The sequence below is a fragment of the Phacochoerus africanus genome, chromosome 3 (genome assembly GCF_016906955.1).
Source record: "Phacochoerus africanus isolate WHEZ1 chromosome 3, ROS_Pafr_v1, whole genome shotgun sequence".
Taxonomy (NCBI): Eukaryota; Metazoa; Chordata; class Mammalia; order Artiodactyla; family Suidae; genus Phacochoerus; species Phacochoerus africanus.
Window position 1 is genome coordinate 59,025 of NC_062546.1, and position 121,556 is coordinate 180,580.

General features: G+C 56.1%; 2 protein-coding genes across 11 annotated transcripts; both read right to left on the reverse strand.

Moving 5' to 3' along the window:
• Positions 1 to 5,594: 5,594 nt before the first annotated feature.
• PCMTD2 (protein-L-isoaspartate (D-aspartate) O-methyltransferase domain containing 2) lies at positions 5,595 to 40,723 on the reverse strand. Of its 10 annotated transcripts, none has more exons than XM_047770552.1 (8): positions 40,592 to 40,723; positions 36,247 to 36,583; positions 32,362 to 32,464; positions 31,132 to 31,303; positions 25,413 to 25,536; positions 16,207 to 16,283; positions 14,581 to 14,659; positions 5,595 to 5,782 (listed from the first exon to the last, which is right to left on the reverse strand). In XM_047770552.1, the coding sequence occupies exons 2-8, from the start codon at positions 36,551 to 36,553 to the stop codon at positions 5,610 to 5,612; spliced, it is 1,035 nt and encodes a 344-aa protein (XP_047626508.1). In that variant the 5' UTR covers positions 36,554 to 36,583; positions 40,592 to 40,723; the 3' UTR covers positions 5,595 to 5,609. The 10 variants fall into 10 exon arrangements, with proteins under 10 accessions (XP_047626508.1, XP_047626509.1, XP_047626507.1 ...); XM_047770553.1 differs by lacking the exon at positions 5,595 to 5,782 and adding an exon at positions 13,869 to 14,493; XM_047770551.1 differs by lacking the exons at positions 5,595 to 5,782; positions 14,581 to 14,659; positions 16,207 to 16,283 and adding exons at positions 20,445 to 23,134; positions 38,103 to 38,157 and having other exon boundaries at positions 40,636 to 40,723.
• Positions 40,724 to 55,734: 15,011 nt separating this feature from the next.
• MYT1 (myelin transcription factor 1) lies at positions 55,735 to 115,418 on the reverse strand. Its single transcript, XM_047770555.1, has 23 exons — positions 115,119 to 115,418; positions 98,572 to 98,672; positions 90,668 to 90,722; positions 89,777 to 89,807; positions 84,863 to 84,925; positions 83,881 to 84,128; positions 81,901 to 82,710; positions 80,145 to 80,279; positions 79,596 to 79,686; positions 78,354 to 78,467; positions 76,204 to 76,418; positions 74,698 to 74,822; positions 73,914 to 74,201; positions 71,281 to 71,435; positions 70,354 to 70,416; positions 70,172 to 70,240; positions 65,599 to 65,661; positions 65,177 to 65,260; positions 61,395 to 61,613; positions 60,076 to 60,167; positions 59,413 to 59,516; positions 57,362 to 57,505; positions 55,735 to 57,078 (listed from the first exon to the last, which is right to left on the reverse strand). The coding sequence occupies exons 3-23, from the start codon at positions 90,720 to 90,722 to the stop codon at positions 56,938 to 56,940; spliced, it is 3,309 nt and encodes a 1,102-aa protein (XP_047626511.1). The 5' UTR covers positions 98,572 to 98,672; positions 115,119 to 115,418; the 3' UTR covers positions 55,735 to 56,937.
• Between the last annotated feature and the right edge of the window lie 6,138 nt (positions 115,419 to 121,556).

A 121,556-nucleotide genomic window follows, 5' to 3' on the forward strand; every position in this document is an offset into this window, starting at 1 on the left:
AAGGGGAGATGGAGAAAGGGAATGGGGGGAGAGGGAGAGAGGGGGTGGGAGAGGGGAAGGGGAGATGGAGAAAGGGAATGGGGGAGCAGGGGGAGGGCAGAGAGACAGAGAAGAAGGGGGAGAGATTTTCAGAGGAGCGTAAGTGCTGTTTCTGCCTGGAGCCAGAGGAACCATCTCCTTCTGCTCCCTTCTTCACCCCCTCTTCTCTCTGGAACATTCCCCGAGTTCCCCCTGATGCACTTGGCAGTTGCTTAGCTGGCAGGGCCCACATTTTCTGGCTGCAAACCACAGCAGCGGTCTCACCAGGAAAACCTCTTTCGGCATCAGCTTCCATCAGTAAGCGGCCTAAGTAATTGCAGCTGAGGCCCCTTTGTTGACAGGGGCTGACTGGCAATTCATTCTCTCAGACGTTGAGACTGATTGCCTGGGAAAGACGGGGGATCACGCAGGAAGCCATGCTATCGGGGTGAACAGTGTACCTCGCTGGCTGCTCCGCAGGGCACAGAGCAGGGGTTCGATTCCTGGCTCTCTGGGAAGCATTAGCTATGAAATGACTTCGCGTGGTGCAGCTCTGGTGTTAAAAGCGCAGTGCTCGGCACTACATGATTCAGTGAGAAAATATAAATGGAAAATTACTGGAGCTGAAATTTTATTGCCAAGTTATTTATCTTTGTTATTACTTTCTGAATCCTTTTGTGCTTTTTGTTCACAGCAACGGATAGAGGCACTCTTACTTACACTTTAAGCAGAGATTAGAAGGGAAAAATATTCCTCATGGCCCCACAAAATACCAGATTAAGTCTTAGCCAGGACTGTGATTTCTCTCATTACCATGAAATATCTAGAAATTGAAGTAACAATAATAATAAAAAAAAAGTCTACAGTTCTTTCACATAGCTTTCTATTGATGCCACTTAGCATTTCTCGTTGGAATAATAATGGGAAGACAGGGCTCCCAAGGAGACATGGCCTGGGATTTCACAGTGTGGCAGCCTCCAGCTCCGCCCGCGGGTCTTGGGACCACCTCTGGGGACAGCTGAGTGATGGTGGCTGAGGTGACCCAGACCATGAAGGTAACACCCATCTTCACAAGAGCCCCAGCCCACCTTTTGCTTTTTCATAGAGCTTCTCAGTTTTCAGGATCGTAGCCCGAATGATTTATTTAAAAAATCGATCATGATTTTTATTAAAATCAAAATGATTTTCTTTGTAAAATAAAAGGCATTTAAAACGCACAGTACATAAACATACATGTGTATCTGCTTTAACAAAGGTTCATTTTTTCACATTCATTTCTTAATGTGGTGATTTCCTGCAGTATTTGGAGAAAAAAGAAGTAAGCCTTTTATTTTTAATTCTTTTGATTTTTAACGGCACTGCAGCAAGGAGGGTGGGCAGTGTCGCTGTCCTGACACCAGAGTGCAGGGCTGTTCAGTGAGGCCCGAGGACCAGCAGCACCCAAGCCCGGCCCTGGGAGCTTGTGAGGAAAGTTAGAATTGCAAATCCTGAGCTCTTCCCTGGACCTGAGGGTTGGGGCGCAGGAGGCTGTGTTGACAGGCCCTCCAGGTGATTCTGAGGAGGCTTTTGAGATGCAGAGGCTGTTTCATTTGGAGCATCCCAGTTGGTTGGGGGTGAAGATGTTGTTCTTTGGAGCCAGATGACCTGAGTTCCAACCCCAGGTTCACCGCTCCGTCCCAGAACTGGGATGTCAGACAGGTCACTTTCTTTTACTCGCTTATTTAAAAACGGGGACATGCCTACAGTGAGGATCTGGTGGTGGGGGACACTTCCGAGTGTTCCTCGGCCTGCCTCTTCATTCTTCGGTTAACCCAGAGGGCTCCCCTCTCAGCCACCCCGCCCAGCCAGGCAGATGTGACATACCTTCAAGGAATAAGGAAACCAGATTTTCACATATGGGCAGATCATGTTCCCAAGCTGCTGGTCTGAGTGTCTGGCAGAGCTGTGGATGCCTCCTGGCAGAGTGAGTTCCACTGCCCCAGAAACTGGATATAGCACGCAGCTGGGATGGAGGAAGGGCTGGACCGAACAATCAGGAATGAGATGTGGGGTGAAGTTCAGGAAGCAGTGAGGGAGCCAGATTATGGCAGACTGCAAATTCCACAGCAATAGTCCCCATCCCTCGGGTTCTTACAGAACTCTGCCCCCCTACCCATCAAAGGTATGCCCTGAACTCAGCAACCCTCCTACTTAAGTCAGGACAACAGGCTTTGAATCAGCAGCCTCCCTCCCCGGGACTCAATCCAGCCATGATTCACCTTACATGGATTTAGACAGCTTCCTTTGAATGGGTGTCCTGCAGAGGCTGAAGCACCCCAGGAGCAGAGGAAAGACAGATTTTGGAGATCAGTGGAGAGAGAGAGCCCAGCCATGATCACAGCCCACCCACCAAATGACCACCACAAAACACACTGCATTCATGACCAGAAGCCCAGCTTTCCAGAAGCCAAACTCCCTGCCAGGCTGATTCTAGAAAACTGCATGTACCACATTCAAGCCAGGTGTTTCTGTGTCTAGAGGTCTGCAAACTAGCAAAGGACATTCAGACCACAGACAGCCTCTCTCTCCCCCTCATCTTGGGGCCACATGACCAGACAGGAACTGAATCAGACAAGTGGCAGAACTCCATTCTGTCACTGAGTTGAGGCAAATTGAACTCAAACACCCGGCTCCTGCACCTCCTTGAGATTCCATGGAGCCATGTCCAATCCCCTTCTGAGCCTGGAGATGCCACCAGGGAGCTGCAGGGGCCCTGCTGTGAGCTGGCGCCCTCTGGCGGACATGTGCTCTAACAGCTCCTCTCAGCCCCGCCTCTGCCTCCCACAGCAGAAGCCTGGTCTGCGCTGGCCTGGGCCCCTTGCCAGCCTGATGTCCTTGCTCCTCCCCCTCTCGGGCGCACTGAGATACACTGCGGGTGGGGGCAAGACTCTCTCCATGTAGGCCAGGACCCTCCCCCGCAACACGGCATGACCCCACACCCTGAAACCAATGACCCCGCATTCTAAGTCATGTGAGCAGGCTCCAAATCAGTCAGCTCCCTTCAGCCCTGGGACCCAGCTAGAAACCAGGAACCACCCCAGCCTTTATTCACCTTGCCCAGTTTTAGGTACCTTCCTTGCAGCAGGTGTCCGGCGTAGGAGAAAGGAGGCTCAGGTGGGAGGGGAGAAGAAGCGTGAGGAGACCTCCAGAGAGAAACAGCAGGGGTATGAGCATGGCCTGGCCCCCAAAGCCACCAGGCTTATGCAGTGCAGTCACGGCCAGGAGACTAGCCTTCCAGAAGCTCAACTCCAGGTGGACCAGCATCATTCGAGCAAGTTGTACAGCCAAGTTCAAGCCAGGTGTTTCTGGGTCCAGAGCTGGGCCTCCAAACAATCAAAGGAGACTCAGACCCAAGAAAGCCTGTCAAACTCTCTAGCCATTAGTTAACCAGACCATGCAGGAATTGAACTTGAGATACAATGGCAGAACCATGTCCCTTTTTCTGGGATGAGGCAAATTGTCCAGAGACTGGAGGTGCCCTGTAACCCAGGCCCAGGTCTGGGTACCTCTTTGGGCTTCCCCCAACCCATCTTCCACCTTGAATGTGAGTCTGAAAGTGCAGCCATGGAGCAGAAGAGGGGGTTCTGCTCGTCCTCTGGCACCCTCTGGTGGACATGGGCTCTAAAAGCAACTCCCAGGCCGCCTTCTGCATCCCTCAGCAGAACCCTGCTCTGATCTGGCCCAGGCTCCTGCCAGCATGATTTCCTTATTCTTCTCCTCTCAGCCCACTGACATACCCTACAGGCAGAGGTATCACTATCTCAGAGTCGCCGGGGCACCTACACCCACCCCTGACATAAACCCATCCCTGAAATCAGCCATACACCTCTCTTTTTAGGTCAAATGAGCAGCCTTTGAATGTCAGCACCCTTCAGCCCTGGACCCAGCTTGAAATCAAGGATCACCCAGGCTTTCATCATGTTACCTGGACTGGGGTGGGTTCCTTATCACTGGGGTGGGCAGAGCAGCAACAGGACCAGGCGGGAGGGCAGGGGGAGGTTTTGGAGGATCTCTGGAGAGAAAAGGCACAGGGTTCCCAGAATATCCACCAGGTGGAGTCTCTGGTACCTCACAGCCAGAAGCCCAGCTTTCCAGAAGTCAAGCTGCACTCCAGCCTGATTATAGAAATGGTACACCCAGGACTCCAAGTAGGTATTTCTGGATCCAGAGATCTGCCTACAGTCAAAGGGCAGACCCCCAACAGGCTGTCAAACTCTCCAGCCATTGGGACAACTGACCATGCAGGAATTGAAACATAGATGTGATGGCAGGAATATTTCCCCCTCTCGGAACAGGCAAATTTGGAAAGAGGCACCACATACCAAAATGGGAGGCTCTGGGCACCTCCTTGGTGTCCCAAGGACCCATCTCCAACCTTGCCTCTGAACCCAAAGGTGAAGTCTGGGTGATGCAGAGGGGTGGCTCTGCAGGTGCTCTGGCGCCATCTAGTGGCCATATTCTCTAACAGCAACTCTCAGTCTTTCCTCTGCCTCCCTCAGCAGAACCCTGGTCTACACTGGCCTGGGCCACTTGCCAGCTTGATTTCCTCACTTGTCTCCCTCCCAGTGCACAGAAATGCATGATGAATGGGGTAGGACTATCTCAAAGTCATCCAGGGCACTCATCCCACCCAGACCATCCCACTCCCTGAATCAGACACCCTGCTTGGTAATCGATGGAGCCTGCTGGCCATCAACCAGCACCCCTCAGCCCCGGCACCCAGCTTGAGATCCAGGACCTTCCAGGCTTTATTCACTTTCCCTGGATTTAGGCAGGTTCCTTGGCACAGCCTCCACCCCAGAGGAGGAAGAGGCTCAGGCAGAGCAGGAAGGAGGAGGTAGAGGGCTCTAGAGAGAAAGGGCAGAGGGAGAAGCTGAGACCCGCCCACCACACCACCACCTCAGATCGCTGCATTCACCACCAAAAGCCCAGTTTCCCAGCAGCCAAACATCACACCAGCCTGATCCTAAAACACCACACACCCAAGATTTAAGCCAGGGGTTTCTGGGTCCGGTGTTGTACATCAAACAAGCAAAGGGCACTGAGGCCCTAGGGAGCGTGTCAAACTCTCGACCCATTGGGCCACCTGATCATGCAGTGACTGGACCTGAGGTGTGACGGCACAACCATAATCCTTCTCTGAGTTGAGGCACATTGGCCCACAGGGTTGGAAGTACCACGTACGCAAAGGCAAATATCTGTGAACCTCCTGGGCCTCCACCAATCATTTTCCACCCTGTATCTGAGCCTGTTGATGCAGCCATGGAGCTGCAGAGGGGCGGGGGTTGGGGAGCAGAACTTCTGCTGTCGCTCTGGCACCATCTGGTGGGCAGGAGCCCTAACAGCACGTCTCAGCCCTTCCTCTTCCTCCCACAGAGGAACCCTGCTCTGCCCTTGCCTGGAGCACTTGCAAATGAGATTTTCTTTCCCGTCTCCCACTCAGCACACTCAAATGCACCGCGGACAGTGCTGCGACTGTCTCACAGATGGCCAGGCCACTCGCAACACCTGACTTTATCTACCACCCGAAATCAACAACCCTGCTATTTAAGTCAGGACAGCAGGCTTTGAATCAGCAGCCTTCCTCCCCGGGACTCAACTTGGAATCCTAAACAACCCAGCCATGACTCACCTTGCATGCATTTAGACAGCTTCCTTCTAATGCCTGTCTTGCAGATGCTGAAGTGGCTCAGGTACAGTTGGAAGATGGAGGTTGTGAAAATCTCTGGGGAGAAAGATCCCGTCCATAAGAACAGCCCATTCCCCAAAAGTTCATCTCATGGACATACTATATTCATGACTGAAGCCCAGCTTTCCGGAAGCCCAGCTCCCCTCCAGGCTGATTCTAGAAAACTGCACATCTGACACTCAAGCCAGATGTGTTTTCTGGGTCCAGAGTTCTGTCTGGAAACAAGCAGAGGACACTCCGACCCCAGGCACCTGTCTATCTCTCTCTCCTTGTGGCCACCCGACCAGACAGGAATTGAATTAGACACCTGATGGCAGAAATCCATCCCCTGAGTTGAGGCACCATGAACACAAACACCAGGCTCCACGCACCATGTCGAAGATCCAAGGGTGGAACTCCAATCCCCTTCTGAGCGTGGAGATCCAAACAGGTAGGTACAGGGAGCGCTGCTGTGCGCTGGCGCCCTCTGGCGGACATGTGCTCTAACAGCAGCTCTCAGCTCTTCCTCCGCCTCCCACAGCAGAAGCGTGCACTGGCCTGGGGCACCAGCCAGCCTCAGGTCCTTACTCCGCTCCCTTCCGGAGCAATGCAATACGCTACCAGCCAGGTATGAGCAGCTCACTTTCAAGCAAGACGTTCACCCTCACGACACCACCACACACCCCGAAATCAATGGGCCCACTTTATAAGTCATGTGAGCAGGCTCTGAATGAGTCAGCACCCTTCAGCCCTGGGAACCAGCATGAAACCAAGGCCTTTTTCACACTATCTGTTTGCAGGTAGCTTCCTTGGAACAAGTGTCTGTCGGAGGAAGAAGAGTCTCGGGTGGGAGTGAAGAAAGAGCGTGAGGAGATCTCTAGAGAGAAAGAGCACTGGTACGAGCACAGCCTGTCCCCAGAAACAACTGGGATGACACAGTGCATTCACAACCACAAAGCCAGACTTCTAGAAGCTCAGCTCCACATGGACCAGCCTGATTCTAGCAAACTGTATGGCCAAAATTACAGCCAGGTATTTCTGGGTCCAGAGTTGTGCTTCCCAACAATCAAAAGAGACTCAGACTCAAGACAGCCTGTCAAATTCCCTAGCCATTGGGTTGCTGGACCATGCAGGAATCGAACTTGAGATGCGATGGCAGAACTGTCCCCTTTTCTGAGAGGAGACAAATTGCCCAGCGTCTTGGAGGTGCCCTGTAACCCAGAATGACCTCTGGGCCCCTCTTTTGGCTTCCCCAACCCATCTCCAACTTTGTGTTTGAATCTGAAGGTGCAGCCAGGGAGGCTGCAGATGGGGCTCTGCCAGTGCCCCAGCACATTCTGTTGAGACGTGGGCTCTAACAGCAGCTCCCAGACCTTCCTCTGCCTCCCTCAGTGGAGCCCTGCTCTGCTCTGACCTGCTGCCAGTGTAATTTCCTTCTCTCCCTCTCCGCCTCCTGAAATACCCTGTAGGCGGGGTTATGACGATCTCAAAGTCACCAGGGCAATTCCCCCCACACAGACCCAAACCCACTCCCTGAAATCAGACAAAAACAAGCCCCATTTGAGGTCAAGTGTGCAGGCTTTGCATCAGGCAGCACCCTTCAGCCCTGGACCCAGCTTGAAATCAAGGCTCACCCAGCATTTCTACACATTACTCGGACTTGGCTGGGTTCTTTGTCCCCGGGCTCGGCAGAGGGGGAAGAGGCTCAGGTGGGAGCGGGGGAGGAGGTTGTGGAGGAGACCTCTGGAGAGAAAAGTCACAGGGAGGACCACAGACCATCCCAAAGTAGCCACTGGTTGTAAACCCTGGTACCTTTCTCAACCAGAAGCCCAGGGTTCCAGAAGTCAAAGTGCACTCCAGCCCCATTCTGGAAAACAGTCTTAAGCCAGGTATTTCTGGATCCAGAGATCTGCCTCCAGACAGTCAAAGGGCACTCAGACCCCAGACAGGTTGTCACCTCTCTAGCCATGGGGACACCTGACCATGCAGGAATTGAACTTTAGATGTGATGGCAGAATTATTTCTCCTCTCTCAGAGGAGGCAAATTTGGTTAGAGGGTCAGGGGCACCATGTACCAAAATGGAAGGCTCTGGGCACCTCCTTTGGTGCTAAGGACCCATTTCTAGATATTCTTGGAGCCTGAAGGTGAAGTCCGAGCCGGGGGAGCAGCTCCGCTGCTCTCTGGTGCCAGCTGCTCTAATGCCCTCTGGTGGCCAGCTGCTCTAATGGCAACTCTCAACCCTCCTGCCTCCCACACCAGGACCCTGGTCTGCACTGGCCTGGGCCAGTTGCCAGCCTGATTTCCTAATTCCTCTCCCTCACAGCGCACTGAAATACATGAAGGGCAGGTGTAGGCCTATCTCAAATTGGCCAGGGCACTCCCCCGAGACCACCCCACTCCCTGAAATCAAAAACTCTGCTTGGTCACTCAACAAAGCCCACTGGCCATCAATCAGCAGCCCTCAGCCCTGGCACCTGGCTTGAGATCCAGGACCTCCCAGTTATTCGCTTCCCCTGGATGTAGGTAGGAATCCTACATCCAGAGGAGGAAGCGGCTCAGGTGGAACAGGAGGAAGGAGGAGGTGGAGATCTCGAGAGAGAAAGGGCACAGGAATGGCTGAGACCCGCCCCCACGACACCACCCCAGTGATGCACCACATTGACCGCTAACAGCCTCACTTCCCAGAAGCCAGTGTCACCCCAGCGGATTCTAAAATACTGCAGGTCCCAAGGCATAAGCCAGGGATTTCTGGATCCAGTGATATCCTCCAAACAAGCAAGGGGCGCTCATGCCCCAGGCAGCCTGTCAAACTTTCCACCCACTGGACCACACGATTGTGCAGAGACGGAACCTGAGATGGGACGGCAGAACCTTCATCTTTCTCTGAGCTGAGGCACATTGGGCCACAGTGTTGGAGGCACCATGTAGCCACAGGCAAATGTCTGGGAACCTACTTGGGCCTCCACTAATCATGTTCTACCCTGATCTGAGCTTGGTTCTGTGGTCAGGGAGCTGCAGGGGTGGGGGCAGCTGGTGGGGAGGTTTGCTGTCACTCAGGCGCCACCTGTTGGACGCAGCATCTAACTGCCAGTCTCAGCCCTTCCTCTGCCTCCCAGAGGAACCCTGGTCTGCCCTTGCCTGGGCCACGTGCCTGCGTGGTTTTCTTATCTGTCTCCCTCTCATCACACTCAAATGCACGATGGTGGGGGTTGTGACTTATTCACAATCAGCCAGGCCACTCACCACACCCGACTTTATCCACTCCCTGAAATCAGCAACCCTCCTATTTAAGTCAGGACAGAAGGCTTTGAATCAGCAGCCTTCCTCCCCAAGACTCTGCTTGGAACAGGAGGTGCTTTTAGAGTTTGGGACAGAAAATAGGGGCCCAGACAAGGGCAGGGTGGATGCAAGCTTTCACTCTCCCTCAGAGTTGGTGTTTTGTGGCCCCAGGACTGGTTCCGGGGGTCCTCCGCTCTGGTTGTCACGTGTTGGGGGCTTCGTTCTGCAGAGGGACTCAGAGGCTGTTGTGCGTGTTCCTTGAAGGAGATCCAGGACTCGGCCCCAGGGCTGCCCTGCTGCCTCTTGACTGGTCTCCTGTCTCTGCCTCCCCTCCCTTCCCTGATGAGCAGCAGTTTGAACCTGCCCTTTGGGAGCTCAGGGGAGGTCACGGAGGCCGAAGCTGGTTCCCTAAAAACCCGAAGCGGGGGACCCAGGAAGGCTTGTTCCCAGGACGCCCCAGGGCCTGCTCGGCCTCGGCACCGACGGTAAATGGAAGTATGCGGAGTCTTCAGAGGTTTCCGAGGGAGGGAGAGTGGCCAGACTGAGAGAGGCGGGGGATGAGGGAGCAGAGCCAGGGCCTGATGGTCGGAATATCAGTCCCGGTGAGGAAGGTGCCTTGGCAGAGTCGCCAGCTGCGGCAGGAAGGGGACCCCTCCAGGGCCCAGTGTGGCTCCTGTCTGACACTGGGAAATGAATTGTCTGAGGGGACACACGGCTGGCAGAGTGAGAGGCTTCTTGGGAAGGACGCCCAGGCGGAGGGCAGCAGGGGAGGGAGCCCAGGAGAACGGCTCGGCCATGTGGCTCGAAGCCTCAGGTGTTATGGACCGGGGGCCTTTCTGGTGGCACACGTGCTTCTCAGCCGAGACGGAGCCTACGGATCAGGGAGGCTGGTCGTCTGCTCCCCTCCCGCGCCCTCCCAACCCTCCCACTTTGTCTCCAGGGCAGCACCGTGTTTCTCCTCAGGGCCACCTGCTGTGACACAACTCCTGCAAAGGCTGGGGTCCTGCCTGGCCCAGGGGGGCGGTTTCAGCGGTTCAGTCAACAGTGCCCTAACATGAGCACCATGAAAGGCCCTGCAGAGGGGGCCCGGCTTTCTCGGTCTGCCAGGGCCCTCGCCCCACCTGACACCACCCCCCAGCCTGCCATCACTCAGCCGCCCTGCTTTTAAATGCACAGGAGCGGCCGTTAAATCCATCTGGACCCTTCAGTCCTGGGGCCCAGCTTTAAATCAGTAACCTCGCACCCTTTCCTCATGTCACCGGGTTTTAGGCATTTTCCCCCCTAACAGGAGTTGGGCAGAGAAGGAGGATTTCAGATGGAAGGGAAAAGGAAGCTGGGGATCAATTTCAAGAGAAAGGGCACAAGGACGAGCATAGCCCCCCCACCCAAATAGCACCCCTTTCACACCCTCCATTCATGACCAGCCCAGCTTTCCTGAGGCCAAACCCCTTGCAAGCCTAATTCTAGAAAACAGCACACCCAGGATTCAAGCCAGGTATTTCTGGGCCCAGAGTTCTGCCTCTGGACAACCAGAAGGCAATCAGACCCCAGACAGCCTGTCCAAATGTCTGGCCAAAGGGCCACCAGACCAGGCTGGAAGTCACCCCCATAAATAAGGCAGAACCATGTCCCCTCTGTGACATTCGGCAATTTGGCCAGAGGGCCAGAGGGCACCGGGTACCAAACCCTTTTCTCAGGGCACATCCTTGGGATTTTGCCCACCCCATACCATCCCCAGTTCTGAGCCTAGAGGGGCCTCCAGAAAGCAGTGGGCTCCTCTGGTGCTGCAATGCCCCCTAGTGGCCATCGGCTCTATAAACAATTCTCAGCCCTTCCTCCTGTCTCCCTCCCCCACCCCAGGGGCTGGACTGACAGACCCCAGGTACCTGCCAGGCTGACTTTGTTTCTCCTCTCCTACAGTGAAATGCCATACCGAGGGGATATTTTTCTCTCAGTGTTTCCCAGGGCGCATACCCCTCCCCACCCACCCCACTATTTTGAGTCAAGCTATATCACAAGGCTGGCTTTAAATCAATCAGCCCCCCCCCCCCGTTTTTTTTTTTGTCTTTTGTCTTTTGTTGTTGCTATTTCTTGGGCCGCTCCCTCGGCATATGGAGGTTCCCAGGCTAGGGGTTGAATCAGAGCTGTAGCCACCGGCCTACGCCAGAGCCACAGCAACGCGGGATCTGAGCCGCGTCTGCAACCTACACCACAGCTCACGGCAACGCCGGATCGTTAACCCACTGAGCAAGGGCAGGGACCGAACCCGCAACCTCATGGTTCCTAGTCGGATTCGTTAACCACTGCGCCACGACGGGAACTCCCTAATCAGCCCCTTTTAATTCACGTGATCTGGCTTTAGATCAGGTTCCCCCAGGAGGGGTCAAGGACAGAAGGAAGCAGCTAAGATGGAAGAAGGAGGGTCTTTGGAGAGAACTCTCAAGAGAAAAGGCACAAAGATGAGCACAGACCACCCCCAAAAGACCCCCACATTGACACACTGCATTCACGACCAGAAGCCAAACGCCATGCCAGCCTGATTTGAGAAAACTGCAGGTCCAAGATTCAAGCCAGGTAATTCTGGGTCCAGAGCTGTGCCCCCAAACAATCAAAGGGGACTCAGACCCGAGACAGCCTGTCACACTCTCTAGCCATTGGGCAACCTGACCAGACAAGAATTGAACCACAGTGTGAAGGCAGTATGTCTCCTGAGATGAGGAAAACTGGGGCAGGTGATCAGAGGTGCCCTGTACCCAAGCCCAAAGCTCTGGGCACCCCCTTGGGGCTCCACTGACCCATCTCCTACATCTGAGCCTGGAGGTGCAGCCAGGGAGCTGCAGTGGGGGCGGGGGCGCTGCTGGGGCTCTGACACCCTCTAGTGGCCATGTGCTCTAATAGCAACTCTCAGTCCTTCCTCCGTCTCCCTCAGCAGCCCCTGGGGCACCGGCACCTGCCAGCTCGATTTTGTTCCTCCTCTCCCTCTAAGCACAATGAAGAGCCCCCTACAGATAGAGTATTTCTCAAAGCCTCACAGGACACTCACCCCAACTTACCCTAACCCTAACGACCGTAAAACACTCAGCTGCCCTGCTGCCCCATTAAGTCAGGAGAGCCAGCTTTAGGTCACCCTGCCTTAAGTCACAAGACACGCCTTTAGGTCAGACCCCCATAACACCGGACAGGAGGAAGAGGCTCAGGTGCAAAGGCAAGCAGGATGTTGGGGAGAAATCTCAAGAGAAAGGGCACAGAGATGAGCACAGCCTGCCCACCAAAATACCACTGTACCCCCACCCTTCGTTCATGACCTCAGCCTCACTGTATCCCTAACTGGACTTAAATGTCCCTAACTAAGGCCCTGTGCTGTCCCACCTAAAGCACTGCAGTGTCCCTAAAGCCCTGAGCTGTCCCTAACAAAGTCTGGGCAAGGTCCCTTACTAAGGCACTGAGCTGTCCCTAACTAAGGCTGGGCAAGGTCCCTCACTCAGGCCCTGTGCTTTTGCTGACTGTGGTGCTGCACTGTCCCTGAGGTGGGCCTGCCCTGTTCCTAACTACATTTAAGCTGTCCCTAACTACGGCTCTGCGCTGTCACTAATAAGGCGCAATACTGTCCCGAACTAATGCCCTAAGCTCTCCCTAAGTAAGGCTTTGAGGGCTCCCTAACTAGACCTAAGCTGTCCCTATCCAAAGCCCAGCTCTATCCCAAACAAATGCCCTGAACTATTCTTAACTCGGTCCCTACCCCCTCCCTAACTAAGGTCCTGCATCTCCCCAACTAAGGCCCTGTGCTGTCCCTAATCAGATCTGGACAGGTGGCCTCTCCTTGGGATGTCACACATCCACACACACGGCCATGGAATTTGAGGGAAGGAGGCACAGAGGCCCAGCTAGTTCCTAAGCAGGAGGATGTGGGCTCAGCTGTGTCCCCATAAAACTCACATGCTGGATCCCTAACCCCCAGGAATCCAGGCTATGACTGTCTTTGGAGATGGGGTTTTTCTAATGCAATTGGACAGAGGTCCTACAAGAAGAGACCAGGACACAGGCACAGGGGCGATCCACGTGAGCACATGGGGAGAAGACGGAGGTCCACACGCAGAGGAGAGAAGCCCCGGGAGGAACCAGCCTGCAGACACCTTGATCTCAGACAGCATCCAGGCGAGGAGACAGGTCTGTTGTGTAAGCGCCTGGACTCGGGCATTTGATGTGGCAGCGCCGAGCAGACTCAGACGCAGGGTAAATCAGCCCTCAGGCTGGGCACGCTCCATCCCCTGCGCGTGAGTTACGGCAGCTGAGGAGGGTCCCCGGGGAGGGCGTGCCAGAGGAGAGTTCAGGCACCCCGCGCGCCTGATCTACACGCACATGCATTGGTTTGTCCTGTACACGCGGCCACACCCGTCTGAACCGCAGATCTGGCTTCACCACCACTGGGGACAGGAGCTTCACCTGCTGGGGGACACCTCCTCCGTGACTTCCAGAACCACAAGCACCAGGGAGCTCACACCCACGTGCAGTCCCACTTCACAGGACCCAGAGACGTGCGCTAGCGCCCTGGTGACCCTGCTGCAGCAGAGCCGCCCGGCGCCCACCACAGCCATGATCCGTTACCCGCTCACGGTGCCCTGCCCCCGCCCCCAGCCTGCCCACCCCTGCAGCTGGGGCACAGCGTCTCCTGATACTGAGGGGAAGAGGTGGAGGTGGTGGGGCCTGGGCCAGCCTCTGTCCTAGGACGCAGGGCATGGTACACCCACCCCCTCCTGGTTGGAGTCCTCCACCCAGAAGCAGGGAGGAGAAACAAGGGGGACAGAGCCTGGCCCCGACACCCCCTGCCCTGGACCCTCCCATGAAGGGGACAGAGACATCTTGAGCTTCAGCCCATTGCGGGGGGAGCACTTTGTTCCAGTAACAAACATTCGCCCTGAAAGCTGAAGTGCCTGTAAAACCCTCCCCATCAGGAACAGAAAGGAAGGCTTCATCTCATCACACTTCCCTCAAACCACAGCCTGTGCCGAGACCACCTCTCAGGTCATAGTGCTTCAGGGCAGCCCCTTTAAAAGACGCCTGGAGTCCAACTCCCCAAGGTCTGCCTTCAGCTTAAAGGGGACGTTTCCTTGACAACCAGGCTTCACACGCTCCCAAACGCTTCTCCTTCCAACCCCCCATTCTAGTCTTGCTGAGCCTAAAGGGACAGTGCCGTCATCACCTGCCGGAAAGTGATGCCTTGAAGCCCGTAGTCATCAGTTGCCTGATGCCACCGAGGATGGACTCCCAGAGGGGCCGGCTCTGCAAGGCAGCCTCTCCCGGACTCGGCACTGGGCTCCTCTCCACCAACAGGGTGAAGTGGCGGTTCTCACGGGACGTGGTGGAAGAGCTCAGCTTCCGATGCCGCCAGGCCTTGCTCCTTTCCAGATGCTTCCAGAGTCCTCATTCTCCCCAGACCCGCACGCCCGTGGCTGCGTCTGTGCCCGTCAACGCAGCACCTTGGTCTTCTCTTAAAATGAGGGTTATTTTACACACAGAATACATTGAATGGTGGCCCCAAAAGCAGTGTCCCCAAAACATGTGAACAGGGCCATACCTGGGAAAAGTGTCTTTCCAAATGTAGTTGGGAGGAGGTCATCTTGGGTTGGGGGGGCCCAAAATTCAATTTCAGAGTCCTGATAAGAGACAAAAGAGGGACATAGACACAGAGGAGAAACGACGTGAAGACGAGGCAGAGATGGAGGGAGGCAGCCATGAGCCTGGGGACCCCTGGACACCCCAGAAGCTGGAAAGGGCAGGAGGGACCCTCCTCTGGAGCCTCTGAGGGACTTCAGCCCTGAGACACTTGATCTCAGATGTCTGGGTCCCCAGGACGGGGGGAGGATGGATTCCTGTTGCTTTAAACCACCCAGCTTGTAGTCACTGGTTAGAGAAGCCACAGAACAGCCACACAGACCTCACACTGTAGAATCCTGGAAGTGTGGGTCTCTCTAAAGGCAGATAGAGGCTGGATTAGAGAGACCTCAGAGTCAGCATTGGACCTGCAGAAATTCTAAAGCAGCAGCTAGGACCCCACAATGTTGAGGCGTCAAGTCTGAAGCCCATCCCTAAAGACTGCACACGGCCTCCCCAGGTTCTTACACTTGTTCACGTGGGCTAAGGTTTTCAAGCCTCATTGGTGACTTTCAATTTTGCCACTCACCTTTTTTTTTTTTTTTTTTGCTTTTTAGGGCCCCACTTGCGGTATATGAGGTTCTCAGGCTAGGGGTCTAGTCAGAGCTACAGCTGCCGGCCAGCCTGCATGACAGCCACAGCAACATCAGATCCAGGCTGCGTCTTGGACCCACACCACAGCTCACAGCAATACTGGGTCCTTAACCCACTGAGCAAGGCCAGGGATGGAACCCGCAACCTCATGGCTCCTTGTCAGATTCGTTTCTGCTGTGCCATGATGGGAACAACCCCCCCTTTTTTCTTTTTCCCTTTTTTTGCCATTCATCCTTCTAGTTAAGAACCTGCCAGTTACACAGACGAAAACAGAATGAGGACACGCACTACCCCGGTGAACAGTCCTGAGGTTGGTCAGAGGTGGGGAATTTTCTCACATGCAGCCAGCAGCCCCCACAAGAGCACCCTCACTGGAAAGCAGGTGAACCCTGTGGAGGCGTCTCTGAGTAAATGTTACCTGACCCCAGGCCAGCTGCACCTGAGCCTTACCCACCTTCCAGGTAAACCACCTAAATATATGCAAAGACTTTATTTTTTTATTTTATTTTTTTTTTTTGGTCTTTTTGCTATTTCTTGGGCCGCTCCCTCAGGCATATGGAGGTTCCCAGGCTAGGGGTCCAATCGGAGCTGTAGCCACCGGCCTACGCCAGAGCCACAGCAACACGGGATCTGAGCCGCGTCTGCAACCTACACCACAGCTCACGGCAACGCCGGATCGTTAACCCACTGAGCAAGGGCAGGGACCGAACCCACAACCTCATGGTTCCTAGTTGGATTCATTAACCACTGCGCCACGACGGGAACTCCCTGCAAAGACTTTAAAGGCTGGACAAGAGGCCTTGGCGCCATGCCCGTGACAGCATGCTCGCCAAGCCGGTGCCTTCAGGCCACATGGGATGGTCCTGGCCTAGGGGCTTTTCTGGAAGCTTTTTCTCTGCCCCCTGAGTAACCCCTCCTGTCCTGGCCCCCACTGCCTTTTTTCCTGCTTCCTCACCTCTGCCTGGGGAGAACTTCCAGTGGCAGGTGCGGGTAACTCGTCCTCTTCTTCAGCAGATCGTGGCCCGGCAAGTCCTACAGAAGGTCCAGCACTCAGACCAGGCCACCCACAAGGCTGTGGCCCCTCCCTCCCGCCAGCCCAGCCCCACAGCTACCGACGAGGTCAGGTCAGGTGCTGCAGGTGCTCTCGCTGCCTGGAGGGGCTATTTATAGAGACCTCAACCCAGCACACCTGGGAAGGGCTGGCTGGCCAGGTCAGGCTGGCCAGGTCAGCCTGGCCAGGTCAGCCAATCCTCAAACATCAGGGGCTCCTGGTTGCAGAAAATGGGCCTTGCTGCATGGCCAGGTACAAGGAACAGGTGTGAGCCCTGAGGGTCAGGATAGACTTAGGGCTGCATCTCTGGCTTGTTTTCTGATTGTTTTAACTGGCCCATGAGTAGGAGAAAATTTCAAGAAGACCCTCCCCTCATGAAAGAAATCCAGGAGTCAGGGAGAGGAGGGGAGGGGAGTAGAGACAGGAGCCGGTACCCTGGGTAGAGTGGAAGCCTCTGGAAAACCCAGTGGAGGGAGGCTGCACAGAGTGAAGCCTGGGGGCACAGACCTGCCCAGGAGCTGCTGTTAGTTCAGATCCTGCTCTGAAGGGCTCAGGAGCAGCCCTTACCAACAGGTGGCCTGGGGTGGTCTGCAGTGAGGGCTCTGTGCACGGTTCCTGCTTGCCCAACACGGTCTTGGTGCCTGCCCAGGTAGGCCCTGTGCCTGGGAGGTGCCTACCCTTGTGAGCCCCAGGGGCTGCTGGGCAACTGCCCAGGTGAGCTCCATATCCTGGGAGGGGCCTGCCTTGTGAGCCCCGTGCATTGGGAGGGGCATCCTCTCTCTGCGGCCAGCACAGAGTTGCTGAGCATGAGGCCTCTGTAGGCAGCACTGGGACAGATGAGAACCAGGAGGTACTGCAGGTCCTTGGACCCCCACCCGGGCTCATCCAGAGGGGCAAGGTCAGGAGGTGCTGCCAGCCACTGTGCTGCGTGAGGGAGGCCCCATGGGTACCTCTTGCTTCTTCTTCCTGACACCATGGAGGCTTCCTCAGGACAGAGCAAAGAGCCTGCCCCAAGCTGTAAGAGCTCCTGGTGACCCCATAGGGTCATGGGAAGGGGGGAACCAGGCAGGAGGGGAATGGGGAGCAGGGCACAGCCATGGGGCTGGGGACCAACGGGGCCTTGCCTTTTTGGGTCTGAGCTGGGAATGGACAAGCAGGTGGTGAGTGTGACCCAGGAAAGCTGCCCTGGTGACATAAGGTTGAACCCACTTCAGAGGGACAAGCCTCCGGGGTGACCCCAAAACAGGACATGGGATAGACCCAGGAACACTGCGTAACTTGCCAACAGAGCCAATACCCACACCTTCAATAGTATCTTCAGCTAAAGACAAAAGAGGGTGTTGCGTGGGGGTGTGGAACTTCGGGTGATAAAAAGCAATTCACATGGATATGGAAAAGCAATGTTTGGTAAATAAATGCTTTTGGGGCCTAGCAAAAACAACGAGACAGAATAGATGCTGATTAAAAATTTCTGCAAAAAACATTTAGCTTTTTTTTTTTTTTTTGCATTTATCTCTCGTGATAGTTTTATGGGTCTTGATTGTTTCCAGCTCAAAATAATCCATATGTCAAAGAGACATTTTGGACTCTGGCAAGTTTTGCTCCCCTACAAGGGCATCCAAAACGTCTACCAGAGACAAGATACTCATCGGACGTAACCCTAAACCACCTCAAGAGAGCCTAGCCACTTACTCCTGCCCTAAACCAGCTCCTGACTCCTTAAGGAATTACAGCAGAAACCGACCACAATACTCGCAGGGCAAATTTAACAAAACCATGGCTTTATGTCTTTGTAGCCCCGCCCTTCTCTTCCTCAGAACTTTTCAGTTTTACCTGTATCTTCGTCTCTAGAATTGCAACTTTTTCTGTGTGTGTCTTTTTAGTGCCGCACTCGTGGCATATGGAAGTTCCCGGCTAGAGGCTGAATCAAAGCTGTAGCTGCCGGCCTGCACCACAGCCACAGCCATGTGGGATCCTTAACCCACTGAGCACGGCCAGGGATTGAACCTGCATCCTCAAAGATATTAGTCGGGTTCTTATCACTGAGCCACAGTGGGAACTCCAGAAGAAAGTGCTCATGTTTCTTCCCAGTTTTGAACCAGGGACCTTTCGCACGTCAGGCGACTGTACATACTATGGAAACACGTAGAACTGCAACTCTTAGGACCCCAGATAAACTCTTTCATTACTTGCAGCTTTCTGCATGGTTTGTCGGTCAGCATTACACACAGGCTTCTTGGCCTTAATTCGGACTGTCCTTTCACCACCGAATGCAGGGAGAGCACCTTCCACGTGAGAGAGTTGTTTCCTGCTCTCAGGGAGAGACAGATGAGGGCTAAAGCAGCCTTCTTGGATCAGCATCTCCTCAAGTCGCCTCAACTCAGAATAATCCCTGTGCTGCAGCCCTGGAGCGCCCACCCTGCGCCCCCACGATACACAGGGGCGGGAACACACGCACACATTTCCTGTGCTCTTCAGCTGAGCACATACAGTCCCACAGGTAACTTTTTCATAGTATCCCCCCAACAAGAAGAGCCAGGGATCACTGAAGAGATGGCTGCTGCTAGAACTGAAAGAGTAGACATTTGAGCCAGGATAATCTTGAAGTATCAGAAAATCAGGAAGTACCAAGAAGCAAAACAAAAAGCCCACAAGGAAAGCGGGAGTGACGTCGAAGGACAGCGGGGCCGATGGGAAGAGCTCTCAGCCAAAGTGGGAGGAGCAGCCCCTGTGGTGCCTAAAACGACTCTCCAGGGGCCACGCTGGTAACATAAATGACTGCACAGGTGGCTTCTGTTTTTCGTTTTTCCTTTTATGGCTGCCCCATGGCATGTGGAGTTCCTGGGCCAGGGATCAGATCCGAGGTGCAGCTGCAACCTAGGCTGCAGCTGTGGCAATGCCGAATCCTTCACCCCCTGTGCCGGGTCGCAGGTCAAACCTATGTACCAGCTCTCCCAAGATGCCACCGACCCTGTTGTATCAAAGTGGGAACTCCTGCACAGGTGCTTTTACAAATGAGGTCACACAGACATCTCCATGCAGGAGAATTCCAAATACCTAATGTAGATGCTCGGGCACCCATCAAGGAGCTGCACGAACCCGTCTCCTGGAGTGTGGGTTCCTGTCAAGGCTACTGGGACAAGGAGAGCCAGAGAAACTGCCACAGCCCCGAGAGCCTAGACAGACATGACGACTATATGCCATGCGGTGCCCTGGATGGGAGATGGGACAGAACGAGGTAGAATAAAAGAAACCTAAATAAAACACGTACTTTAGTTAATAATAAGGTGTCAGCGTTTGTTCATTCAATGTGACAATTCTGTATAAACCTAGAAACCGAGGAGAAATTACAAGTCAAAATAAGAAAAAGCTATTGCATCGAGCTAGAAATCTAGAATAAATGTGAGGCTTTGCCATCGCTGCCCCAAACTGCACTCTACTGTGATTCCAGAAAGACAGCTGACTGAAGTCAAAGCAGCACAGCTGGTGTATAAGACACTCTGCCACCAGAAAGGGCATCCCTGCCTGACAACACGGGTGCCGATTCAGACCTCAGCCTCCAGAACTGTGCGGAATACATTTTTATGGTGTATAAGCCACCCAAAACTCCCAATTGCTGTTTTGTTACAACAGCCAGATGGGATTTAAACAACCAGCAATGATGTTTGCAAAAAATTGAAATTTGAAATGGAAAAAAAAAAAAAATGAGCTCATTTACAATAGCACCTCAATACTTTTAAGTCTGGATGGACCATGACCCTCTGACCCTGGCCCTGGCCTGACCCCAAACCCAAACCCTCACCGCCTCCTGCCCCGTAAGATATGCTGCCATTAACCCATTATCTTTTATTTAACATTTTCACAACATGGGAAAATTGTGCCAAAAAACTAACCACAGACATTCTCCAGACGCCTATGCTCTCGTGTGTCAGAGCAAGCCACTTTTCTCTTGGGCTATTCCAACTTCCTGGATTTAATGAGAAACCATGCCTCCCCTCGCTGTGCCAGACTGATACAAAATTCAGCAATAATATAAATCGTGAAAGAAAACATGATTTTAAGCTTGTTTTAAAAGATTCTTGAAAACAACGTAGCCAAGAAGTTCAATTCTACACAGGAAACAGAAGCAGTGCCAAGAAGGCTGGACTGTCTCGCTGCCTTTATTGGGATCTTTTACACATCAGCTCATCACAGGCTTTGTTCCAAATGTCTCACAATGATCCCCTGAAAGTTCCAGACTGGCAAAAGGATTTTAAATATACAGTTGATTTCTACTTTACATACTAATACTTAGGAATTTGTTATTTGTTTGGTACATGTCTATGGCTTCACTACTTTCAAGACAAGTCACATATGAAAATACAGACTAATCAAAACATCGAAGTCAGCATTGTCTCGGATGTGGCTTACAAAACGGAGCTTGCAGGCAACACAGACTGTATACAATGGACCCAGTGAGAACGGAAGACGGCGTCTCATCCTAACTCTGGAGAGAGGGGCTTAAGCAGGGGAAACTCATCTACCACGGCCTTCACGTTGATAAGACAGGTCAACACCAAACTAGGTCACATATATTATATCTATATATATATTTTTAACCAAATTCTGGTTTAAAAATAACACACCAACAATACGTAAATAAAAATTAGGAAAAGCTTAACACATATACAGGAAAACATGCCTTACGCATTGTAAAGAGTTTTTACAATCTAGCAAAAGGCAAAATGTGGTTGGAAAAAAATGGAACCCACATACAATCATAGGAAAAAAACCTTGTCAAGCCACCTAATGTAACAGTTTCAGACGTCATTTATTTAATACAAATGATAATGTGTCCAAAAATGTCCATGTGTTGCAGAGGCCTCTACAAATCAATTAGAATAATATCAGCAAAATCTTCAAATGAAGTGTTACCCAGTAAACCTAACTCATGCTTTTTTCTCTGAATGAGGCTTGACTTTCCGTTAAAAGCCAGGTAAACACAACTACGCAGGAACCATCTTTACAACAGCTTAAATTTACCAGTCTAGGGCAACATACCTGTTTTCCCAGCTATGCATGCACACAGTATTCTTCGATAAAATGACTCAGTTACTTTAAAAACAGCATTAAAGATGGAAAACAAAACCAAACCAAACCACAGAACTCAGGCTGGTGAAACCACACAGACACGGAACCCCCCAACATCCAAGAGGCTAAGGGGATAAGCTTCATCCTAACATCTAGACAGTGACTCCTCATCAGCACTCTGATTTGGGGCTTATTGCTAACATTTTACACTAGTCTTTGGGAAAAACTGAGAAGTCTGAAAAGAACCAATGTTTTGGAAGAAGCGATGTCCTCTGGAAACACCCTGCCCCCTGGCTGGCTGACAGCTTTCCTTCTAGACCCGTGGCTTGAGGGTGAAAGCTCTTGACACACGGGCTGGAGAAGACGATTTAACATGTCACTGTGACGCACGCTGTTCTCCTGCAGTGCAGCTACTAAAACACACACATTTGTTCGTAATAAAAACTACAAAACTAACAAATCTTTTTCTCCAGAATTATAAAAGATAAAATCTATGAATCAGTACTCTAATGAAGAACAAACACACCCACAGGCTGGCTGTGAGAGCCCCACCCGTCTGCCATCCGTGGATCTGAGCCCCGGCCTCAGACGCTGCGGCCGTGGCCGTGGCCGTGGCCGTGGCCGTGTGGAAGCTGGTCGGCGAGCGTCTCTGTTGCTGGGTGAGTCCTGCGGCTTATCACCTACACACAACACTTGCTTCCGTCTTCAGGACAGTCTTTGAGGATTACTCAGTATTGGTTCTTTTTAAGGTCACAAAAGGTGTCAGGAAAAACTTCCTTGGGATTCTTTTGAAATTCTAGAAAGACATCTGGCAATTTGATACTTTCAAATCTCGTCCTCATCAGTATATTTCCTCTTTAACATGACAACCGACAACTCACTGTAAGATTTAATCAATTTACTTAAAATAAGGGAGGGCTTTTCAATAATATATCCCCGCTCTACAACTAAAAGATTTAGTGAGACTCAGTGCCAGTAACTAAGCTGAGTCCATAAAACGCAAATGCAGGTGTGTCCCGCTCGGCAGAGATTTTACACACTTACAAACTTGTGCTTTGTCTCATCTTTTATATGCAAGGCAGGTTAATCTCAACTTCAGTTTTCCTCTTCCATGCAGACACATGGACCTCATGCAAGAAACGTCACCGAGCCACGTCCACGCAGACCCCAGTGTCTCCGGAGCACGAACCTCCACCCCTTGTCCAGGAGGCGTTCTGTCCTGCTCCTTCCATCTGTCGGAGTGTTGAGAGGTCAGAGCACTGATGAGAACCCTAGAGGACAGTCAGGGACAGAGCAGACAGGACATGCAGAGCAGAGCGGGCGCCTTCCTGCCACATACCCGCCCGAGCGCCCTGGGCACAGGCCCCCTGCCTGGACCAGGCTCACTTTTCTCTGTAATAAAGCAGGTAATACTTCAGGGGGTCTGGCAGGGGGAGGCGCAGGACCTTCTCCCGCAGGAAGTTCACCGGGGGGCCTGGCTTTGTTTCCAGCGGGGTTTTCGCCTCTTCCTCCCGCCGCTCCTCCTCTAAGTCTTCACAGCTGTTGTCATCTGAGGGGCTGGAAATGCGACTGGCAAAGACCTCTTTGTCCAAAAAGACAATCGTTTCCATGCGACGGCGGCGAACTCTCCTCCGTTTAAACCTGGGAGCGTTCTTCAGTCCGTTTCCCTGTTTGTTCACCGTTTCCTGGTGGATGATCCTTTTAATGGTGCCCCGGATGGCAATGCGAGCCAAGTCCTGGAGGCTGCGAACCGCCAGGGGTGCTGCGGCGCAAAGAACAAACACATCAGGAGAACAAGAGGGCGTTCTGGGCCGATGGCAACTCCTCTGCAATCAGACAGCATTTTTCAAGAGATTTTCAAATACGCTAACCCTCAAGTTAGGTAAGAACAGGAGGCCGTACTGCCCGGCTCGTAAAGCAGTGGCAGAATAAGAACCAGAGTTACAGAGTGCCGGTTCTCTGACAAACAGTCTCATTTCTCTATTTACCGTGTTCACGGAAGCATTCTGTTTGACCCAGTAAAAATGGAGTGACTCTGTGGTTCCAGCATCCTTTTATCTAGTTTAGTATTTTCACAGGATTTTAGAAATTCAGTATTTGTTCCTTTTTTATTAAAATAGAGAAAACGCAGATCCAAAACATTCTTAAGAACAAAAATCCCAAAGCACATCAAGGAAAAATAAAACCTGGCATTAAATTAAAGTTCAGTCTAACGCCGGCAACACACAGGTAGCAAGATAAGGGCTTCGAGGCGGGGGTGGGTATTAGGGTCGTGTGTTTAAATACCTTAAGCTGAAAATCAGCACCACTTTTCACCCCAGAACCCACACCACAGGAAAGGCCCCTATGCTACCTGTAACACTCCTCACCCCAATCAGAGGCCTGTGCCCGCTGTCCCAAGGGAGCTGCAGGCCCTCTGTCAGCGGCAGCCCTCTTTCCAGGATGCGGGAGGCCAGCACTGAGCCATCCTCAACTTGCCCACCGTAGCTTCCAATGCCCTGGCTCTCCTCCCTCACCCCCACCCCCAGACCGCTGACCAGCTCCTTCTCAGCGCATGAGACCTCCCAACAGCCAGCTCTGGTTTCTCCGGCTCGGCCCACCTCGTGGCCCACCTGTTCCTGGCCCACCCACATGCTGAGGGCCACCTCACCCCAGGCCCATGTCTCTCCTACTGCCTCTTCTCTACCACCAGCCTTGTGAGTTTCCTGGAGAGGGTCTCCTCTGCACATGCTCAGTATCCCTCAGTGTGACACCCACCCTATGGCTTCAAATAACAGCGACCAGCCGAGGCTCCCAGGGCAGACCCACCTCAACCACAGAGGCCAGACACCACAGACTCTTGCACCCTCCCTCAGAAAGGCCCCATGTGCCTCCCCTGAATCCCAGGCACTGCAGAGCCTGGAGTCTTAATTTCAACATTTCTCTGGCCACCTGACTCCGGCCATCCTGTCACTGGTCCACCCACTCTGACTGCTGACCCCGCTGCCCTGCACAGCACGCAGCCTCTCCATCAAATGACTTAACTAGCCTCGGAAACTCTGGCCCAGGAAGACAAAGCTACAAGTAACTGGACTGGTCACTGGGGACTCCTAACTGGAGTCATGTGACTGTTTATTGTGCCACATTTGCTGGGAGGCCCTGGCCTCAACCCTACCTCTCGGGGTCATGATTCTCACCCGAGCAAGGTCAAAGCCTCACACCAGGACAGTTGTCTTCAGCCAGACCCCGGCCTGTGCCTCCAGCCTTCAGAACTCTGCTGGGGCTCTGGAAGGTGGTGGCCCCCACCCTGGCCAGTGTTTGCTTACTTGTTCTGGTGGGATTTTCAGGGAGGAAGCATTCCACACACTCACCCTCGCTGGCCACCAGGCTAATCCAGAACACAGAGGCACCACAGCTTTTACTTAACCCATGTGATGGGGCGCTACCTCCTCCGTGAAGACTCTAACCTGCCCGCCCGTCCAGTCTGACCACACCGGGCGTCCACATGGATGTAACTGTGCCTCTGCTAGACTTCCGCCCCTTCTCTTCTCTTTCTGGGGAGTCCCTCTCACCCCTGAAGACCAAGCACAAGCATCCTAAATTAACCCAAAATAGGCTAAAAACATAATTTTTAAAATGCGTAAAAATCACCTGTAAAACTTTAAGGTGTCAGTAGATGGAAAAATACTTTTTTTGGGGGGGTCCCTTTTTTTGCCTTTTCTAGGGCCACACCCGTGGCACATGTAAGTTCCCAGGCTCAGGGTCTAATCAGAGCTGTAGCCGCCAGCCTAAGCCAGAGACACAGCAACGCTGGATCCGAGCCGCATCTGTGACCTACACCACAGCTCACGGCAACGCCAGATCCCTAACACACTGAGCAAGGCCAGGGATCAAACCCGCAACCTCAGGGTTCCTAGTCGGATTCGTTAACCACTGCGCCATGATGGGAACTCCCGAAAAATACTCTTTAACATTAAAAGATTCCTTATGAATTTTATTTCCCTTCAAATTCTAATGAGAGTAAAAAGATCTAGAAGGTAAGTTAGGATCTCTGTACTTACGTAACCGGACAAGTCTGGATTTTCCTGATTCTGAATGGCAGGGCTGGATCAGTGGAGCGAAAGAAACAGCCAGAATCTTTTTGGTTTCCCAAGCAGAAGGACCAGTGCGAGTTATCTTCGTCAACTATCCCAAAGACAAAACCGAGAATATTCCAAAGATTTGACTACCGGTAGTTTACATTTAAATATAATCATTTCTATATACAACCTAAAGAAGACACAGACATTAATAATGAGAAAACCTGAAAATATGGGCCCCTAATGTGCTATGACATGAATTACACATAACTTAGTGATATTTTTGCAAGTATGTTTAGCCTGAATACACTCAAGCTTCTAGTACAGAAAGTACACACGACAGAAAAAGGGGTTAAAGGGAAACGAGAGAGGAGCAGTCTGACCAGGGACGTGGGGTCCCGACGAGACGACTTTCTTGGATCCTCCATCCGTCCATGTCGTGCGGGGAACACAGGGAGGTGGAGGTAATTCATTAAAGACACACCAACTGGAGTTTCTGTCGTGGCTCAGGCCGGCGGCTACAGCTCCAACTCAACCCCTAGCCTGGGATCCTCCATATGCCACGGGGGCGGCCCTAAAAAGCAAAAAAAAAAAAAAAAAAAAAAACACACCAACTACCTGCAACACTTCAACTGAGACTGAATCCAGGCTGTTGTTCTGGAGGGCAGGACCTACAGGAACCCCCTGCAACAGCCAGGAACTTGGCAGCCACCCCCCCTCCCCACACCCCCCGAGCAGCACTGCCCTCCCAGCCTGTGCCACCTCCCCAAAGCCAACAATGCCACCCTCACTCCCGGGAGGCTCACTGACATGTCTGCACGAGCTCCCGGGTGACGCCCCCTGTGGCACTAGCTAGTGCACTACAGCGAGGGGCAGCCAGCAGTCCTGGGAGTCTCGGGACCGGGGGCTCCAGCGAGACAACACAGTCGTCCAGGGTGTTCCATGATGGCCTCAGGCTCCAAGGGCCCAAACAGGCCCCAGTACTATTTCTGGTCAGCTCTGACACGCCGAGATTATCGCTCTCTTACCTAAAGATACCCAAGCCAGCAAGTCCTCTAAAAACTAAGAATCTGTGCCCTGGCTCTCAGAAGTAAAGAACTAAGGAGCCACGTACCGGACAATCACCAACAATTCAGTGCATTCTTGTACACCAAAAATCTTTTTTCAAAAACTTTTTAAAAGAATTTCTACTTATAACAAACATGAAATATTTGACTATAAAATGTAAACTATATAGTAAACCTTACAGAAAACTATACATCCCTATTTCATGTTCTAGATAAACAGATGAATACTGAAAAGATATCTTCAATCTGGAATTAATCTAACACAGTTCCAATAAACATTTCAATGTAGTTCTGCAACACACCAAAAATGTCTAAATTCATTTGTACAAGTAAACATGGACTTAAGACAGTAACTTCAGGAAAAAGAGCAAACATGGGGACATCAAGCCCTGTCACACACTAAAAGCTACCAAATCAGCAGTAAGAAGACCAGCAGCTGCCAGCAGGGGGCTCAGCCCAGCTCCTCTGCTGCACTGCTGAGAGCACTGCCTCTGAACCGGCAGAGGGCAAAGATTAAAACAAAGCCTCCGGTCAAGCACTTCCGGAGGAGACCACGGATACAGACAAAACTAAGATAAGAATGCACGAGAGTTCCCACTGTAGTACAACAGGATCAGGAGCGTCTCAGGAGCGCTGGGACACAGGTTTGATCCCCGGCTCAGCACAGCAAGTTAAGGATCCGACGTCCCCATAGCTGCAGCTTGGACCTGATCTCTGGCCCGAGATCTCCATATGCCGTGGGGTGGCCAAAAAAGAAAAGAGAAGAAGAACATGCAGAAAAAGATACACAGCCTCTACACAGCAGCAGAAGACTGAAAGACCCCAAATGCCCACCAAAAAAAAAAAAAAAAAACCACATTCTTATGCACCAACAAAAAGTTTTAAAATAAACAAAATAGGAGCAAAAAAAGAATTTCACGTTCTAATGAGCATCAAATGACACAAAACTTAAAACCATCACCTCTCCTTTCTCATGTCTGGGTTGGGGGTGGAGTGTAAAGTGCGTACACCTCACGAAGCAAAAGGTTGGAGAGAAGTGTCTACTTCCACGCTCTTAAATGCAGATAAACTGGAAACAAACCCAAAACTGATTATCTACAGGCGAAGGGAGCAGCGTGGAGGGGGCAGGAATGGGAGAAAATGCTGAGCGTTCCTTCTTTAGACTTTGGAATCTTCTCACTATTTTAACCAAGTTACGATCCCCAAAAAGGCAACCCCTCAAAACTGAAAGAAAAGTAAACAGATGAGCCGACTGTCAGGCTTACAGGGAGGCATTGTTTCCGGGGACTTCAGAGGTAACAGGATGCACGTCTCCAGCGGAAGACGCACCACCCCTCCTCCCCCCAGATCCTGACCAGGTTCCAGAAATCAGGCTGTTGATAACGAGCAAGCTGGATAACGAGCAAGCTGAGGGGTTGGGGACCAGGCCTTCAGTGTGGGAGAAGAGTGATACTGACTTAACACGGGAAGGTAAGTAAAACGCTCCGGTCTTTTTTTTGGGGGGGTGCACTCTGAGGCATAGGAAGTTCCCAGCCCAGGGATCAGATCCGCTGTTGCAGCCGCAGCAATGCCAGATGTTTAACCCACTGTGCCAGGCCAGGGATTGAATCTGCATCCCAGCACTACAGAGATGCTGTCGATCCTGTTGCACCACAGTGGGAACTCCTAAAACCCTCTGATCTTGATGCTGAATTGGAAGTAGGAGGGGGAGAGAGGGAGGGGGAGGGGGGGCGGGGAGAGGGAAGGGAGCTCCTCAGTTCTACAGACCACTGAAAAGATTAACACGGTATCGAGTGACTTCCGCAAAAACCCCAACTGCAGTCTCTAAATACCAATTCCCATGGAACTGAAAATGAACAGAGAAGAGCCTCAGAAACGGTTAATTCCAAGTCCGTGGTAAAAACACACAACTTAAGTCTGGAACATCTTTTCTTGCCAGAAAGCAACAAAACTGTCAAAGACTCGAGGTTGTATCAGGGCCCAGGAGCAACTCGGGAAGGCCCCCCTGGCCAAGGTGGGACAACGTGAGATTCAATAAGGATCACACATGAGTAAAATATTAATTATGTTTAAAGCACGAATTCATTCTCAAACCGAAAAAAATCAAACAAAACCTTGTCGGGCATCACCCTTTGGCAGATGCTAGAAAGCCAATTATTAGAAAAACTGATAAAACAAAGGTTAAGAATCAGAATTTATCCTGCCTCTCCTAAAAAGTGTATCTCAGGGTAGCCAGGTAACTGAGGCTGTTTCTCTCCAAGTATTCCAGCTACGAAGAGGAGAAATGATGGCATTAGAACGTATTATTCTGTGGCCCTTAACGAGATAATGGGTCAGGACACAGTCACGCTGTTGGCATCAGAAGGCAGCAGCAGGCACGATGTCTTACACAGGAAGTACCCTCTAACCCCTGGCAAGTACTCTTTCGCCCTTTCTCCCTCCAAAAAATAAATCAGGTCTTCAGATCCAACCACCAATTATGGGGAATACAAAGGGCAGAAAGAACATGCAAAACACCACCACAGAGAAGTAACCTTCAAATCAAAGCTGCAGGAAACTCTCCAAGAGGAACGACTGATTTCCTCAACAAACAACTGCAAGAAAAAGTGAAAAAGAAAGAAGGAAAGCTTAGAGATTAGTAACACTGAAGAGAGAATCAGCCAAGTGCAGTGCATAATAACCCTACTGGAGCCTAATTCAAATAAACTATTCAATCTGATTTGGAGGCAATCAGGAAAATCTCAACACCAGCCGAACAGCTGAAAATATTAAGAATCTACTATTGGAAGAGTTCCCGTCATGGCTCAGTGGTTAACGAACCCAACTAGTATCCATGAGGACACAGGTTTGATCCCTGGCCTTGCTCAGTGGGTTAAGGATCCGGTGTTACTATGAGCTGTGGTGTAGGTTGCAGACACGGCTTGGATCCCAAGTTGCTGTGGCTGTAGCGTAGGCCGTCAGCTACAGCTCCGATTCAACCCCTAGCCTGGGAACCTCCATATGCCACTGGTGTGGCCCTAAATAGACAAAAAAAGAAAAATTTACTATTGCTTTTCTTAGGTTGATAACAGTTTTGTAATGAAGTTTAAAAAAAAAAACAAAAAAAACACCAGGGTCCTGGGGTTCTCTTGCAGCACAGAGAGTTCTGGATCCAACACTGTCACTGCAGTAGCTGGGGTCACTGCTGTGGCATGGGTTTGATCCCCACCCTGGAAACTTCCATGTGCCATGGGCACAGCCAGAAAAACAGAGAAAGAGACAGAGCCCTTACCTTTTACAGGCACAAACTGAAGTATTTACAGACAAAACCTTCTTCCATTAAGGACCTTCACTACAGCCTTTATCCAACAGTAAAATAACAGTGAAAACTACTCACAGTCTAATGTCTGACTACAGGAGCCAGACAGTAAACTGTGGTCAATAACTTGTCAGGTGACCACACCAGCACGAAAAATGATAATGCGGAACGTTAAATAACTTAAAATGAACATTCATGAACTCTGATAAGTAAACTACCTTCAGTTCTAAACCAAGGTACCACAACCTTGCTGAAAGGATGCAAACCAGAGGGCAGTGCTACCAGAATCCCTCTGAGAGTCACCAGGGACTGCGAGCAGTCTGCTCAACATTCACACCACCTGGCTTTTCCAAAATAAAGGATTACGTTTCAAATCAAATGAATTAAATGCTAACAATTTAAAGATTATAGAAAATTTCACCAAAATACATGATCTCCTAATGTGTCTGTTTTTCCTTTCTTTTAAATTTTTAAACAGGAGTTCCCATCATGGCTCAGTGGTTAACGAATCCAACTAGGAACCATGAGGTTGCAGGTTCGGTCCCTGGCCTCGATCAGTGGGTTAAGGATCCAGCACTGCTGTGAGCTGTGGTGTAGGTTGCAGATGCAGCTCAGATCCTGCATTGCTGTGGCTGTGGTGTAGGCTGGCGGCTACAGCTCCGACTCAACCCCTAGCCTGGGAACCTCCATATGCCACAGGTGCGGCCCTAAAAAGACAAAAGACAATAAATAAATAAATATTTAAACAATCATTTCTGTTTTTTCTTTTTTAAAAAAAATTTTTTTGGTTGTACCCTTGGCATGTGCAAGCTCCCAGGCCAGGGGATCGAACCGGTGCCACAGTTGGGGCAACATCGGATCCTAAACCCACTGCACCACAGGGGAACTTCCAGTCATTTCTGTCTGGCCTAGTTCTTCGTGACTGAGATGTTCTTCCCACCAATTCATGTCTGATTAACTTGCTCATTTACTACAATCTGATCTTCCCAATGAACCAACATCTAAAACGTACAGAAACAGGCACGGCCAGACCAACTCGGACAAGATTCCCACCACGCCTGAGATCCTGCGAAGAGTTGCCATCGTGGATTTAACAATGAGACTAACAATCAGAGTAGAATTACTCCATTAATTTCCAGACGTGTAGAGTGACACTAAGGCCAGAACAAGCATAAGAGATTGCTGTGGAGGGTGGTGCAGAAGCAGGATGAGGTGGAGAGGAAGGGCCCGGGCTCTCAGGACCCCGCCCCAGCGCCACTGTCCCTACAACCTACACCTGCCTTTTTCCTCCCTGGAGACACGGAGGGAAGGTTACGAGGGCCTCGAGGAGTCTGACCTTCTCCTCCAGTGGCATGACCAGAATGCCTCCGACTTTGAGGAGGCGCTTCATGTACGCCTCGTGCTCCTTCTGCACGCCGGCCCCACAGTACACGCGGTCATACTGGGAGCAGTCCGGGGAGATCTCCAGGCAGTTGCCAGTAACAAAGGAGGGTTCACAGAAGTCAAACCTGAAAATGAAAAATGTTTTGCACAACTAAATGCATCACATTATGACGCGTCTACCGAGTAAGTCAATGGTAGACACAGTTTGTGTTTTCTCTCTACGATCCCACAGCAATGTAGTAAAATTAGAGCCAGAAGCCAGATGCCAGGCTTCAGAATTATGCTGTTAATAAGTAGAACCCTAGAATTTCCAGATAAAATATTATGGAAATCAATATCATAAGCATGATACAAGCTTAAATCACCCAAGCTCCAGTCATCACTATCTTTGCTCTGTTCTTATTAACTTATTACTTTTTATATTTATTATTTCATATCTTTATTATCTTATCTTCTATCTTTTATTCTCTCTATTTCCCACTCAAGGTCTACTAATCAAGTGAAATGAGGGAAACATATATTTTTTCTAAAAATTTTAATCCTTAAAATAAGAACTTTAATACCTTATTTTATTTTTTTTGTCTTTTGTCCTTTTAGTGCCACACTAGCAGCATATGGAAGTTCCCAGGCTAGGGGTCGAATCGGAGCTGTTGCTGCTGGCCTACGCCAGAGCCACAGCAACAGATCCAAGCTGCATCTGCAACCTTCACCCCAGTTCACGGCAACATCAGAGCCCTAACCCACTAAGGCCAGGGATCGAACTGCAACCTCGTGGTTCCTAGTTGGATTCGTTTCTGCTGTGACACAATGGGAACTCCAATGCCTTATTTTAAAATAGCAAGAGCTAGTTACATACGGTACCATTTAAAGACAAATTCCAACAACTCCATTTTAGAAGCAAGTAGGTGATAAAATGTCTCTATTGTGAACGTAAAAATTTATCAAAATAAACTATTTCCTTCCATTATACTGGTGAGAAATTACCTTTACTTAGGTATCAGAGTTAAACTTAAGGCCCTTAAAAACACAAAATACTTTCATTAGAACAGACCACTGACTCTCCTGCCACAGTTTAATCACATTTGCTGGAAAAGGAGGAACACTAATAAACTGACTTCTTTCCATTTAACCCAAAGTTTAAGTTATGACTGACACCCAGACCCAGAGACAGGTCTGACCTTACTTGTCAAAGCTGTCGCTTGTCTTGATGAAGAAGTCGAGTTTCTGCTTTGCGTACTCGATCACATCCGAATGAAGTTCCACCCCGTGGTTCACACCAAAAGGACCTAAGGTTTCAGGATAACGTTTAGAATTAAGGCAAGAACTCCTCTTTATTTCTATTTCACTGACGGCCGTACATTTTATTTGGCATGTATAAATACAGAAATTCATGCTATGGGGCCCAAATCACCCAACCTAATCTTTTTTTTTTTTTTTTGTCTTTTTTGCCATTTCTTGGGCCGCTCCCGTGGCATATGGAGGTTCCCAGGCTAAGGGTCCAATTGGAGCTGTGGCTGCCAGCCTACGCCAGAGCCACAGCAACACGGGATCTGAGCCACATCTGCGACCTCCACCACAGCTCACATGCAACGCCGGATCCTTAACCCACTGAGCAAAGGCAGGGACCGAACCCGCAACCTCATGGTTCCCAGTCGGATTCGTTAACCACTGTGCCACGACAGGAACTCCCCAACCTAATCTTTAAAAGTACAGGCCAGCCTCTGCTCGCATCAACACTCCCTATGACATTACCGACTCCACGGCTTCCTAAAGCCTGAACCACTGTGTTCTCAAACTTTTAAAGAAAAAAATGTAAAAAAGCCCAAGGTTCAAGATGTTACTAATGAATTAAAGAAGAAACATGTATTTGCACATGAGAGTGGACACAGGCCTGTTTTCCATCAAAGTTCTCCCCCGACACTGAGATGTGGTGTTGAATCCTCTCAAAATAGGTATTAAACACCACCAAAATCAACTAAATTCCAAAGTCACAACAAAACTTTATCACAGGAAATTTATCAATGAGATTCTGCTGCATAGCACAGGGCCCTCTGATCACTTGTGATGGAAATTCGTGGAGGACAATGTGGAAAAACTGTACATGGACGTATGGCTGGGTCACTTTGCTGTGCAGCAGAAATTGACAGAACGCTGTAAATCGACTGTAATTTTTTTAAAAAGGAAAGTCATCAGTAATTGGAAATAAAGCTGTGAGAAAAGTTAGGAGCCAGTAATGACAGAACGGTTTCCTCTACTTCCAAATGCCTCTGGGGTAAACCTCAGTGAGAACCACAGACACAAAACAGCCTGGGTGAGTCTGCGTTGTGAGAACTCATTTGCATGAAGCTGTGCCAGAGGGTCAGGGCGGCAACGTGTCCCTTCCGGAGGGGTGCGGTCCTACTATGGGGGGCGCCTTGAGAGTCTCTGGAGCACAGTCTACCCTGCACCTTTTTCTGGATGGTGCACGTGGGACGTCACCAAGCTCCACACTCGCACTTGGGGATTTACTACGGGTAAGTCGTCAGTTTTAAAAATCTTCACGTGAAAATGAAGAGGGCATGTAGGGCTTTATGTAGAAGAGTTATTTATTTAGCTACCCACTGAAGTCACAGCCCAGAGCTCTCCCTACCGTCCCACAGAAACACCAGTAAATACGCAACCATCTGTGCAAACACATCTTTGCATCTGGCCACTCGGGTTCACCTGCCTCTTTCTGCTGCAGTAGCCCCACCCTGGCCAAGGCTTTCCGGGCCTCCACTGGGCAATGCACCTCCTCCCCTCCCTCAACACCTGCCACACAGAGAGCTGCTCAACATTCCCTCCTCCAAACACCGCCTACCTGAGCAGCCGCACGGCCACTGTTCACGTCATCAGACCCAAGTTACCCTGTTTTCTATCCCCACCACTGTCCTGGTCACTTGCCAGAGAACAAGAACATGGCCCTTTATTTTCCCACTTGTCACACTGTTCATGAGCTTCTCCCCTCTGGTTAGACGTTTATTAAGGACATAGCTCCCATTCCCAGGAAGCCCCACATCAAGCAGAGTGACAACACACATGCCCTGACCATCTCCCATGACAAGGTGACTAAAGGGAGGGAGGACAGGGTGGGGGTGGGGTCAGGATGGTGGCACCAAGGACTCAACACTGAAGCTGGTCCCCAAGCAGGGCAGCTCCCAGACCATGCGACACTTCGAGGTTAGCCCACGAGTGTGGATCAGAGCCACAAGGGGCGGGGGGTCCTCAGCAAACGGGAGCCCACAGAGTGAGCACAGGCCTGTGGCAGAAAAGGGAAGGGCAGATGGGGTCAGAAAGAGTAAGGACCTCTGTGTCAGATGAAAGACCTCAGGCCTCACATTTGCAGGCACTGGGAGGCCCACAAGGTTTTCACCTGGAGTGATCGGCACAAAGCAGTGTCAAGGCTGAGTGAACCAGGGAGGCAGGCCCAGGACACACAGCGTCTGGACGGGGGGCAGAGCCCAGTGCGAGCAGCCTTCTCCCTGCAGATCCCAGACCTCGCTCCACGTGCGCGAACGCTCCAAACACGTCAAAGCAGCATGCAGTGTCCGCTACAGTGGACAACACAGCTTTCCTCCCCAGAATCCTCCTCTCCCAGAATCTAGCAGAATTCCCAGGAAAGTGGGGCTCAGGAACGAGAAGCAACATCAAATCGTGAGCTGCTTCTTTATAATTTCTAGGGAACACCCAGTGTACCAGGTCAACTGAGGTTTACTTTAAGTCACCTTTTCCTAAGCTATCTGTCCTTTTTCAATAGCATTTCTTGTCTATTCAATTTGATAATCCAACCCCCTCCCCCAAATGCCACCTCATCCATAATCCCTCCACTTTTTCAGCTCCAGGACAGGGAAGTACAATTCACTAATTCCAGAATGATGAATAACCTGGGCTCTCTTTGCAAGGCAGTCTCAATCCAAGACAAGTTAAGTTCAAAAAGCATTTAGCTTAAGGAAAACAAACAAACAAAAACCCCAAAAAACAAAACACTACACATTTAATAACCTAAGGGTAGCAATTTATAGCCTAAAGTCAAATTTAGTCAAAACTTCACTAAATCTCAAAGTATAGGAACTTATAAAGAAACCGAAAGTTACATTCCAAAACCACAAAAAGCAACTGTTACTGCTAGGATTTTCTAAAGCTGCTGTTAACAGGTGCAAAGGAAACAATGTTGCAATGTACCTGCCAATGGTTCACACATGGCTTTTAAGCCATTATTACTTGAAATCTCCAATACTGGAAACTTACTGACCTGATAACAACAGTAACATTCTTAAGCCAAATTTAGCAAACCCTGTCAGTTCAAGCAGGCACACAAACCCCTAGCATCCAGGGCCCAGCTCCTGCTCTTTGACTGAAACTGCCCCACTTCCTCTGCAGGAAGCACGGTTTGGCTCCTATTGCTCCTCTGGCAAAACTATTCCACTTTAAGAGTGAAAACAGACACTCTCCCCACTGCTGCACTTTACACAAAGTAGGAACGCAGCTAAGTCTGCAGTTATCCCATGATGTTGCCTCAGTTACTAAAATGGCTGGTTCCCATTTTAATAATTGCACAGACTCACAGCTTATTTGTCTGGGAAAATAGGCTAAATGGTTACAAGTAAGATAACTTGTGAAATCCTTCCCATCCCTGGAATTTATTTAAAAATAAACAACTTACAGGTAGTAACTCTATTTGTATTAAAACAGCAAAACAAAAACTACTTATTAGAACTTTAGCTTCCAGGGGACTTCAATTATTCCCAGTTTAGAGACAGAACCACAAGGCAGGCTGAGTGATTCTATCAATCAAGACATCACCACAAGGTCCAGATTTATACAACCTCTGCGTCCTCCACTGTCCAAAAGGAGGGTGTGCTGGCCAGATGGTGGAGGTGCAGGTGGGAGGGGATGGGAACAGAAGGGGCCCCTCTGGAAAACTCAGGGCCCTCCCACTCTCCACCCAGGGACTCAGGAGACCCCACAGCTGCTGGGAAAGCCCAGGGCGGTCACGGTTCAGTCCCCGCAAAGGGAACGCTGCCAGCGCTGTGAGATGGAGCCGACGCACCTAGGATAAGCCCCACCATGGAGCTGAGGTAGCCAGTGCCACTGCCCAGGTTTAAGAACGACAGGCCGGGCTGCAGGTCCAGGGCTTCCATCACTTCCGAGTAGATGCATGGAGCAGAGAGGTGGATGTTGCCATGCTTCCAGGCCAAGTCTTTATAGGCGTTTTCCTTAAATTCCTCAAGGTAATAATCTGCCCGATCGACGGCTCGGAAAGCCTGCTCGACCCGCTCCGTCCGGATGTACTGCGCCTCCTTCAGGTTGTCTATCAGCTCATCGTTGTCCTCGCCAGCACTCACCGCGCCCCCCATCTTCCAGGTCACTCGGGCAAAGCTGCCACTCTAAAATGTAAAAAAAGCTATTTACATCAAAGGTTAGAACAGGACCACAAAAGTTCTAAACGAACACCAATTTCAGATTCTGAATTCTGAAAATAATAAGATGGAATATGTGTTGTCAACATCCACCCACCTACCCTATCCCACGACACTCCCAAGATTCAAAATGGAAAAAAAGGTTAAATTTGAAATTTAATCATATCTATCCAAAAATAAGCCTGAAATTTATAATGTCAACTGCTTATAAACAAACCTGAGATACCTAAAACACAGTTGATGCCTTTAAAACATCATTAAAGTATGATTTCAAAACTTTACTAAAAGTTGTCATTCTAGAAAGTCAAGTATTTAGGATTAAACTCATCTTGAATATAGATATATCTTAACAAGGAAATACCCACAAATGGCAAAATCACTGAATGTACACATGAGAAGAGAGCAGACGTGTCTCTAAAAAGTCATTCTAATACCAATTTCTTTGAGTTCAAATGCTGTGGATCTTTCTTTTGTAAATAAATCTTTAAAAGCAAAAAAAAATTTTTTAATTCAGACAAATACTAAAGAGTTATTTGTTGTTTACTTGAAATTCAAATTTAACCACTGTCTTATAGTTTATTTGGCAATAAAACAATCCACATCCCACACATACATAACATCAAGTCACACGATCCATTCGATCTCTGGAGCGGACAGCCTGACATACAAATTTCCAGCAAAAACAACATCCACAAAACTCTCTCACGGAACGTGTTGCGACAAACACCTTATTGTAATATCACAAAATCTGTGTCAAGGCTACACCCCTGGGTGCAGGAGGAGCTGCGGTTACAACCGCCGCCCCACCCCCGCTCCAACGCCCTTGGGAATCCCTGCTACACAACCTTCCCAGCCCCTTACAAGGAAAGGCACATTTCCCACCAACTCCCTTCAAGAAGAAAAAGAGCACGTGTTCCTCTCAGAGCCAATGACTAAAATACAAAATACTCCCTCTAACTCACAGGGGAACGCGCTGCATCTAAACAGGTCTCCTTCCTAAAATTAAAAGCATCTTCTCCAATTTTACACTCACCCCATGTAAATTTTATTTCATACAAAACAGTAACGTTTTACAAAATATTTGATATAAATTACTGGGAGAAAAGAAAACACCAGACCTCACAAAGACTGACACGTTTTCTGAATCAGCAAAGGCCATAACGACATTCTACTTTGATTATTACAAAGTTTATACGTGCTCCTGTGGGTTTCTAACAGCAGAAGGAGAATCATGAAGAAATACGGGGGTGTGCAGTTCCCCCCACACACAGCTGGCCATGGAGGTGAGAGGTTTCCCCAGGAATGAAAGTAACCAATCCCAGGGGGTGAATCTTCAGCTTCTCACAACAAGTACACAGTGTGGGGACAGTGGGACTTAACTGCTCTTCCATTTTGTGGCTGAGCAGTTCATCCTCATCGTCGAGACGTTAGAGCTGAAACTGTAACTCTTCAAATCACTAGGATGGTCCAATGATGCCATTCTCACCGCATTTTAAGTTGTTTCGGAGCCCCTGCTAGGTTTCCATCATGGGACTGGGTACCTGCTAATGAGGTGGAGTTTAATCTTGGCTAAGCCACTTAGCTCTGAGGCTAAAGTCTACAGTCACCTTAAAATGTGGGTCACAGGTTACAAGTGGAGTCATGTTTGGTTGCTTAAGGGTCTATTTAGGAAGAGGTCTGGCAACCAGGCACCCTCTGGCGTGGGTCTGAGAGCCACCTCTTCACCCAGATGCCTTGGAGTGCCTGTTCCATCATCTACCCAAACCACCACTCTACCCTCAGAAGGCAAACACAAACCGTATGTTGGGTAGGTTTCATTGTCACCTAAGTATTTACCCCTCACTTTCAACTTTGCCCCACTGGAAGGTTTATTCCACAAGCGAAGGGTAGATTTTAGTAAAAATGCCTCCAAGGGTTTCACAGCGTCACCCACCAGTCGTGACGATCCCACACTGGTGTGTGAGGAGAAGATCGACATTCAAGCCCAGAATTATCTAGCCAAAGGCCTGTGTGCTTTACCCAATACCAAATATGGCTTTTAAAAATTCTCGGAGTTCCAGTCGTGGCGCAGTGGTTAATGAATCCGACTGGGAACCATGAGGTTGCGGGTTCGGTCCCTGCCCTTGCTCAGTGGGTTAACGATCCGGCGTTGCAGTGAGCTGTGGTGTAGGTTGCAGACGTGGCTCGGATCCCACGTTGCTGTGGCTCTGGCGTAGGCCGGTGGCTACAGCTCCGATTCGACCCCTAGCCTGGGAACCTCCATATGCCGCAGGAGCGGCCCAAGAAATAGGGAGAAAAAAAAAATTCTCAAGGGAGCAAAAATTTTTAACATAGAACAGTTGGCAATCTCTACCCAAAAGGACAGACTAAATAACTTTGTAGTTATGCACACAGCCAACACCAAAAATAACAACAGGTTCAAAGATGCCCTTGCCAAACCAAATCTGGATCTAAAGTCCACTCAGGTCCAATTTTTCAAAGAAATGGTAAAGCATTTTTTTGGATGCTATGCTTTATAATACTCTGCATCTCTTAACGCAATTCCCCACCCACAGCAACTGGCCACAGTCCAATGAGACAAGCTGACTCTCTTATCGCTCCTTCCAGAATCAAATGCAAGAGTTCAGCGAGGAGACGGCTGAGACAATGGGCTTGGGAAGGTCTCCTAATCAATAACTGAGAAGGCTGAGGCTGTGGCCAGGTTAACACCACGTAAAATAAAGGCATGGCAATAAGGGACAAGATTCAAGTCCACACTGGGTTTGTCAAGACCACTTGTTAAGGGCAATACACACAAAGTAATTCACGTGGAAGATGAGCCGGGGAAAAGGAACCAAAATCACAGCCCCTGACAGAGGAATCATGGAAGAAACTGAGACTTTTTTTATCTTGAAAATAAGAACTCTGACAAGGAATGCAGAGGGATTTTTTTTTTCCCAAACACTTGAAAGGCTGCCATATATACCCTATTCCTGGGCCTGAGAAAAGCCAGAGCAGTGGAACATATGTTAGACGGAGATAATTTCTACTAAACACACAGAAGAGCTTTCTAAAACTGGAACTGCAAATACCGAAACGTTCTCAGAACGCGGAAAGAGCGGGGGCCCCGGCTCTGTCTCAGGAGCTGAATGAACCCCACTACCTCCAAGGACCCCGCTCATCCTAGGGAAGGGCTCTCCCCCAAGGCAGAGCCCCAAGTTCTGAGTGGTTTATAGGAACCTGCCTGTCTACCGGGCACTCAGAATGGAGTTGTTACTTCAGCCACTCCTGGGCCAGAGAGAACAAACCACGTTTACAGGCACAGGAGCAAAGGAGGGGATAGAAAGACGACTTTCTCGAGGTGCAAACGGCAACTTGAGAGGCACATGCTCTCGCAAACACACACACACACAGGCTCCAAAGCCCAGGCAAGCTCTCCTTTCCCAATCGAAGACCACTTTCAGATGCCTGAAGTTAAGTCCCCAAGGCTTGGAAGGGCCAATTCTTCCTTAATAGACTCTGCAACCTTCTCGAAAAGTAGAAATTCATTCAAACCTCTTGACAACTCTTCACGTCCCTTACTAACTGCAAATGTTTCCTACTTAGTACGTCAGGGACAAGCCGCGCTTTGGAGAATTAAGGAAACCCAAGGACTGTAAGCCACGGGCACCGGGAGAGAGAGACCTCGGGACACGCCGGGGAGCAGGCGGCCAACACCCGCACCCCCCACCCCGCGCGCGCGCCGGGGAGGGAAGAAGGAGGAGCGGCGGCGCCCGGACGCGGAGAGGAACAGTCGCGCTGGGGTGGGGAACAAGGGGCAGCGGGCGAGGGCGGGGAGCTGCGGAAGGGAGGGAGGGAGCGCGCCAGGGGAGGGTCCAGGCGCCCAGGACCTGGAGCGGGGGGAGGGAGGGGGCTTAAGGGGGGAGGGGAGCGGCCTCGGGGACGCGCCGACCCCCCGCCTCTGGACTGGCGGGCTAAGGTCGGCGGCGGCTGTACCTCCCGGCTCCGCCGGACAGTGGGACCCGGTCGCTGGGCCACACCTGCAGCTCCTCGGTCGCCCCTAGTCCGTCCGCCGCCTGGCTACGCAGCCCGGACCTCCGCCGCCGTAAACATCCACCGCCCCACTGCGCGTGCGCGCACAACGGCCCGACTACGCGTGCGCCCCGGCCCAGCGCTTAAAGGGGCAACCGCGCAGCTGGGGCCCCAGCCCGGCGCCCGGGCCAGCCAGGCGCTCGGCGGGGAGGCGGAGGTCCACCGGTAGCTGCGGGTGAGCTGTCGCTTCCGCGTCCCACCGCGAGCCAGGCCTCAACTGTGAGCACGACAATCAGGGCTCGCTCCTGTGGAAGTAAATTCCAGGAGGGGCCGACAGGAGAGGAAGAAAAGAAAACACAGGCAATCGACAAAACTGGCGCGGCGGTGGCAACGGCGCCTTGGGTGACACGGGGGGAATATTCGAGGAAGATCTGCAGGACAGGAAGACCCGGTTGTGCCAAGAGAGGGTCCGGAGGCTTCGGGCCAGGGAGAGCAGAAGTGGGCAGGAGCCGCCTGCCACACCCACATCCGCCAGGGGTCCACTCCGGCCCTGCAACCCCTGCTCACCCTCACTAGGCTTCAGCCGGCTGCCGCCTCCCCTGCCGCGCCTGGCAGCCCTTCCACCTTTCTTCTGGGCCCCAGCAGAGAAACATGCAGTTGGAGTAGACCCTCTCTAAGGCCTCTTGGCAAAGTGAACCATGAACCAATACATTTCTGGTTGTCTGGGTCTCTCAAGATATCTCAAGACACAGAGACCTAGCACAGTGGATTCTCAAGAAATGAGAGTTGGAGCTCCCGGCGTGGCCCAGTGGTTAACGGACCAGACTAGTATCCATGAGGAGGCAGGTTCGATCCCTGGCCTTGCTCAGTGGGTTAAGGATCCGGCATTGCCCTGGGATGTGGTGTAGGTCGCAGATCCTGCTCGGATCCGTGTTGCTGTGGATGTGATGTAGGCCTGTGGCTACAGCCCTGATTGGACCCCCTAGCCTGGGAACCTCCATATGTAGCGGGTGTGGCCCTAAAAAGAAAAGAAAAAAAAAAGAAGAAAGAAAGAAGTGAAAGTGACTGTCATAAGGATTTGGATGGGGTGGGGGTGGGGCCAGACTGGTAAAATTTCTTGGGTCCTACAATGCAAAGAGAACTTGTGTTGAATAATCCAAGTAGGAATAATGCGAAAAGGAACGACATGTATACAAAGTGACCCCCAGCTCCACAGGAGGAAGGAGGAGAAAGCTGCCTCTAGGACAGAATGCTGGGTGGGCACTGTGCTGGTGACAACAGGGGGCAGCTCCCAATTCTCAGACCTGAGGAGCCATGGCGGGGGGCGGGGGACCCTGCCTGCATGTACATGCAGCTGTGCATCCCACACAGAACGTGCTGGGTAAAGATATGTCCACTCGGTTCATCTCCAACCGAGTCAGGGCTGCCCTGGTGAAGCAGACCAACCTGAGCTTCAGTGGTGGGACAGCACGTGGGAGGTGGAGCCCCTGAGGGCTGCAGGTGGACCTGGTCTCAGAACAGGGAAGGTGTGCCTCATAGCATCTGGCTTGGGGGTGTTCTTGTCCCTGCACAGGCTGCCCGATAGCCCTTCCTGAGACATCAGTGAGGATCACTCTACATCTCAAAAGTGGCTGCCCCTGCAATCTAGCCCCTGTTGCCTCCCCGAGCCGCCCTGGGCCGCAGCTCTTCTGCCTAATGCCACACATGGCATTGTCAACCTACCCTGTCAACTTTGTGAAACCTGCCCTGATCTTCCTTTTGCTTCGGCCCCAACCTCACATAGGTTTTCCAAATGAGCCTCTAGTAGCAGAACCTTTTTTTCAGTTTTACATGGTGCCCCATGTTTCAGCAGCTGCAAGGACAGCTGCTGTGCAGGAGAGGGCATGGGGCCCTCCTGCCCCCGCCTTCCTCCCCAGACTTGAACTCCACTTGGGGGCATAGTTTTCACCACTTTCCACGGTTTCAGGGAAGGCTTAACCATGATGGTCCACAGCCCTGAATCAATGGCCCTGTGGTTGCCATCAACCCATGACCTTCGCACTGGCTCTCAGAATCCTTCCTACCTGCGTGCCTGCAGTCGTCTGTGACAGTTCCATCTGCAGAGGCCCTGGAGCCGTCCTTGACCCTCTCCCTCCTGGGAGCGGATGCCCCCTCCATATGCCCCACCCTGCCTGGCCCTTGCTTCCCTCATCTCTGCCAGGTCAGGCTGTAGCCTCACCTCTCGCCGCCCTTCCCTGGGCTCTGCCGAGCAGCCCTCCTAACACATGATGTCTACAAAAGACAGTGTACTGTCAGTAGTCACGCTCATGGAGTGTCATGTGAGCATTTTACACAGGTTATTTCCATCAAGTGGGTATTAGGTTCTCCAAGACGGAGAGCAGCTGATGATGCTAGGAGCTGGCCTGGGGCTCAGAGCAGGCCCCTGTGATTCTCCTGTTGGACGCAGGCATCTGACGGAGGAGCTCCACTGTGACGAGGACACATTGTAATTGTTGGTCCCTGTGCCACCAACGTGCCCTCTCCCAGCCAAGGACAGTGAGCCCTGCTCCTCCATCCATACAGCTGATCCTCTGTCTGCCCTGAACCCCACAGGTATGGCTCAGGGAGACCCCCCCCCCAGCTCCCTGATAGCATCCGGTCCACTGAGAGTCTCCCCACCTGTAAGAGAGGTCAATGCCCGGCCAAAGGCCACCAGACTCTTTCTTGCCCCAGAGAGTAGAGCTCCCACCAAGGGGAGCTATGCAGTACCTCTAGCAGGTCCTGGGAAAGCTCCCTGAGGGGTGCGAGCTGGCTGGGTGATTTGGGGTTAACATATCTGAAGAAAGAGCCCTCAGCCACTAGGAATCTTCCCGCAGAGGCCTCAGGCAGGAGCGTCCCCAGGGATTCGCATGGCTCGAGCCACATGCAGGGTTGTGTCGTCATCTTCAAAGAGGAGTACTAAGAGTTCCCTTGGTTCGGGTAGCCCTTTTCTTTAAGCTTTTGTGTGTGTGGTTCTGTGTAGATAACATAAAATTTACCATTTTAACCATGTTTAAGTGTACAGGTCAGAAGCATCAAGTACATTCTCGTTGTTGTGCAGCCATCACCGTCCAGGATTTTTTCATTATTGTTGAACAGAAACTCTGACCAAGATGGAGTGACAGAAGTTGGACCTGCCCTCATTCCTGAAACAACGAAGAAATAGACAAAATACGTGAGGCGGCAGTTTTCAGGTCACTGGACATCATACAACAAAGTTCAGTGACTCCTGAGAGATGACAAACCCATGGGCTGAGCCCTGCAATTGCCCTGCAGTTGTCTCACTGCTGTGAGAATTTCTAGGCTGCAGTGCAGAGAAAGGGAAGCCAAGCAGGGCCTGGAGGATGCCCCGAGCTGAGGAGATAAAGCTGAGAGTTCAGGAAAGCCAAGGCAACTAGAGGTCACAGGTCACAGGGGAGAAAGAATTCGGAGGTCTATGTGAAGACGCCGCGAGTATCCAGCCGAGAACCAATGGCACACGCGCGTGAGGAAGCAGCTCCAATCAAGGGAAAGAACCACCCAAAAGGACTGGAGCCAACAGGGTCCCCGGCCACAAAGCGGGAAGAGCGCAGGGTCGCAGAGCCAGACTGGAAAACCTCTCCGGTCATGGGACATTGGGTGGAGCACACAGGAGTGTCTTGCCTCGGTCATGAGGGATAATTAGCTCCAGACCTGTCACTGCGCAGACACAGGGGCAGGGGCAGGGGCAGGAGGCTGTCTGTGGGGCTCACTGCCAGTCACATAGGCCCAGAAATCGCCTCCGGCGTTCCTGCCTGAGGGCATCATTATCATTATCGGGACTGACCGAGCAAAGAGTAAATTAAATCCAAAGTGAGCAGAAGAAAAGAAATAATAAAAATTAGGGCAGAAGTCAATGAAACGGAAAACAAAAAATCAATAAGGGAAATTAGTGAAAGCGACAGGTGGCTGCCTGAAAAGACTGATAAAAATTGATACACCTCTAGCCAGGCTACCCAAGGAAAAAAGGAGATAGAAGTTATCAATTATCAGAAGTGAAATAAGGGCCATCACTGTAGATCCCACAGGTATTAAAAGGATAATAAAAGAGGAGTTCCTGCCATGGCTCAGCGGAAACGAATCTGACCAGCCGCCGTGAGGACGCAGGTTGGATCCCTGTCCTCGCTCAGTGGGTTAAGGATCCAGCGTTGCCGTGAGTTGTGGCGTAGGTCAACAGCTACAGCTCTGATTCAACCCCCAGCCTGGGAACCTCCATATGCTGCAGGTGGGGCCCTACCAAAAATTAATAATAATAATAGAATATTGTAAACAAGTCCATGCTCACAAATATGATAATCTAAATGAGATGAGCCAGTTCAACTCATGCAAGGGTAAATAGATCAGCTGAATAGTTCTATATCTATTAAAGAAATTAATAATTAATATCCTTTCTAAACAAATCACCAGGCACAGATGACCTTACTGGTAAATCCTACCAAACACTTAAGGAAGAAATGATACCAGTTGTCTGACCTCTTCCAGGAAACATAAGCTAGGGAACACTTCCTAACTCATTCTAGGAGACCAGAATTGCTCTAATGCCAAAAACAGACAAAGACAACACAAGAAAGGGAATCACACACCAACCTCTCCCATGAGCATAGGCGCGGAGCTCCTCAGCAGAGTGTTAGCACATCGAATACAGCAACATTCAGGATGAGTCCCACACCACAACCACGTGCAGTTCACTCCAGGGGTGCAAAGCCAGTCTGCCATTCAGAAATCAGTTGGTGTAATTCATCACATCAACAGGCTAATGACGAAAAATCTTACGATCGTATGAAGAGAGGCAGAAAAAGCATCTGACAAAATCCAACACTCGTTAATTATAAAGACTCTCCTCAAACTAGGAATAGAGGGGAGATTTCTCAACTCGATAAAGAACATCTACCAAAAAACCACAGCCAACCTCACACTTAATGGTGAGAAACTATATACTTTCCAATAAAATTAGCAATAAGGCCATAATGTTCTCTCTCACCAGTCCTGTTGACGTTGTGCTAGAAGCTCTAGCTAATCCAATAAAACATGAAAAGGAGAAAAAAGGTACAGATTTGGAAGAAAGAAATAAAACTAGAGTTCCCGTCGTGGCTCAGTGGTTAAGGAATCCGACTAGGAACCATGAGGTTGTGGGTTCAATCCCTGGCCTTGCTCAGTGGGTTAGTGATCCGGCGTTGCTGTGAGCTGTGGGGTAGGTTGCAGACGCGGCTCGGATCCTGGTTGCTGTGGCTCTGGCGTAGGCCTGTGGCTACAGCTCCAATTGGACCCCTAGCCTGGGAACCTCAATATGCCACAGGAGCGGTCCAAGAAATGGCAAAAAGACAAAAAAAAAAAAAAAGAAAACTCTCTTTTTGTTTGCAGATGACAGGATTATCTACATAGAATATACCCCCAAAACCTATTAAAAATAAGCAAACAAAAACCTCCTGAATAAGTGATTGTAGCAGTTTCCGAATACAACGTTAATCTACCAAAAAATCTATCCCTTTCCTATTTGCTGGCACCGAACAATGGGAATTCAAAATTTAAAAATACATTTACATTAACACCAAAAAAAGAAAAAGAAAAGAAACACTTAGGTATAAATCTAACCCAGAAAAGCACAAGATGGAAATGAGAAAAACTATGAAACTCTCTTGAAGGAAATAGAAGAAAATCTAAACAAGTGAGTAACTACCCCATGTTCACAGGAAGACAAGTCAATTCTTCCCACCGTCATCTGTAGACTCAACGCAGTCCAATAAAGATCGCAAACAAGTGATTTTGTTAATATCAACAAACTGGTTTAAGTTTATACGGAAAGGAAAAAAAAAAGAATATCCAACAAAATACTGAAGAAGAACAAAGTTGGAAGTCTGACACTACTCAACTTCAAGATATATTTTAAAGTTACAGTGATCAAGGACTTCCTATTCTGGCTCAGCAGTAACAAACCCGACTAATATCCATGAGGGTGTGGGTTTGATTCCTGGCCCCGATCAGTGGGTCAAGGATCCGGCATTGCTATGAGCTGTGGTGTAGGTCGCAGACATGGCTCAGATCCCCTGTTCTCCAGAACAGAACATCAAAGACATGATTCATGAAAAAAAAATTGTACAGTGAATTTCATTAAAATTCAAAACTTATGCTGTGAAAGACATTATTAAAAGAATGAAAAGATAAGCCACAGACTGAGAGAAAATATTCACAAAACACATAATTAATAAAGAACTTGTATCCAAAATATACAAAGAACTCTTAAAACTCAACATCAATAAAAATCAAAGATCCAATTTAAAAATGGGCTAATGGGAGTTCCCATCATGGCTCAGTGGTTAACGAAGCCGACCAGGAACCATGAGGTTGCGGGTTTGATCCCTGGCCTCGCTCGATGGGTTAAGGATCTGGCGCTGCCATGGCTGTGCTGTAGGTCGCAGACGTGGCTCGGATCACGAGTTGCCGTGGCTGTGGTGTAGGCCGGCAGCTACAGCTCTGATTAGACCCCTAGCCTGGGAACCTCCATATGCCTCGGATGCGGCCCTAAAAAGACAATAAATAAATAGATAGATAGCCTAATGACGTGAATAGATGCCTGGGCAACAGAGACATACGGATGGCAAACGAGCATATACAGAAAGATGGTCAACGTCCTGTGTCATCAGGGAAATGCAAATTAAAATGGCGAGATACACCGCACACCTGTTACGACGGCTAAAACCCCCAACACTGACAGCACCAAACGCCGGTGTGAATATGGAGCAGCAGGAACTTCATTCACGGCTGGTGGGAATGCGAAATAGTACAGCCACGTAGGAAGATGGTCTGACAGTCTCTCACAGAACAAAACCGTCTCATAATTAGATACAGCAGTCTCCTCGGTATTTACCCACAGTAGTCGAAAACTTATGTCCACATAAAACCTGCACGCAAATGTTTACAGCGGCTTTACTTGTAATTGCCAAAAACTGGGGGCAACCAAGATGTCCCTTCAATCTGCGAGCAGACGCACAACCGTGGTACATTCCAACTGTGGAATATTGTCCAGCACCAAAAAGAAAGGAGCTGTGAAAAGACAGGGAGGAAGCGCCCATGCCTATTGCTAAATGAAAGAAACCAGTCTGGGAAGCCCACAGACGGGGATGCTGTACCTACTGTATGACAGGACCTTTTGGAAAGGGCGAAACTGTAGAACCAGTGAAAAGATGAGTGGTTGCCAGGAACGGGTGTGAGGGAAGAGAAAGGGATGAACAAACAGAGTGCACAGGGTTTTACAGCAGTGAAATTATTCTGTGTGCTACCGCAATGATGGACATACATCCTATGCCGTCAAATTCACAGAACACACAACACCAAGAGTGAAGCCTAACGTAATCTGCAGACGTTAACTAATGGTGTGTCGATATTGGTGCAGCAATTACAACGACGCACCACATGAATGCAAGACGTTAATCACCGGGAACCGCATGCTGGGGAGGGAGGGCACGTGAGAAGTCTTTCTGAGATCCCTCAATTCTCTGTAAACCTACAACTACTCTCAAACATAAACTATATGAATGTTTTAAAGGAGATAAAACATCTTTTCCAGACATATGAAAGCTATAAGTAGCAAACCCAAACAGCATGATATAGCAAGTTTTTCAGGCGGAAAGCAAATAGCAGATGGAAATACAGAGCTGCACAAGAGAGCGAAGAGTACTGACAGCCATAACCGTGGGAGTAAACACATGAGATCATCTTCTGGTTTGCCTCGCCCTGGGGAAACGTCTTACTCCACTTACCGCTGTGCTAGCTGACTCTTCTTCACATGGGCAAGAAGCGCGTTTGCACTTGTAGTGAGTACCTATGTCCCCTCGTCGTCACCCCCCGCCCCTCCCTGGCTTTCCGACATCCCCTCCAGTGACAGGGGGAGGTCTCATGTCCACTCTGGGCATCTTGGGCCTCTGGGAGCGGTCACTGCTCACAGATGCACCCAACACCACGGCGGAGGGGGTGGTCAAGTGAATGGTGTTACGCCCGGACCCTCTCCCCTGTCTCTGTCTTCTCTGTGAGATGAGCCCAGAGGGGCCCTCAAGCCAGGGCAGAGGCCATGGCAGTGACAATATGCAAAAATTACCACAAGGTGTCGCCACCGCACAGCTGCTGTGTTAAGAGCATCAAAAGTAGGTCATCTGGAGAGAAAAAAAAATCTCCCTCATCTTAAGCCATTTGTAGCCATTTGGAATTAACCTCGGTTTCACACATTAGTCAAGGCTTCTCTGCCGTGTGTACTATACAGGTGACTGCAGTTTTATGTCGATGTGAAAATATTGGTGAATTCACATTTTCATATGCGTGAAATGATTGGGAAGGGATTCCAAAAATATTTCCTCATTTTAAAACAAACCGCCTTGGGGCGTTCCCATTGTGGTGCAGCAGAAACGAATCTGACTAGGAACCATGAGGTTGTGGGTTCGATCCCTGGCCTTGCTCAGTGGGTTAAGGATCCGTCATTGCCGTGAGCTGTGGTGTAGGTTGCAGATGCCGCTCGGATCCCTCATTGCTGTGGCTCTGGCGTAGGCTGGCTGCTATGGCTCCGATTCGACCCCTAGCCTGGGAACCTCCATATGCTGCGGGGAGCGGCCCTAGAAAAGGCGAAAAGACAAAAAAAAAAAAAAAATCCAGTGTTGCTGTGAGCTGTGGTGTAGGCTGGCAGCTCTAATTCGATCCCTAGCCTGGGAACTTTCATATGCTGAGGATGCGGCCTTAAAAGCAAAACAAAAGCAAAAAAACAAACAAAAGACAAACCACCTTAGTAAAATGTTAGCAGTGCTTGGCACATGGAAGCAGTCTGCAGTGATTTTTATGGGTCTAATTAGGCTGCAGTGCCCAGATGTTTGATCAAATACCAGTCTAGGTGTTGCTGTGAGGGTATTTTTTGGATGTGGCTAACATTTAAAGCAGTAAACTCTGAGTAAAGCCAATTACCCTCCATAACACGGGAGGACATCATCCAGGTAGCCGAGGCCCTAAGAGCCAAGACTGATCCCCAGGAAGGAGGAATCAGCCTCCAGATGGTCTCTCTCTCTCTTTCTTTCTCCATATACCTCCGTGGTACATGGAGGGCCTAGGCCAGGGGTCAGATCCGAGCCGCAATTGTGGCAACGCTGGATCCTTAACCCACTGCGCTGGGCTGGGGAGCAAACCTGGGCCCAAGCGCTCCAGGGACGCCATCTGATCCCACTGCACCACTGCAGGAACTCCTCCACGTGGCTTTTGGATTCCAGCTGGCAATGTCAACGCTTCCGGAGTCTCCAGCCTGCTGGCCTGCTGCAGAGTTCAGCCTTAACCTCCACATTGTGTGAGCCAGCACCTGAAAACAAATCCTTCTTGACATACAAGTAGGGATATAGATGATACAGATTGAGGTATAGATTTAGATGAGCCATAGATGTCTGACTCCTTTCTGCTTTTGACTGAATGTGTACATCAGAAGAGACTGCCCTCAGGAATCTAAAAAGGGGTCTTGGACCAGCCTGGCGCCTTACAGAAATTCCAAGGCCGCTCTAGTGGCGGTGACCCCTCACCAAGCAGCGGGAGAGAGGCCTCTGGGGCCTGGGCCCATTCTCAGGCTCTCAGGACCCTCCTGCTCACAAGGCCACTTCGACAGCTGACCTGGCCTGTCTGGTGGCTGCCACCATCCCCAGCTCCAGGGAAGGTAGGCTGGAGCCTCTCCAGGAAGATCAGAAAGAAAAGATCTTGGCATGTGGCTGGTCCACCCTCCTCTGATCAGAGGACATGGAGTGTGTGCACCTGGAAACCAAACCAAGAAGCAGATCTTCTGGGCCTTGTGGCTGTGGATCCCCTGTGTCCAGGTGGGGCCACCTGTGGTTATGTCGCCCTCTTTGTCCTAGGCATAGAAGCCAGCTTCCACCTGGCTCTCCCACCTTGCCACTGGGGTGTCCAGGTGCCCCAGCCCAAGGTAGAGACACGCTGGCCTGCAGCACCTCCTCCTCATCTGGACAAAAGGCCCGGAGTCCGTAATTAGCTCAGGTGAAGTAGACAAATGCATTCTCTTGGTATTGACTGCTTCACATTTTAAATCAGTGCTGTTTATAAATCAGAGGCATGGTTGCTCTTCTCCCAGGAGCTCAGCACCCTGGAAGGAGGGATCAGTGTTCACCATGGGGTCCCCGTCAAGGAGGTCAGGCTGGGTGTCCCCTGATCAACGCTCCAAGCAGGTCTGGGAACTCTCTAACTCCTGGGGCTCCTGCCAGGTGTGGCTCCCACCTGGGAACTGTCCCTTGCCAAGGTGTCCAGGGACACAACCAGACCTCCCTAACCCACAGCCTGTCCCCTGGGTCCTCCTCCTGCCCAGGACAGCAGCACCTCTCCCCACTGGCCAACAGCAGGCACTCAGCCCACGGGCGGGAGGGGCCAGAGGAGCCCTGGAGAACCTGCCTCCACCTAAAGCAGCTTTGGACTTCCCTCCAGCCCTGCCTCCCCTGGGAAAAGGTGAGAGCTCCCAGGAGCAGCAGTGTCTGCCTGGCTACCTCGCCCATGACTGGGGAATGAGCAGGACCTGCCTCTCCACCAGCCTCGTGGCAGACCCTTCCTGTTACCTCCTGCCCCTCCTGCTGGCCTGGGGGCCAAGCAGCCCCTTTTCTGGCTCCTCAGTGCCTACTGGCTCTGACCACTCTGTGGGGCCCAGCTGAGCTGGCACTCCCCCTCCCTCTTCTTGAGAAGGGCAGACTCCAGAGACCGGGGGCCTGGGGGAAGTCCTGGCTGCAGAGCCAGCCCTCTGTGTGACCCCGAGCAGCGTCCTGGGCCTCAGTCTCCTCATCTATAGGATGGGGCCAACTCTAGTGCCTGTACCACAGGGTTGAGAGATTAGAGGAGTCCGTGTGGGTCCAGAGGGCTCAGGGTCACCCAGGAACTGAGTCAGGGCTCAGACAGGCAGGGCTTTGTGTGGGTGACTCAGCCGTGACTGAGCTCCTCCGATTTGGGGGCCTGCTAGGGTCTTGGCCAGGGGCCCCCGGGCACAGTGTGGGACTTTCAAGCACTTCTGCTTGGTCTTCACTGTGTAGTGGGGGGATCTAGGGGTTCCCCACCATCTTTAGTGAGATTTCTCCTCTGCTGTTCTGACAAATTCCACAGAGAAAGCCGTGACAATTCAAGACAAGGAGAATATTTGCAATAGGTTGTGAAAAAAACAGGCAGAAGTGTGTCTAACTTGGCAGAAGGTGCCCTTAGAGCAGAGAAGAGTGGGTTCACTGAGGAGGTGAAAGCGGGAGCTGTCCTTTTCCTCCCCGGCTCCTGCTCTTGGGCCAGTCTATAGCCATACCTGAACGCACCCCATCTCATCTGTTCTTGGGCCAATGAGGGGGGGGCAGGGCTGATCCATGGGTGCCCCCCGCCTCTCCCACCAGGCCCCTCATCCTGAGCATAGGTGCTCCAGGACAGCCCTGCAGGGCTGACAACCTCCTCCAACTCTGTGGGGCTCCGGGTGTGCCCCCAAGACCTACATTGGCTCAAGACGCTTCCAGGGAGGGAGCAGAACCAGCCCAATGCAGACACCTCAGCTGGTGGGGGGAATCCCTGGAGCCCAGGCGTCACTGTGTCCACACTGTCCCCTAAGGTCGGCAGGTGCCATCACACACGCATCCCTGTGTAGGTCCATGTGACTCAAATGGCCAACCATTCCTCACATGGCTGGTGGGAGGCTGGGGTGCCAGAAGGACCACAGGGGCTCTCCCGGGGGTCAGCTGCCCAGCATCAGTGAGGTGCCCACCACCCTGGATCCACTGGGCCCTGCATGTTTTAAACTGGTGGGCACTTGGCTGAGTCGGGAGCTAGGGTGCTGTTGGAGAAGCCACCTCCTTATTTCAAGGAGGAGTAAACAGAAAGGCAGGCAGCGCCCATCATACCTGGAAGAGCTGCAAGGTCTGAAATCAGCCAGCAGGGAGAAAACGTTCCCACCCACAGCGGTAACATCCCTGTGGGGCCAGCGACTTAGGGGCGCAGCGGCTTCTGGGAGAAAGTCTCTTGTGCAATCGTGGGGCGCCATCCATGCAGCCCACACATATGGTCAGGTGCTCGACCACCTGGGGTGCTCCCCGTGGGTCCAGGCTAGGCGGGCAGGTATACACACCTGTCATCCTTGGCACCCTCTCAAAACCTAGCTAAAGTGACGGCTTTTAAGGTGTAAACTGGCAGGAAAGGAAGATGGAAGAAGAGATGGCAAATGTGGTTTAGAAGCCGGAAAACACAGAGATATGCAATGAATGCCTGAGCAGACCCCAAACCTGAATTGTAGCCAGAGTGTGGGAAGCTCAGGACCGAGGCGTCCGCCCCTCAGAACCCCGGGGAACTGGCAGCTTCAGGTTGTGCTGGAGGAGGAAGAGGGGCCTGTAGCAAGGACGGCTGGCAGAAAGGGTCGCTGAGGGCTGGGGAAGGCTCCCCTCCCTCTGGATAATGCCTCGAGCTGAACTCTCTGGAGAGGGGAGACTCCACGGGCTGGGAGAGAAAGCCAACGACAAGCCCTAAGAGAGCGCGTGCCTGGACCCCAAGACACTCCCCCGACCCTGGACCCCAGGAGGGTGGTGGCTGAGGCCGACTCCCCAAGCAGGAGGTGCAGCGCCTGGTCGGGGGTGAACAGCCAGTGTCGTCACTGGGCTGTGGGACTGTGCAGCTTCCTAACATCCCAGGTCGCTGCACCCTGCGTCTTCTAAAGCCAGAGGGGCTGCAGTGGTCCCCCCTCCCCGCAGAAACACCAGCTGGCACATGCAGAGCCACCTTCGAGCCGGGTCTGCTAAGCCCACAGGACAAACCCTCAGAAGCGCAGGATGTCATGGTGGGTGGAAGCCAAGGGCTTATGACCGAAAGTTCCTGAGGCCAGGCTCCCTAGCGCCCCCAGGGTCCTGGAGTCAGGGAACAGAGGCAGGAAAAGCTCAAGGCCTCCTAGGACCAAAGCAGCCTCCTCAGCGCCCCGGTCCTTCAACTTCGGGGTGCCCAACGCCAGCACTGCTTGCCCTCGGTGGTCCCTCTCCAGGAAGCCCCCTCTCCTCCATCCCACCAATCCCATCCCAAACACGGCCTCTCTGAGACCCGCCAGCACGGAGGATCACCCACACTTGAGGGGAGCACCCTTTGGCGCCCACAGCCAGCCTGGGGTCTGAGCAACTCCGAGGGCACAGCTGGGTCCAGGACTGAACTGGCCCACATGTCCCCCTGCGGTGAGCAGAGATTTCTGCTGAGACGCGGCCTGCGGAGGGCCCCCTGCCCCCCAATCCCCCGCCCCAAGCCCCTGGATTCCGCACCGTCTGCACACTCACCTGCCCTTGAGACTGACCTCTGGGGGCCTCCTCGGGCCTGAGCCGTCTCCGTGGCTCTTCAGACCCACCAGATGCTCGGCCGCGCTGCAGGCAGAGCTCACCACCTTGAAACAAGCTGAAACCAGCTCTGTGAGCCCACGAGCACCCAACTGCCACCACGTTTGTGGGACGGGTGCTTGTCGACGTTGCTCTCAGGGAGTCACTGTAGGTCTTAACCCAAGTCCTGAGGCCGGGCGCCTGGCACCGGGAGAGGTTCTTGCTGAATGGAAGCGGACGGACTGCGCCCCCCAAGGGCAACGCCTCAGAGTCTGGAGCTACCGGAGGCCCAGGGACCTTCAGCAGGGAGCAGGACAAAGCCCTGGGAGAGGGTGGAGCAGGAGGTCTGGCGGGGACGTTTGTGGCAGTTCACCAGCTCTTCCACGGCCCTGGCCTCTGCTCATCGCCTGCCACCAGCTCTCATGGCCTCAGCTTGCAGAGGGGACCCAGCATCTGTGCTGACATGAATGAGTAGAACCCAGCCCCCCAGGCCCCGTCCCCACGGGGCTTCTGCGGAGGGACCCGGCAGCCCTTCCTTGAGGCTCAACGGGCTAACTCAACCCACTCCATGTGCTGCACAGCCAGTAGCTGGAGCCCTCCAGACCCTCCACTGTCCAACCTGGACAGGGATTGGAAATGCAGCCCAAAATCTCTAAGAATTTTCCTTTGTTCACAGGTCAGATGGGAGCTTCAGGTGGGCCTCGAGGGCTAGATACCTAGGGAGCTCGAACTGTGTTGACAGTCTGGGTTGAATGTGACCAGAAGCCCCAGACCTAGGTCTCACCTGGGAGAGCTAGAGTCCCACCTGACACAAAAGTGTGAAACGGCAAGGAGTTACCGCAAGGGTAGACACCTTCAGGTATGGCTGAATCCAGGAGCCCTGAAAAGACCACCAGGGAGCTCTCTCTTCCTCCCCCTTCCACCGCCTTTCTCCCTCACTTCTCAGCTCTGCTCTGTCCAGAGTATCCAAACACTCTCCTACTGCAGATGGCTTCCTCCCATGACCAGGAGATGGCCCGGGACAGGCCCGAGTCCAACAACCCCAGCAAGAAGACCTCTCCCGACCCCAGGAGGAGGTTCTGATTTACGCATGTGCAGGCTGTGACTCAGACCCAGGTTTCCGGGTGGGAGCCACGTGTGGCATCAGGGAGATGCCTGAGGCAGAGAGCCCACTGACCGCCCGCTCCCAGAAAGTGACCCTCAGGGCTCCCGGGACAGAGACGGCCTCCTCACCACAGACACGGCTCCCACTCACAGTCAGAGTGGACTTTTATTACGAAATCACCCTGCAAACACACCAAGAAGTGCTGTGCTGTGGGTTCAACGCGTTTCCTGAGGAAGGAGGGTCACAGTATCGGGGCTGTCAGAGGAACGGGGCCTGCGAGCGCCCAGGGCTCCCTCACAGCAACAGGACTCAGCCGTCAAGAACCGGCACACGGACGCGACACAAGAAACACGCCAGAGCACCACACACATCTGCACTGCACTGAAATGAACAATAGATACAGAATATTCCGTTTGCGGTTGTGCCTGAAACAAAAGGAGCCAAAGGGGATGACAAAAACCAAAAAGCCTTTCTTCCCATTGGACTGAGGGGAAGGACCCCAAATTATCAAAATTCCTCAGGTACAAAATACTTTTTTAAAAACTCCATTATTAAAAGAATAAATAACAAAATATATAAAAAATAACTTGGTTGCATTAAAATCATAACTAGAAGTTATAGCAAGTTTTTTGCGGCCTCTCTCTCAGTCACATATTTAATTTTGCTTTGATTTCATTTATTTCCCTCTCATATGTCCTGGTGGGGGGTCTAGGTAAAATAGTATAAAATTAATAAATAAAAATGTTAAATAAATAGCAAACGTTAACATAAGAGGTTGTGAATATAAATACTTACATTTTGACAAAATTAAATAATTTACAGAATAATTAAACTAACTACTTTCTCGTTTCTCCCAGGAAGTGCAGTTTTTCTACTTTTAAATACTACCTTGGAATTGCAGTCACAATTGGTTTGGACTCTATTTACAGCGTGTTTTTAACACGTTAAGTCGAAACTGACCTTCCTCCGAATCGTAAGTGGATCTAAACCGGAGAGAACCCTGGTGGTCTTCAGCTGGGACTCTAACCCCTGACCTCGCCGACCCTGTCCCCACCTCGGGAAAGCTCAGCCACGGCCCAGGTAACGCGGCAGTGGCAGCTCCCGGGCCCAGGGGGGCGCAAGCGAGCCAGGGCCCTGGCACGGCCCCAGACCTGGGTCTAAAGGCCGCAGCCCCCAGAGGGAGCGTGCCCCCGAGCACAGTGTCTGGGGCCTCGGGCAGCAGCTCCCAGACGAGGCGCCCTGGCGTAGAGCGGGCGCAGACTGGCAGGGGCCCAGGCTGACTTCCTCGAGCTGACAGGGGGCTGCAGGCCTGTTCCTAACCTACCCTCCGGAACGCTGCTTTTTTCCACCCTTGACATAAAACTGAATTAAAGGACAACAGAGAACACACTTGCCGCTGCGGCCTCACCGACCGGCTCGCTCCAGGCTGACACGTCACACGCACCACCCACCCTGGGCCCAGGGCTGCCTCTCAGCCTCGACAGACAAAGGAATACTGTGGTTGCAAACTCCTAAACTTCCCTGAGAACCTTGTCCATGAGCTTCCACTGGAGACTTCGAGCTTTCGGAAACAAAAATAAATCACTTTGCAATACTTCACGCCCCTGCACGTGCGTGGAGGTGTCGAGGCCTCGGGCCGGCCGGCACCTCACGCAGAGGGCGACACAGCTTCCCACGCACCCCTCTGGGTGGACCTGCGCGAGGCCGCCCCGGGCCGCCAACCGGAGTCAGTACGAGTTGGGAATCTCCACTGGGAGGGCAGGGCAAGGGAGGTAAACGAAGGAGCCAAGGCCAGGGGCCCTGGGCGCCCGGGGTCAGCACGCTGGCTCCTGGCACGAGGAGGCCTAGACCTGGATGCCCCTCACGGCCTGCTTGATGCTCTCGAGGAGGTCCTTGTTCTCGGGGCTCTGGTAGCGCTCCTGGTTGGAGTACATGTCGGTGAGAGTGCTCACGTAGGCGTCGAAGTTCTGTTCACAGATTGGCTCCTGTGGAACAGAACTAGCTTAGCAAGGCAGCGGGCCCGGGGTTTTCAGAGGCAACGGGAACTCCCCCGGAAACGGGAGACCCAGGTGCCCACGCCTCGGAGACAAGCCCACGGACCAGCGGGGCAGCCGCCGCCAAGGACAGCTACAGCTGTGGCCAGCCGTCCGCCTGGGCGGAACCTCAGCAGGACCCCAGGGGCAGAAGGGTGCCCTCCTCGCCCTCCCTGGAGCCCCAGGGGGCAGCTGCCAGCTCAGCGCCGGGGCCCACAGGGAGCTCCCTGCTCACCATGTGCGGAAGGCGGATGTTGGCAAGACTTTGGATGAGGGCCTGGCTCAGGCCTGACAGCTCCAGAAACAGGGCTTCGTTCTGCTCCTCGATAAGCTTGTTCTCCTCCTCGATGTTCTTCAGGCTCTTCTCCATGGACGAGATCTGCACCAGACAGAGACCGAGCTGCCTCCTGGCGCCTCCTCCTGGGAGCACGCCGGGCTTGCCCGCTGGGCCACTGCTCACAGCCCTCTGCAGAAGGCTGAGGAAGCAGGGGCCCTGCCCCGGGGGCCTGACACACGTGAGGGCTGGCAGTGCCCTGGCCACTGGGCGGAGGAGGCGACACAGTGACTGAGGCAGGGGCTCTGTGTCCACGGCTTTCTGTGCCCTGTCTGTCCCATGGGGTGGAGGAAAGAGCAGGCTGAGGCCCCTTGGCCTCAAATCCCAGCCTGCCACCAACTTCCTCCCCCTCCGTGATGGGGATGCCCGCCTGCCCTTGGGTTAAAGCTGCGGAGGCAAGCGGAACAGGCCACTGGGTATCTCTCTGCGACGCCTGGGAGGCAGGCCCAGCCGACATCCCTCCCACACCACGAGAGCACCTGGGACCTCCAGCACAGGCACTTCTTCTCCGGACCCAGCAGGGCACCAGGAGGGTGGTGGGGCCCTTCTCCCGGGGGCTCTAAGCCTTCCACATGGAACCGGGGGCGGGGGGGGCAGCGATGGCTGAGGCCATGGGCAGTCCTGCCTGCTCTGTGGGGAAGGGGTGTGGGAAGCCGCCCGGGGCCTGGCCTGGAGGAAACACGCCTGGGAGGGCAGCCCTCAGCCTCACGGCCTCTGGAAGGAGCCTCAGGGCAGAGGCCTTCTTCAGGTTAGGACCACGAGCCACCTCACAGGAGCTGTGGCTCCGAGACCGGCCAGGGAGCATCACCCATCAGCCGGCGACAAGCCTTTGGCTTTGAAAGGTCTGAATCAGGGTGCAGCCCCGCTTCTCTTGGCCTAAGGACAGGGTTCAAAAGCCCTTCGAGGGGGGAGGGGACTCCGAGTCCTTCCAAAAGGAAGCTAGTGGACAGTCTGTCTGAATGGGTGGACACTGGCAAGTAAAGGGACGTCAGAGGTGCTGACACTGGGAGAGCCTCGGACTTTGGGAAGAAAAGCAGGGGGGTGGCTCAGCCACCCAGTGGGGGTGTCTCGTGCCCCAAGAACACCTTGTGCCCTCTCTGCCGCCACCCCCTGTGAACCTGGGAAGAGCTTCAGGGCAGGAGGAAAATGCTTCCTGATCCTCACAGGCTGATGCTATTTTTAGGCAGGCTTCTGAGTAGCAGGAGGTCAGCCTAAGCCCAGCTGCGGGGGCGGGGGGTGCAGCACAGCAGGACAGGACTTCCCATTCGTCCCCTTTGCCCTCCAAACCTGCAGGACCAAGAGGACGCGGCTAGGTGTGGCCACCCGTTCTGTGCCCCAAGCTCTGCGTGGCCCAGACTCAGCAGCTGAGGGAAGGGAAGGGTCTCCTCTTCAAAATAAGAGACCCTCACGGGGCTTATCTTCTGATCGCAAATGTTCATTTGGGGGAGATCAGGGCAATACGACGCATGCACTTGAGGTAATGTGTATTCCTATCGTTCAGCAACAGCAGCTCTTTCCGGGTCAGACACGTGGGCCAACTGCTTTCCTCGTAGAAATGCAGTCACCTCACAGCAACTGAACCGGGCAGACTCCGTCACTATCTCCTCGCTACCTGTGAGGACATCGGGGCGCAGACTGGTGAAGAGGGTCGCCAGGTCACTTAGCCTGCGTGTGGCAGTGCTGGGGCAGAACCCAACCCCAGCCAGGCTCTTAGAACCCACACCATGCACCTGCTCCGGCTGACAGGAGGTCACCCCAAGGGACCACCAGCCACCAGCACCGCAGGACTCTGGACACTGCTGGGCAGAGCACGTGCTGAGTGGCTCGGCCCACAAGGGACCTTGACACGGGGCTCGGTCCTCCCCGCCCCCCTGGAAGAGGAGGCCAAGGCAGGAAGGCCTCTGTGCGTTGGGAGGGCAGGCGGCAGGGGGCCAGCAGGCGGCACCACCCACCTGGGACTGCAGCTGCGCCATGGCAGCCTCCATCTCGGAGTTGGACTCGTTCAGGTCGCGAATCTCCTGGTTCAGCTGCTTGATCTCCTCGTCGTTCTCCAGCACTGCCCCGGGGAGAAACCTCGGCCTCAGCCCGGACCAGCAAGTGGGGGTGAGGCAGAGGCTGCTTTCTAGGTGGAGCTAGGGACCCCTTTCCAAGCAGAAGCCCCGCTCACCCCACATTGCAGGCTGGGAAACCTGGTCTTGGGGCCTAGCAGCCACGTGTCAGCTCTTGCCTCCTGCCCTGGATCTTAGGTGGGAAAACAGACACCTCTCTGGCGAGTGTTAGTCGCTGAGATAAAAACGGAAGTTTGTTCAGTTGACGCTGAGCGTCCTCAGCTTCCCTCTTCCCTGGGCCCACGTGAGCTCACAACCGGAGAACACGGCTACTGGGGCTGCCCGCAGGGCCCCCCGGTTCCCAGGCTAGCCCCGCGATGGCCATGTGAGGGCACAGGACAGCAGGGGCTCCGAGCCAGGTCAGGACAACCCCCCCTTGGCTCAAGGGCTCCGTCTCCACCGTGACTCGCTCCAGAGGGGCTCTGCCTCCCCACCCCTCCCCCCGTCCATCTCAGTCACCGGGGCCGCGAGGTTCACACGCAGGGGCTGCAGGACGGGCAGCCTTACCATCACTCGTCTTGAATTTCGTGCCGAGAACCTCATCCCCTGAGAGCTTTCCCTTCTTCCCAGCAAAGGTCGCTCTGGGACAGCCAGACAAGCTGGAAGCAAAGTCACACACACATCGAAAACCAGCCCAAGGTCACGCACCTCGGGCCGGTCTGAGGCCACGTGTCACAGTGAGAGCAGGTAGTCCGGTAGGATCCTGTCTGGGGTGCCGTCACTCATGCCCTGGCGCCCCTGTTCGCTGGCCCCAGCCCTCTGGCAGCCTAGGCCATTCCCAGCACAGCCTCTGCCCTAAAGGCTGGCCCACGGGCAGCTCGGGGCTCCCTCGCCCTCTCCCCACGGCACACCATCCTCCACCAAACTGGGTATTTCACAGATTGGTTGGTTTGCAGTCTGTCTCCCCACCTGCCCAGCCCAGATCAACTCCAGGAGGGCTCCCGTCCTCCAGACACTGGTATCGGATGGACTCTCAGTGATGGCGTGTGGAATGTCAGAGCTAATTAGCCTTACAGGCAGAGAGACAGGGGCCAAAAAGCAAACTAGAAGAATGAGGTTCCTGATGGGACCAGGTGGTAATTCCCTGCGCCTGGGCTGTCTCCGTGGCATCCTGGCTCAGGCAGGAGGAGGCCTGAGGAGGCAAGGGGTGGGGCTGGGGAGCCGGTCAGAGCCTGTCGGCGCTGCCCAGGCCACCGCCCAGGCAGGGAGAGGTCCCTGGTGCAGTAGGAAGGGGCCTGGGCCCCAAAGAAGAAGCCCCAGGGGCTGGGGATTGGCAGGTGCGCACGGAGGCGACTGGAGTGACTGGCCAACGGGGACCTGCTGGGCCGCGCGGGGAGCCCTGCCCTCTATTCCGTGGCCACTCATGCGGGAAAAGGACCGGAGAGAACGGATCGCGTAGCTGCACCACTCTGTTGTACAGCAGAAGTTACCACAGCACCGTAAATCAACTCTACTTCACTGAAACTTGAAAAATGGGGGGCCCCAGCGGGAGAGGCAGGCTCTGTGACGATGCTTCCAGCCACCTGCTAAGCCTATTACACGAGACCCAAGAGGGCTCTGCCCCCAACTGCCAGAGGGAACCCAGCGGACGTGGACGGGCGCTCAGGCCAGCAGACACATGGGTGACATGTCACACAGGCCATCGTGTGGTCCCAGTAGACTTTCCATGGCTCCCCCCAGGTGGCTACCAAGTTGGGTCTTACTTTTCCTTGAGAAGCTACTGTTCACACCTGAGTCCTGGCCTGTCCCTCCCTGGGAGCCTTATCCACACCCCCAGAGGCGATCCCTCCTGGATGGCAGAGAGGGCAGGGAGGCGGGATGGTCACCTCCGGTGGGTGAGGAAGCTCCCGTTGGCGTGGCCGGAGCCGTCGCAGCCTGGAGTGGGGCAGGTGGGCCCCTCATTCTTCAGGGACTTCCAGGAGAAGGAGCCATTGAGCGAACACTCCTTCTGCCTCCGGGCAGCCAGGGGGCAGCCCGATGCACTTCTGTGGGAGGCATACTTGCCGCTGATGTGACCAAGCCCCACGCAGCCTGGAACGGGGCACCTGGGCACAAAAGGTCAGAGGTGAGCACAAAAGGTCAGAGGTGAGCACAAAAGGTCAGAGGTGAGCACAAAAGGTCAGAGGTGAGCACAAGGTGCTGGGGTGGGAGGCGCCCAGCCAGACCCTGAGACATGCTAGGGGCTCCTGGATAAGCTCCCGGCGCTGGAGCAAGTTCTGGGGCCTCAAAAATCCTGGGCATCATGACCAGAGGGATGGCATTCCCCCCCACACACAGCCTTGGCCTCCGTCCCCTGCATGGCTGAGGGGGTAGAGGGTCAGCCACTTTCTCTCCCCGCCCCTCAGCAGGGGTGAAGCCTGGGGCCTGAGGCTGCCTCTTGGTGGCCTCTGCTTCCAAAGCTAGACCTTGCTGCTGGTGTCACGTCTGTGCGCTCGCACTGAGCACAGGGCCTGGGGGTCACAGGCAGCTTGGAGACAGCCAGGGGCCCCATCTCCCCACAGCATCCCAGAATGAGGCTGGTCCCTGATGCTTGCGGATTCCTAGCTCGGCCCCGTCTGGAACATGTGTTCCTGGAGGGAGAGGGCAGCCCCAGAGCTCACTCGGGGAAGATTCGGCTCTGCCCTAGTCTGCCTGGGACAGCGTTTCCCTTCGTTCCCTTGCTCAAGGCAAGAGGCCAACCCTTGACGCCCCAGGAAGAGGTGAGGAAACTTGAGGAAGGTCCGAGAGGCTGCCCTCACGCTGCCCCTGGGACCCGTGCGGTCGCAGAAAATGGGGCAAGGCAGGGGGCCCTGGGCATCCGCCTCCACCACCCTTAGGAGGGACCTGGAGCAGGAGTCCAGGATTTCAGGATCCCGGAGCTGACCCCTGACCAAGAACAAGAACCCCCCCTGCCAGTTCTGTCTCATCCTTCTAACAAACCAGGCCACTTTCCGGCCATTTGTCACCGCCCTACTCTGTGCCATGGACCCAGCAAGCACAGAGGTCCCAGTTGATAGAAAGGTCCCTGGGGCACAGACAGGTCAGACACGGGAAGCCCCTGGGGGTGGCAGGGCTGGGGGTCGGGCCACACTACCTGGTGGCCTCCACACTCTGGCCTCATCTCAGGCAGCCGCTGAGACACCTTCCCAGACTGAGTCCCCAGCCAGGACCTGTCCTCATGTGGCCCCCGCTCTCGGCTCTCAGCCCTTTCTCCTCCCAACCCCGCGGGCCCAGACGCGTGGGATGGCCACAGAGCTGGCCTCAGGTCACCTCAGCGCCCGTCCAGAATGCGGTCACTGCCGGGGCCCCTGCCAAGGGGCTGGGAGCTCGCATTCTACATCCACCCCCGAAACCCGGACACCTCCAAACTGTGGGGGCCCAGGGCACCCCTGGGCTGGGCACCCTGAGGCCAGACATCACAAGCTCAAAAGGCCACGTTAGCGGCGACTCTCCATGTCATGGCACCCGGTTGAATGTAAGTCCTTTTCTCCACTTTCCTGGCCTCCCTCCTCAGGAGGGGCTGCTGGGCCCTGGGGTCGCGTTCTTGGCGGGAGCACCTCGTGTGTGGCCATGGTAACACCGCTTTCCGCTCCCCCTGCGCCCAGGTCCCAGTCTTCAGTGCTCTCGGGTGACCTCACGCCAAGACACGGTGGGGAGCCAGGCTGGGCAGCCTCTATGTCCCAGGGAAGCCAAGGGACAGTCAGAGGCACACCTCTTCGGTCAGGTGCCGGCGTGGCCCGGGACAGTTGACAATGGTCATTCGGCTCCCACCCCCACCCTGGACCCTCCATGGATTTTCAGCCATTTAGCTGTGTGGCCACGGGGATTTACCCCAACGTGCTGACCCAACTGAATCTCAAACGGTGCAGGAACAAGATGTCATAAAAGGGAACTCTTCCTCAACCAGCCCCTCTAAAATCACAGCTAGTGCCTGCCAACGAAATCACATCACACAGCAGGCCCTGACGCGCCTATTAAAGTCTCTGCTGCGGTCTGCACTTGTTTAAAGATGACCGTCAATCATAAATACAGTTAAAGTTTATGGCTGGGAGGAGGCCCCATAAAACAGAGGTGATAAGTGGGCGGTCCCCCCTCTTTGCCATGGAACCGTTAGGAACCATCCGTCCTGTAAATGCTGAAGTGTTTCTAAAAGGCACATTCTCCACTTGGCTGCAGAAATCTTGTTTTTTGTTTTTAAAGCAAAGTTGACAGCACATCAGGAAAAGGAACACCATTTTCCCCAGTTAACTCGAAAAATGCTGATCTTGATTTTAATCATCTGCAAATGCAGCACAATTCACTTTTAATCCCTACCAGCAGGAGCCTTGCTAACTCCACAGCAGCACTGCACGTACACGATCATAGGCAAATTCCGGGATTCTCAGAAGGAGCCATATTCCTTACCCACTCTCCCATTTAGGAGGCAGTATTCACGACACCAGCAGCCACGTATTTTGCATTTGTGATTTAGCAAAACTACTCATTACAGTTGTATTGTCTAAGTAAATAAGCAGCCATGGCCTTATTACGTCAAACAGCTGGTGGGTCGGCCCTTTGGAAGGGTGCGATGCAATTAGGCCCTCTTCCTCTGCGGCCAAGCAGATGTGTGGGTGCAGCTGGGGTGGGCTCCCAGGAGGAGCAAGCCAATCTCAGACCAGGTGGACACCCTTTGCAGGGGTGAGCGTCCAGCGTTCCTGGCCTGCAGGTGTCAGTCAGGGCAGGCCTGCTTCCCAGGCCCTGCAGGCCCTCCCAACCAAGCCAGCCCAAGGGCCCCGGCCCACCAGGCAGCCAGAGCCACTCCCTTCTGCTCCGCTTCCGTCCAGGGGACCACTGCCTGCTTTGCCCGGTGTCAGCTCTGACAGTCTAGCAAACTGGGTATGGGGTCACCCCTTGGCACCTGTGGCACAGCCTTGCCCCCACCTGCAAGTGCAGAGTTCAGGGGACACGGTCCTTCTGGAAGGACAAGCTTGCAGCAACACAAGCCCCCACCAGGATCCCACAGGGGGCAGGGTTCACACACAACCCCCGACCACACGTCAGCCCCCCCCCCCAGTGAAAAGGTCAGTAAAGGGTTTCAGGAACCCCAATCACTTAAGGCCCAGAGGGGCCTCTCTTGTCCCCGCAGGAGTGGCAAGGTCCCAGGCCAGGGTGACTTCCCAGGTTCCCTCACTCCACGTCAGCCCCCCTCCAAGGCAGACCTGTGCGGACACACCAGAGACTCCACTGTCTCTAACTGTCCTCTGCTCCTCGACTCCTGCACCTGACCTTCCCACCAGACCAGAAGCCGGACGGATGACAACGCCCGTGAGTGCCCTGAAGGGCTGCCCGTGCCCCGAGGCTCACACCCAGGTGCCTCAGGGGCAGGGCAGCAGGGCGCGCTGTCTCTGCCTGCCCCGTCAAACACCCCAGACCTGAGAAGCCCAGACAGGAGCCAGTACACGTGCGTGCCCTCCATGTAACACACACGGCACCCGCCTTCACAGTGTGCTCAGTACGGGCACACATGTAAAGATAGGCACAATCATTCGTCAGCTATTAATGCAGACAGAATCCAGAAGAGGCTTGTAAAACCGTAAACTACAAAACCACCCCGAGTGTGCACAGCAGCCGAGCGGCCAGCGGGACTCACTTCATCAGCTCAGGGTCTTCCTTGTCATCCTTCGCAGGCGTTGCCTTGGCTCCACTTTTCTTGGCACGAGGGCAGCCTGACAAGCTGGTTTTGAAAGAGGAAAAAAGTGCCACAGTCGTCCCAGAACAGCAGCTGCTCCCACCTGCCACCCCCGCCCCTCCAGCTCTGTGACAGCAGCCCCGGGCACACAAGGAGCCTTCCGCCAGGGGGCACCCTGCCTGGCAGCAGGGCCGCAAACAGGAAGCAGCACCGTGAGCCCCTTGCTAAGGCCAGTGGGCATCCTGACCAGGCTCTGGGAACACTGACCCAAGAGACGGGCTCTTGATGCAGCAACGCGAAGGCCTTACCTGGAGCCTTGAACTTCGTCTGAGGAAGAGCCCCCCACCCCCGCCGGCCTGGCACCCAAGGCGTGGCAGGCTCACCTCCGGTGCGACGCATAGTTCCCGGTTATGTGGCCGGAGCCGTCACAGCCAGGCGTGGGGCACCTGTGGAGGACAGCAGAGCTGGGACCAGAGCCAGTGCAGTCACTTGGCCATAGCAGGTGTCTCTGACTCAGCCCCCAATGGGCCCAGCCCCCTCCCAGCACTGAGGTCTACAAAGGGCCGCGAGGTCCCAGCCAGCCTGCGGCACACCTCCAGATCTTGGAACTTGACCACTCACTGTCCCCAGGGGGACCCAGGAGGGCCAAGAAGAAAGCACGTCTCCACTGCAGGATGATGGGCCCAGACTCAGCCCCCTGCAGAGGACCAGGCTGGAATAGAAGGTTCCAGAGCACACGTGGGCCTTTAAACAAGTGCTCGGGATGCAGGCTAAACCTAAGGCTGGTGCACCCTTCCTGGCATGGCTGGAGGAAGACAGCTGTCCTCATAGACAGAGGACCCGAGACCCACCGCCCACAGCATGTCCAGGTCAGGGAGCGATTCCTACCCAGTGAGGGCAGAGTTCCCACAGAGGGGACTTTGGTGGTGTGGCTGGCACAGGCCGAGGGGAGAGAGGAGGAGACACAAAACACGAAAGCCCAACTTGACACCCAAAGCGTCTGATGAACAAATCACATAGAAGGAGAAGTTCCATTTTAATACACCAGCATGGGTTTTCTCAACTTCTTTTTCCCCGAATGTCCACTTAGGAAAAGCGACTCGGTTCCCGCCGCTGTCAGAGTGAGTTCGGCATCAATCCTGCAGGAGCCCACCTGCTACTCCTCCTCCTGGCTCTCTGCATTGTCCCTCTTAAGCCAGAGGGTGTTAGCTCTGCGGATATGCCAGAGTCTCAGTGCTGGCACCTGGAGAGTCTGTTACTCACAGGGTGCTTGTCTGCCATTTCTTTATTTCTTTTTTTCTTTTTTTCTTTCTTTCTTTTTTTTTTTTGCCTTTTCTAGGGCCGATCGCATGGCACATGGAAGTTCCCAGGCTAGGGGTCTAATCGGAGCTGTAGCTGCCGGCCTATGCCAGAGCCACAGCAATGCTGAATCCAAGCCACGTCTGCAACCTACACCACAGCTCATGGCATCGCGGGATCCTTAACCCATGAGCAAGGCCAAAGATTGAACCCGCAACCTCATGGTTTCTAGTCGGATTCATTAACCACTAAGTCACGACGGGAACTCCCTTGTCTGCCCTTTCTGGCCTCATCCAGGGAACGTGGGGCCAAGGCCATTCCTCACTACAAAAGTGACCCCAGGGACACAGGGCCTAGGCCCGAGGGGGCGGGACAGCGGCCTCTCCATCATCCGAGGGCTCCTTCACACCCTTCCTGAGCCTCTTCCTCTACCAGCACATGTGGTGCTGGTGTTTGGGGCTGGACAGAGAGAGCCAAGGCAGCGAGACCCCCTCCACCTCCAGGCCGCCGGGCAGATGCCTTCAGGTCGACACCGCCCGCCCCCGTCGGGCTGGCATGGCCACACGGAGGGACTAGGTGCCCCAGAGCCTCCTTCCCAGCCCCTCAGATTTTTGCCCTCCTCATCCTGCCCCAAGGAGCCTCCCTGGCCTCAGAGCTGGCCAGCTGATCAATCTGCTTCCTGTCGGCTTTGGGGGAACTCAAGTCCCACCGAGGTTGTGGCGGGTCCTGCCCAGTCACACGTGGCCATATTTCAACCCACACACATCTGAGGCAAGGAGGCTTTTGTGTTTTAACAGAAACCACCCACCGCCTCCACTTAGAAAAGCGCCCAACCAACACCAACTCCCGGGCGCTCCGGCTCTGCCACTGCACCTCGCACTGCCTGAGGCCCCAGGGTGCCAGCTGCCCAGGAAGGCCCGCTGGGCCACACCACAGGTACCAGCTCTTCAGGCACGTCGAGGGTCCGGGGAAGGCTCCGTGCTGAGGCCAGAGCCCTTCCCCGCCCTCTGGAAGGCCTGGCGCAGCGGGCACAGAGGGCGCAGCTCTTCTTCCCCGCAGGGCAGCCCGTGGCTGCTGACGGTGAGCCTGTGTCCCTCCCTCCCTCTGCTCCTTCCCGGCTTCAGGGCACAGGTTCCCACTGCAGCCGCGGCACAGTTCTGAGCTGTGGCGACATCCCTGCCGGCGCAGCCTCCGATGGTGGCCTGTGAGCAAGTCTCAGGGTCCGGGGAGGCCGCTTGGCGAGAACGCACACGTGGGCCATGCCTGCACCAGGCTCCTTGCCGCGGTGTGATGTGACGGCTTCACCCCAGGAGTCACATCAGAGACAGGCTGGTGTTCACGTGGCTGGAGAAGCAGGCCCTCCCTGCGTGCCAGCAGCGGTGGCCACTCCCGTGGCCCCGAGGACTCCCAGGGCTGGTTTCAGGAACCTGCCCACCATCGACTCTGAGTGAGTTGCCTGGGCAAGAGGAAGGATCCGCAGAGCCCGGAGCACAGCAGACCTCACCCCCTGCTCGCCCCTGCCCCGCGGGGGTGGGGGATGCCCCCAACCTGTGCAGACCCCCATTGCCCGCTCACGGGTCTGTGACTGCAGAGTCCCCGCACACAGAATGGCCCGGGGCAGCCACGTCCCCTGCTCCTGATCACACCGGCCACGTGGAAGAAGAGCCAATCCCTTGGGGACTTGATTAAAACACAGAAAACACATCATCTGAGACTCACTGCACCCAGGGTTGACGGGGAGGGCACCAAAAAACAAGCTGTTTGCCAGGCAAGATGGTGGTATCTGCTCCCCTGTGGACAGGTCCCCTTCGCCTGACACTGTCACGAGTCCAGTCAGGGGGCCAAACGCCCGCCAGACAGGGGAGTGAGAGTGGCAGGGTGTGGTCAGGCCACGACCACACAGGGGCCCAAGGGAGGCGAGGAGTGGGTTCCACGGAGACCCCTGTGGGGGAGGATAGATGTGGACCGAGTCGGGAGTGGTTTATTTGCGCGCAAGGAAGGCTTCCTGGTGCTAACTTCCGGAGGGGTTTGGGGCACAGTCCCTCCCAGGCTCACAGGCTTACACGGCGCCGACCCTCCCTGTGGCCGCATCTCTGGGCCCAGACCAAGACCTCACGTTCCTTCCAGCAGCCCTGACCAGCTGCTCTGCAGGAAGGAGGGGCTACTGAGTACACGCGGTCACCACCAGACCTCCACCACCCCTCAGGCCCACGAACTGGAAAACCCTGAAACCGATCAGTTAGAAAAGCAACATAGAAATAGGAGAAAGGTCATGAGACGGACGCTGGAGAAGAGAGGAAGGGACAAGGGAAGAGGCCAGGGTCGGCGTCCCAAGCCAGCCGCATTGAGGGTCTAGAGGTTCTGGAGCCGGACATGGTGCGTGAGTGACGCACGCCTGAGTCTGCCAGGGGAGCGGAGCCTCAGAACGTGCTGGTGCCAAAGCCGTGAAGTCCCAGAAAGATGCTCTTGCTCGGGAACTCTGCCCAGCCTTGTCCGAGGAATGGAAGGCCCGTTGGGAAAACGGGCGACAATGCTCTTCTCCTGCTGCTAGAACCAGACAGGCCTCCCCAGAGCCACAAAGATGAGGCTGGCAGGACGGAGCTGCCCCCGCGTCCGCCCTGTTTCTAAGGCAGCTCAGGTCTCACAAGCAGCACAGGCGCCTCACCCTAGAGGGCAGATCCCAGGTTCCTGTCTGGCCCAGAACAGGATGAGCCAGGAAAGCCCAGCCTGGATCCGGGGCCCCCAACGCAGAGGCCCAGGGAGAGGGGAACACCCGGAGAGGGGTGACCTCAGGAGACAAGAGTGGGACTCCTGCAACCTCAGTCCAGCCTGGGAGCCCAGGACCAGGGTCATGTGGCTGAGGGCACCACAGCTGTAATGTCACAGCTCAAGGGAAGTCGTGAAACCAAAGACAATCACAGTCCCCAGCTGCAGCCCGAGAGGACACTGAGAGCCGCGAAACCTCCGGGCCCTTGCTCCTCACTTGAGCAGGATGGCAAGCAGGGTGGCGGGCGCCACGGGGCTGCCTGCCCGCGTGTTAGCGGCAGAAGAGGCAGAAGCGGGGGCAGGGGAGCATGGAGGAGGCAGGTGTGGGAGGGCGCCAGGGGCCAAGAGAGAAGCAGCTGGAAGGGGTGCAGGAGGAGGAAGGGCAGAGTCTGCTCTGCATCCTCAGCATCCAGGTCATTTAGCAAGAGCTGCACAGCCTGTAGCCCCCGAGCCACAGCGAGGCTCGCAAGCCAAGGCCAGTTCTGGGTTTCTCCCAGATCTCAAGGGCAGAGGGGAGCAGACCCAGATGCCCCGGCACAGGTCCTCAGGAGAGGGAGAGAGCGGGCTGGGCCACTGGGAGCCAGAGGCAGGTCCTACCCCACCTTGGCACTCCCTGCACTCAGCCCTCAGAGAGGCTGGCAGGGCCCCTGGCCCCAGGGCACAGGCGGAGAGCAGCGGTCAGAGCGGGGGCTACAGGCAGCAGCAGCAACAGCCCAGACAAGCAGAATCAACCCCGCCAGGGCCCAGCCTCTCTGCCTGTGGCCCCGTGCCTCAGGTGCGGCCGGCCAGGCGCTAGAGCCCTGGAGAAGGCTGATTTTGGCTGGAGCCTCATAGGAGAGAGCAGAGCAAGGAAGCCACCCCAGAGCTGGGAGGCCAGGAGGGCAGACATACTTGAGGTCAGCAGAATGGGCAGCCATGAGGTTTCTGAGGCTCTTGTCAGCAAGAGGGCAACCAGAGAGGCTGAAAGAGAAGAGATGGGACATCGGGGTAAGCCAAAGAGGGGGAGCAGAGGAGCAGAGGAGGAGACCCGCCACGCAGCACCCAGGCCAGGCCAGAGCCCAGCGGGGACAAACCTGCGGTGGGAGGCATAGTTCCCGGTGATGTGGCCGCTGCCGTCACAGCCGGGGGTGGGACAGCTGGACAAGGAGAAAGAGCGTCAGGACAGAGAGCTAGGCACAGCTACCCCGCCTGCCCCAGGCTGCACCTGACCTACTCCCAGCCCACCCGCTCGGCCCTCAGCGCGCAGGCCGCCTCCGACGGCAGGTTCCCCACCCGACTTAATTCAAAGAGGCAAAGGCAGCAGATTAAAGCTCGGCATCCAGCCAGGGTGTCCCTGAGGCCCCTGTACTGTGCGTGCTCGTGGACACACAGCAGGGAGTCCCTCCCTGAGGACAAGGCCCCAGACCAGAGCTGCCCTGAGAAGAGCCAGCCACGCGGTGGAAGGCAGCTGGCGGGTTCGGGGCGGGAAGAGGAGCCAAGGGAACGAACTCGGAGCCCAGGTGAGGGCTGGGTCCCCTGAGGAGCAGCCCCCTCGGTGCCACTCAGTGGGGTTGGCCAGAAGGCTCTGGGGTGGCTCCTGACTGTCCAGCTCACAGCTACTCTCCGACAACACCGGGTGAGACTAGCTCGGGCTGCCAGAGCTGAGGGCACCAAGTCCCCAGGCAGAGTGCCCTCATCCCGGGCGGGGGGCCGGGGCACAGTGGGGCTCCAGAGAGGGTCCGCTGCCCTCAGCCCTCATCTGCTCTGCAGGCCGGCACGGGGGCCAGCCCTGCTGTTTATCGCTCTGAAGGGGTGTGCGAGCCCAGTGCGGTGCAGAGGTGGTGGGAGACCCTCCACACGTTGCCCGGCTCAGGAGGGCGCTGGCAGGGGACGGCCAGCCCTGCCCACCAGGGCAGTCAGGCCAGGAGGCTGGTCATCGTGGACCCCCGCCAGGAGCGGTCCTCTCCAGACCCTGGGTTCCCCGAGGGGTCCTGTCAGCTGGGGAAAGGGGGGCGGCTTACGTGAGCAGCTCCTTCTTTATGTCCTTGGAGAGAAACTTCAGCTTAAAGTTGGCCAGGGTGACCTCCCCGGGGTACTTCCGCTCCTCCAAACTCTCCTCCGACACTTCCTGGTCATCTGCTTCAGAAGAAGCAAAAGAATGGGCTGCTGGCTCTGACTGCAAAAAACCAGCAGGGAGACGTTTTAACCAGCTGGCGCGGGGCCGGGCGCCCGACCCGGGGGCTGAGGGAGAGGGACCCTTCCAAACGTGTCCACAGAGGCATGTTCTGGAGTCTCCTGTCTGCTGGATGGAGGAGGAAGCCTTACTTCCCCAGACACAGGGAACAGCACCCAGAGGGTGGAGTGCCCCCCCTCACCTCGGCCTCGGCTCCCGAGGTGCTGCCCGGTGTGGCTGCTTCTGACACCCTCCGCGGCCTCGGGCACGTGGGCCCCCAGCTGAGCGCAGGGAGAGCAGCTCCCTCGGGGCCGAGGACGCCCTCAGCAGACAGGGGCGCTAAGGAAGAGTCCGTGGAAGGGCTGTGATGACGAGACGGCGCGAGGCACAAAGGATGATCACAGTGACGTGGGGACCTTGGGGCCGCCGGGCCCCGTGGCCCCTACCCCGCATGACAACCTGGCCACAGCTGGCGTGGAACACACACTCTGACCTCCAACCCAGGCTCTGGCCGTGCTTAATTGCCACTCAAGAGCAGGGCGCTATGGACACAGGGGCGGACAAGGACAGTCCCTCTGTCCAGGGACAGGGAAGGCGTCCACGGGAGCCGGGAAGGTCAGTGCCCTGCAGGACCGTCTAACAGACAGCTAGCCCCCATGATGGTTCTCAGGGGTTTTTTTGGCTGCATCCATGGCATGAGTTCCTGGGCCAGGGATCCAACCCGCACCGCAGCATCGACCTGAGCACAGCAGTGACAACGTCAGATCCTTCGCCACAAGGCCGCCAGGGAACTCCATGGTTCACAATTTAAATCCTAGGGCTGGCACTTGCTATGTGTCCCAGGCAAGTTGTCCAACCCCCTGGGGCCCAGGCACCATGCTTTGTTTTTCTGGCATATGGAAGCTCCTGGGCCAGGGATCGAATCCAAGCCTCATCTGCAACCTATGCCACAGTAGCGTGGGGCTGGGTATCAAACCTGCAAAGTCACAGAGACAAGCTGGGTCATTAACCCACTGCCCCACAGCAGGAACTCCCATGCTTTTAAACTTGAAAGAACAGCAGCCCCCCCAAGGACGTCTGGGGATGGAGGGAGGCAAGGCCCACAGCACGCCGGCGGGACAGCGCATCCTTGCTATGCTCTTGCTGCTGTGGCTACAGCTCCTGTTACTGAGCAAGGCATAGAAAAGGGACTCCTGCATTAGGCGGAGGTGGCGCCCCAACTCGAGCTGAGTCTTCAGGATAAACCAGGGTTTTCCAGAAGCATGGGGCAGAGGCTGCTTTAGGGCAGGGTGTGCGTCCCAGGGACCCACAGATACAAGGAACCGGGGGCATTTGGGGGACAGTGAGGGGGGCTGCTGTCACAGTTCTGTGGAGGTGAGGTTAAGGAGGGGGCAGTAGCCTTACCCTTGACCCAGGAGGGGCCAAGGAGCCCTGGAGATCTTTTTTCTTTTTTTCCTTGTTTTTTTTGGGCCGCCCCTGCAGCATATGGAAGCTCCCAGGCTAGGAGCTACAGCCACCGGCCTACACTACAGCCACAGCAATGTGGGGTCCAAGCCATGTCTGCAAACTACACCCCAGCTCGCAGCAACGCTGGCTCCCCGACCCACTTAGCGAGGCCAGGGATCGAACCTGTATCCTCATGGATACTAGTCAGATTCCTTTTCACTGTGCCACAGCGGGAACTCCCCAGGCAGATCTAGGAGAGTCTGGCCTCGCCCACACACACACACCCCTGCCCTCCAAGCAACCCCTGGCCTGGTCCCCCTCCTGGGGGTGGGGGTTGGCAGGGAGCAGAGGGCAGTGAGGGCAACTGCAGGCCTGTCTACACGGCCGAGGCCGCCTGGAGCTCTGGGCTTTGCTGTCAGGAGGCTCACCTCCCCGGGAAAAGCCCTCAGTCACCACCCCCTTTCGGGTGGGTAGAATGACTGGGAAGGGACAGTCCGGTCTGCGGCCTCAGGCTCAGCTCCGACACGGCCTGGCTCATTGCTCTTACAGGCAGGAGGCCTTGGGACTCAGGCCACCAGCCACCACAGGGCCTCCTGAGCCCAGGAGTTTTCTCCCACCTCTACCCAGAGAGCCAGGCACCTGGAGTGCCCTGGGGACAGTGAGAAGAGGCTGCTGGAATTCAGAGCACCCTAATCTGCCAGCAGGTTGGTGGGAGGCCCTTGAAAGCAAGGAATTTGGAGCCATTCCCCAGTCACCCCCGAGGATCTGATGAAAGCCCTTCTCCTACCCCTGCCCGCTGAGGGCCCACACTGGGGCCGACATCCGGTCTGCAGGCGGTAAAGGACACGGCCTGGCCCAAAGGCGCAAACCCTTCCAGGAAGGCAGCTGCGACCCAGCTGCCGGAGGGCGCAGGACCTTGTGTGGAAAAGGCTCTGCCTGGCTCAAGGGGGCAGGACCGAGAGGCTCAGCCCGGAGGGGCAAAAGCATACCAGCCCCCACCCTTGCCCTCCACAAGGTCCTGACCGCAGCACCCACCTCCTCGGGCTCCTCCTCTCGCTGGCGGCTGGGCTTGGTGTAGTCCAGAGGCCGGTCCCACTCATCCTGGCGGGAGGCCTGGCTGGACTGGGGCGAGGTCATGGAGCTGCTGGGGGCGCTGGTGCTGCTCTGGCGCTGGGAGGCGTCCGGTGACTTCACACCGGGGCTACTGCTGCTGCTGCCACCGCCGCCACCACTGCCCCCACCAGGGACAGCATTCTCCCGCTTTCGGTGCTTGTGCATGCTCAGGTCCAGGGTCCCATTCTCATCCACCTCAATGTCCATGGCCTGCAGGGCACAGGGGAACCCTGAGCTGGCCGCCTCCCTGCCATGTGTGCCATCCGGCACCCGACGCCTCGTACCGGGAACCCAGAACGGTGCTTCCCTCCAGAGGAAGAGGAGCCAGACAAGGACAGAAGGGCCTCTGGGAAGAAAGCGTCCTGAGACCACATGGACCAGACTTGCTCCCTCCAGTCTCCCGGCACCACAGAACCAGACCCTTGAAAAGGCCACACGCGTGGGCACAAGAACGTGTGCAGGCCCCTCAGAGAAGTGGGCGCTCGGACAGGTGGGAGCACAGGTGTGCACGGCGCAGAGTTCCGTGGGGACACATCCGCTGCCCCTAGGCAGCCGGGGACGGCCAGGAAGAGGAAAGGAAAGCACGACAATCTCCCAGCAGGCACAGGGTGTGCGCAGCGCGCCCCAGGCAAACGGCAGGTGGTCCCAACTGAAAATCCCACCCTCTCCTCTGCCTCGAGGGGCTCCTCGCAGGAGCTGCACCCACCTTGCTGGGCAGATCCTGTGGCTTCGTGCTGAGGTTCTCAGGCATCTCCCAGCAGCGTGTGGAGAGGTTCAGGATGGCGGTGGCGGCCATGTGGGCAGCCTCCGCGTCGTGGGCGTAGTCGAAGCCTGCAGAAGAGGACGAAGTGCAGGGGCTGTGCCTGGGGGAAGAGGCCTTTGGGAAAGGTTTGGCTGCAAAAAGGGAACAACACCAGGCTGATACACAACTTGAACAGGAGGCGATCACGCAGACTCTTGGGGGGGGGGCGCTTTGGGGGCTGAGAGCGTGCAAAGCACAGCCACGTGAAGATGGGCCTAGGACTGGGTCGCCAACCCACTGGTGTGAGCCACACGCCCCACTCCCACCCTACTCTTGTCGGGACATCTGAAGGCCATTTCTGACTTAAAATTTCGGCAGAAAGGGCAACACCCTCCAAAAGACGTGCTAGCGTCCCTGACATTTCAGATGGAGCGGAGCGAGCCGCCCATCAGTGGCACTCGTCAAGAGCCCAAAGCCTGCCGACAGGACGGATGTCTGGCATGTGACTCAGGTAGGAAATCCTGTCACAACATCTCGAAGGGCTCACTTTGGTGCCCCCCACCCCCGCCAAAGGGCTTTGGCAAGTAACACTATTGTTCAAATAAACAAGACAAGGCATCGAAGCTTATCTTTTCCAGTGATTGTGCTGTGACCGTAAGATCACCCTCAGGTCTGACTTCTGAGCACTCAGGGTATCAGCAGTAAATTTCCAGGTACGCGAAAGCTCCTTGTGAGCCCTGCAGCCTAACTGGGTGCCTTGGTGAAGGCGTGAAGCCCTGAGCCCTGAGACACTCACACTCCAGCTGGCAGTTACCCTGCTCGCGTTTTTATTATTATCTCCTAGGAAAGGCACCACTGCCAATGTGGGGCACTGACACCATCACCAGGAGATGCCAGTTCCGACCTCAATACACTGGGGGTGCTTTTCCACGTCATACACATTTCTAGGGCTAATGGGCTTACAACTCACAAATTCGTGCAACGAGTGACACATACACCAAAAAAGAAAGGAAGGCTAGTTCTTGAAGGTTTGTTGAAATGAATTTTGCTAGTGCAGAGCACCCAGAAAACGTGTTGCTAATACCACAAGTGGCGCGGCATCCCCAGCAAGGCGGTCCCTATACAGGTATCGGGGCTCAGCACAGCGGTGCCCGACCCTCCGCAGACCTCCACCGCCTGAGCTGGCATAAACTGGCTGGGAAGGGATGGCCAGGAGAGGGCACTCTCACAGGGCTCTTAAGCCTTTGGACAGGCCCCCATAGCGGACCTGGGCTTTATTTCACATGTAGTAAGGAGATGTGTCACGCTGGACGGAGAGCCCGGAGGAAGCCACGGTGAGAGAGCCACCAGGGTGGACTGGGGCTCTAGGGCTGGGCCTGTCCCATCAGCACCCCAGGGCAGAGAGTCCCTGCATGCTCCTGGTGAGGGGTCCCCCAGCCCCTACACCACCCAGGCGTTTCCCCAACTCACATTTAAAGGCTTTCGGTGAGGTTTCGCTGGTCTGAATCTTTGGGGCAAGCATACGCTTGCCAAAAACCTGAGCATCAAAACTTGCGTAGTCAAAAGTGACCTTGGAGAACTTCTCCAGCTCCTTGGCCAGGTTGGCCCTGGGTGTGGCAGGGGCCACACTGGGCCGGTAGCTTCCGTACGGAGGGACCTCAAGCTGCTTCACGAAGCACATGGGCCTGGGGTGCAGGACAGAGAGGGGACAGTGAAGACAGGCCCCAAGGACCCTGCACCACTCACCCAGTGCCCCACCCCATCCCACCTGTCTCTCAGAGCCCAGAGTGGATGAGACCCAGGGAGTCCTTCCCCTGCATCCACAACAAAAGGGGTCGGGGGTCTGAGCTATAGGAAGCGGAGCCGCCACAGGGAGGAGGGACTGGGAGCCTTGAAGAAATTGTGGGTTATCCCCTTGCAGTTGGCGTAGCCAGGAAAGGGGCTCGAGAGCAGGTGTGGAGACCTTGGCAGGGAACCCTGCAGGAGTGTTCCTGGGGCAGCCGCCAAGGCAGAATTCTCATGGTGGAACAGCTTACCAGACCCAGTGCGGAGGGGGCTGGGGCGCCCAGAGGGGACACGGATGTGTTTCTGAGAGTCAGCACCCCCGGAGGCCAACCCTGCTCCTCACAGGGAGGGGTCAGGCCCCCACCGTCCTCAGCTTCGAGTCGGTCGAGCTGCCCCAGAGGCGGCTACAGGGCTAAGGACAGACGTGAAGGTACCACCTCAAGCCCTTGGTTCACTATTACTGAAGCTCTTGGAAGAGCTCAGATTCTCAAAAGCACAAGAGACAGCATGCAGACCCGGGCCCAGATAGGGCAGGAGCCAGGGCAGGAAGACAGCCCTGCCGAGGAAAGCCACGGCCTCTGTGCCCTCGGTGGAGGTGCTCGTGTGCCATGCAGCTGGGAAGGCAGAGGCCTGGGAGAGTCAAGCCATGGCCTTGGTCTGGAAAGGGCAGGTTGGTGGAGATAAGAAGAGACGGATGTCAGGGCCCCCAGTGCCGGGCACACTAAGAACTTGAGTGTGGCCCGGAGATAGGAGCCTGGTGCCAGGAAGACCCTGCAACCACAATACGGCCAGCTCTGAAGGCCTCTGGGAAAGAGACACCACCAGGGCCAGAGCGTGCCCTCCTTGCCATCTAAAGAACTCGCTGGAGAGCGCCAGGCGCCCCAGGGCAGGAAACAAACCCTTAGCTTAATTCCATACCACGTTTTGGTGGCTTCCTCAGCCAGGGCTTCAGCTAGCAGCAGACCTAGTGCCCGTGATGCCAGCAAAGCTTTTCCCAGACTCTCCCCAGAGGCGTGGCCCCATGGAACACATGGAGCCCAGACAGAAGGCCCGGACTCCTGGCCACAATTATTCTGGGCTCCTCACTGAGGGCCCAGGAGGCAAAATGTCACTGCCTCATTCAAGCCGTGGGAGGAACTTCTGAAGCCAGAACGCTGTAGTACCACCCTCACAGGCAAACCAATTGAGATCAGATGCCTCGTGTTTGGAACCTGTTTGGCCCCCTGCCCAGCCTCACCAAGCCTTACTGGCCTGGTGGTCTGACATTTTATCAGTGACTTGGATCAGGCAAGAAAACTGACAGGAAGCTGGAAAGAACAGTAAGAGGGAGGAAAGAAGCAGCTTCCAACCACAGTGAGCATGGCCTGGTGGAAGGAAGCTAGCTGGAGGAGGCTAAATGCCCCCCAAGGCCGGGGCTGCAAGCAACCCCCCGACGCCATGCAAGAGTTTCAGAGAGCTGACTCGGCAGTTAACGGGACCCCTTGTCCCTCCCAAAGGAGCAGAGATACCATCCGAGGCGGATCTCAGGGTGGCTCTGCAGAATCAGAGATCCCACCCCGGTGCCACAGGCACCTGGAACCAGAGGTTGAGGTTCCATTACCTCACCACCAGCCAATCAAAAGGAGAGCTGATCATGCAACCCCACCCCCAAAGCCCTCTCTAAAGACCCAGCCAGAAGCGGCAGGGGCGGCAGCGGGGAGTGGACACCCACCCAGCGTTCTCCTGGCTGGCTCGCATCTGGAAATAACCCTGGGCCCCAAACCCTGGCTTTGGTTTGTCTGGCCTCACTGCGCGTGGGGCCCAGGAACCCGGGTTTGATAGGCCTTCGCACTCACCTGAGGATCCGGTCTGAATTGGAGCTGTTCTTGGAAGGCTCTCCCGTCGGTGGCTGTTGCTTCTCGTGAGATTTGGCTAGTTTTTCAGCAGCGGCAATGGGACACCCAGACAGACTAGAGAAAGGATAGGAGGACAGCTGAGCCCTCTCCTGCAGGCCGGCCTGTCTGAGCCCCAGGCAAGGGCTCCTGTCATTACCGCAAGAGAAAAGCCTGCTCTGTCCTCGAGCCCTCACAGTACCCGCTGCTCAGTTGGCTTCTGGTTTTGGAAATTCTAGGCCAATGACACACGGAGACAAAAATGCATCCTAAAGCTCTCCCAAACTCTGGGCAAATACCCTGCTCTGGGTGGGCCTGGGAGATGGGCCTGACTCTCACCTACCCTCCCGTCACCACCGGCTGCTCACATTCTGTCAGCCGACGTGGGGAGGCCCAGAGCCCCATACGCCAGAAACTGGGTGCTGACCCTGGAGGACATGGACCACCGGTGTCACGCCAGGGGAACACCAGTGAGAGACCTCGCGGTGCGTCACAGAAGTGTTGGGGATTCAAAAAAAATAGGAGTTCCCATTGTGGCATAGCAGAAACAAATCTGACTAGGAACCATGAGGTTTCGGGTTCAATCCCTGGCCTCGCTCAGCGGGTTAAGGATCCCAAGTTGCAGTGGCTGTGGTGTAGGCCGGCAGCCACAGCTCCCATTCGACCCCTGGACTGGGAACCTCCACAAGCCGCAGCGGCGGCCCTAAAAAGATTAAAAAAAATAAAAAAGTATTGGGGATTCAGCCTCTTCTCCAGGACGCAGCCTCAGAACTCTGGCAGGCCTTCTGGCTGAGTGTACACATCCCCACCCACCACTGCAGCCATGGTGCTCAGGGCGAGAGCAGGGTGCAGGGACCTCTTGCCAGGAGACGGCAGACAACTCCACCCTGGGTCCCTTCCACCAGAGTCTCCCTGGCGCCACTAAGCAGCCCGATCCCAAGGGGGCAGGGCACATGGTCTCCGCTTGGCTCTCCTCTCTGTGCTGCCAGCCGCCCTGTGGTCTCTCGGGACCCCCCACTCGCAGTGGCACAGGCCGCAACACCATCCAGGAGCTGCTCTGCTCCCGCCAAGGTCTGCCCTGACCTTGCACCGGCCCCAAAGGGCAGCACACAGGGGGACACGGCAAGCCCGAGCCTGCCCCAGACTGGCACGCACACGGCAGGCCCACCCCCGCCACAGCCCGCCAGGGCCCAGCTCAGCCCGTACCTTCTGTGGGTGTTACGGTTGCTGTTCACGTGGCCTTGGCCTGTACAGCCAGGCGTGGGGCACTTGAGCACATTCTCATGCATGGCCAAGACTGCGAGAGAAGGGGAAGGGAGGCGGTGAGCACAGCCTGGAGGGGGGTGATGCAAGAGCCCCCCGCTCAGCCTGCTGTCGAGGCATGCCCCCCCCCACCCCCGTGGCCCTGACTCTAGGGTCTTGAAACCTCCTGCTGTCCCGAGACTCACTCCTGGAAACTCAGCGTTCACGAGGGCTGACGGTTTTCTCCCGCTGAGCCCTCAGAACACAGACGGCAACGCACACCCCCAGCTCCAGGGCCCTGCGCCACCGCCCCCAGCCCCCACCCCGTGCCCGGGGCTTCCCGGGACCCTGAACCAGGCTGCCATCCCAAGATGAAAAACTGGCCACACCCCGTGTCCCCACGCTCGAGGGCTCAAGTCGGGCTTCTGGACAGTCCCAGCACAGAGGGACAGGCCCTGGCCACCCCTCCGTGTGGACACCATCCAAGCGCCGGAGCCAGCCTGAGCCACTCACTCTCTGGGGGGATCCTGTCCTTGTGGGGGCAGCCAGACAGGCTGCGGTGGTGCGGGTACAGCCCGGTAACGTGGCCGGTGCCGTCACAGCCTGGCGTCGGACACTTGATCTCGCGTTTCTCCGCTCTTGAGGGATCTGAACGCACAAGACCTATGGGTTAGAGGGTGGCCAGGAAGCTTGGTTGGGGGCATCGAGAGGGAGGGGCGGAGAAGCTTGCCAGCTTTCACTCTGGCTCCAGGGAGGAGAGTGACCAGCTGCACCAGAGCCAGAAAGGGCCCAGGGGCTGGATAGCCGGGGCACCCTGGAGAAACTGGCCAAACTGGCTGCCTGGGTGGAAAAGCCCGTAGATCACAGACACCCAGACAGCAGGATGTGCAGGCTTCGGGAAGGGCTACCCATGGTGGCCACTGCCCTCTCTCCTGTCCTGCAAGGCCCACTGGCTTCGGGGTGGGAGCCAGGCCTCTGCACAGAGAGAGGTGAGTTTTGTGGCAAAGTCCTTCCAGGATGCTTCCTTTGTGCTGAGAAATGAAGGGGACACAGGCACCTAGTAACTTACCCAAAGCAGCGAATAAACGCCTGGGAGGAAACTAAACCCAGACCTCCGTTACCGACTTCATCTAGCCTTGGCAGGCCCAGAGTGGTCACTAAGAGTGCGGAGACAGAGGGGTCAACTCTCAGGACACACAGGGTCCCCAGAGCATAGCTGGACAGCCCAGAGAAATTCTCCACATCTCCCCTTTGGAGAGCACGGAACTCACAGACCACGCTCAGAACACCTACCCAAGGGGGGCAGGGCCCCGGGGCTCCACCTCTGATGCCAACAGGAGGAAGCTGCCCTTGGACCACCAGGCCGGGGCTCCTAGAGGCTCACGAGCCCCTCCCCAGCACCGAATCCTGAGCTCACTGCTCGGCTTCCATCCAGGACCCGCACCGCGCCTGTGCCCCAGTGCCAGCCCCTCAGAGCCAGTCCCTCCGTCCTCCGAGGTATAGGTGGGCTCATCGCTGCCCAGTGCTCCCAGCCTGGCTGCCTCCCTCGCCGTGGGGCTCTACCCCCTGGGTCCAAGCCCCCAGCTCTCTCCCAGAAGGCAAGATACCCTGAATCTGGGGCCCCAGGTCTGTCCTCGGGTCTGAGACCCCAAACCCCTGGGCTGGTCCTGTCCATCTGTGTCCCATGGCCCCATTATGGCACGTTCCAAGAGTGCCCAGCAACATCCTCCCTGCTCTGTAGGCCACAAGCCCACCACCCCCAGACTGACACTCACATGGGCCCCAACACCTGTTCCCGAATCTGTGTCACCTTCACCTGGACTCCATGTCCCCTCAAGGCCTGTGCTGGCCTGCCTCTGAGCCCCCAGGGGCCGTCCCCCACGTCTGGCCATCCTGAAAGGGTGTCTGGTTGACAGCTGTCCTCCCTGCCCCTCGGCTTTCTCCTCGAGCCTGTCTCGTGTGAGTGACTGGGTGTCCCCGTCTGCCCCGCCTGTAGATCCCTCAGTCCCTCCTCTGCCAGAGAAGCCCCCAGGCTGTGACTGAGCCCCTGGGCCTCTGCCCCTCGAGCCCTTTCCCCGCCTGGTCACCTCAGCTGTGTCTCCAGACCACCTGTGTGAGCGGCGTGAACCCCTCCCGGGGATCAAGGACCACAGTCTGCCTGCCACGTGGGTATTTGTCCCATCGGGTCCCATCTCCACCACCCCCACCCCCAAGGCCCCGATGCGGGACGGTGCGGCCCTGGAGGGTGGGGGTCGGCGCCGGGCCCTACCTTTGCTGCAGTAGCTCTTCCGCGCAGCGTCCAGGGGCCTCGCCGCCTTGCCCGGCTCGCCCGGGCCCGGCGGGCCTTGCTCGGCGGGGGCGCCGCCCGGCTCGCAGACGGCCCGCACCTGCTCGGCCTTCAGGGCGATGGCCTGCTCCAGGAGGCCCAGGTTCCCACGGGTCAGCACGTCGTACATCTCCGAGTCGTCCGTGACGGCGGACTTCTGCGAGCGAGAGTCCTCGTCCTTGCCGTCGTCGGAGGGCGCCTCCAGCACGACGGGGAAGGCGGGCTTGGGGCTGGGCGGCGCCGGGCGCCGGGGCTCAGGGGCCGTGGTGGGGGCGGCGTGGGGGGCCTCCTGGCAGATGACGTCAGGAGGGGCCTCGGCCTCGTCCTCCTCCTCGTCCTCCTCGTCCTCCTCCTCGTCCTCCTCGTCCTCCTCCTCCTCGTGACCCAGGCCCACGTTCGGCTTGCTGGGCTCCCGGCCGGCCGCGCCCTCCAGGGACTGGGGACACAGCTCCTGGGAGCGCTCGCTGGTGATTTCAATCACTTCCTCGGCGTCCTCCGGCTGGGTAAAGGCGTCCTTGTCGCCCTCGTCGCTGGTGGCCCCTTCCTCGGCCTCCTCCTGAGCCAGCCGCACGAGGGCCGGGCCCGGCTTGGCCACCTGGCCTGAGTCGTCCCCGACCAGGGTCTCGTCAGCGACTTGGCCCAAGTTGAGGAGAGACGTGGCGATGATTTCCTGGTAGCTGCTGTAGCCCTTGGAGGAGCCCATGGGGCTGCTGACGGGGTTGGGTCCGAAATGAGCCTTGACAGGGCTCCTTCCTGCACAGAAAGAGAACCCATGTGGGAGGCACACGGGGAAGGAGGCCGAGTCTCCAGGACCCTGCATCCCCCACGCCACCCGGCCACAGCCAGGGGACACCTACCCCCAGCAATGGGTTGGGTGTGGCCGTTCGTGCCGCCCCTCTGCCCAGACCTGGAGGCCACAGCAAACCTACATCAGGGTGGGCAGAGGAACCACGACTGTAGTCCTGAGCTAAGAACCCATCCGACAGCTTCGATTAACAGTTCTCCCTGTCACGTCCACTTCCTTAAAGCAGGCAAACCCGCCTGTCGTAAAATTAAAATGCATCCAATTTCTTTAAATTGTTTCATAATTGAGAAGCAGTAAATTTGTTTTTAAAGATTGTCTTTTAACCTCCATGACTAGAATGCCACACACAGGTCTCCTTGGGATCATGGGCCGAGACCCCAGGGCACAGGAGCCAGGCCTCGTCTGTCCACTCCAGGAGGCGGCCGAGCCAGGGCTGACGGCTGAGCACCAACCTCCATCCTTTGTAAGAAAGCCAGGGAGCCAGGGTCCCCAGGGCCCATGCACCACCTCGGGCGCAGCCAGGTCCGGCTTGGGGTCGGGGGGAGCGTGTCAGGACTCTCCCTGGATTGGCTCCACAATAAAACGAACATCCAGCTCTAACCCTGCATGGTCAGAGAACAGCAGAAGCTTGGAGGTGTTGGGGGGTCTGGGTCTTGGGCCTCAGCCCCACCCCCAGGACCCTACAGTCAGCCAGGGTCTCGGGGGACTCTGAAGCTTCCCACCTTCACTCTAGCGTTTGCCAAGGGCTGGGGGCCCTACAGGAGAAAGGGGATGCAGGGGGCCCCCCTCAGATCCCCCTTCCCAACAGGCTTCCCTGGACACCACCCCCCGGCCTCCCCTGAAGCCAAGCAGGCCCCTCACCCCCGCCCCCATGTGCCTCTCCTGAGGCCAAGTGGGGTGGGGTCTATCTGAGACCCCCACACAGACACACACCCACGGACGCAGGGTTCACACACAGACGTGCCCGCGGGCCCCTCCCCAGGGAGCCCCGCAAACGTGGAACAAGAGCCGCTTGTTCTCAGCAAGGACGCTCGCACGCGGGCCCCTCCCCGCTCAGGCTGTGATTCTCCAGGGCCACACTAGGCGCCTTTATTCGCGGAGAAAGAGCCACAAAGCACCTTCAGCTGGCTCTGGGCGATGAATCTCCTCCTGTCCTGACATCTCGGCCTCATCCTCCTCCGCAGTTCCTTCCGATTCATCCGAAACAGAGGCGTCCTTCACCTCGGCGTCCTCACTGCCGTCGCTGTCCACGCCGTAGCCCGCATCCAGAGCCAGCTTCAGCGGGTGTGCCTTCCGCTTGGACACCAGGTGCTCGGCCTCTGCGTCCTCCAGCTTCCTCTTCTTGGCCAGGGGGCAGCTTTGCAAACTGGGGGGAAGGAGGCGGGGCTGGGGACACCCTGTCAGCACCTCCCAGAGCCCCCCACCCTTCACTCTCTGCAGCCTCTCTCCCTGCCCTGAAAACTTCTCTTTGCATCTCATCACCATGTGCCGCCACAAACCCCAAACTTGGGACTGGCAGGTTGATATGTTCAAAAATTTCCACCTGTTGTCTGCGTTCAGGAGCCCCTGACTGTGCTTTAAATTTTGCTTCCCGCTTTTCCGGGAAGGCCTAGGTCCAGGGCCCGTCCACGTCCCGTCCCCGCCCCCCCATCCCAGGATGGAGTTCCGCTCTTCAGACTCTGCCCACCTGCCCCCAAGCGTAGTGTCAGGAGCACCCAGGCCCTTCCTTCTCCACCCTCGGCAGGCCCTTCACACCCCCACAGCCCACCCACTCTCAGCCCCTGGCTACAGTCAGGGGCCCTGAGATGGAGGCCCCCCCCCCCCGCCCCGGGTGACAGCAGGGAGCACAGGGGATGTGCTGAGTCTGCTCCGAGCTCTCCCACATGGACGCCTCCAGCCTCACAGCAGCCCCGACCGGGAGACGCCACGCTCAGCCTCCCAGGAAGGGGCTCCAGCAGGAGAACACCACGGCTGGGCAGTCAAGAGCAGAGCCGGGGGGGTTCAGAACCACAGAAGGTCTCAGAGCAGGAGAGGGGCTCCGACACCGCAGCAGCCCAGCCGCCTTCCCCAGAACCTCCCCAGGGCCCTCGGCCCCCTTACCTCCGGTGCCTGGAGTACTTGCCCCGGATGTGTCCCGAGCCCGTGCATCCTGGGGTGGGGCAGCTGGGGAGACAAGCGGAAGCTGTCACCTGGGGGTGGGCCCCAGCCAGCACAGGGAGGGGTCCGCACCTCAGGGCCCCCCCAGACCCTCATCCTGGGAAGCAGAAAATTGTCTCCAAGCATTTGCTCAGAATGGCTGCTTGCAGTTTGCTAAACATTAATGAAATAACTCATCCCATTTAAATAAATGAATGGTTCATTACAATTTTATGTGTGTTTAATTAAAGATCTGTATGTACGAGATCAAGGTTGGACGCCTTCCTTTTTCCGTGGATGAGTCTTTCCCACTGCAGGCAAACGCCACCAGGCTTCCACGGCTTGGAAGCGGGACCAGCAGCGAGGCAGGCCCAAGGGCAGAGAACAAAGGCTGGGTCTCTCCACTGCCTCCACGATGCTGTGGGGTTGCAGCCACTGAGGGCAGCAGTCTCTGCAGCCCCTGCCAGGCACACCCTTCACTGGCACCCTGAGCCGGTACCCCCCAGCCAGGAACAAGTGTGCAAACATGCAGCCACGGGCCCCCCACTGGAGGTAGGCAAGCGCAGTGTGGCAGCAAGGACCCCAGCCCAGAACCAGCAACCTGGTTTGATCCCAGCTTCCCGTGGAGACAGGTGAGGCCAGGAGGGCCGATGACCCAGGAGCTGCCATGAGACCTCAGTGGGGCAACGCCTGGCCTCTCGGGGTGCAGCTCCCACCCCAGGGACAGAGGAGACCCCCAGGAGTCCTTCTCCCTCCAACACCATCTGTCTCCCCGCGGAACCAAACAGCAGGATGCTCTGGAAACTATCAGTCACGGGCGCGGACCACCCAAAACACTTCCCCAGAACTCAGCTCCCCAGGGCAGCGAGGGGGCCACGTGGGTCGAGGGCAGGGCCCTGTGGGCTTTGGGGCACACCCACGGACCAAGGATGACAAGGAGCTGGCATCACCCCCTGTCAGGGACCCAGCAAGACAGGGAACCCATGGGGGCCTGAGTGCCTCCTAGAGCCTGGGAAGGAAGGGCCACGCGGACCTGCTGACACCTGTGGGCACCTGGGACCCAGAAAGGGTCCCGTGTCCAGACACGCTGATGGCTTCTGACCTGTTTAGTCATGGACCCGACTGCAGACAACTGGGGGACCCCACTGACCAGCAGGCCACACTCACGCTGGCCGGTCGGCGTGAGGCAGAACCGGCGGCAGAGCCCCGCCCCAGCTCGGCTCAGCTTTGGGGGCAGAGTCTCTGAGGGGGACGCCGTGGGCAGCCCTCCGTGGTGGGGCTGACTTTCCCGGGGTTGAGGGAGGAGGGGGGTGGTGAGGCGGCGCGAGAAGTTTACTTTGCCTTTCCTTTCCAAACAGAGGCCCCGGCGCTGCCCACCGCCCCTCATTCTGAAATAAATCTCTGCCCCACACTTGCCGTCGCTTTCTCAAGAACTGGCTTTGAGACTCTTCACAAAAGCTCCTTGTTATTGGGGATTTGAAGCTGAGGTCCCAATTAGTCGATTAATCAGGCAATTAGATGCCAGCTGCTGTGGAGGCCTGCGGGGCACTGGCGCTGCCCCCAAACACGTCACCTGCTCCAAGCCACACCTCCGCCACCAGCTCGGGGAGTCCTGGCCTCCAGCCCCAAGGGCCAGCTCCTCAGAGGGCAGCAGGCCAGGCTGGGCACCCACGTGGGCAGAGCTGGTGAGGGCCACGCTGGAGGAAGAAGCTGGAAAGCCCCTGCTCCCCACGCGGCAGCCAAGAGGACATCCATCGAAAGTGGCCTGAGACCCAACCAAGGCCTCAGGGCTGCAGAGCCCACAGGTCCACCTACTGGCACCCCCTGTGCTCAGGGCCGGAGGGAGGGCGGAGACACCGGCACTGGTTCCAAGCCTCTTCCCCAATGTGGGGGGGAGGCAGGCCCAGCCAAGCCCTCCCCCAATTCCCCAGTGTGGTTCTGAGTGTGGCAGAGACAGGAAGCAGGCGCGCGAGTACCCAGAGGGCCTACCCACAGTCAGCACCGAGCAGGGGAACCATCCACTGCCGGGAGGGACCTGAACATAAACAGCCTCAAGCTGGGGGTGGGGGGGCTGCTGGAAAGGGTGAGTCTCCCTCCTGCCCCCAGCAGGCAGGTAGAGGAACCCCACTCCCATCCACCCCTTGGCAGGAGGTGGACAAAGGAGGAGCCCTCAGGTGAGGACAGGTGGCCTGGGAACCAGGACAGGGACGTGTCAGGCATCTCTCCCAGCCCCAAAGATATTCCGAAAGGGGTCCATGGGCTTCCTTGTGCAGAGAAGGCTGGGACCCACTTCCCTGCCCCACCCCCTCCCGCGGCTGTGTGATGGCCCAGTGGAGACGAGGCAGGGCTCTGCTGGCCCAAAGGGAAAGGCCCTCGGTTCATGCCAAATTCAGAGAAAGCCTTGAAGGGGCTCAGGGAGGCAGGAGACAGCTGACCGTGCTGCTTGCTCCAGTAACAGCTGCTCTGCAAGGGCAGTGGCTCCCTGGGGTCTCCGCTGAGCTGGGAAGGGTAGCTTACAGATTCTGGGACAACTGGGTGCAACCCCCCATCCCTGGAGTGAGTCCCCTCATCCCACAGGTTCAGCTCCACCCTGACCCGACCACCCTTCAAGTGACCGCGAGCAGGTGCCTTTGATGCCACAGCTTTCCTCTGCGGGTCGCTCTCCCTGTGCTGGGACCCACAGCAAAGGTGCCACCAGGATGGGGTCTCATCTGCTTGTCGGACCGCAGCCCACACTATGCTGGGAGGAAGGGTGTGGCTCACGGCTCCTGCCCCTTCCTGCGGCGCGAAGGTCCCACACAGCCACCACGCACAAACCCAGCACATCACAGGTCACGTCCCCCCTTGCGGCTTGGGGACGCAGGAGGGAGAGGCAACTTCCACGTGGGGTGTGTGGCTCCCGAGCACAGCAGGTTCCACTTTCCTCTGAGCATCGGTTCTCAACAACTTGAAGAATTGCTGAAGACCCTGTTGCTGGCCCGCATCCATGTCCCCATTTCTCCAACAAAACGTGTAGAGGTGCCACTACTACCAAGTAAAGGGGGGGAGACCTGAGATCGGTGAAGCGGCCATAACCCAGACGCTCACGTAACCGCCTTCCTACACTGGTCGGGTCCTCCCTGAGAATATTTCCAAACAAACCCACTTCGGAAGTCTCGAGAGAAACCCAGCCCTTTGGGTTCACCTTTCCCATTTCCTCCATTACTTTATCTGTTGCCAAAATTACTTGCTGGTACCAAAATTCAAATCCTGTGCCCAGCCTCCCCCTGCTGTGTCCCTAAGCTGTCCCCAGCTGAATGCCACACGGCCCAAGGAAAGCGGCACCTCCTCCCAGAGCCCCCCCCCCCCCCGCTCTGTGCACCACAGCCCCTCTGCGCATCATGGTGTCACCAGCAGCTCCCCCAGTGGCTCCACCCCCCCGGGGAGCCGATCACGGCTCAGTGGGGGCCCCCCGGGCCTGGCCTGGCTGCTGTCCCACCATCGCCTTCCCTCCCTGTGACCAGAAAGTGTGTGACTCAGCGAATCTGGCCACATGACCTTTAACCCTCGGAGCCTTAGTTTCCCCACTTCACAAGTGGGGAAATGACACTTCCATGGGCCACCGTGCAGCCTGCTGCGTGCTTGGGCTCGGCATCCCTCCCATGCCCCGCTTCCCACCTCCAACGCTGGAGAGCGGCCAGGGCGCCTGGGACCTCCCCTCTTCCTGGCAGCAAAGCCATCACCGCTCAGAGGTCTAGTGGCGCATGAGGTGATCCCTCCCGGATCTGGGCTCTGTCCAGTGAGAATCTTCACCCCGGAATTGAAAGTGGCTGGTGCCCAGAGGGATGCAGTTGTGTGGGAAGAGAGGGGGTGGGGGCAGAGGGGGTGCAGAGGGCAAGGGGAGTGCACGGGGGCAGAGTCAGAGGGAGTGCAGGGGGGCACAGGGGGCATGGAGGGCAAAGGGGGCATGTGGGGGGCATGGGGGCAGAGGGGATGCTTGGGGAGCAGAGGGGGCATGGGGAGCAGAGGGGGCATCAGGGAGTGAAGCCTCAACTGACAGTCCTATTTGTCTCCATGTGAGTCTGGAAGCCCATAGAAATGCCCCTCAGGATGTGGCTGGCATGCAGAGCCTGTAGCCCTGGCAGCACCACAGAGCCGCCATGGGGAAGGAGGGTGGGCTCAGAGCCCCTTGGCCCTCCAAGACTCAGGCAGGTCATTGGTTCCATCTCACAGGGAATCTGTGAGAATCGAATGCCCCACACACACACCCGTGCCCACCTGGCACACTGGGGGCTGCCCTTCCTCCAGGACCTGAGCAGGTGCACAAGTGCATGGTGGCACTGGGACAGCCTGACACACAGGCATGGCGGTGCTTTCTCTCCCGCAGGCTTTGGCCAAGCCCAGGACAGAAGCCAGTGGAACTCTGGCAAGGACGCCAGCTCCAACCCAGCACAGCCTGCGAGTCCGTCCCCCTCAGACCTGTCCCCGCAAAGCCAGCTGGGAATCGCAGGGTCCGGCCCAGGGCCTCGGTCTGCGTCTGGGATCAGCAGAAGACTCGGAACATGGGGCAGCCTGTCGCCTCATCTCCGGCCAAGCGGGACCTCAGGTCACCTGACACAGACGCATTTCTGGGAGCCACTAAGACAGCTCCTTGCTGCTGGCTGAGGACAGTGGTGACACGTCCTGGTGGTGACGAGGTGTGAGCACAGCCATGCCCAGCTGGCTGCGTGACGGGGCCAGGACAGAGGAGGGAGAGGACAGGCGGCGAGGACAGCTGGACGCTGGCCAGGAGGAAAAGGGCCTATTTGGGAAAGCGGGCCTGGGTGCCTGGCGTGGGCTGTTTAGGACCCACGGGGTCACAGGTGCACCGTGCTGGGTGCTGGCGGGAAGCTTTCTTACCTGAGGTCGGCACCTGCGGACTCCGGGGGAGCTGAGTGAAAGAGAAACAGGGAAAGGCGTGTGGGCGTCAGGACTGCAAAGGCACCTGGGCCTGCAGCACAAGTGGAGGGAAACCCGGAGGCAAGCCCGCAGGGCCTGACCCCCAGTCTCCCCGCCTCCTAGAACGTGCCCAGGGTCTAACAGGGCCACTGCCCCCAGGCCGAGACTGGTGCCAGACCCTCCCCAGAGGTGCTGGCTTGCAGAGTGGGACAGAGGCCCCCCAAGACAGGAGGTCCCTGAGCCCTCAGGGAGTGGCAGCATCTGGTCCTCTAACTGCAGGTAGAAGTCGGCTTCTGGTGGGAAAGAGGACCCAGCAGGTGAAGCTGGATGAAAAAGAGAACAGCAGCTGGTCCTCAGTGATGGGGGAGTCGGTGGTGCCAGGGAGGGAGGGGGCCAAGGGGTGGGGACTCAGTCCTTGCCGAGCAAGCAGAGCCTTGGCCCCCTCCACACCCACTGCCAGTTCAAGCCGACACCACCCCAAGCACCCCAGCACCAAGGCTGGAATCCTGGGCAGCAGAGAGGCTGCTGATGCAAGGCTATGGCAGCCTCTCCTCTCCAAACGCAACGGTCTAACTGGGCTTGGCTTTCCCCACCCTGGGGAGCTGTCTGCCTCTTCTCCTCCACCCCAGCAGGTGCGTCTGGCCAGTGGCCCCCAGGGACCCCTGAGGCACCCTGAGGCTCCCAATATCTTAGACCCTGGTGCCCAGCAGGGAGGAGGAGCACCTGGGCCGAGGCAGCACTGTGGGCGTCTGTCTCCCTGGGGAGACCGCTGAGGGGAATGGCATCTGCAGCTTTAGGACCTGGGGGTCTTGGGCGACCCTGCGGGGGATCGGGGGGGGGGGCAGCACTCACCTCGAAGGGCCTTGGATCTCGTTCGCGCTCTCTTTTCATCATTTTCTAAGCTCATCTGCAAGTAAAAACAACAGCGCTGTTAATGGGAAACCTGTAGAACCACGCCTGGTGGCTGGGGCTGTGGCACCTCCTGACGTTTTCTGGCTGAGCTCTGCTGGTGCGTGTGAACCTGCGACCCAGGAGGACGAGGAGGGGGCCCGCAGGGCAGGAAAGGCGTGCGACCCCGGAGCAGCAGGAGAGGCGGGTGCTTCGGGGCAGAGACCCTGGCCCCAGGGTGTCCACCACCTCCTGCTCTGGGCCCCCCTGCTGCCCTCAGGCTCACATCTAAGGAGGAAGCGGCACCCCCCAAACCTTCACTCATGTCAGGGTTCATGGTCTCCTGTGACTCCACCACCCTCTGCTTACGGTGGGGGCAGGCTCCCCAAGGCAGACTCTGACCCTACCGTGCCCTCCAGCCCAGCTTCCCCTGGGAGCTGATGACCCTGACACCAACTTTATTTTCCCCTGTGCTGTCCCAGGGAAACCCCGCGGGAACACCGCCTGTGCCCAGGGACCCGAGCGTCCCCAACACCAGACAGCCCCCAAAGCATGGATGTACCAGGGTGCACAGGGGCCTCCGGCCACCACTGCCCAGTGAAAGGGGTCAGGTCAACCACAGCATTGAAAATTTTCTAATGGCCACATTTTAAAATGCAAAATGGGAGTTCCCGTCGTGGCGCAGTGGTTAACGAATCCAACTGGGAACCATGAGGTTGTGGGTTCGGTCCCTGCCCTTGCTCAGTGGGTTAACGATCCGGCATTGCCGTGAGCTCTGGTGTAGGTTGCAGACGCGGATCCTGCGTTGCTGTGGCTCTGGCGTAGGCCGGTGGCTACAGCTCTGATTGGACCCCTAGTCTGGGAACCTCCATATGCTGCAGGAGCGGCCCAAGAAATAGCAAAAAGACCAAAAAATAAAATAAAATAAAATAAAATGCAAAATGAAACGGGTAAAATTAATTTTAATGCTAAACCTTACTTAGGCCAATCTATCCAAAACATTATCATTTCAATAGTATCAATATAAAAAAATCATGAATGGGGAGTTCCTATGATGGCTCAGCGGTCACGAACCGGGGTAGTAACCATGAGGATGTGGGTTCGATCCCTGGCCTCGCTCAGGGGGTTAAGGATTGCCATGAGCTGTGGTGTAGGTCACAAGCATGGCTTGGATCCCGCGTTGCTGTGGCTGCGGTGTAGGCCGGCAGCTGTAGCTCCAATTAGACCCCTAGCCTGGGAACTTCCATGTGCTGGGGTTGCAGCCTTGAAAAGCAAAAAAAAAAAAAAAAAAAAAAAGTAGAAATCCCATACTTTTCCTGGACTCACTGCCCATCTGAGTTTGACCAGCCACATGCCAGATGCCCGTGGCCATTGTGCTGGACTGCCAGCCACAGCGTGGCTGCCTCTAGAGGCAGGAAGCAAATGGGGTAAGAGCCAGGCAAGGGCAGCCTGCAGGACAAGGGGTCACCTGGACCAGACCCTCAGGCCACCTCCCAGAGGTGTCGCTTCTCCCAGGAAAGGGCGGACGGGGCACCCCACACAGTCCAGGCCACCATGTCTGCTGCCCACCCTGCCTGAGCCCACAGAGCTCCCACTCCTCATTCTCTGCCTGGACCCCTTCCTCCAGCGATTCTGCCCTCATTGTCCTCAAAGGCAGTGGAGGTAGAGCCCCGGGAGGGTGGAGCCTGGGGCCGGCGTCAGTGATAGGGCCCTTCAGGCAGAATCCTCGACCTGCCAATCTAGGCAGGAGGCAGGAGGGGCCTCTTCCCGAGGGGCGTGGCCTGTGGTCAGGAAGGGCGGAGCAATTCCACCAGCCCCGGCCGGCCAGAGCTGTCGGGGCAAAGCCGGACAGCGGGGCAGGGCGTAGCACCGGACGGGGGAAAGGCCAGCACAGGACACTATCTAAGGTCCCACCCGGGAAGAAAAAGCAGGGAATTAGGAAGATGGAACCTGCGGAATGAGCTCCCCGCCCGCCCCAGGCAGCACGAACATACAAAGATTTATGTGATTTGGTGAGGAACGAAAATCAAAACCCGGGGTAATTTTATGCGGCCTGTGGGCTCCAGGCTGTGGGGCCACAGAGCTAAGCGCTGTGCTCTTACAGCTTTCCGACTGCACGGAAGACAATTACTATAATTTCTATTTTTAAAGCGGAGGTTCCCCACGGACCAATGGCTCACATTCAAAGGGAAGAGAGGAGCAGGTGTCAAAGGGACTTCGTTACATTTACGAGCCTTCGAATGTGGCCTGCGCGGGGCCTAAGCACAGCAGCTTCCGATGCAGCGGCACAGCGGCGCTGGAGCATCTGATTGCCCGGCTGCTCTCAGCTGAAATGCAATCTACAGCTCTTTTTTTTGTCAGTTTTCCCAAGGAAATTGGCAAGCATTCTGCTACGTTAAAGCGTGCCTAGGCAATTTGGATTTCCTGCAGATAAATTATTCAAAGAGCAGAGAATAGAGGGTTGCAGGATGCGTAATGGTCGCTGCTTGCAAACTGCGAGCTCCCATTGACGCAGCCAACAGCTGTGCCATTCATTCTCCCCCAGCACCTTTCCCTTTGCAATTTGTCTGCATCAGATAGTCAATAAGTGAGAAGTTCTCCTCAGTGCATGGAGCTTTGATGTTAAAAGGAAAAGAAATTGCATTATGGGAGGAAAAACTAGGGCTCATCGTCCTTCGGCATGAGGATAAGTTTTAAGAGCCAGCGACCGGGCAAACTCTGATTTCTGAACAGTTTGAAACACACAGTGCCCGCTCAGAGGCACCTGGCAAAGCCACGTAGAGCCAGCTCCGCTGGATGGACACTGCTTTCCATCTCCAGAGGTTGTGCCGGGGGTCCTTGCACCTCAGTGCTGACGCTCCTGTGCCTCCAGCAGCCGTGCTTGGCCCACTGGCCTCCCCTCTCGGCCCCACCGCAGGACGGCAGGTCACTCCCGGAAGCAAAGACCAGGAAGCACGTCCCAATTTTCTACTGATTTCTTTTTGAAAATTCCTATCTTGTTCCGAGCACAAACCCAGAGGGTCTACTTCTGGAAGGCCTGGCAGAGCGGAGTGGCCTCTGGCCTTGAGGGTGAAAGGCCCCCAACCCAGCCAAGCTGGCCTCAGTCGCACCCCAGGGGCCACAGGCTCTCTCCAGGGCAGGTCTGCACAGTTGCTGTGACCACAGGGCCACGTCCTACAACTTCACTGGGCTCTGTAACCTGCTTCTCTGTAACCTAATTAATATTTCAGGAGTTCCGTCTTCAGTAGGAAAACTATGGGAGGAGAGTGTTTGCAGCTGCAAATACTCCCCTCTTGCTATTCACCTCCTCCGAACCTGCCTTATTAGTGTCGCATGATGGCCTCACTCGAGAGGGTGGCACCGATTGATTCTGTTTTATACCTTTCAGCAAAAATCAAGCCTCTTTGTGTAAGCAACTCTTTCTTTTTTTTTTTTTTTTTGCTTTTTAGAGCCGCACCCACGGCATATGGGGGTTCCTGGGCTAGGGGTCTAATTGGAGCCGTAGCCGCCAGCCTGCACCACAGCCACAGCAACGCGGGATCCGAGCCGCATCTGCAACCTACACCACAGCTCACGGCAACGCCAGATCCTTAACCCACTGAGCAAGGCCAGGGATCGAACCCGCAACCTCAGGGTTCCTGGTCGGATTCGTTAACCACTGCGCCACAGCGGGAACTTCGTATAGGCTCTTCCTAGCGGTAAACAGTTCTCATACCGAGATGTTACAAAGACACTTCCAGACCCATCTGTGTGGCACATTTGCCAAAACGGAGTTCTGAGCTGGACATTTACAAACCGAAAGCAAATGTCGTAACAGCAACCCTGGAACCCGTCGACTCTTGGGCTGCGGTTATGAGAAGCAGAGCCCAGATGCGCAGCCAGTGACGGAGCAGAGAGGGACGCTGTACCAGCATCCAGGAGCGGCCAGTCAGGGGCCCAGCAGGCTTTGTGCCAACCTTCACCTTTACCCCCAGAGTCCAGGTCAGCCCATGATTCCCCCAATTCGGGGACTGGTGGTGGTTTCTGGAGGGTGCCCCCGATTCTCTGTCTTGCTCACTCGGTCTCCGGCTGTCTCTCTGTCTGTCCCCGTCTCTCTGACCCTCTCTTCCCCTCTGTCTCCCGCTCTGACTCGCTCTGTCCCTCTGTCTCTTTCACTCCTGTCTTCTTGGTCCTTCCGCAGCCTCTCCAGCCCCTCTCCAGCCTCTGCCACACGCCTGCCCTCCCGCCTGCACAGCTAAGGGCTGGACAAAGAACAGGCTCCATGCGGAAGCCTAGCCCCACGCTGCCCTGGTCATGGCCCTGCCTCTCCCTCCCCTGCAGGTGTCCCGGCCTGAGCAGCACCAGCTACAGGACCCAAGCAGCAGGTCCCTTACTCCAGGGAAGGAGGGTGTCAGGATGTCAGGGGAGAGCTCAAGAGGAAGCGGGCCGCTCAGACGTGGGCGTGGGGAGCTCCGTGGATCAGGGAAGACCTGAGCACAGGTAGGGACCATGGCCTCAGGGCAGGGGGGTGCCCCAGACCTGTGGGGAAGGTGCACCGTTGGGTGGCCGGCACCTCTGCACGGTCAGGCTGCGCCCACCCTACTTCCCGCCCCCCATTCTCCACCCAGTGCCTCTCATCTCCAGCTGAAGTGAGCTCATTCACTCATGTTTTTGAGGTCCGCGTCTCTCCTACAGAGGCCACACTTGCTGCTCAGGGCGTACTATGCAAGGTCAGGCGAACAGACAGATGGACAGACAAGCGAGGCCAGTCAGAACCGTCTCTGGGCTCCTGGAGCTGTGGACAGTCAGAGCAGAGCCTGGAGCCCCAGGCTGCTGGAGGGTCCAGGCCCAGGACGGTGAAGGACACACAAGCCTGGGCTGGAGGAGACCGGTTAGGGTTCCAGCTTATTAGAATGTGCGCCAACATCCCGCAAGGCTGGGGGGTTCGAGTGGACTTAGGACAGCTTTTCAAATGTGCAGGATTAAGTGGGCGACTGTGCACCTTTCCCTCCTGGAGACACAGGTGGGGGTGAGGTGGGGGTGTCTGCTGACTCCCAGGCCCGCGGCCTGCCTAGAAGGGAGCGATGACGTGGAGTGAGGAGGGGCAGGGAGCTGGCTGTCACCCCCCGCTCCCCCCCCCAGGAGCTCCAACAATACCTGCCCAGGTGCCCCTTTCTCCAGGGAGGCGGGGGGGTGGGGGGCACAGCCTGGGCTGGTTTTACTCTCTCACTGCTGCACAGCCTCGTGGCAGAGGGCATGGGGCAAATCCACCTTTGCACCTCTGGGGGGACGCTCCCTTAAAGGTTTAAGAGCAGCATTCAAGTGCATTCCTCGTTCCCTCTCCTACCCAGGCCCTCCAGGGCAATCCCTCCAGGCCTCCAGCCCCATGTGCTGCCACAGCTCCGCACAGCCTGCCTCGCCGGCCTCTCTGAGCAGCCGGGGTGGCCTGAGCAGCCTCGGGAAGCCTCTGCACACATCCTGGTTTCCACTCAGACGGTCGAGCTAAACCGCTTGCCCTCACCCCGCACCTCTTGACAGCCAGATCAGCACCCTGGCTCCTGGCGTGACAGCTGTGTCCCCCTCGGGACATCCCGCTGCGTGTCTGGAATTCTGACATTGCACCCATTGTTCAGCTGCTGAAGAGACCGGCCCCTTGGGTGTGAAAAGGACACCCCACGGAGCATTATTAATGCACGGCTTGGGAGGGTTCTCCTGACAGCACTAAGCACGGGCTCGTGGCTCCCTCCAACCCCAGATTAATAATCATGGCTACACAATAGACACTCTGATCAAGCAGCAGTTCTGGGCCCATCTTCCAATGTAAACGAAAGCCCCACCTGCCTGGGGTAGACACCAGCCTTGTCAAAGGAGCCCACTCACACCACCTTCCCTCACTGGGGTCACCCGCCTGGAGTGGCGGGAAGAGGGCGCCCAGGCTCTGGATATCCACTGGACAGCCACGATTCGGGGCCCACATGTTTCATTCTTTAAGGCCAAGAAGAGATTTAAGGTCCTACGCCTACTCTTTTCGCCTAAAGTATTAAAAAAAAGAGAGAGAGAAAGAAAGAAAAGAAAGCCGAATGCGCAGTCACACAGGCAGCTAAGCTTTTCCAGCAGCCCCACCAGACGGGCTCTGAGCTGTCCACACGCCTGGTGCTGAACGCAGGCCGTTGTGCACACCTCCCCCACACAGGCCTCCTCTGTACACACTGCCCTCCAGACACCGAGCCCAACACCCCACCTCCCGTCCAGGGCCAGTCCCGCCCTTGTGTGTACTCTGTCCCCACCCCGTGCCCACTCCCCCGCCTCCTCAGTCAGAAGGCAGTGCCCTCTTGTGGGAAAACCTTCTGTTCTCTGGCCCCGTCTCGTATCCTGGCTGCTTGGCTCAGAACCGTCGCTCAGGCCCTGCTGCCCAAACTAGAGGGACAGCCAGTGCCAGGGAGGAGCTGGGAGTCCTGACCATGGGGCCCAAGCAACCTTCCTACTCATCCCGTAACCAGCACAGAGCGTTGTGCATGCAGGTCACCCAGAGCCCCTGACCTCAAGCAAGTAACTTCTCCATCACGTGACCTCGGAATGCTCAGGACTGGAAGGGTGAGGTGAGTGAGGCATCCAACCAGGTGCAAATGTAAGGGAGAAACAAAACGAGGTGACCAAGATGAATAATAATTTAGTGCAATACTTTAAAACATCTAAATCAATGCAAAAATTCCATGACGAACAAAATACTAAGAATTTACATAAAGACCATGGCAGCATCGCCAGCGTTTCCCTTTGCCTCAGGCTCAGACATGCTCAGCAGAGCACCGATGGTCACAAGGGAATAAAAGTGTGCGTGGAGGTGCCTGGGAAAGCACCAGAACGGACCCGCAGTCCGGGCACCCGATCCCAAAGAAAAATGTTGGGCTTCGAGAGTAAAACGCAAGCAGCCTCAGAGGAGGCTGCCGCCTAAAGCTTCGCGGCCCTTCCCATCTCCACCCAGGGCCGTGCGTCTGGGTGGCCAGGCCCTGGGTCACGGCCCGGGCCCTGATGGAGAGCATCCACCTGCCAAAGAGAAGAGAGACCGGAACATGCCAGCTGGGAAAGAGTGCCCGCCGGCCTGCAGTCCCCCCCACTTCCACCTCAGAGGGTCACCTGAGAGGGAGCACCAGGGCCCGTCACGGGGAGCTCTGGAATTAGAGATGTGTGTGATAGCGGGGGTTACCTCCACCAGCAAGCCCCAGGCAGGGCACCCTCGGCCCCACTTGGGAAGATGGAATAAACAAGGCCAGCCGACCTCGGGAGTCCCCGAGGCAAAGGCAGCTGAGGGAGCATCGGAATGAACAGAGAGCAGGCACTGCGGCGCCTCAGGGGTGCCAGGTGTGATGAGGCCTCAGAGCAGGGACCTGGCAGAAGGGAGACCCGCTGCCATATTTCAGCTTTGCTCCCTCACAGTGACTTCTCCTCCTTGAGTTTCAAAGTGACCAGATCGGAGTTCCCGTTGTGGCGCAGTGGTTAACGAATCCGACTAGGAACCATGAGGTTGCAGGTTCAGTCCCTGCCCTTGCTCAGTGGGTTAACGATCCGGCGTTGCCGTGAGCTGTGGTGGAGGTCGCAGATGCGGCTCGGATCCTGTGTTGCTGTGGCTCTGGCGTAGGCCGGTGGCTCCAGCTCCGATTCAACCCCTAGCCTGGGAACCTCCATATGCTGCGAGAGCGGCCCAAGAAATAGCAAAAAAGATCAAAAAAAAAAAAAAAAAAACAAAGTGACCAGATCTTTAATGGTCCTGGCCTCCACCTACTCTTTGCCCAATCCAGGTCGAGAATGACGAGGCCCAAAGTCTAGGCATGAGACGGACCCTTGCCTGCACCCGGGGCCCCAGGGCTGGGGCTGCCCTCCCAGCGCCTCACCTTGCCGTGTCCGCCCAGCAAGAGCCTCGAGGTCCTGCAGCTGGTGGCCTTGTCTCCGTGTGTCCACCTCTGGCTCAGCAGCTCACCCCGGAACTCATTTTCTGAGGGTCAGAAGAAGAAAACCTGATGAACCCCAGCTGCGCCAGCTCAAGGGGAGAACTCGGGAAGCTCGGGCCTCTTTCACATGGCTTACACCGTCCCCCTTCTCCGGAATCCGCTGGAAAGGTTATGGCCTCCCCGCCACTTCAGGAACAAGAGGCGGGAGCTCTTTGAGAAGAAGCCTCTGGGACGGTCCCCAGAGGCTTCGAGTGCCCCGGCCCCAGCAACCCAGCTCTGGCTGCGCTTGATGGAACACGCCTGGGAGCGGGTACGGATTTCTACTGGGGAGGCCGCCCCCGCCAGGGGCTGGCGCGGGTCAGGTGAGGTCCGATACTTCGCCTCCCCTTTGCCCAGGCTCCTGGCATCTTCCCTCTCCCGCTGTTTCCGCCTCTCTCCAGAGCAGCACCTCCAGTGGGTACCTCCTTCCTCGCAAACATGCGCACGGCAGAGAGGAAGCTCATGGCATCAGCTGGACCCGACAAAGAAATGCATCGGGTCCTATCCCCTCGCTCGGCACTCCCTGTTTCCATGACAACCAGCGCTACTACGGCAGCGCCTCAAAGGAAGGTCACGAAGTAACCAGCAATCAAAACAGGAAATGAATATGCCTGCGCTCTGCTCTCTGCTTCTTGGAAATGAGTTTGGGTTCTGCTGAAGGCGGGTCGGGCACACAGTGGTCACACCCATCGTCTTGCTTCTCCGCATGCTTCGGACGTGCTCCCCAGACGCCATTTTTCTGTAATTCCACCACTCCTGCCCCAGGCAGCCCTGCGGCTCCAGCCACGGGGTCCTCTTGTCTGGAAATGGCTCCATCCCATTAAAGGCCTCCTGTGACCTCTAGCAGCACAAACACAGAGGGAAGCAGATGGGTTGTCAAGGAGACAGCCTAATGCGAGGTCTTCAAAGGGACGGTAACACCAGAATCTAGCACCTACTGTGTGCGCCTACTGTGTGCTTGGTCTCACTGAGCGAAGGGTCACCTGTGAGGACCAGACCCAACTGGAGGCATGTGAGCCGTGCAGCTCTTCTGAGAACCGGAGATCTCAGGCCCAGGTACCCAGCAGTCACCAGCAGGTGCTCGGGGGAGCCAGGCCCACCCATCTGTATCCAAGTCTGCAAACCAAGGACAGGAGGCCCCAGACCCAAAGGAGGAAGCCGCAAACAGCATGCACGGGAGGAGGGTGGGGAGGTGGGGGGGAATTCGGGAGATGAACAGGAACCGCCCTGGCCACAGGACGCAGTCACACTTGACGACGGGGATGAGACAGTGGCAGTGGGAGCTGGGGGACGCCTGCCCGGCCGCCAACGGGGTCCCCTTCCCACACACTCTTCCCCTGGGAGACAGCGCCGCCAAGACCTGCACACTGGGCTGATGTTTGAGGCTGCAGTGGACCGTCCGGCCTCGGGGACGAGCGTGAGTAGGTGGGGGTAGCTGGGGCGCGACTCACTGGTAGCTGGAGGGAAGGATGGAGCCTGACAGCTGGGCTGTGAGGACGATTCCGGGCAACCCTGCAGGTGTCCTGGGAGCGCCCCCACCCAGTCGTCCTGCTCTCTGTCCCAGAGGAGCCCAGCAGTTGAAGGGCGCGCGGCTGTGCCAAGGGAGCTCTGGCTTCCGTTTGACAGCGACAACTGCCCACAGAAGCCTCTGCTCTCACCTGAAGCGAAGCCCTCCTGCGGGAGCCCCCCTCGCCCGCACCCCCTGTTCTCAGCTCTGATCTCCACAGCCCCACCCCTGCTCAGGCTGCACTGGGCCTTAAGGATCTCCGCTCCAGCACCGCCACACACAGCAGCGCCTGGCAGTGTCCTCAGCGCCTCCCCTGGGACGCAGAGGGCATTTGCATGAGGCCCACACCCCAAGATCAGAACCGTGGTACATGGCTCAGGCTCTACCTTCCTGCAGTTCCTTCCTTCTCCTGGGAATTTTTTGGCAGCAAACCATAGTCAGCGCAAGAAGCTGCTAAGGTGTGGCAGTCCTTCTCCTTTGCCGGGAGGCAACCCAGGCCCTCTTAGCGCCCCTGGAACCTGCACAAGTCCTCCACAGACAAGACTCCAGAGGCAGCACGTGAAGCCCACACATGCCCACCGCAGCCGAGGCCCCAGGCCAAGGAAGGCCCTGCGCAAAACAGGGGGTCCCGCCGAGATGCCCCATCCAGCAGTCCTGCTGCCGCAGACACTTGGCCAGTGGAGCAGCTCTGCCCCTGCCCCGCAGAGTTGGGGGGAAGCCATTCCGAGCCTCAGAGCCTCTGACTTTGCTGTGCAAGGATGGCTCTGACCTTCATCCCTGGAGTCTGCAACGAGGAGGACATTATCCTCAAGACCAGCCCTTTCTTGGGGCTCTCGGGTCTTCCTGAGCTCAGCAGAACCCCTGCTCACAAACACACAGAGCAAACAAGCTGCTTGGGAGCAGGGGGTGAGGATGGTGGCTCTGGGCAAGACCTCTGCTAGGGACCTGGCACTAAGCACCCTGCCTGCTCCGTGTCACCCCAGTATCTGACCACACAGAGGCCCCAACTCACTGGGTTTTGCTCGTTCGTTTTGCTTTAGGGCCGCATATGCAGCGCGTGGAGGTTCCCAGGCTGGGGCTACAATCAGAGCTGTAGCTGCCGGCCTATGCAACAGCCACAGCAGCGCCGGATCCTTAACCCACTGACCCAGGCCAGGGATAGAACGTGCATCCCGAGAACTTCCATGTGCTGTGGGTGCGGCCCTAATAAAGCAAAAAAAATTGGTCACCATCCCTCAACTGGACCCTGCTGGGGCTTTCCAACTCACCAAGCTGGAGGCATCGCATTTTAAAAATACAATCTGGGAGTTCCCATCATGGCGCAGCAGAAACGAACCTGACTAGGAACCATGAGGTTGAGGGTTCAGTCCCTGGTGTTGCTCAGTGGGTTAAGGATCCAGCATTGCCGTGACCTGTGGTATAGGTTGCAGACACGGCTCAGGTCTGGTGTTGCTGTGGCTGTGGTGTAGGCCGGCAGCTGCAGCTCCAATTCGATTCCTAGCCTGGGAACCTCCATATGCCGTGCGTGCGTGCGGCCCTAAAAAGACAAAAAAAAATAAAAAATAAAAATACGATCTGTCTGGACTCCAAACCTCCATCTCCTTCGTGACCATATTTCTATTTCTTTGTCCTTTTAGGGCCATACCTGCACCATGTGGCAGTTCCCAGACTAGGGGTTAAACCCGAGCTGTAGCTGCCAGCCTATACCACAGCCACAGCAACTTAGCATCCGAGCCACCTCTGTGGCCTACACCACAGCTCATCGCAACGCCAGACCCTTAATCCACTAAGCAAGGCCAGGGATTGAACTTGCATCCTCATTGAAACTAGTTGGGTCCATTACCACTGAGCCACAACAGGAACTCCATGGCCATGTATCTTGAGACCCCCAACTTGCTGACTCCAGTCCTGGCTCCCATGGCCTCCACCCCTGCAGCAGCCCTGGGAGGGTCACAAGTCACTTCACCGTCACACACCCATCCTGCACCCCAACACAGCCTCCTTTCTCTCGTGCCAGTGACCCCGCTTCTGCTGTACCCCAGCCCTGCCTCCGCCTCCAGCTCAGCTCCTCCTCTCCCTAACCCTCAGCCCCCAGATCCCTGGGCAGGAACACTGAGGACGGTCCTGGGCCCGGCTCCCACCACTGCTGTTTTCTGAATCTCTCCAGACTCTGACTACTTCTTTTTTTTTTTTTTTGTCTTTTTGCAATTTCTTGGGCCGCTCCCACGGCATATGGAGGTTCCCAGGCTAGGGGTCTAATCAGAGCTGTAGCTGCTGGCCTACGCCAGGGCCACAGCAACTCGGGATCCGAGCCGCGTCTGCAACCTACACCACAGCTCACAGCAACACCAGATCCTTAACCCACTGAGCAAGGCCAGGGATCGAACCTGCAACCTCATGGTTCCTAGTCGGATTTGTTAACCACTGAGCCACGATGGGAACTCCTCTGACCACTTCTGACCTCTCGTTTTTTTGTTTGAAAAAATTGATAAAATGATTCTAAAATTCTTATGGCAGATCAAGGAACACAGAATAGCAAAAACAATAAAGTCGGATCTGCCTCATTCTGTATAAAAAATTAACACACTGGATCACAGATCTCAATGTAAGGGTTAAAATGCTTAGAAGACGTAGGATTAAATCTTCCCGATTTTGAGTTATAGGCAATGGTTTCTTAGATATGACACCAAAAGCACCAAAATATATATCTATTTAAAAAAAGGATGAACTTTGTCAAAGTTTAACACTTTCGGACGTCAAGTACCACCACCAACAAAGTGAAGAGACAACCCACAGACGGGGAGAAAGTATCTTCAAATCACATACCCGACAAGGGACTTTTATTCAGAGGACACAGGGACGCCGACACGTCCGCAATAAAGCAATCAACCCCTGCGTTTCAATGACCACAGGATCCGAACGGACATTCTGCCAAAGACAACCGCCAACGGTCAGAAGGCTCATGAAAGATGCTCAACATGCTGTCACCAGAAGGCATAAGTCACGACCCCAACATGATCCTGCCGCACACCCACCGACGAGGCTGTGGGTGTTTTTTAATCAGACAACAGCGTGTGTGGGAGAGAACGCGGAGGGACTGGCACCTTCGCGTGTTGCCAACACGAGTGGAAAATGGCACCGCTGCTTCGGCAAACAGTCTGGCCATTCATCAGAACATCCCACTCAGACCAGCCATGGGGCCCAGCAAGCTTACCCCTGGGCACAGACCCGACGGAGGTCAAAGCGTGTGTCCCCACGGAGCCTCGTCCACAACTCCTCGTCACAGGCTTATTCGTGCCAGCCAGAAAGTGGGAACGACCCGAGGGCCCGTCCTTGCCGAGCAGACGAGGCAAAGGGTGACTGACTCGCCCCTGGAACATGACGGACCGAAGCCGGCTCGCGCTGCGCAGGAAGTCAGACCCTGGGGTTATCTGCTTTGTTCCGGAGCTGCTCCTCTGTGGCATGGGAGCCCCTGGCCAGGGGCACCTGGCTGGTCAGGAGGCCGCCGGGGACCTGGGTTCCCCACAGCACCTGGGTCCTCACAGGCGGAGGGAAACGCCACGTCCAGCCTGTCACCAGTGGGAGGGGGCGGGGAGGCGGCTGCTACACCGGGGCCTCGGCCTTCACCAGGCCTGGGACAGAGAGCGCTTTGAATCACGCCCTCCACCTCAAAGCTATAAGTGGAGGAGCCACGGGCAGCCGGGCCCTGGGATCACGTCCCACCGGCCCCTACATCTGCAGGTTCTGCATCCATAGGTTCAACCCACCATGCATGGAAAATACTCCCCCGAAAACTCCAGAAAATTACAAAAGGCAAAACCTGAGTTTGCCAGCAACTATGACAGAGTATTTACATTGTCCTCAGAATTCTAAGGCCGCTGGAGACGGTCTGAAGTCTGTGGAGGAGGAGAGCTTTGACAGGAGGGCTTGGGCATCTGGATTTGGGTGCCCTGGACGGGATGGTCCCGGAGCAGTCCCCCGCCAAGACCCAAGGACTCTGTATAAACACGTCTTCCAGTTAAAAGGAAAACACTGGGAGTTCCTGCTCTGGCTCAGCAGTGATGAACCCGACTAGTATCCATGAGGATGCAGGTTCGATCCCTGGCCTCACTCAGTGAGTTAAGGATCCGGCACTGGTGTGAGCTGTGGTGTAGGTCGCAGATGTGGCTCAGATTCCGCGTTGCTGTGGGTGTGGAGTAGGCTGGCAGCTGTAGCTCCAATTCGACCGCTAGCCTGGGAACCTCCATGTGCCACAGGTGCGGTCCTAGAAAATACATACATACACCACACGTACATATAAATTTTTTTAAAAAGGAACAAATCTCTCTTACTTTCATCTCACTCCTCTCCTTGCTGCCATTTCCAGTTTAATGCAAAGCTCAGAAAGGAAGAGAAGAATTAAAATAAAATTGGAGCAACAATTTAAGGCCCACAGGAAACACACCACAGATCTCAGCAGACCCCGGGAGCACTCACAGCCCAGGATTCTACCCTCGGAACCCAGAGAGCCTCTGACCCCAAAGCCCGCAGGGGCAGAGCATGCTCCCAGACAAGGAGGGCGCAGGCCGTGCCTCGGGCTCCAGGGCTGGGCTCCCCGTGCCCGAAGGATCACAGCAAGGCCCAGGCTTAGGACCACGGGCCAGAGCCAGGGGCGGAGGGTGGTGCGTCAGGTTGAGCGCAGTGCCCATGCTGTGTGGACAGCGGGGAGCGGGAGCCCGGCACAGCCAGTGCCGGCCGGACCGTGCAGGCGGGGGCCCCAGGCAGGAGGGGAGGGGGAGCTTGGAATGGGAGTTATTTGAGGCTTCGTGCCCTCATGTCTGCCTTCCCCAGTTTGGAAATAAAGCATAAAACCAAAATGAAAAACCCCACAGAAGACGGGGAGACAGAGTCAAAGACACTCACTAGAAAAGTAAAAGAAAGAAAAAGAGAATCTGAGATGAGGAAAAGCTGAGTGGGGCCTAAAGGCCAGAGCTCCAGAGAGAACACAAAAATGGGAGGAGAGATATGAACGAAACCAGAAAAAAGAAATGAATGAATTAATTTAAAAATAAAATAAAAACAATTTCCCAGAATGACAGGAAATTATTTTCAGACCGAAGGGCCCATTAAGTACCCAATACAGGGAACGAGAGAAACACCTGCCCAGGCAAGCCGAGCCCTGAGAGTCTAACGCCTGGGGGGGGGGGGGCGCGTGGGCCCAAAACCTCCCCCGGGGAGGGCCACCCGGGAAGGCATGTGGAGAATGGCATCCCCACAACACAGCAAGACCTTCAGAGTCAAGGCTGAAGAGCAACCTGCGGCTCTCTGCGCCCAGACAAACTGCCCGTCGAGGAAAACGTAGAATGAACCCCCCCCCCCCCCCCCCCCCCCGCCAAGTCTCAAAAGTATGCTCCCCGCTGGGCACTATCGGGAAGATCACCTGCAAGAAAAACAAACCTCGTGTGAGAAACAACCTTGGGACCTGGGCCGGCCCGGTTGGGAAAACAAACAAAGATGCTGCTCGGGGCTGCGCAGGCGCTGTGGCCGCGAGGGGGCAGGAATCCCATTCTGAGGCCCTGGGTCCCGCTGGGTCCACCTGCCTCATGTCCCATGAACCCACAGTCCCAGGAAGACTGGGCCAGACGCCACGACGGCCTGGCCCGGCCTGGCGCGGAGTGTGGGGGTGTCCCGCCGAGAGTGGGTGTCAGCACCTGCAGGAGGGGAGGAAAGCGCCCAGCCCACGGTCGGTGCCCGGCCAGTAAGTGGGTTAAGGAAACTGGGTTTCTCCCTGTTGGAGGAACACGTTACACGTGTGGAAAGGGAGAAATCTAAACTGCGTCTTGGGGGGACGGAAGTGTCAGTGTGAACGTGTGCTTCCAACATACATGGAGGGTGGAGAGATGGGGAGTTCCCGTTGTGGCTCAGCGGTTACGAACCACACTGGGATCCATGAGGACATGGGTTCAATCCCTGGCCTTGCTCAGTGGGTTAAGGACCCGGCGTTGCCATGAGCTGTGGTGTAGGTCGAGGATGCAGCTGGGATCTGGCGCGGCTGTGGCTGTGGCTGTGGCGCAGGCCAGCAGCTGTAGCTCCAGTTCAACGCCTAGCCCAGGAACCTCAGTGTGCCAAGGGTGTGACCCTAAGAACAGGTGAAAAAACAAAAGAAGAAGAAGAGCACAGCAGCCAGTGTCCGGGGCTCCTCTGGCAGCAGGGACAATCTGAGCCTCAGTTAGGATTACGGCCACCCGACGAAATGCAGCGTGAGTCTACTCAGAGAGCGACAAAACGAGGACATTGGCAGTTTGATGAGGAATGAGATACTGCCCGAGTTTTGAGACGCCTTCCCCCCAAATACGTGTTAATTCAAAGGGGAAGAAGGACCAGGCATATCCAGCGCCGTCCCGGGGGAGGACACGCCTGACCAAGACCAAGGCAGCGCGGGTGGGGGGGGGTCCGGAGCCCACCTGAGACAGAGGCCTCTGCCCGGTTCCCGAGACGGTTTTTGTGCTGCAACCCCCTCTGGACGATGGACTCAGACCCGGTAAAAGTGCTCTCAAGTAGTTCCAGAAAAGCCGTTTGTCCCGTATTTGAAAAGTTTCTGGGAGTTTGAGGTTCTTTCTTTCTTTTGGTTTTTGTTTTTTTTTTGGTGGTGGTTGTTTTTGTTTTTTTAGGGCCGCACCTGCAACATTAGGAGGTTCCCAGGCCAGGGGTCCAATCGGAGCTACAGCTGCCGGCCTGCACCACAGCCACAGCCACACAGGATCCTTAACCCACTGAGCAAGGCCAGGGATCGAACCCACATCCTCATGGATACTAGTTGGTTTCGTTACCACTGAGCCGCGACAGGAACTCTTTTTTTTTTTAGGTTATTTAAAAAAATATTTTAGGAGTTCTCTTACTGCGTAGCGGGTTAAGAATCCAGTGTTGTCACCGCCGTGACATGGGTTCAATCCCTGACCCGGGAAGTTCCACATGCAGCAGGTGTGGTAAAATACGTGTGTGTGTAGACATAAATTATATGAAATGTATATAAATTATATAAAATGTGTATATATGTATAATTTTTTAAAAACAGCATGGTGTGGGGGGGGGCAATTTCAACAACAGGCGGAGGCCTCTGGGAGGAAGTGGAATCGGGGGCCTGGGGGGTGGGGCGGGGTGGGCGCGGGCCTCAGGCCACCTTCCCAAGTCCCAGGACTGTTCCTGGAAGGTAAGGAGGTTACAACGTCCGGGTCAAGGCTGGCTTCCCCAGGACAGCCGGGTGCGGCGGGGACAGCCGGGCGGGTGAGCTCCCAGGAGCCTGACAGCCCCAGGCCAGAGCTGCAGGACAGGCAGCACCTTAGACGCCGTCGCCTAGACCCGCATGGCCTCCCCCCACCCCCCCCCCACCCCCACCCTAGCGCCTCTTCGGGGCTGACCCCTGTTTCTGACCAGGTACGAGGCTCTCTCAGCCAGCGCTGGTGTCCCACCCACCGGCCCAGGCTTTGGCAGGAAACGCAAACAGGGCCGATGGGAAATGGGGGCAAGTTGTGCTCTCTCCTCTCCTCTTCTGTTCTAAGCTGGATGCGGGGAGACGTAAAATGAAGACTTGCTGAGTGGAGCAAAGACAGACCTGCTTTTGCTGAGTTTAGGTGAAAATGAAAGAAGGGGTGGGGGCAGGGGGGGGGCCGTTCCATGCTTCGCACGTTTCTCATTATGTTGCTTCTACATCAGCCGGGCTGGTGCTTTCTCTATTCAATAAAAGCCAAACGCAAGCCACGTCCCCTAATCGCTCCAACAGCAGCTCACTGCTGAGGAAATAATACAGCTGCGACTTCCAGCCTCGCACACTTTCTTTTCCATTTATATGCAAATAGTGACCTTTCACCCAGGCCGTCTCAAAGAAGTGTTTCCTTAAAAATGCAAATAGCATGTTGCAGGCTGTTACTGTGGCTGAGTCTGCCTTATATTATTATTATTATTTCTTTTAACCTTACCAGCGCTGTAAAAACAGCTAAACTGCAGGGCCGTAATGACGACTTTCCAAACCAAATCACAGGACCGTCTCCCCAGGCAGCCTGTCAGGGAGCCTGCAGGGGGTGAGGGCCCTCAGGAGAACGAGGGGGGTTAGCGCACCCCAGGCGGGCCCAGGCAGGGTACTGAGGAGCCAGGCCCCCAGCGCCCAGGCAGGTGCCAGATCTCATGGATCTCATGGAGCGCGTTCCCAGCCAGGTGCGTTTCAACGCTAGGGGTCAAGGCTTGTGACCCCAACTTCCGCCTCCATCCTGGCACATCCTCACCCCCCAGGGGGAGCCAGAGGAGCCCTCTGCTCTCCTTCAAGCCCCCAGGACAGCAGGAAAGACCAGGAGCAGGAGGCCAGGAAAGGGACACGGCCTTGGGGCAGGGCCTCCCTCCCGCTGCCCTGACCCACCCAACTGACCCAGCGGACCACAGGACACAGGCCGCGGGAGGCGGCACCTCACCGCCTGTGCCCACCTGCAGTGCTGGGTCCCGGAATTTCCCATGCGGGGGGTCCCAGAAACTCCTCCGTCGGAACAGTGCAGCCCAGGGAGAGGACAGATGTTCACTTCCTCCTCGAAGCCACAGTTTTCTGAGGCTCCAGAGGTTAACTCAGCTAGAACAGGCTCTCTCTTGACTAAACAGAATAAGACTAATCTGCCAGAAGCTCCTTTAGGTCTGTCCCTGCCCTTGCTCTCGTCCCGTTCACAAGGACAGGGACCAGACGGCAGCTCTGGGCCTCCAAGCCAACTCTCTGCCCCCCACCCCCACCCAGTCCCGCAGTGGGGAATGGAAGTGGTCCTGCTGGGGGGCGAGGACTGAGCCCCACGCGGCAGATGGAGCCCCAGCCCCAGGGCTGAGTGCACCCCCCGTGGCAACTGATTTGCAGGGGCGGGGGTGGGGGGTGCACCGGCAGAGACACCCGTCCGACAGCCTCCCTTGCTGCCAGGGCGCAGCCCACTCTGCAGCCTTTGAAGTTAGACATACTGGGGGCTGTGCGTGCTAATCTTGCCTCTGGACGGGCCCGCACGGCCCGAGAGCCAGCACAGGGCAGACCTGGACAGAACACAGAGCACACAGACCAAAGGCAGCTGGCCCCCGAGTGGCTCTGGGCAGTAAGGCGGCCGCCACAGGAGGGCGGACGCCCCTCCGGGCTCTGGCTGCCACGGCCCTCCCACCCCCCACACTGACACGCATGCTCCAGAAGCTGTCAGATGCTCTCCAGAGCCGCATCACAGCAGGGTGGGGCTGGCTCACCTCAGAACCCATCTGGGGTCCCCTGACGCCAGGGGGCAGGCTGCGGGCCGAGCACCAGAGCCCAGACCTGGGGCACGAAGGGAACCCCACACTCGGCACAGGTTCTGAACTTAGACGACAGGGCCAGAAGCTTGCGAAGAGGCTAAAAGTTTTGGTCGATGCAACTCAAACACCAACGCAAACCAGCCTTTCCTCTGCCTTTGGGCTGACGCATGGACTTCAGGGTCTCCACGGGTTTCCCCGTGGCTCCAGGGCCATTTCCGGAAGCATCAGCACCACAGAATGGGGAAAGCAGGCAGCTCACAGCTCTCGCACGTGCTTTGGGGCAGGGGCCTCACAGCTAACCTGCTGTGGCGCCAAATGAGACCCGCAGAAGGAGCTAGGACTGGGGGCGTGGGCTTCATTCAATAAAAGGCGATACACAGAAGGGAGGCACCAGAACACAATCTGACCACGGAAACAGCCCCTCAGTTAGGCAAGGGTCTCTCTCCCTGGTCCCCAGGGTCTAAACTCACCGGAGGCAGATCGTGGAGGGAAAACTCAGAACTGAAAACTTCCCATCCCGAATCAGAACCTTCCCTGGCTGTCCAGCCAGTGCTGACCACTCAATGCCCGTGTCTACAAGGGCACCCGGACAGCCCCAGGATCTGGAACAGAACCGAACCCTGGGGCACTGCCCACCAGGCAGCCCTGACCTGAGGGCCTGCAGACCCGCCTCCGAGGCAAGTGGGGACACCCATCTGGCTGATGCAAAGAGGTAACAGGGATGTTTCAGCGAGGAGACATGTAAGGGTGGGACCGTGACGCCTGGGGGGGTCCCCTGAGGGACCCGGCGCGGCCTCCGCCCCGTGCATGGCCTTGCATGAGAAACAGGAGGTAAAGGAGATGGGAAGGGTGCCAGGCGCCCTGGGGAGGCCGGGCTGGCGTTGGAGTCAGGCTGGAAACAGACCAAGGAAGTGTCCTGGAGGAAGGACACACCCAGAGGCAGCGAGCGTGCCCTGAGGATGACCTCTGGGCTGTCCAGGGCGGGGCTGCGGGGGGGGGGGGGGGGGGTGTGATCCCAGCCTCTCCTAGAAGCATTTCGAAGCCAGGCTGCACCCCTCCTGCCCAGCCTCAACGCCTTGTCTGTGCAATGGGCCGCAACAGCATCCACCCGCAGGGCACATCAGCAGGAATTTAACTGGTCGGCACAGCCCCAGGCTCTGGCTGAAACCACGCCGTCAAGTGTGTCCGTTTACCCTCAATTCTGGTTGCATTTTAGAGTTTTGTGGGATGGTGGCCCAGCATCAACGCAGCTCTCGATGTGGCCGGCCTTCCCATCTCGAGACCCTGTTTCTGCTTGAACAAAACTTTGGTGGGATGTGTGAGAAGCTGCCCCATTCCATGTGCAAACAGGTGGGTGAGGAGCCCATTCACTGCTGAGTTAGCAGCCTGGTGAGCAAGCCATCTGGGTGCCCAGGGCAGCTCCTGTCCCCAAGCACCTTGTTTGTGTCCAGGGGAAGCTGAGTCTGAAACATCTCTCGGCAGCTCCCTCCCTGCTGCCCGCCAGGACCACTGGCTGAGCCGCTTTGTTTTCAGAATCCAAACCCCGTAGGTGTGAGCTCGGTGTGAACTCTCAGGAAACAGGGACCTGGGGAGGCAGGCACGAAGCTCTGCCTGTGGAAGGAAGAGGAGCCTCCTCTCTGGTGGGCTGGGGCAGGTCGGCCCGGGGTCTGGACTCTGGGCCCAGAGAGGTGGGGAGGCTGCGGCCAGACTGTGGCCGCGGGGAGGGCAGCCTGTCCAGCTTGGAGCCCCGGGGATCCCTCGCTCATGCAGCCGCTTTAACGTGGAGCTTTGAGGCAACGAGATCGGGAAGAGAAGGGGGCCCAGATGGCTTCCTCGGAGCCCGACGCCGGACGGGATCAAGGTGTGAAGCCAGGCGTGAGGCGGAGGTGGGAGCCGGGCTCCTCTGCCGGCAGCTCAGGCCATATGGCGCGTCCTCACTCCCTCCCGGCGTCCAGACGGACGCACAAGCCCGCACCGACCCCCCCTCCCCACCCCACGCAGCCCTTCGGGCTTGTTCCAGGCGCAGCCTCCACGTAGACCCGGCTCCCAGACCACAGTCCCGAAGAAACCTCACAGACCGATGCGTCTACACAACTCCAAGTGGCCCCTCCAGTTTCCTGAGTGGACGCAGAGCTGCCAGGCTCGGGCAGCGGAGGCCAGGACCCAGCCTACTGGCAGATGAAGCCACGGCCAGGCAGGCAGATCAAAGCGTCCTCAGATCACTTCCACAGCGTCTGATTAAAATAACACTGCCTTTCTTAGAGTGTAAATTCAAAAATGAAAAGGGCAGGAGGGTGAAGGCTCCCCTGGCAGGAGCTCCCTGCACGTGGCCGCCGTCGCCAGGGACAGGCTCCTAAGGCCCTGCCAGCTGTGTCTTCCACCGGCCCCCACGCCTCACTTCTCTCTCAAGCAAACTCAACGCAAGGCCAAGAAAAAAGCACTTTAAGTTGGGTGGGAAACGTCTCTCATTCTGTTCTGGGGGTCTTTAAAGCAACACTTGGAGACACGCGACTGTCTGTGGCGGACGGGCGGGCGGCTTCCACCCGGGATGCCGAGGGGCCCCCTGCCCCAGACGGGCCCGGGGTCTGGAGGGAGCTGGAGGCCCGCCGGGCAGCACGGCCGCAGCTGCCCTCGTTCCTTCTGAGACACAGCAATTTTCGGGCCCACTAATCCCTTGATGACGTCGGTTCCCAAAGACTTTTCCTGTCAACTCACACAGCAAAATTCCTGTGAAAATCACATCTGCAGACAAGCAACTTCTGGTTTATCCACGAGTGAGCTCAGCAGGCGGCCCAGGAGCCGGGGGAGCAAAGGGAGGGTCCCAGGTCCTCCAGCCCAGCTTCCCACAGGATTAAAGCCAACAAAAGGGGTGTGGGACAGGCGGCGGTGCTTCTTTCTCCAACGTGCAAGCTGCCTGTCACCCAGTGCCCTGCGTGCCCGAGGGTCAGGTGACCAGGCAGCCCCGCCCACCTGGCAGCCCCCCCCCCCCCCCGCTCCGGCCCTGCCCGCCCCCCCCCCCCCCACAGCCACTGGGCTCAATGCTGACCGAGTGTGTTCTGCTTGCTCCCGGCCCCCTCCCCAGCCCAGGCAGGGGGCTGAGCCACACTCTCTTTACCGCCGCAGAAGTGCCTCTTGCACCCCGAGGAGCTCGGCCCCCACGAGCCCACCCACCACCATCAGGGCAGCTGCCCAAGCCCTAGAGGCACTTCTCACACACTGTCGGTCTGCAGACCCTGGTCCTGCTGTCTCTGCCCAGGGCCGGCCCCGTAAAGCAGCATTCCACACCGCGCAGCCATGGCCCAGGCACCACCCACAGGGAGGTGGGCCTCACGCACACCCCAGGCTCCCCCGCCCCAGCTCCCAGAATTGGCACAGACCCCTCTGCACCCATCCCAAACGCACCAGCCCCATCACACAGAGTCACCCACGACCTCACGGGCACATTCGGTGACCCCAGGACAGAGGAGGACAGTGGGGCCCAGAGAAGAGGGGCCCTGGCTCCAGGCAGCACCAGGGAGAGCGCCCACTCCAGCCAAGGCCAGCTGCCTGGGGTGGGTCTGCATGCCCAGGAGCACACCATGCCAGCACGCTCTCTGCTAGCCTCTCCCCGGTGCCTCTGGGCCCTGGCAGGGCTTTCCAGCACAAGCGGCTGTGACCCCAGGGACAGAGCAACTTTGCAGCCCCAAAGGTTCTGCCTGCCATGTGGGGTCAGCTCGGGGCAGGTCCTTCTCCCTAGGGCATCAGGACCATGCAGGGCAACGGGGGACCACTGCCTTCACCAGGATCTTCCAAGAGGGAATGGAGCATTGGCTCCAAATACAGGGGGCTGCCTCCAGACCTGCGGGAAATGCCTGAGGGTCACAGAGGCCCTCAGGGTCACACTTGGGACGGAAGCAGCTCCCCCCCATCTTGGGTGAGTTCCCAGGCCTGTTTCTGGGCCCGAAGTCCGAAGGGGTCAGAGCCCAGGGGGTGCCAGGATTGAAGGCCCCCGTGTCAGGCTCCCTGAGGCCCCGGCTCAGCCCCTGGCGTCAGCGGACACCCCGTGAGATCCAAAGCCACCCAAGTGCCCAGGAGGTGGGAGCACCTTGCAGGGGCTTTGGTCTCCAGCTCCACGGGACAGAAGGGTTCATGGAGCCGCTTCCCTCTCTGTGCAAACAAATCGCCCTGCGAGCCCTAAGCCGGCCTCCTCCACACGACGACCAACTCCGGGTCCAGGCCTGTGGGTGCCAGCCTCCTGCACTCCCATCCTTTGTTTACCATTAATTGGGGGCCATATGGAAGGAGGTGAGACACAGCCAGAGACCAAAGGGAGGGGAGCCCTGGTAGAAGGAACCTGGACCTCACCCCAATGCCCGCCCAGCCTCCATGGGCCAAACAAGGGCCGGGCAGCCTGTGCCAGTGTCCAGGGAGGCAGAGTCCAAACACATCCTCTCACCAAGGCCGAGGCTCACCTCCTCCCGCTTTGCCCCAACACTCTCCTGCCTTTTGTTCACTCGGCCACCAGCTACAGAAATGTCCTCAGGCCTCTCCAATTTTCTTTTCTTTTCTTTTCTTTTTCACCACGGGGGCAAAATTCCTCATCTCCTTCTCCCCAAAGGATAATGATAATAATCGCTGTCATTATCGCCATTGTGGTGACACAGTCTGATGGCCCAAGACCGAGCCCACAGCCCGCTAACAGACCCACCTCTCAGAGGTTTTGTTTCAGAAATTACAGCCCAACTTTACCAGCCAATGGCGTCCACGGATGCAAAGGTGATGCTGAGAGCAGAGACGCCCTCGGTGGCTCAGAAAGAGCAACTCCGGGGACGAGGACCCACCGCACTGACACCCGGGAGCCGCCGCCAGCTTGTTTATCTTCCTGATTCACAAAGAAGAAAGTGAATCCAAAGGACAAAGTCCACGGCCCAGAGCACACCACCCTGCAGCAACGGCCTCGCAGCGTCGGCTGCTCACGCGATTTCTCCGCCAGCCCCGATGTCTAGTTTTACATCTGAAAACCCAGTTACACTAACGCCATAAACAACGACACTCGTGACCCGATCACGCGGCGAGAAAGGAGCCGAGGCGAACAGCGGTATTTAGTTCAGCGCGTCTATCCCGCAGACACACGCACCCAGATGTTGTTCCTTAAGTTAGAAACACACGTTAGAATGACACGCAAAGACAGACGCTCACATGGCATCTCTCCTCCGTCCCGGGTGGGGGTCGCACACAGGTCCCGGCCGCGTTCTGCTCGAGAGAGGTCTCCTGCCTAAGAAGCCAGCCTTCTCCCCGCACGCAGCTGCCGGGGCCCCGCTGCAGAAGATCCGTGCTCCTCTTCCAGAAACGCACATAAAGTTTCCGTCTTGACACAAGGTCCCCCGTGTCTTTTCTGTCGGCCCCACAGTGTGCCCGCTAGACTCGGAGGAGGCCACGCACGGGCGCAGCCAGGGAGGGGCACAGCCAGCGCAGGAGAGCGGCCACGGAGAGCCCCAGAGGAGAAGAAAGCCTCGGTCCTCGGAGCGGCTTTAAAGAGCCACCCCCAAACCTGCTTTTCCAGCAAAGAAAGCCTTCATCTTGGAAATTAACTCGCTCGCGCGCCCGCTCCCTGCCCCCGGCCAAGGGGAGAAGCCAAGCGCCCGGCGTCTGCCTTTGTCAGCGAAAGAACGTAACGTGGACTTACCTTTCCCACAGCTATTGTCTGTCCTCTTTCAAAATGACATCACGGAAAGCAATCATGAAATTTACATGGGGGGTGCGGGTGGACGGGGGAGGAGAGGCAAGGCAGCTGCCTCCCTTCCAGCGGTCACATGTGGGGAAGCCTGTGTGCGGGGTTTCAATTAAATATCTTCTCCCTTTAGTGTGCGAACTCCTAAGCCAGCTAAAGGCGACGTCTCATTTACTTAATGACCGCTCTCATTAGCAGCGGTGGCACGGGCTGGCGGAGAGGCTTCTTTGTAAATACGCTACCCATGAACCCTTGGGGCTCCAATATATCTGTTTACTCTCTGAGGTGAAATAAATTTACAGTATAGCATCAGAAAGATGGATCTGCTGACGGGGAGCGAGAGGTGCCCTGGCCGGCCAAGCCCCCGGCCCCTGCTGCCAGCCTCAGCCAACAGAAGTGCCCGTGTTTGCCCACACTGATTCATAATTAATACGCAGCACGATTTGGGTTTTTTTAGTGCCAAACACACAAAAGGGCAGGAGGCGTCACCACCACCAAGCTCACCCCCCTCTGCTTTCTCCACCAGTGGTTCAGTCCAATAATTCCTAATAGCAGCGAGCGGAATGACAGATGCCCTGGGTTAGCACGGCTGCAGGAAAAGTACTTTACAATATTTATTGGTGGCTGGGAACATGACCTACCATCATAAAGAACGGACTGCAGAATTTATTACTCAGATGAGCCAGGGGGTTACATACTGGCTCATCTGCATATTCAAGTATCAGTGACTTAAATGGATATGTGTGTTTTTTTTAAGTGCCTAAAAGTTACCTCTGGCCACAGACCAAAAAATAGTCACACACACACGGAGTAGATCAGGAAAAGATCCTTTGCTTTTATCACACATTCCCTTTTTGTTTCGAGACTTAAAAGAATAAAACCTTCTCACAGAAGGCTTGAGCGCCCCCGCAGCCACAAGTACCCTAACCCTGAAACCACGAGTCCCACTGCAGCCAGAGGGAGGCACACCACCCAAGCTCTCGGGTTTTCTGAGTCTTTTTCAAACTGTCTGCCAGGAGCGAGCCAGTGGAAATGAGGAGGGGCACCCATAACGCACACAGCGGAGGTGCCCAGCCGCCCTTTGAGCAAGGCCACTGTCTGCTTTCTACAGTGTCCATTTGTGATGTTTTTATTCAGGGATAAACGGAGGCATTTTCTCAGTAAGAATACCCAGGAGCCAGGGTCTTCTTGCTTGTTATCCAAATTCCCTTTTCTTGCAGACAAAGCTGGCCGATGATTGTGCCTTACCACAATCAGGTTGTTGGAAACTGCGCTGTGAAACAGGACACAAGCTGAGGTGCAGACACCTGCGCGGCATGGACCGCCACCGGCCAGCGAGAGGGCCAGTGGGACTCCGGCCCAGAAGTTCGGTGCAGAGATTGCAGCAGGCGGTGCTTAGTACTCCTTCTAAGTTACGCGGGAACACCACGCCCGAGTGAAAGAGCACAGAAGGGCTCAGGCCACCAAAAGCAAGGGTGAGACAGAGGTGAGGCACTTGGCTTTCTCTCCGAGAGCGTTTTTGAAGGTCAGCTTAGGCTCTTCCACAAGCCATCGCCTTCGACTTGCAGAGCTGCCCTCATCTCGGGTAAACCCAGGGAGCTTCATCCCAGAATGCGTCACTCTCAACACATGAGGACCACTTGTACTCAGAGTGATCTTCCAGGTTGAGCAAAAGGAAATAAAGGCAGGCCCTCACTGGTCAAACGGAGGGTGAAATATTAATCAGCCGGATGAGAGCAGCTTGCTTTTCCTCTCTCCTGAGCTCACGTCCATTAGACAGAAGGACTCGCTCGGCTAAGAGCCCTCCTGAAAAGCCACTTTCTGCCTCCTCTGGACATGCTGTGAGTGCCGGGATGTTTTGCATCCCGAACCTTTGGCATTCAGAAATTCTATTAAACTCTTATCGGCAGGCTGCAGGCACAGACAGCCCTGCGCGCCATTGTTCCACGACGGAGATAGAATCGCAGGGAGGCCGGTGCTGAATCAGCCGTGCTCCCCAACAATGCCCTGTGTCTCATGAAAGTGTTCGGCTCAGACATGGAACAGGCCAGCTCGGGAAACAACGGGAAGAGAGGTAGCGACAAGGAGAGGTCGGTGCGAGCGACCGAAAGACCTGAGACGACGTGGCGGCTTTTCAGGTAACACACTGCACTGCCCAAACCCTCAGGCACCTGCAGGTCTCACCCCTCCTGTGAATAACCAGGCTTCCTCCAAGGCTGCCGCCCGGTGGTCAGGGCGGGGGGCCTCCAGACTCCACCTGAGGCTGCTCAGGGAGCATCCAGGGGAGCTCAGATCTTCCAACCAGTGCCTGTTCCCAGAACCTGAGGAGGAGCCCCACCGGGAGGGTCCAGCTGCAAGAGCCGTTTCAGGAGACGGGTTTGATGGCTAAAGGTTCAAATCCTTCTCCCACTCAGTCAAGAGAACAAAGGAGGAGCTCGCGAAGGGGCCTAGCCGGCAAAGTTTACGTTTGGCCCGAGTGTGGGGTCCAGACGCGCCTGGACCCGATCAGCACGTTGGACAGCGCTCCCTCACCCGCCGGCCCCTTTGTTCTCGGCGCACGGAAGTCCCCAGTCGGGACAGGCCCCGGGCGACGATCGCGGAGCCCGCGGAAAGGCAATTCCAAACCAAGGCTTGCAGTCCTGCCTCTAGGTGACAGCAGCAAGGTGTCGCCAAAAATGTTCTCACACGGGGGAAGCTGTCAGGGTTTTTTTAAATCATAAAATATTTTCTTCCCATAACTAAGCACGAGGCCAATCATTCCTTCAAGCTTTGTTTCCTAAAAGGTCTGTGGTGAAGTTATCCCTGACTTTTAAGTTTGGGAGACCCCGAGGGAAACAACCTCTGTCTGATTGGAGGGTCCTCCAATGCCACACAGGAGAAAATGGGGAGATTTGCAAAAGCAAACTTGCAGCGCTTGCTAAGAAAGCGTTGTGTGGGAGCTGGGGAGGCCGGCTCAATGACGGCTTAGCTGGTAAGATCATTTCAAATAAAGTGTAATTGCTTGTGCAAATCTGCACACAGACATTCCAAGCGTCAGTTCATTTGCCTCATAAAACCCTTCAAGTAATTTTGGTCTAAACTTTCTGCGTCTGTAGTTGGCACCACCTTCTCCGGTGACCAGCTGGGGGTGAGGGTTTTCTTGTTTCCTTCTGAAAGCTTCCCTGCAGATGGGCGCCCGCCTTAAAGCTGCAGACGACAATTAGGGCCGTTGTGTGTGGAGCCGCGATGGTCAGCATTAATATTGTATACGAACAGCTGAGGGCGAGGGGGGGCGCTGCCCCAGGCAGGCTCTGGCAGATGGAGCAAACAAAACCGAGAGCCACTCTCACCAGCACCCTGGGCGGACTCGCGCACACTCTCTGGCCATATTGTGGGGCTGTGTCATGCTGAGACATCAAACGCGCCAACCCTTTGACTCTCTGTGAGCACTTACACGCACAAACACACATGGGCTTGCGAGAGTATTCCACCGTGCCCGAGTTTCTCACCCACACCGAGGAACTGCGCATGTGATGGAAACACCAGCAAAGCCTTTTACTACAGTGAGCCCCAGGCGGGCAAGCCCCACCGGATGCCCTCCCCCCTCCAGAGGCCGCCCACAGTCAGGGCAGCCCCTCCATCAGCTGCCAGGGCAGAGTGGCAGGCCACTTTCCGAGGGCCCTGGCCTTGCTCGGGAGGGAGCGTGTGTCTGTCACCTCCTTGGCTGCCCAGAAAAGAGCACTGAGAGCTGATGGGGACACACAGCTAATTAGTCGCTTTGGCGTCTTGGCAGAAACCTGTGAACAGGCCAGGGGAGGGGTGCCGGGTTGGGGAGGGGGAAGGTACGCACCCAGGAAGGTCCCGCAGAGCGTCATCCTGGCTGGGCGGGCACCTCCACTCCGAAGCTCGCCCCACGGTCACTTCATGCCGCAAAAAGTTGCTGCACAAACTTCTGTGCCCCAGGGCCCTGGAGAAGGCACTTCTCATCCAGCCAATCCGCGCCAGGCGCAGATAATCACAAATTGACGCCCTGCCAACGCAGCTCCCTTCCCCACACAAAGGGGCCCCAGGCCCTGACAATGAGCCCCGCCTGCAGGTGGGGGAAGCAAAGACACTGCCCCTTGGCTCTGACGGATGAAGTGAGGGAGGGGAGGGGCCCTTCCCAAAGCCACTTCCCCTCCCCTCCCCCTCCCACTTTCCTCCTTCCCGCTCCCCGCCCCTCTTCTTTCCTCCACTTTCCCTCTCTCCCTGCTTCACCCCAGACCAAGTGAGGGCCAGAAACCTCGTCAAAGACCAGCCACGATGATGGGGTGGGATGAGGTGTGGAAAGTCTTGCCGCCCCCCCAACACACACCTTGCACTCCAAGGGGGCAGGCCTTTGCGGCCCCTGAGCCATGGAACCCCCACCACTCGGGTATGAAGATTTGGGGGCAGGGGCTGGGGATGGTGAAGAAAGGACCCCCTCCCTCTGGGAGGGAGGTTTAGGAGGGGACCTGCTGGGGTGGGAGGGAGGGGCCTTTCTGGGATGACCCCACCCCATGTCCGTGACCCTTTGCTGCCCACTGGGGCCTTTGGGGCAATTAGCTCTGCCATCGTCAGACCTAGCTGGACCCTCCCAGCTTCCCCTGCTGCTGGAGAAGTGTCCACTCACCCTTGGGGCAACTGAGGCGTCACCTCCAGCAAGGTGCCCACCCCATCCTCAGCGTGGGTACTACTCACCTGCCTGTGTGCAGGTGTCTGCCCCTGTCAGGTGAAGCCTGCATAGCCTGCAATAGCTAAAGCCCCAATCAAGAATCCTACATTTGCTGGTGCTGGGGGAGGCCTAGGAGACAGGGCTGGGAGGGGCTTTCTCAGGCCTTGAAAGGATCTGAGAACGCCACCCTGGGAGATGGAAAGGGGCAGGTGAGACGCAAGGGCCCCCCTCCAACATTCCTCGAGAGTAGAAGGCCTCAAATCCAGCCCCTGGGGTGGTGGGGTCAAGAAAAGGAACTGCCAGGTCCTGTGCTCACAGACCTACCCTTACATGAAGCCTGAGGAGGGCGAGGGTGCTGGGGGGAGAGGGAGGGCAGGGGCAGGTGGGGGGCGGGGAATCAAGAGGGATCAGGGGTAGATGGGGGGTCAGGGGGACCAGAGGCTGATCAGGGATAGATCAGGGCTGGGTGGGGGAGGGAGGGCAGGGGCAGATGGGGGATGGGGGGGTCAGGTGAATCGGGGCAGATGGGGACAGGCGAGGGCCAGGGTGGGGGATCAGGGGCGGGAGGGGGGTGGGAGGGATCAGGGGGGGCTGGGGGAGATGGGGAAAGGAGGCCGGGGAGCAGGTCCTCTCCACGCCTGTCTCTGGCCCTCGCCTGCAGTGGCAGATATGCTCACAGAGAAATAGCCTCTACCGGGTCACCCAGCTTTCTGTGACTCTGTTCCCATCGGCACCATGCAGGCATCAGGACACTAACTGTGGGTCCCCCGACAAGGCCACTGCAGTAGGCTGGTGCCGAGTCACTGCCGCCAGTGTCCTGTCACCTCCAACCTCCCCAACCTCAGAGACCCCCAGGAAGCCCAAAGGGCTTCCTCCTGGTACCACAGATGCCAGGTTCCCACAGCAAGCACTCTGACTCCACCGGGCTCCCAAACTTGGGGAAATGTGTCCTTTGGATGGGGTTAATCAAGACTGAGTCCTAAAAGGAACAAGGAAGCCATCTAGGATCACCCATGCTGTTTCCCTTAATAAAGCCAAATGCCTTCATAATCCGTCATGGGACAAAAACGCTCGGACAAGTTCGGAGTCAGGAGAGACAGAGTCAGCATGCTCTCTGAAGGCCTGGGGGCTGCAAGGGGCACTCAGCGTCCTCCACTCGCCCGTCCACTCAAAGCAAGCTCCGGGACAGCAGGACCAGCTCCAGAGTCCCAAGACGGGACGAGAGCATGAAGGGCTGAGTCCAAATCCACATTTCAGTGAGCCCCCCTTGGAGTATGAGCAGCATCAGTCTCTGGCCCAACAGCCCCCATGAGGGCGCCCCATCTGCAGGACTCTAGCTGTCAGGGGCAGTGGTCACCCCAACCTCTCTCAGGCTCTGTGTGGCTATGGCACCTCCCTCCCCTTGACCAGAAGCCAGGGCAGTGCTGAGCACAACCACCCTGCTCCAAGCAAACACCACTGGCCACAGCATGGCCAGATGAGACCTGCACCAGCCCCAGCAACACAGGACTGAAGCGACGCAGGAACAGCGTATGCTCCAGGGGCCGGTTGGCCATGGGCTCCCTGGGCCACAGGGAGCTCAGTCTGGGAGGGCACTGCAGCACCGTGGCTGTTTGAGCTGAGCCCCCTGTGGCTGCTAGCTGGGTTCTGAGCATATGGACCAGGACAGTGGCGGCCACTCCAGGGACCCAGTTTGTGGGACTCTTAGACCTCCAGTTGGA

What these genes read in the sequence shown, in the direction of transcription:
- MYT1 (XM_047770555.1), bottom strand. Translation starts at nt 90,722, where the DNA reads ATGAGCTTAGAAAATGATGAAAAGAGAGCGCGAACGAGATCCAAGGCC. An exon ending in AAGTACTCCAGGCACCGGAG is followed by an intron (nt 84,129 to 84,862) that starts GTAAGGGGGCCG and finishes CCTTCCCCCCAG; the next exon opens with TTTGCAAAGCTGCCCCCTGG. An exon ending in GAAGAGCTACTGCAGCAAAG is followed by an intron (nt 80,280 to 81,900) that starts GTAGGGCCCGGC and finishes TTGTGCGTTCAG; the next exon opens with ATCCCTCAAGAGCGGAGAAA.
- PCMTD2 (XM_047770545.1), bottom strand. Translation starts at nt 36,553, where the DNA reads ATGGGGGGCGCGGTGAGTGCTGGCGAGGACAACGATGAGCTGATAGAC. An exon ending in TCATGCCACTGGAGGAGAAG is followed by an intron (nt 25,537 to 31,131) that starts GTCAGACTCCTC and finishes TCTTTGGGATAG; the next exon opens with TTGACGAAGATAACTCGCAC. An exon ending in ATCCAGACTTGTCCGGTTAC is followed by an intron (nt 23,135 to 25,412) that starts GTAAGTACAGAG and finishes TTTGCGCCGCAG; the next exon opens with CACCCCTGGCGGTTCGCAGC.